The sequence below is a fragment of the Rhineura floridana genome, chromosome 9 (genome assembly GCF_030035675.1).
Source record: "Rhineura floridana isolate rRhiFlo1 chromosome 9, rRhiFlo1.hap2, whole genome shotgun sequence".
Taxonomy (NCBI): Eukaryota; Metazoa; Chordata; class Lepidosauria; order Squamata; family Rhineuridae; genus Rhineura; species Rhineura floridana.
The window spans coordinates 101210390-101346595 of record NC_084488.1 but is presented as its reverse complement, the minus strand read 5'-3'; the positions used below and the strand labels follow the sequence as shown (position 1 = coordinate 101346595).

The 136206-nt window shown below is 41.7% G+C and overlaps 1 protein-coding gene and 1 pseudogene across 1 annotated transcript; both read left to right on the top strand.

Moving 5' to 3' along the window:
* The first annotated feature begins 57235 nt into the window (after positions 1–57235).
* Positions 57236–57351, top strand: LOC133364647 (5S ribosomal RNA; annotated as a pseudogene).
* A 4456-nt stretch (positions 57352–61807) lies between these two features.
* On the top strand, positions 61808–127135 carry LOC133364311 (melanopsin-like). The gene is made up of 11 exons (XM_061584678.1): positions 61808–62116; positions 62812–63056; positions 82772–82908; positions 86962–87095; positions 91188–91391; positions 98524–98695; positions 102617–102775; positions 105853–105960; positions 115753–115927; positions 124401–124571; positions 125826–127135. Exons 2-11 carry the CDS (start codon positions 63033–63035, stop codon positions 126099–126101), a joined length of 1560 nt encoding a protein of 519 aa, XP_061440662.1. The 5' UTR covers positions 61808–62116; positions 62812–63032; the 3' UTR covers positions 126102–127135.
* Positions 127136–136206: the final 9071 nt, after the last annotated feature.

Here is a 136206-nt window from a genome sequence, read left to right as displayed (position 1 = left end):
TGCTGATAGGCTTATAGGGAAATGTTAGTCCTTGAAAAATTCTGCTCTTTAGGTTTCTAAAAGTTCAAAATCCAGCACTTTGAATTTAACCTGGAACCTACTAGAAATGGAGTTGTTTCAAACACGGGAGTTAATGTTCCAAGCAGACTTGGACAGCCACATTCTGGACCAGTTGTAGTTTTGGGATATTCTGAAGAGCAGCCTACATCACAGTGGTCGAGTGTGAATGTCACAAAAACACTACCATTACCTTGTCCAGGGAAAGCACACTTAGGAGCAATGGTTTAGTAATAGGAAGCAAAGCTGATGCAAGCTTCCTGTGAGATTGGATTGGGAGAAAGTTCCTTGCAAAGGAAAATGTGAAATGTCTATAATGCTTGTACATTCTGGGATTGTACTCTCACCTTTTTCTTTTAAAGAGGGGGCCTTTCTACTACATACGGGAGGCCAATGCAAGCCCCCTATTCGCCTGTGAGCATCATTGTATCAGGGCCAAGACAGCAACACTGGGAGAGTGAGAGCAGCCAGTTAAGAACTGCTTAGATTTTTTTCTCTTTGTTGCATCCTTTTTTGTAAATATTCTGCACTTAAACTATCTCAAAAAATGAAATAGTTCTGCACCAAGGTGTATGTTACACATATTCACTAATAGGCAAAAAACCTTGCGGTTTAAGAATGTACCTATAGCCCACAGCTATTTCTATCAAACTTTAAAAAGCAGGGAAATTGGGCAGCTATAGTGAATGCACCAGGGGAGCAGGAGACCTGAACTCCTCTCTGAGATATTGGACTGCCCTACAAATTGGTCAAAATGCAAACACCATTTGGGTTGGTCTTTCACAGTCCAATCCACTTGCTGTGTAGCTTGGAAGAATTTGGTAACGTGCTCCCATCAAGAATGCCTTTACTTTTACAAGAGGGTCATGGCTTAGTGGCAAAGAACATGCTTTCCATGCAAAAGTCCCCACATTCAATACCCAGCATCTCCAATTAGAGCTGGGAGAGATCCTTATCTGAAACCTTGTCAGTCAGTACTGAGCTAGGGACGTCTATTGTTATAGGAGAAGGCATTTAAAAGGATCTTATTCTCAACCCAGCAGCAAAAAAAGGAGGAGGGGCATGGCTGTGACTATCATGAAGAGACCCTGCACTTTTTAATTTGCTGCTGCACTACTGGTCACAAACAGAAAAACCACTTGGCCACCTCATTAGTGTAATGTGGTATTACACTAACTGCAAATGTTTGATGCCCCTGCAAATGTTTGATGAAGATCTTCTGTCCTCTGCAAAAGATGAAGGGGAAAATGTCTCTTCCCTATACAGCAAAGGCTTCACAAAAGTGGGAGGCAGTACCAACACAGCTCTAATTTCAGATGGGGGCTTCAACACAGGACTAATTTCAGACAGTGAGTGAGTGAGTGAAAGATATTTAAGATTAAACAACCAAGAGCTAAATTCAAGATTAAAGTGTTAAAAACAAAGAGTCGCATCAAATCTCAAAATAACTACAGCAATGTTATGAGCACAGGTCAAACAGCCACACACACTTCAAACAAAACGTATTTGAGCATTTGTCATTTATAAACCCATTTAAGGATTTATACCACCAGCATCAACCCAAACACAAGAAGCCTCTATTTTTCTCCCATGAGCGGGAACGCAATGATCCCTCCACCCATTGCCGTCCTGGGCTCCTTCTGGGAGGAATGGTGGGATATAAATTTAATAAATTAAAGAAATAAATGCTGCTGCTACAGTCAATTTAAAAGTTCTTTTCAAAAAATAAAAATAAACACAAAACCAAGAGTCTGAACAACACTACACTTCAGGGTTGTCATACACAACACCCTCTCAGCCCCCCAATATCTGTACAGCCACACTAGGCTACTTTGCAGGGCTACTGTAACCTATCCAGCACTATATCCACCCCTCCCCACTGCTGCACTATGCATATACTAATGATTTTGTGGGTGTGTGAGTGAGAGAGAAATTTAAGAACCAAGAACTAAATTCAGGATTACAGTGTTACAAACAAAGAATCTCATACAATCTCAAAATAACTACAACAATGTTATGAGCACAGGTCAAACAGCCACACACACTGCAAACAAAAAGTATTTGAGGTTTTGTCATTTATAAACCCATTTAAGGATAGGGGGTGGGGGGTGGCAGGGCAATTGAGCCAGCAGAAAGAGCAGGCTGCGGGAGACAGCGGGGGTGGGAACACACACACACATCACCATCACTCACCTCCATTCTGCTGCTGCCTTCTCCGTCATCCTTGCCCTCTGGCTTTCTCCCTCTACAGGCCATTTCTCTCTCGTACTTCCTCACAGAGAGCACGAGGGAAGAGCAAGCTCAGCAGAAGGCCAGTGTGAGTCACATGTCTGTTGCCCACCAGTCACAGGAGCAGACTTCCCTTGCTTCCTCCAAGTAACTGGAAGGGGAGGAGGGAGGGGAGTGAAACGAAAGAACTCCTGGTTTCTACTGTGCCTGCGTGTTGTTATAATCCACGGTAATGCATTTTTTAATCTATTAATTAAAAACAAACCATGCTGGTTTTTATTACTTTAAACCTACTGAAGAGGTCTGTGTTTGGGGCAAACTCAGGGATTTCATTAGAGATACCTTACAGTCATCTCTGAGTTTTAATGAATTTCAACAGATTATGAGAATTACTCAATAAAAAGTCCAAACGGCTTCTTGTTTTTCTCTCTCCCGTTTTTCACTTTAACCTGTGGATTCTCCGTGAGGGGGTTGTGTATCACCAAGAAAACTTTCAGAGTTGTAGAGCAAGTGATTCTGAATCCAACAGTATAACACTTGTAAGTTTTTGTTTTGATTTGGGACTATACAAAGCACCAGAATGGGGTGGGGGGGTATTTTCGTTTAACATGGTAGAACGTGAAAAATCCCTACTGGCTATAGTATACAGCCACTCTTGTGGCTGTATAATTAGATCTAAATACTTGTGTGAGTTTTGTGTTTGTTTTATAGGGAGGGGTCACTGCCTTCTGGAAGGGCTCATTCTCTGTAACTCCCCAAACAGAAGTTCTACAAGTTCCAGTGACCCAGTGCAAGTCTAAACCATCATCCATTTTATTTATTTATTTATTATTTGATTTATATCCCACCCTTCCAGCAGGAGCCCATTTTAAACTGGCAAAAAGCATCCACATGAAGTGCCACAAGAAGCCTTCCAGCCATACGCAAAACACAACCTTGCTTCTCTCACTGCTTACACTGTAACTCATAATTTAATAGTGGAGCACATATTTTGCATGCAGAAGGCACCAGGTTCAGTCCCCGGTGCCTCCAGTTCAAAAGGATTAGGCAGCAGGTGCTGAGAGAAACCCCTTCCTGAGACATTGGGAAGCCACTGCTAGTCAATCTGGCCTGTTGTATTTTATGTCCCTAAGCAATAGCTGGATGAAGTTCAGAGCTGCTCAGTTCTTGTATTTCATGTAACAAGATGGGCTCAAATAAATTTTCTCCTCTGCGCTTCCTCGAATAGACAATGGCTGGCTGGTGCTGGCCTTATTGAGTGAGACAAGCCTGGCTATAGATTAGGGAGGAGGATCCTCCTAAAATTCTTCAATATTGCTTGGCCTTGATCCACATACTGGCATACACGGCACTGGGATGCATGCACAGAAATATATTCTCATACTCACATCCCAAACAAATAATAAGTTTGGGAAGAGGGCTGACTTGGAAAGTTATGAAGAATGCTCCTCACAAATGCTACAGAAAGTGATCATCTTCATTTCTCCCAGAAGGTGGCAGCATTGGAACTGAAAGAAAAGTGGTCAAAGAGAAGAAGGTGGAATTCACTGGCAAAAAGAAAGGGATGTGGTCAGGTGTGATGAGAGTTGTAGTCCAAAATAGCTGGAGGGTGTGACGCCCTTCCCTGGCTCTCCCTGTCAGGTTCCTACCTGCTTGTGGCTACTACCTTTCATTAGGCACCACCAGGGACTCCACCAGTCCGGATTGTCCTTTTTATGGTTTCTCTCTCCGCTCTAGCACAGATCTCACTAGATCCCTCTGCTAGGCAGCACCACCAGTCATGCCCTATAACCAATGTTCCCAGAGACTTTGCCTGAGCCTCTCTCTATCTGGTTACTTTTGTGACTCCGTGCTTATGCTGTTCTGTTTTCCCCTTTTTGAATGCTCATTCTCTCTTCAGAAGTTGAACCTGTAGACAGGGCCTGGCTTTGTTTGTTTGTTTCTTTTTGCATGATACTTGCTAGTGTTAGACAGAGTAAGTTGAATCTACCTGTTTTACTCAGTGTAGATCCTTGAAGTTAATGGAGCTATGTTAAGCATGTCTGTGATGAGCTTCCGCCGGACTTTAAAGGCCTGGCTCTTCAGGCAGGCTTTTGGGATGGGTTGAAACTTTTACTGTATGTTTTAATATTTTAATTGCTTATGGTATGCTTAATGTCTAATGTATTATTCTGTTTTGTACGTCGCCCAGAGTGTCTGGGTAACCAGCCAGATGGGCGACTAATAAATCCAAGAATAAATAAATAAATAAATATAGATAACTCATATAACTCTGGGTTGCGCTGGATACTTGTAATGTTATTATTCTTCTCTTCACCGCTGCCACCATTTGTTACAGTTCCCCTTCAGCCTTGGTCATTACCTTGCCCTCCCTTCTGGTCTGTGAAAACCCCAGCCAAGGATCAGGCCTTCGGTAAACCAAAATAGTATTTATTAAGTATCAGAAATAACAAGATTACTTTTATAATGGTACATAAGCATATGATTTCATCTATTCCTGTGATACTTGTCTTATTATTAACTAGAACTCCAATTCCCTCTTTCTCCACACTCTCCACCCCCAAACACCTTCTTCCTCTCACATCCACCAACTAACACCCACCACTAACATCCCCCGACTCAACTGTCACTCTTCCATTTATACTCCCAGCCATTCAAACGCTCAGCCAATCATCCAGCATTCTACTGCTCATCTACTCCCCCCTCCTCTTTCACTCCACTTACCATATATCTTCTATACAAACAGCACTTACCATATTTACATTAATACAGGAACATCACAGAGGGCACCAGGCTTAAATGTGTGTGGACCATGACTGTAGGAAGATGGCTGAGCTAGCCACCAATTATACCAGCTCCACCAACCAGGTGCCTTCTAAATGCTTAGCCTACAGCTTCCATCAGCCCCAGCTAGCATGGCCATGGAAGACACGTTGAAAGCTAACTTAGAGTAATGCAGCTTACACCAATCCATGGAATCAAGACCCAATAGCCCTAGTTCAGTATTGAGATTTAGAGGGAGAGGGGCAGCACCAAGCCCTGCCCCTTCCAGAGCATCATCTTTGCACTGTTTACAGCCCTCTGCAAGTGTAAGGACAAAGGTCTGAAGTGGGGAGATTCCACTCTTTGTGGAGGTTACCCACATACCTTTGAATCCTCACTCAGCCCTGAAGCTCACTGGATAACCTTGGGCCTGCAATTTTCTTTCAGTCCAACCTACCTAACAGACTTGTTGAAAGGATTAACTTGAAGCAAGAATCTGGAAAATAAAGCACTGAAAGGGAAGGGCCATAGCTCAGTGGTGCAGCATCTGCTTTGCATGCAGAAGACCCCAGGTTCAATCCCTGGCATCTTCAAAAAAGGCTGGGAAAGACCTCTGTGTGAAACCCTGTCAGTCAGTGTAGACAGTACTTGAGCCATGTACATATGTAAGTGTCGCACTGCAGTTTGCAGGGCCATAGACAGGTGGTGCTGCAAACTGCAGCATGAATACTTCCCCACACACACGCATGCTGCGCACAGTGCCCACCACCACCAGCTTGGCAAGCAGGCAAGGCAGCAACAGCAGCTGGCCAGGGGTGGGGGCAGCTGGCTGGCTGGCCAGCTTGCTATGTGCTGGTGACGGCGATTGTCCAGGGAAGGAGGCGGTGCGAGGCAGCAGTGGCAGCCTGGGTGGGAGGCCGGTCTGTGGCCTATCTGTGGTGCAGCACTGTTTGTCTGGAGTCAAGGAGGAACAGGCAAGGCAAGCATGTTGGCGAAGGGAGTGTGGGTGCCTGCGAAAGTATAGTTTGGTGAGGGGAATGGGGTTGCCTGGGGGAGGAGTTGGGGGCTGGTGAGCAGTGGGGCTGAGTCCCTATAGTGTGGGGGGGGGGAATACCTTTTTCAGACTGAGGGCCACTTTCCCTTCTGGGCAATCCTCTAGGGGGCACATGCTGACAGAGCCAGAGGCAAAAGTGGGTAGAGCAAAAACAGTACAAATTATGGTTGTACATCTGGCTAGTTGTACACTCGCACACACTCCTCTCCATTCAGGCAAGCAGGAGGCATTATCAGAGTCCAAAGAAATGTTTCAGTGAGGCAGAAAAACCTTTGAGGAAGGTGCAAAGTAGAGCCGCTGAGAGGTGTGACCTGGGGAGAGGATCTGTGACTGAAGAGCTATAGGCTGGAAAGAATCCCAAGGGCCAGATAAAGAAGCCTGGAAGGCCACATTTGTCCCCTGGGCCTCAGGTTCCTCACCCCTGATATATATGCAATGAAACTGTCCCCTTTCCCTTTACTGAGTCCCTCTAGCCCCACAGAACTGCTATGCTGCACGTGCCTTGTGATTTTTTTGTCCCTGAACACCCTGTTGTAGTGTGTCTGTGTCTGTGTCTGCCAGCCTATGTCAAGGTTTGGGGCTGCCTGAGCTAAGTCAAACTCAGTGACGAGCATTTTGTCCCCCTCTTCTCCTTCCTGCTTCCTTTCTCCCTATTTCATATTCCTTTAGCACCAGCGTTATCTTTCCTCTTTGGTGTCCATTTCCCAGCTTTTCCCTCCCTTTCAACCTGCTCATAATTTTGATCCTCCTGACTTGAGTTGCTGTGCCCCCTACTCCACTTTTGTCTGCATCAAAGCCTTTTACTAGTACGGGCAGAGGTTAAGCCAGCAGAGGTCATGTCAGTGATAAAGCACTCATGTGGTCCCCCAGAGCCTCATTCACTAATGGTGCAATCCCAGCAGACTAGCAAATGGGAAAGAAACTGTTAGGCTAAGTGTGTATTTTTCTCCTCTAGCGTGCTGAAAGAATGCTGCTTTCCTCCCCCCCTTCTCTGTTCAGGCATTGGGAGGCCACAATCAACTTCCAACTTTCCTCTGTATGTACACTGCCAAACAAAATAAAGGTCATAGGCTCAGGGGTAGCGCATCTGCTTTGAATGCAGAAGGTCCCAGGTTCAATCCCCAGCATCTCCAGGTTGGGTTGGGACACTCCATGTCTCATACCCTGGAGAGCTGCTGCCAGTCAGTGCAGACAGCACTAGGCTAGACAGACCAATGGTGTGACTCAGTGTAAAGCAGCTTCCTATGTTCCATATACGTGGTTGTTACCAGAAACAACTTACATGGGGTAATAATTCCAACTCAGAAGCATTGCACAGGAATTTTGCATTGTGTGTAATAGCCCTTAAATAGGCTGCCCTTTTCATGTGTTTCTTATGTGTACGACACTCGGGTACCTCTTGCCCAACCCTCAACCCCACATTATTGGGCATTGGGCACGTCTTTCCATTTTGGAACCCTTGTGAATGAGAAACTGTTCATGTTTAGGTGCTCTGTGTGCTCAGGACTCTCATGATTGCAGAGTTGCCAGCTGTGTGGAGCCCAGCCCTTATGTGCAAGCAGCTGCTCACATGTAAGAGTTGCCTTGTAGAAATCCATGCCCATCATGTGGTCATTGGGAGGCAGAGCTAGCATAGTAATGTGATGACAGGAGCAGGACAAGAAGTGCAGCCTTGCTTTTGTTTGGGACCATTAGCACCCCAGATACAATTAGGGATGGGATCTGTATGGCTGGTACCTGTTCTGTCAACCTGATAGTCTGGTAACATATCAAGTTCATTCTTTGTCTGCTAGCCACTGCTTTTACAGATCCATTTATTTCCCTTGCAAAAAAAATATTGATATTTATATCAATATTTTGAAATGAAATATCAATAAATGAAAGGAACTGTTAATAAAGTTATCATTCTTCATATCAATATTTTTTTTAATCTGTTTTTGAAAATAGCCATGGAAAATTAATGGAAAATTGGATACAAAATCCAAATTGGGCAGAATTCTAGCACATCCCTGGACACAATTAGCATGTGGACTAACATTCCAAGCAAAAGTGTTGTGGAACAAATCAATCCACTAACAGCTTGGGGCCAGGATATCTACGAGATTGTCTCCCTCCTTATTTTCCCAGCCAATCACTGGACTCTGCAGGAGAGCACTGTGATGGGTCCTTCCCTGGCTCTCCCTGTCAGGTTCCTACCTGCTCGTGGTTACTGCCTGTCTCTAGGCACCACCAGGGACTCCACCAGTCCGGACCGCACTCTCTTATGGTTTCTCTATCCCCGCTCTAGCACAGATCTCAACAGATCCCCCTGCTAGGCAACCACCAGTAACGTCCCAATACTAGTATTCCCAGAGACTCTGAATACTGGTATTGTTATTCTCTTCACCGCTGCCACCATTTGTTACAGTTCCCCTTCAGCCTTGGTCATTACCTTACCCTTCCTTCTGGTCTGTGAAACCCCAGCCAAGGATCAGGCCTTTGGTAAACCAAATTAAGTATTTATGACAGATAACAAAGCTAACAAGATTAACAAGATTTCTTCTTAAGGCACATAAGCATATGGTTTTACTCAATACTAATCCGAACTCCACCTCCCTCCTTCTCCACTCTCTCCTGGCAAACAACTCTCTCAAACCCCACCAAGCAATCCACTCTTTCTCTTCTCCCCCCAGATTCCACAATTCACCACCTCACATTCACCCAGATTTACCTGTCATCCTTTCATTTATACTGTCAGCCATTTTAAACATTCAGCCAATCATCAAGCATTCTATTGCCTATTCACTGCCCCTCCTCTTTCACTACTTACCATGTATACTCTAAACAACCAGCACTTACCATATATACACTAATATATAGGAACATCACATTTCCCCCCCCCCTTAAACAACGGCAGAGTATTATTCCTGTTCCAGGATTTATACGTCGCGTTAACAAATAAAAGTCTCTATGGGGAAAATGTCTTTCTTTGTTCCTCTGTCTGGTCACGTCACTGCAGTCCCAGCCACTTGCCTGGAAAGTCCATTGGCCAGTACATTGTCCTTGCCTTTGATGAACTGGAAGTCCACTTGATAGTCCTGTAGGGCCCAGGACCACCTCTGCAGCATAGTGTTATGGTTTTTCATAGTCTGCAACCATAACAAGGCCCGATGATCCGTAGTCACTGTGAATCTTCGTCCCCACACGTATGGGCGCAACTTGTTCAGTCCCCACACGACCGCTAGGCACTCCTTCTGGACCGACAAATAGTTTTTCTCCCTCGGCGTCAGCTTGCGACTCAGGTACGCCACTGGATGTCTGGTGCCTTCTCTCTCCTGTAGCAAGACGACTCCCAGCGCCAGGTCCGACGCATCTGTAGCCACGATGAATGGTTTCTCATAGTCTGGTGCTATTAATATGGGTCCTTGGCACAAGGCTTGCTTCAGTAGATCAAAAGCCTTCTGACATTCATCCGTCCATACCACACGCTCAGAACACTTCTTCTTTGTTAATTCATACAAGGGGGTTGCTATTTCCCCAAAATTTCTCACAAACTTCCTATAAAATCCAGCCACACCCAGAAATGCCCTTACTTGTTTTTTTGGTTAAGGGGATCGGCCACGCTTGTATTGCCTCCACCTTGCTCCATAAGGGGGTGATTTTCCCACTCCCCACCTTATGTCCTAAATAGATTACTTCCTTTAGTCCAAACTGGCATTTCTTAGCTTTTATTGTGAGGCCTGCTTTTCTTAAGGCCTCCAATACTGTTGTCAGGTGTTGGACATGCTCAGGCACCGACTTGCTAAAAATGGCCACGTCATCGATATAGGCCACTGCAAAATCTGACATGCCTCGCAACACAGTATTGATTAGCCTCTGAAATGAACTTGGTGAGTTCCTTAGTCCCATGGGTAAGGTCACAAACTCATATAACCCATCTGGTGTACTGAAGGCAGTTTTGGCTCTGGATTGCTCGTCTAGTTCCATTTGCCAAAATCCTTTACAGAGATTTAGTGTAGAGATAATGGTTGCTGCCCCCAATAACTCTAACATTGCGTCTACCCTAGGCATAGGATACGCATCTGGGACAGTAATTTTATTGATTAGCCGATAATCAATGCAAAACCTTGTCGTTCCATCTTTTTTCGGAACCAGGACAATACTTGAGGCCCAGGGACTGATGGATTCCCTGATCACTCCTAATTCCAGCATATCTTCCACCTCCTTTTTGATCTCATTCAAAACTTTCCCATTCGCACGGTACGGAGCAGATCTGATTGGGGCATGATCTCCAGTATCAATGGAATGTATAACTATACTGGTTCGGCCAGGTTTGTTGCTAAAGAGATTCTTATAGGTTTTCAAAACTCTCAGAATCTCTTCTTTTACTTCCTCCTCTATCTCCTCTGACCATTCCACTTGATCTACCCCTCCTTTGTCTTTGCTTTCCTGTACCAAATCTGGAAGTTCAGGCCCACTTCCCTCAGGGAATAAGGTAATTTGCAACACCTGTGCATCCCTGGTATGGTAAGGCTTCAACATATTTACATGAACCACTTTGCTTTTGTTTAATTGGTCTGTGGTGATTACATATGTCACTGTGTCAAGCCTTTCTCTGATGGTATATGGTCCTTCCCAGTTAGCCTGTAATTTGTCATGTTTCCTGGGTATGAACGCCATAACCATATCTCCCACATCATACACACGTTCTCTGGCTGTTCTGTCATACCAGTAACTTTGCTTCTGCTGAGCTTGACTGAGATTCTCTTTCACCACTTCCATCATTTGTTTCATTGGTTCACATTCATCCTTTCTCTCAGCAGGCATCCACAGTCTATATAAAATCCCATTCTCACACACAACTTGATTCCTCAGTTTGTCAGTGAAAGGAATCTGTTGGGTCAGAGCTTGTTCCTTTATCTGCTTCAGACTTATATCTTGATGCAGCTCTTCCCTGAATTGCTCTGCTTCTTCCCCAGAGACCACTTGATACATTTTGTCTCCTTCAGCAGGCCTGCTAGTGGTTGCTATGGTGACCTGAGGCTGGTTAACAGATTCCACCCTGTTTGTTTCAGCCCCCCTTAATATGGCTTCTTTTTCTCTGCCAATTTGCTGTCTGGTCACTACATAGATCTTTCCTTGGGCGCCCATTACATCCCTTCCCAGTATTACTGGTTCTTGTTGCTGGGCATTAATGCCTACTTTATATCGGCCCTCTCGGCCTCTCCAAGTCATATCCACCAGGGCCACAGGCAAACTTTCTGGTTGACCTCTCACTCCTTGGATAGTCACAGTTTCCTGAGGTAATATTACCTCAGATTTTATTAAATCTGGCCTCAGTAATGTCTGAGCGGCACCAGTATCAAGCAATGCCCAATAATTTGCCCCTTGTACTCTCACTTCCTCTCTCAGACTTGAATCAAGGTCTGTTACTTCTGTCCAGTTTATCTGGCAAAACTGAACCTTTTTCGCTGTTTATAAAGCCTTGGGCTCTGTTTTCACTGCCCTTGTCTGAGCAGGATTACTAATGGGGTTGGCAACCTCACATTGAAAACGTAGGTGCCCCAGTCTACCACATTTGTAGCATAATTTCTCCTCACTTTTAGGGTACACAGATCCACTCTGGGGTGTCCTGTGCCCTTCAGATTTTAATGGAGGACTCACTCGCTGTGGAACCACATCCCTTCTGCCAGCACTATATGGTCTGGGTTTAAACTCTCTTGATGTTTTCCCCACCCAGCCAGTTCTATTAGAGGCGAAGTGATCCGCCATCTCTGCGGCCTCCTGCACCGATGTAGGGGAACGGTCTTTGACCAGGAGCCTTATTTCTGGTGGTAACTGATGGTATAATTGATCCAGTATCATGAGGCTTTTCACCTCTTCCACTGACTGAGCTTTGGCACTACTCATCCACTTTCCAAATATATCCATCAACTTTGCTCCCAGTTCCACAAAAGACCTCCCTGTCTGTATCTGGCAATTTCTGAAAAGCTTTCTAAAATAATCAGGCCCCAGTCTGAATCTTTTAAACACTGCTTCTTTGAATTCAGCATAGGTGACGGGCTTGTCTGAGGGGACATATTGGTATACCTCAGCCAATTCCCCTTTAATCAGGTTTGATAAATACTGCATGTATTTATCTTCAGGTAGCCCCCACAACTGAGCTGCTTTTTCAAAGGTACTGAGGTAAATTTGAGGATCTTGACCAGGCTCATAGACAGCAAAGTCCTTTGGAGTAATTTTTATTCTTGCTCCATCTCTGTCCTTTCTTGTTTCATCAGAATGAAACTTCTCTCTTTCAAATTTTAACTTTTCTACTTGTAATTCGGCATCCACTGCTCGTTGTTTCTCCCTTTCCTCAAACCCCATTCTCATTTTCTCAGCTTCCATCCTCAATCTCTCAGCTTCCAACTCTCGCTGTTTATCTTTTTCCTCAGCCTCCATCCTCAATCTCTCAGCTTCCAACTCTCTCTGCTTGTCTTTTTCCTCAGCCTCCATCCTCAATCTCTCAGCTTCCAACTCTCTCTGTTTTTCCTTCTCTGCACCTTCCATCCTCAACTTCTCTCTCAAGTACTCTATATAAGGGGATTGCTTAAATATCCTTCTGGGGTCTCTTCTCTGACAGGTTGTTTTTGCTGGGCAGTTGCAAATCCTATAAGTGCTACCCTCAATTCATCTACCCCTTTACCCTCATGAGGTAAATTGAATGTTATGCACTTCTCCACCAGCTCCTCTCTTTTCATTTTTATGTATTCAGCCATGGTGTTTGAGTTCACTCACTCTTTGCCACACACTCTTTGCCAGTCACTCTCACAAGAAATCTTGTTTTGTTATTTCTGTTTGCCACACAACTATTAGGGATTGTCTAGTATTCGTATCTCACTGCTACAGCCAACACCTGTGACGTAGTCTCCTTTGTCACCACGTGTCTTTGGGACTCTCTTTGGTTCGTATCTGGATTCTCTGTTGTTCGTATCCCACCGCTACTGACACCACGTGTGAGGCGTCCTTCCCTGGTTCTCCCTGTCAGGTTCCTACCTGCTCGTGGTTACTGCCTGTCTCTAGGCACCACCAGGGACTCCACCAGTCCAGACCGCACTCTCTTATGGTTTCTCTATCCCCGCTCTAGCACAGATCTCAACAGATCCCCCTGCTAGGCAACCACCAGTAACGTCCCAATACTAGTATTCCCAGAGACTCTGAATACTGGTATTGTTATTCTCTTCACCGCTGCCACCATTTGTTACAGTTCCCCTTCAGCCTTGGTCATTACCTTACCCTCCCTTCTGGTCTGTGAAACCCCAGCCAAGGATCAGGCCTTTGGTAAACCAAATTAAGTATTTATTACAGATAACAAAGCTAACAAGATTAACAAGATTTCTTCTTAAGGCACATAAGCATATGGTTTTACTCAATACTAATCCGAACTCCACCTCCCTCCTTCTCCACTCTCTCCTGGCAAACAACTCTCTCAAACCCCACCAAGCAATCCACTCTTTCTCTTCTCCCCCCAGATTCCACAATTCACCACCTCACATTCACCCAGATTTACCTGTCATCCTTTCATTTATACTGTCAGCCATTTTAAACATTCAGCCAATCATCAAGCATTCTATTGCCTATTCACTCCCCCTCCTCTTTCACTACTTACTATGTATACTCTAAACAACCAGCACTTACCATATATACACTAATATATAGGAACATCACAAGCGCCTCCTGCAGATACCGATTCATCAGGAGGTCCATTCCACATGAAATGCACGAATTGACCCTGTAGGGGGTAGCCAGCACCTACCCTTCGGAACTCGCTCCCCTTACATATCAGACAAGCGCCATCTCTATTGTCTTTTGGGTGCCTATTGAAGACCTTCCTTTTCCAACAAGCCTTTTAAGTTGAGATTTTTATCCCACTCTCTATATGTATTGGACTTGAAATAGTTTTTATATGTGTTTTTATTACCAAATTGCCCCACCCCCAAATGTTTTGGATTCCCAACACCCATCAACTATAGCCAACGTGGCCAGTGGCCAAGGATGTTGGGAGATGGAGGTCACCAGGTCAGAGAAAGCTGCTCTACATATAACCTACTTCACATGCATCATAATCTGGACTGAACATTGAAACTGCACTCCTAGTACGCAGGGTTCCCCACCACCACCACAAAAGCTTCATTTGATGCAAAACCATAAGATGGAGGCAGCAAAAGTACTGTAGGGGTACTGTAGGGGTGGCAGGTTGTGGTGGGAAAAGGACAAGGAGAGTTGCCTGAGGAGATTGTCTTATTTATTTAGCTTGGTGTCAGATGCTCAGTTTCTTCCGATTGGATTGCTTTTTACCACAGCAGAATGAATTATTGTCACCGGCGCTGTCCACAGCATGCCTCTGGGCATATCAAAGGCACTTAGCAGTCCTTGTGTATTTTCTAAGAATGTCTGGTAAGGCTGTTGTTGTTTTAAGGACCCCCACAATGGCAGAGGGAGTTATTGGGAATCATTTCCCTTTCTGTGGTTTTGCAAAGCTGGGAGCTATGAATAGAAAACACTTGAGAGAATACAGCTCTCACTCAGCTCCTCAGAAGGGGCCTGTATTGCTTCTTCCAAGAGAGATGTTCTAACCAGCATTTCCCTATTGACCTGCCTGCCCAAAGGCACATCCACTTTTATATTGTCCTGTGTCTCTTTCTCTCTTGTTAAATTCCACTGGGTTCCAAAGGGACATTTCCTGTGTTCCCTTTCTTTCATTTTCAGGTCGTTCTCAGGTACAGAGTGGGCCTTTGGGACGGTACCATCTGAAGAGCCACAATGTGTGAATACTGAACATTATCACTAAAAGCCATTTAATTGCAAAGGCAAATTCCAGTCAGAAACTTGGGGAAAAGGTTTTCTCAGCCGTTATAAATCACAATTGGGTTGGGTAACCATTTTCAACCTAAGGGCCACATATCCTCTCTTCGGGGCAGGGGGAGGAAACATGCCAGTGGTGGACAAGGCCAGAGGCAAATGTGGGTGGAGCTATGGATGTGACTCTTCCCTTTGCACAGTTAGCTACTTTCCCCTGAATTAACTTAGCTCCTATTGAAATCAATGACAGTTAAATTCAACTAACTGTCCGGATCCACCCCATTAAAAAAATCTTAAACCGATTAGGGATAAACTGAGTTGTTTTAGATTGGATTGCTGCTATACTTAATCTCATTTTTAAAAATGTTACATCCCCAAACAGCCTGTTGAAACAGTAAGGATTTACTTGCCCACTGAAAAGTGAGGAGTCATGGGACCAAACTAATTTCTCTCAGCAGAGCAATCCAAATACTGGCTGCCACAATAGAAAAAGCTCTGCCTTTTGTGCACACCTACCATGAGGAATGAGGGAGAAATTTAATTCAGTTCACTATTTCAAGATGAACCTACCTAATTTACAATTTCCGAAATTCAGAAACCAAAGCATGTCCATCCTTCAAAATTTGTGCTTCTCTAAATTTTGCAGTCCAGTCCTCCAGTCCAGTAATGTGTACACAAATACATGTACTACAGTAGTGTGTGCATATAATGCAAATATTACTGAAAATGTCATACAAAAGGCATTGCTATTAGTGGAAATTGCATTGCAGAAATGAGTGTATTAGGCAAAATTACATATAAACATGTGTATATTCACTAATAGGCAAAAAACCTTGCGGTTTAAGAATGTACCTATAGCACACAGCTATTTCTATCAAACTTTAAAAAGCAGGGAAATTGGGCAGCTATAGTGAATGCACCAGGGGAGCAGGAGACCTGACCTCCTCTCTGAGATATTGGACTGCCCTACAAATTGGTTAAAATGCAAACACCATATGGGTTGGTCTTTCACAGTCCAATCCACTTCCTGTGTAGCTTGGAAGAATTTGGTAACATGTGCCTCTGAGAGTGTATGAGACTCTTTGTTTGCAACACTTTAATCCTGAATTTAGCTCTTGGTTCTTAAATCTCTCTCTCTCACACACACACACACTCACACACACATCACCATCACTCATCTCCATTCTGCTGCTGCCTTCTCCATCATCCTTGCCCTCTGGCTTTCTCCCTCCACCATCCATCTCTCTCTCTGTCTGTCTCTCTCTCCTGACCGTCTGGCTCTCCATTTCTTCCCTCCTCCTCCTTCCTCCTCCTCCCTCCTCACAGAGAGCAGGAGGGAAGAGCAATGCCGAGCAGAACGCCAGTGTGAGTCACATGTCTGTTGCCCACCAATCACAGGAGCAGAAGACTTCCCCTGCTTCCTCCAAGTAACTGGAAGGGGAGGGGGGAGAGGAGTGAAACGAAAGAACTCCTGGTTTCTACAGTGCCTGCGTGACGTTATAATCCACGGTAATGCATTTTTTAATCTATTAATTAAAAACAAACCTTGCCTTCTTTTACTTTAAACCTACTGAAGATGAAGGTCTGTGTTTGGGGCAAACTCAGGGATTTCATTAGAGATACCTTACAGTCACCTCTGAGTTTTAATGAATGACAACAGATTATGAGAACTTCTCAAGAAAAAAGTCCAAACGGCTTCTTGTTTTTCTCTCTCCCATTTTTCACTTTAACCTGTGAATTCTCTGTGGGGGGGTTGTGTATCACCAAGAAAACTTTCAGAGTTGTAGAGCAAGTGATTCTGAATCCAACAGTATAAGACTTGTAAGTTTTTGTTTTGAATTGGGACTATACAAAGCACCAGAAAGGTGGGGGAGGGGTATTTTCATTTAACATGGTAGAACGCGAAAAATCCCTATTGACTATAGTATACAGCCACTCTTGTGGCTGTATAATTAGGATAAATTCACAATAAAATGCTACTGAATTTTCATGAAGACTATCTATCTAAACTATCTAATCTTTGTCTGTCTGTCTAATTTATCTAACTAGTTATATATCTAACAATATAATATTTTAACTATATAATATTTTTGTAAGATCACACTGCAGTTCACTTGGCCAGACAGGTGTTACTGCAAACTATAGTGCTATGATGATAAGGAATTGCAAAGAACCTTCAGGCCATATGGTGGCGAGGGCAAGCGGATGGGCGAGAGCGGACAGAGAGCAGGAGAGTGAGAGGGCAGCACCAGCGGGCAGCAGCCTGGGCAAGCCATGGAGCCGATTCTTGGAAGGATTCGTTGCTACTGCAAGGTCTTGTTTTCCTCAAGGTCATATGGTGGGGGAGCAAGACCGGTGGAGAGAGGGAAAGTGAGCAAGCCAGCAGTGGCACATGGTGCCTGTGTGAGCCACAGAGCTGGTTCACAGGAGGCCTCAGTATTGTTACTGTGAGGCCCCCCTTTCCTCCAGGCCATGGGAAGAAAGGAAGAAGGCCGGGCAAGACCAAGGGGAGAGTGAGGCAGCAGGGAGCAGTGGCAGAGAGCTCCTCAGCAAGTGCCCTGCTTTGCTGCCACTGCCACCACCACCTACCTCACCAATGAAGGGCAAGGAGAAGGGAAGCAGCAGAACAGCAGGACAGCTACTGCAGGGCTGCCCAGGCCTATGAGTGGAAGGGGGTGCCTTGGCAACCTGTGGGAGGAGTAGGTGCATTGGCAACCAGGAGGCCAGCATGAGGAAAGTGAGGTGGTGGCTGCCACACAGCAACACCTAGAGCCACTGGACAGTTTGGCATTGTGGGTGCCTGGAATTCCCATTCCTGGGGTTAGGTCGTGAGGTTGGCATGTAAAGAACACAGGAGTGGAGCCCTTAGTTTGTTTAAAAAATGCAAACTGATGTGGAAATGTGGAGAATTGAATTTAAGATTGGATAAATGAGAAATAGAGAGAAACCAAAATTGATGGATTTGTCCATCAGTACCTGTAATTCCTCTAAAAGCATGGGGATCTGAAGCAGACCCTGAAAAATAGATCTCAGGGTTTGGATGTATATTGTTGTTGTTGTTGTTAGTATTAGTATTAGTATTAGTATTATTAATAATAATAATAATTTTATATCCCGCCCTTTTGTGATTGTACTTTCAGAGGCAACACAGTGATTATAGTCACAGCTATATACCATGATATTGACAATTCTCCATCAGTAAACCTAATCACTGCATTCTAGTTTGCTGGAGAAAACTTCAAGGACAACATTTCATTTCTGTATCAAGTCAGTTACTAGCTGGTAGGTAGAGTTTAATGTCCTAATATTTCTGTCCTTAGCATGAGAAACCTGAATGCTGGATGGTGGTAATGGCAAGAGACTCCCCTCCCTCTCACAATAGAAAGACATCATTGCTGTTACACCTAAAGGTTGTGGGTAAGAACACTGCAGACCTTTTTCAGAATAATAGTTCTGAGTTTGGTTCAGTCCATTTCAAAAATAGCACATGCAAATGCCTGTTCCAAATTTGGCCATTTGGATTACTTTAGATTCTGGTGGATTTCTAGAGGGGTAACCATGTTAGTCTGTAACAGCAGAAACAACAGAGCCTTGTAGCACGTTAAAGACTAAGGGTTGCATTCAACTAAGTTCTGCTCTGAATAGACCCACTGAACTAATTTAGTTGTGTCTATTAATTTCAATGGGTCTACTCTGAGTAGGACATGCATTGAATACTACCCTAACGATTTACTAATGGCATTAGCCAGGAATGGACAACTTGGTGCCCTCCATATGTTGTTGGGCTGCACCTGCCTTCAGCCCCAGTCAGCATGGCCAATGGTCAGGCATAACAAAAGTTGTAGTCAACAACACCTGAAGGGTACCACCTTGGCTACCCTAGAATAATCTTTCAAGGTCCCATTTTGGAGCAGTTCATTTATAATCTACATGTTGGTGTGACATATACACATCTTCCTACAGCTCAGATCAAATTTCTGTAAGGGTGGAGGAGGATATGAAAAAGCCTTTTAAGATTTTTTTTTTTAAATCATTTTCTTCATAAAAAAGGATAATGCCTTGGGAAATGTGCAGAGGCTGTATGTATCAATTCTGCATCCATTAACATTCACATAATCAATGGTATTGATCTTATATTTGCAAAAGATGTAATTTCAAGTTGCAATCCTGCAGGAAAATTTAAACCTTTTAATAAAACAAAACACTTTAAAAAAACCACCCTTTTTTAAAATTTAGATTGATACAAATGTAGCATACAGGAGGATTCTGTACAGTATAAGAGTTTCCACTGCAAATACTGAATTGTTTATTTATTTCTTTATTACAGAAATATTTTTATCTGCTTTGTCTCCCCAAAAACATGATGATTTACTTTTGGCCTGTAAGGGTACAACTCAATGGCCACTGAGAGGACATCCCAAGGACCATTTGATAGATTGGCTATCCCTCTCTGACAACTGAAACAGAACTCTGGTGTCAGAGAGGGCTATCCAATGATAGTTCACCTCACCCCGTCAAAGATTATGACTAAGCCCAACAGAAACCAGAGCTCTGACATCAGTAGGGACAAAAAAGGGTATGTGTTGGGGGCATAACATAGGAGGACCAGGAAGTGGCTTGGATCTAAAGTAGTCCCAGTCTCCTGATGTGCCCCCAAACTAGGGAAAATTTATATGCACTCAGGAGCTTGTCTAAATCTCTCCCTCCACTTTAAACATTAAAAAAAAAATCAAAACACAGAAATGGACCAAGGAATACAAGATAATTCCTCTGCCCTCAAGTCCAGTAGGGTACCGCCTTAAGATTGCAGCTAAAAGAAACAATCGTATGGTCCCTGGGACAGCATCCGAACAAGTCATAGGATATTGCAGAGGTCCACCCACCAAGGGGAAGGTCCACTGCTGAACATCCCCCTTGGAGTGCAGCAGAGCTTTCCACTGCCAGGGCTGCCCTGCTGACAGTGAGGTTGAAAACGGAGCAGTTTGGGGACATGTCAGGGTGTGCTGGGCTCACTCAAGACCTGCAAGATCAAACAGAGCTGAAAAGTATGCCAGCCCCATAACTGACAATTTTAATTCCCTAAAATGTAAAAATGGTGAGCCCATGTCTTCTGTCCTGGCTGGTATTCCCCCATCTTCTGTCAGGGGCCACTGCAAAAACAGATGTGCATCTCCAATTGCACACTTCTTCACTGGTGCCCTAAGATACTCCCCCAATTAGTGATGTCCTTATGCAGTGTAACTGATCCTGTTTAAAAATTGCCAGTCTGTAAAACAGAGATTCATTTCCTTAATCCAGTGGTTCCCAAACTTTTTTCCCCATGGACCATTTGAAAATTGCTGAGGGTCCTGGCGAACCCCTTAATGGTTTTTCTGCCTGTTGTCACAATTGCAATGCACTGTTTTAGATACTGTTTGGTTTTTAACGGTATTTTTATTGCTTCTTTTATTTTTTATCAATTGTATTTTATTGTATTACAGTTTGAATTCAATAGAATTCAGATTTAATAGAATAAAATGCAATATGAGAAATAAAATAAGCAATAAAAATACCATTAAAAATCATAGAGCATCTAACACAGCGCATTACAATTGTGACAACAGGCAGAAAAATCAATATAAGAAATAAAAGAAGCAATAAAATGCAATTAAAAATCAATATGAATATTTAGTGTGATTTCCCATCTTCAACTACAAATCCACAGACATGCTGTGGACCATCAGAATGAAGCTCCACTGACCACAGTTTCGGAACCCCTGCTCTTCACCCTTTTGTAATATGGCTATGGTCTTCTAATTCTAACCAGACAATTGCCAAGGAACACCAGAAAAGATACTTCAGTTCAGGGCATTAACCTAGACACAGAAACAGAATAGTAAGTAGTTTAAAGAACAAAAAAATCCATCCCGAAAATAGCACATTAATGTGATTCTTATTAACAGCAGGGGGACAAAAAGACATAAGATGACAGCCAGCCTCTTCCTTAGGCTGTGGGGAAAAGGTGGACAAGGCAGATTCAGCCAATTCTGTTTGTTTCTCTACAGCCAAAGGGAGGCCTTTTGGTGTAAATGTCACCTTTAACTGTATTTTCCGCTCTTGCAAATTAGTTTCTCCAAACCATGTTTGTTTATGCTGCAGCCACCGACAGAAACAGATAATCCTTAATTGTCAGAGGACCCAAAAGGCTGCTTTCTCCCCAGACTGTTGTGGCATTTAAAAGGTCACCCATACATGGGGACGGGAAAAGAAAAAGGAGTTTGTTATCTCTATATGAAATCTAAATTTAAAAGTATTCACTCACACAATTTCATTTGGAGGACAGTACTCCATTGTTACCCCTTAGCTCTCCTCACAGGGTGACCATCTGCACATCAATAACAGAGGACAAAAGTGGACACGGATTTTCATAAAATGGGCACATGCCAGTTAATGCAAAAAGATGCAAATTCAGAAATAATTACTATAAATATAAACAGAAATACAACATATCTCACCATAGTGGGGAAGACTGTGGCCAGGTGACCTGAGCACCTGCACAGTCTGCTGTCAGGTGCGAAATGTAGGCGGGCAACCTCAAGGCCTCTGCTCCCCCTTCTAAGGGTTGTTTGTCTTTAAAATGGACCTGGATCAGACCAATGGAGGCTAATCTATAAGGGCAAATGGGGCATTGCCCCACCAGCATCAGTCTGCCCTCAGCCAGCCCTCACCTGCCTGCCTTCTTTCTTACAACCAGTCTACAGGGTGATACTGCCTGAGAGCTCCCTTCTTTATAGCCTTAATGTTGCCCTTAGCTGGTAAGAGGATGAGGACAAAAGTCAAATGTGTTGGCTCTGCCTGTCATTGGCTCTGGTTCCACCAACTGTTGGCCTCCCTGCCTTCTACCCTACCAGTCCCAGTTGGCATCAGTCACCACTGGAACAGACAGCCCTTCAAACAGAGGAGTGTCTTCTGTAAGGTATGGCACATGGCCATCCTATACCATGTTTCCCTTGATTGCTAAAACTCAGAAGTCTTCATATACTAACATTCCCATGCAAGAATTACAATTAAAAGTGACGTTTCTGAAGCATGTAATTACTTGACTTAACATATGATCTGCTGGGCTTGTAATGCTTGGCTGCATTTCTGCCAGGGGTCAGTGAGGTCAAAGGCAAGTAATATGGCCTCAGATGGGCTTGTGGTCAAGTTCCAGAGCAGATAGATCCAAAAGGCCAGAAGTCAGGTTCCAAGCAAGGAAGGATGGCAGTGATAGCAGCTCCTTCCAAGGATAAGTTGCCTAGACTGAAGAACCAAGCCAGGAGCAGCAGTTATATACAGGCGGGCCCCGCTTTATGGCGCTTCGCCTTTTGGCGTTCCGCTAATGCGGTGGCTTTCAATTAGGGAAAGTCCCCACTTTAAGGCGCTTGTTCTGCTTTTACGGTGGTTTTGCTCGTCGCGCACCATTTTCACATCATTTTTGCACGACACACACCATTATCTTCAATGGGTTCCACTTTTCGGCGGCAGTCCAGAATGGAACCTGCCGTATAAGCAGGGCCTACCTGTAAAGCCAGCCAGTCTGCTGCTGATTCCTCAGCTCACCTGACCAAGCTGGCTAATGAACATTAGTATCCCCTCTGGTCATTACATGGGTGCCATTGTAGTGCAACAGACATAAGGCAAATACCTTTCGGTCTGAAAGGTACTCTGGTAGTGCAGGGAGTAAGGTAACCAGACTCTAATCTCTAGGGAAACCCTACAGCTCAGTGGTAGAGCATCTGCTTTGTATGCAGAAGGTCCTGGGTTCAACTAGCAGCATCTCCAGATATGGGAGCGTCCCCCATCTGAAATTTTGGAAAGCTGTTGCCAGTCAATGTAGACAGTATTGAACTATATGGACCAGCGGTCTGACTCAGTATACGGTGGCTTTATATGATCCTATTCCCCAGTTTGATTCTCCTGGTGCCTTACAATTACAAAATGGAGCGTCCTTTCTCTCAGAAGTAGAATTAACTAGCTGGCAGCTTTCTAAGTTCATGCACAGATTTTTCTTTAATGATTAAATGTTTAATGTTTAGTCCTGACAAAACCCTTAATCACCACAAAACTATGTAAACTACAAACCATCTGCTCTGTAGCTCATGTATAAAAATATTTAGTGTAACTCTTTAACCTTAGCAAAACTGTTGTTGATTGCTGTGAACTATGTGATCAGACCACTCAATGAAGCAACCATTTCGTTGGTGAATATCTATTTAGGTCAGTTCTCTTGACTGTTTCTTGAAAATATTTTGTATTGCTATTGTCCCTATTGCTATTGATTCAGGACAAAAGCCCTCTTCTTCCCCAGAAGAACAGCCTAAAAATCAGAGCTTGGACAAGTTACTTTTTTGAACTACAACTCCCATCAGCCCCAGCCAGCATGGCCACTGGATTGGGCTGATGGGAGTTGTAGTTCAAAAAAGTAACTTGTAAAAATACTGAACACAGAAAGCATCCTCAATGGAAGAATGTTGTTTCACCTGACATCAAAAAGCCATCCAGGTCTCTGCCGTCTGAGCTTCCAGAAGACTTGAGCTTTGGTGTAGAGCTTTGGAAATTAGACAGGTTTCCTTTCCGAATGATTGCCAAGAAAGCTCATAAATATCAAGCTAGTTCAGAACTGAGGCCAAGGAAGTCAGCATGTCCGGCTAATCAAACTAGTGTTGTGACTCCTGTTTGCTGTAATTAGATGGCAGTGTTGCCTTTCTCCTTATCTGCAGCATCATTTATCTCTCTCTTTCTCACAGAACATGAGTTTGAGAGCTGGGGGACTGAGAGGAGGAGCTGCAAGGACCCTACTTCTCACCTCATCTCTGCCAAGAACAAAAAAATCAGCCTTAAGCCATTTATTATACGCCTTATGATTTTTTATTTTTATTATTATTATTACTGAGACAGTTTTTGTCCCACATACAATTCAGTCTTGTGATTAAACAGGACAAAAATACAAATAAAAAGAAAGATGGAGTTCAAATAAATATACAATAAAAAGCTAGCCGGCATTTTAAAAGGCAGGAGTGCTCTGTCTGGATAAATACAGCACACAGCTATGCATGGGAAGAAGGGGGAGAGTTCAAAAAGGGGGGGAAGGAAGAGAAGTAGGCCAGAGCTTGGAGAAGTTACTTTTTTGAACTACAGCTCCCATCAGCCTAATCCAGTGGCCATGTTGCCTAGGGCTGATGGGAGTTGTAGTTCAAAAAAGTAACTTTTCCAAGCTCTGATAGGCCGAAGTTTCAGAAGTGCCTTCTGATTGATGGAGGGGGCGGCAGCGAGGCAAGGAGAGGCAGTGGGGGGGACAGAAGGGGCCATGGGGGGGCAAAAATGCCACAGGGGGCGGAAGGGGCCACGGGGGGCACACACACACACACACACACAAATCATCGTCACTCACCTCCACAGCTCTGCTGCTGCCTTCTCCTCCTTGTCCTTGCCCTGGCTTTTTCCTCTGGCGTCCATTTTTTCCTCTCAGACGCTAGCAGGCCCTGCCTATTCACCTCTTCCCTCGTGCCTCCTAACACAGATCACGAGGGAAGAGGCAGTCTGCGCAGAGGTCCAATCAGTGTGAGGCACATGTCTTGTGTTACCCAATCACAGCCAGGAGCTGACTTCCCCTTGTTCCCGCCCCCAAGTAACGTCCAACCTAACGTGGAAACGTTAAAGTTGCAGCTGAAAAGTAGGGAAATTACTAGTCGTTCCGTTACTTGCCAAATGTAATGGAATTACCCACTCGTTATTTAAAATTGTAACGAATTACAAGTAACTCGTTAAAAATAACGAGTTACTTCCAACCTCTGGTTCTACCTCCACTGTTGGAGGCAGTGTGCTTCTGAATGCCAGTTGCTGGAAATCACAAGTGGGGAGAGTTCTGTTGTGCTCATGTCCTGCGTGCAGGCTTCCCATAGGCACCTGGTTGGCCACTGTGAGAACAGAATGCTGACTTGACGGGCCATTGGGCTGAACCAGCAGGGCTCTTGTCATGTTCCCAGTCGGTAAGTAACTGACTTAAATGGAACTTACTTCCAAATAAGTGCACTTAGGATTGGAGGCCAGCTAGGTCTCCATCCAACTTGTGGCATCACCTGATTTCCAGCAAGGACCACTCAGAATTCCTTTAGGGATGGGAGTCCAGGTTTTTTCACTATGCCTGATATCAAAGACTGAAGCAAAATAATGGACCACTTATGAAAGTCCAGACCATTTTGTTTGACACTGATGACTGCTTTGTTCAATTTCTTTAAGTCCTGCTTTTCCCAGACACATTTATTGGACTTGCTTCAGACAACAGCTTCTATTTCGATGGGTGATTTCAGTTTCACAACTATATTATTTTTTGTTATGAACCTCTCCAGGTACCTGAAATAGGGCCCTGTTGGGAGCCACATATCATAGCTGCACAATTACCACAAAAATAGGAGATGGCCAAGTTTTCTTTTGCTATTTTGTCCACACATTCTGCCATTGCATGAACAAAGTTCTGCTGTGTTCCTTAACTGCTTTTGTTTTTGTTGCTCAGAATAAGCATCAAAACAGTTTCAAAATAATTTATTGGAAAGTTCTGGGTGAGCCTCACCATTTGACTATATCTAGGAAGCTGTCTTGATAAGCAATCATTTGTGGCTGAGTAAGACTGTCTTCCAAGATAAGGTCTTTAACAGTGGGTCCGTAAGTGATTGTGGAGGCCAATTCTGGATTCATACAGCCTCCCACAGTGAGGACATAGATTTCCAGATGGAAGACGGTTGCAATGAGGATTTCTTTGACGTGCTTTCCTCTTAGCTCATTTGTCCAGTTTGCCCTGTATTCGTGCTTCTTTGAAGTCCACGGAACCTTTGAGAATAGCCAACCTCCATTTGGGACATTCATGGGCCAAGACTTCCCAGTTCTCGATGTTCATGTTACATTTCTTTAGATTCACTTTAAGAACATCTTTAAACCTATTTTGCTGTTCACCGATATTCCGTTTTCCATCCTTAAGTTGGGAGTAAAGTAGCTGCTTTGGAAGATGGTGATCAGGCATTCGAACAACATGGCCGGTCCAGGGAAGTTGATGTTGAAGGATCATTGTTTCAGCACCAGTAGTCTTTGCTTCTTCCAAAATGCTAACATTAGTCTGTCTGTCTTCCCTAGTAATTTGCAGAATCTTCTGAAGGCAGCATTGGTGGAATCTTTTAAGAAGTTGGGAGTGGCATTTATAAATAGTCCATGTTTAACAGGCATACAGTAATGTTGGTAGTACAATGGCTTTGTAAATAAGCATTTTGGTCTCCCTGCAAATATCCCAATCCTCAAACACTCTGTGCCTCATTCGGGAGAATGCAGCACTTGCAGGGCTCAGATGATGTTGAATTTCAGCATCAATGTCAGCTTTTACAGATTTGTCCTGACCCTGAGCAGATTTTCGAGTGGGCAGCACCAGTTACTTATTTTTTTCAGCCTTTTTGTCTATTTTGGTTTAGTATAGATGCCCGTATTTGTGCCCTGCGTGCAGGAAAATCTCTGAGCCAGGCGGGACACACTGGTATGTTATAGAGGGTACCCTCCCCTATGGGGTGTATGATTTGTCCTGGCCCAGAGCAGATTTTGGGGTGGGCACCCCCAGTTACTTATTTTTGTCTGTGTGTTTTTGTCCATTTTGATTGTGCATAGATGCCGTTACTCATGCACTGTGCCCAGCAGAAGCTCTGGGCCAGGCAGTACGCAGTGGCATGTCATAGAGGACACCTTCCCCTTTCCTGGGGTGTATGATTTGTCCTGGTCCAGAGCAGATTGTGGGGTGGGTACCCTCAGTTACTTATTTTTTCTGCCTCTTTTTGTTCATTTCCTTTTTGCATACATGCCATCATCTGTGCCGTGCCCAATAGATGCTGGGGCCAGGTGGGACACAGTGGCATCTAGAAGAGGACACCTCCCCTTTCATGGGGTATATGATTTTTCATGGCCCAGAGCAGACTGTTGGGAGGACACCCCCAGTTACTTATTTTTTTCTGCCTCTTTTTGTAAATTTTGGCTGTGCATAGATGCTTATTCATGCCCTGAGCCCAGCAGAAGCTCTGGGCTAGGTCCGACGCAGTGGTATGTTATAGAGAACATCCTCCTCTTTCACAGGGTGTATGATTTGTCCTGGCCCAGAGCAGATTTTGGAATGGGCACCACGAGTTACTTATTTTTTCCTGTATGTTTTTGTACATTTTTGCATAGATGCCATTATTTGTGCCCTGCTCCCAGAAGAAGCTCTGGGCAAGGCAGGACACACTGGTATGTTAAAGAGGACACCCTCCCCTTTCCTGGTATGTATGATATGTCCTGATCCAGATCAGAGTTTGGGGTGGGCACCCCCAGTTACTTATTTTTCCCTTCTTGTTTTTGTCTATTTTGGTTTGGCACAGATGCCCTAATCTGTGCCCTGCGCCCAGTAGAAACTCTAGGCCATGCTGGAAGCAGTGGCATCTCTTAGAAGACACCCTCCCCTTTCCTGGGGTTTATGTTTTGTCCTGGCCCAGAGCAGATTTTGGGGTGGGTACCCCCAGTTACTTAATTTTTTCTGTGTGCTTTTTGTCCATTTTGGTTTTGCATAGATGCCTTTATGCGTACCCTGTGCCTCGCAGAAGCTCTGGGCCTGGTGGGACATAGTGGCATCTCATAGAGGACACCCTCCCCTTTCCTGGGGTGTATGATTTGTCCTGGCTCATAGCAGACTGTTGGGTGGGGACCCCCAGTTATTTTTTCCTGACTCTTTTTGTACATTTTGGTTTGGCATAGATGCCATTATTCATGCCCTGTGCACTGGTATGTTATAGAGGGCACCCTCTCCTTTCTTGGGGTATATGATTTGTCCTGGTCCAGAACTGACCACAGGGTGGCCACCCCCAGTTACTTATTTGTTCCTTCATGTTTTTGTCTATTTTGGTTTTGCATAGATGCCCTCATCCATGCCCTGTGCCCAGCAGACACTCTAGGCCATGCAGGGCACAGTGTCATCTCATAGAGGACACCATCCCTTTCCTGGGGTGTATGATTTGTCCTGGCCCAGAGCAGATTTTGGAATGGGCACTACGAGTTACTTATTTTTTCTTGTGTGCTTTTTGTCCACTTTGGTTTTGCGTAGATGCACTTATGCGTGCTTTGCACCTCGCAGAAGCTTTGGGCCAGGCAGGACGCACTGGAATCTCATAGAGGACACCCTCCCCATTCCTGGGGTATATGATTTGTCCTCGCCCAGAGCAGAGTGTGGGGTGGGTACCCCCAGTTACTTATTTTCCCCTTCATGTTTTTGTCTATTTTGGTTTGGCATAGATGCCCTCATCCATGCCCTGCGCCCAGTAGAAGCTCTGGGCCAGGCTGGAAGCAGTGGCATCTCTTAGAGGACACCCTCCCCTTTCCTGGGGTGTATGATTTGTCCTGGCCCAGAGCAGATTTTGGGGTGGGCACCCCCAGTTACTTATTTTTTATGATTTTATGACATTATTATACATTTATGATAATATCAGAAGCCTGATTATTTTGGTTGCATAAATTTACTGTTATTCTTGAAGGGAAAGTTCCCCAATCACAGAGATATATCATACAGGGTACTGCAACATATATTTTGGGGTTCAGAGACATGTTAACTTTGGTTTCAAGCTGCTGTAGCTGTCAACTTTTTTTCGTTTGTAGTGTTTTGAACGTCGTGGAGAAGAGTGTGAGAAAGGTTGATGCAGATTGGATCACACAGCAGCCAAAGGGGGGAGAGAGAACGAGAGTGCTTGTTGTTGTTATATGCCTTCATGTCGATTCCAAATTATGGCGACCCTATGAATCAGTGATCTCCAAGAGCATCTGTCATGAACCACCCTGTTCAGATCTTGTAAGTTCAGGTCTGTGGCTTCCTTTATGGAATCAATCCATCTCTTGTTTGGTATTCCTCTTTTTCTACTCCCTTCTGTTTTTCCCAGCATTACTGTCTTTTCTAGTGAATCAGCTCTTCTCATGATGTGTCCAAAGTATGATAACCTCAGTTTCATCATTTTAGCTTCTAGTGACAGTTTTGGTTTAATTTGTTCTAACACCCAATTATCTGTCTTTTTTGCAGTCCATGGTATGCGCAAAGCTCTCCTCCAGCACCACATTTCAAATGAATTGATTTTTCTCTTACCCACTTTTTTCACTGTCCAACTTTCACATCCATACATAGAGATTGGGAATACCATGGTCTGAATGATCCTGACTTTGGTGTTCAGTGATACATATTTGCATTTGAGAACCTTTTCTAGTTCTCTCACAGCTGCCCTCCCCAGTCCTAGCCTTCTTCTGATTTCTTGACTATGGTCTCCATTTTGGTTAATGACTGTGCCAAGGTATTGATAATCCTTGACAAGTTCAATGTCCTCATTGTCAACTTTAAAGTTACATAACTCTTCTGTTGTCATTACTTTAGTCTTCTTGACATTCAGCTGTAGTCCTGCTTTTGTGCTTTCCTCTTTAACTTTCATCAGCGTTTGTTTTAAATCATGACTGGTTTCTGCTAGTAGTATGGTATCGTCTGCATATCTTAAATTATTGATATTTCTCCCTCCAGTTTTCACACCTCCTTCATCTTGGTCCAATCCCGCTTTTCATATGATATGTTCTGCGTATAGATTAAATAAATAAGGTGATAAAATACACCCCTGTCTCACTCCCTTTCTGATGGGGAACCAATCGGTTTCTCCATATTCTGTCCTTACAGTAGCCTGTTCTGCAGAGTATAGGTTATGCATCAGGACAATCAGATGCTGTGGCACTCCCATTTCTTTTAAAGCATTCCATAGTTTTTCATGATCTACACAGTCAAAGTCTTTATAATCTATAAAGCACAGGGAGATTTTCTTTTGAAATTCCTTGGTCCGTTCCATTATCCAATGTACATTGGCAATATGATCTCTGGTGCCTCTTCCCTTTCTAAATCCAGCTTGGACGTCTAACATTTCTCGCTCCATATATGGTAGGAGCCTTTGTTATAGAATCTTGAGCATTACTTTACTTGCATGGGATATTAAGGCAATAGTTCAATAATTACTGCATTCCCTGGGATCCCCTTTCTTTGGAATTGGGATATATATGGAATGCTTCCAGTCTGTGGGCCATTGTTTAGTTTTCCATATTTCTTGACAAATTTTTGACAAAATTTGGACAGATTCAGTCTCAGTAACTTGTAGCAACTCTATTGGTATGCCATCTGTTCCTGGTGATTTGTTTTTTCCAAGTATTTTAAAAGCAGCTTTCACCTCACATTCTAGAATTCAATATAAACAAGTGTAAAATTATGCATATTGGAGCAAACAATCTTAATTTCACATATACGCTCATGGGGTCTGAACTGGCGGTGACCGACCAGGAGAGAGACCTCGGGGTTGTAGTGGACAGCACGATGAAAATGTCGACCCAGTGTGCGGCAGCTGTGAAAAAGGCAAATTCCATGCTAGCAATAATTAGGAAAGGTATTGAAAATAAAACAGCCGATATCATAATGCCGTTGTATAAATCTATGGTGCGGCCGCATTTGGAATACTGTGTACAGTTCTGGTCGCCTCATCTCAAAAAGGATATTCTAGAGTTGGAAAAGGTTCAGAAGAGGGCAACCAGAATGATCAAGGGGATGGAGCGACTCCCTTACGAGGAAAGGTTGCAGCATTTGGGGCTTTTTAGTTTAGAGAAAAGGCGGGTCAGAGGAGACATGATAGAAGTGTATAAAATTATGCATGGCATTGAGAAAGTGGATAGAGAAAAGTTCTTCTCCCTCTCTCATAATACTAGAACTCGTGGACATTCAAAGAAGCTGAATGTTGGAAGATTCAGGACAGACAAAAGGAAGTACTTCTTTACTCAGCGCATAGTTAAACTATGGAATTTGCTCCCACAAGATGCAGTGATGGCCACCAGCTTGGATGGCTTTAAAAGAAGATTAGACAAATTCATGGAGGACAGGGCTATCAATGGCTACTAGCCATGATGGCTGTGCTCTGCCACCCTAGTCAGAGGCAGCATGCTTCTGAAAACCAGTTGCCGGAAGCCTCAGGAGGGGAGAGTGTTCTTGCACTCGGGTCCTGCTTGCGGGCTTCCCCCAGGCACCTGGTTGGCCACTGTGAGAACAGGATGCTGGACTAGATGGGCCACTGGCCTGATCCAGCAGGCTCTTCTTATGTTCTTATGTTCTTAATTTCTGGTTCTTCATCATACAGTTCCTCCGTGAATGAATCTGTCATCCTTGCATCTCTTTTATAGAGTTCTTCAGTGTATTGCTTCCATCTTCCTTTTATTTCATCTCGGTCAGTCAGTGTGTTCCCCTGTTGATTATTCAACATCCCTACTCGTGGTTTAAATTTCCCTTTCATTTCTCTAATCTTTTGGAATAGGGCTCTTGTTCTTCCCTTTTTGTTGTCTTCTTCTATTTCTATACAATAACCGTTGTAATAGTTCTCTTTGTCTCTATGTACTAGGCGGTGTATAGTTGCATTTAGGGTTCTAACTGTATTTCTATCTCCTTTTGCTTTAGCTTTCCTTCTTTCTTTAACCATTTTAAGAGTTTCTTCAGTCATCCATTGAGGTCTGTCTCTCTTTTTAACTAGAGGTATTGTCTTTTTGCATTCTTCCCTCATTATGTCTCTGACTTCACTCCATAGTTTATTTATTTATTTGATTTATTATTTGATTTATATCACGCCCATCCTCCCAGCCGGAGCCCAGTTCTGGTTCTCTGTCAACTAAGTTTAAAGCCTCAAACCTGTTCCTTATTTGATCTTTATATTCTCCTGGGATGTTATTTAAATTGTATTTTGGCATTATGAGTGCTTTGTTGTTGTTCTTTAGCTTTACTCTGATTTTCGATGCAACCAGTTCATGATCTGTACCACAGTCTGCTCCTGGTATTGTTTTCACAGAAAGTATGGAACTTCTCCATCTTCTGCTACCAATTATATAATCAATTTGATTCCTATATTAACCATTTGGTGATGTCCACATGTACAGTCGTCTTTTTGTTTGCTCAAAAAATGTGTTCGCAAGAAACAAATGATTGGCTTCACAGAATTCAATAAGTCTTTCTCCTGGTTCATTTCCATCTCCTAGGCCCCATTTCCCCACAATTCCTAATTCTTCTCTGTTCCCTACCTTTGCATTCCAGTCCCCCATGATTATCAGCACATCTTGTTTTGGTGTGTGATCAATTTCTTCCAGTACTTCTGCATAAAATCTCTCCAATTCCTCTTCTTCTGCGTTTGCTGTTGGAGCATAGACTTGGATGATGGTTATGTTAATAGGTTTCCTGTTTAATCTCATTGATATCACTCGCTCAGACCTTGCGTTGTAGCTCCTAATTGCTTTTGATACATCACTTCTCACTATTAAAGCAACCCCATTTCTTCTTAATTTCTTCTTAATTTCCTACAGATATGTAGGACCAAATATGCACACAGAAACCCCAGGAGCTTCAACCTAGCATCTTCTTTCTACTACTCAAAATACACAAGCCAGGCAAACCCTGGGCACCCCATCATTTCAATTACTATCACAGTTGGCGTGTCTAGTTATGGACTCCTTTCTCAAAAGACATGCCACCAGTACTCCAAGGTAGTCTGGTACTTGTCATATATCTGGTGTTGTGCCAGTGTTGCAGAGCTTTCACCAGATCCTAAAGCCTCTCAGTCAATGCAACTCATATAAAAAATTGGCCAAAATGAAAATAAAAAGAGAATGTTCTCAGTCAGCATATAGTGCAATGCAGGAAAAATCTCACTTGAATGTAGGTGTCAAAGTAATTGATCAGCCACATACGTCTAAATGCTTATTTACTTCCTTTTAGATTTTTTTTGAAATATACAGAGATTCTGTTCATATCCTATTTTCCAAATGTACCTCTCATCTATTCCAAATACTTCTTGTGGTATAATTTTGCAATTATATTGACTGCACAGAGATCTGTTTTTTAAGGATATATACAAAAAATGACCATCATCCAACACATTTGCATTCTACTTATCTTCCAAGGGTGGAGTATACACTGTAATAAAGTATTCTTCAACACTGGGTTCCCAGATGTTGTTGGTGCTATGACTCCCATTATCCATGAACACTGGCTAAGCTGGCTGGGGACAATGGGCATTGTAGTCCAACATATAGAGACCTAAGGTTGAAGAACACTGCAGCAATAAACATGGGATTATTGGTGTGCTGCTCTGGTTTCTCCCATACCACATTCACCAAAAAAGATCCTCTCTCTGTTGAATTGTGCACCTGCATCACATATTGGCCATGGGCAGAGCAAAAACTGCCAGATTACCATCAGGGCTTGTCCAAGACTGCCTGAGGTGAAGGACACATACACACACTTGAATGTTCCTGGCTTTAGAAATCTGTCAGGTGCCAATTTTGTTCAGTTCTTGGTGCCTGCTAAAAATGTCCCTCTTTCACCAGGCTTTTAATAATGTGGATTCTTGATATTTTAGGCCTTTGACTTGTGCAGTTAGAAGCCCCACACACACACACACACACCATTGTTCCTTCTCCAAGATGGAGCACAGACGTAGGAACTTGTCAACCTTTGGTCTAAGGCAGGTGTAACCAACACAGTGCCTTCCAGATATTGTTGGACAACAACTCCCATCAGCCCTAGCTAGCATGGCCAATCGTCAAGGATGATGGGAATTGTAGTCTAACAACATCTGAAGGGCACTGAATTGGATATCCCTGACCTTAGGTGCTTTTTGGTAGGAAAATTGTAACAATGTAACCTTAACAGGGATGTTGGACTATGTTAATAGTGTTGCATACACCCCAGTCTCTGAGTGGTGCAAGACTTCCAGGGGTTCCTGCGCTTAACCAGGGTTTGGTTTCCTTGGAATGAAGATCAGAGGAGGCTGTGGTGTCTTTAGGATATATAGTTTTATTTACACATATATACAACCTGAGTGTAAGATGGAAGGGTTCATAGCATTAATAGTCCAATAGATCTTGCTCCCCACATTAGGCTTGTAGGGGAGTCTTCCTAGCCATAGCTTGGGATTCAGCCACAGCCTCTCTTTCTATTTTCACTTCCCAGCCTTTCTTCTAAACACACAGAGAAACTACTTCCATGAGGAGGAGGATCACTCACCTCCCAGATTTCCTATGCCTATTCTGGACCACATTCATACATATTCAGATTCATCCATTCAGAGAACAAACAGCCTGGCCAGGCTAAAGTGAGTAACTTATCAAAGGAACTTGTTCGACCAGTGGAGCAGGTTTCTCTAACACAAACTGTATCTTTTTACAGGCACAGGATTATAGGGCTAACAATTTTAATAGCTACGCAACTGCTCTATCCAGAAAATGTATCTCATAATCTCCATTTATGGAGGTCTGGTTAATATAATCAGCAAAACTAAGTAGCCTTTAGCACATCATTTTGCAGGTGATGTTGGCGATAGGTATATATTTGAATATTTTCACATGGAGGGGATGACCTCCATGAATGAAGAAAACCAACACTTTAGAGCGGTAGCTGGGCACTTCTCCTAGACTTATTTTAGGGCCCAGGCAGGCTTATATGGGTGCAAGCAATCCGTCAAATAACTTGGTCCCAAACACTGCCTGCTAACTCCATGGAACCACTGAGCAAGCAGAGTAGCTGCCAGGCAGCAGCAATGCCCTGAGTTCCAAGGGCTTGATTGCTGCTTGAGACTTGTTACCCATCAGTGACTCCATGGAGTAGTCTCTGCCAGGAGAAGTTTCATCCCAAGCTTCAAAGAACACACAGCTGCTGCTGCTGCTGCTGCTGCACAGGTCCTCTTGCATGGTAGCTTTTTCTTTAAACTGGGAGTGGGATGGGCCCCTGACAGTTTGAAGGAGAGTGCACATTCTCCAAATTCAGCTTGTCCCTCGAACTGGACAGGGTAAATGGGATGTGCATTCCAAATGCACATCACAGAGTAGATGACCTGCACCCAGATTTACAGTTTGATGCCCACCCAAATGCAGATGCTCCCTCCACTACATTCCTTTCTTTGGGATGCACATTTGCATCTGCATCTGAACAAGAATTTCCATCAAAAGCAATACAGTACAGTGGTAGAGCATGTGTTTGGTGTGCCAATCCCAGGTTCAATCCAGTCAAAAGCACCAGGTGGCAGGGGATGCGGAAGAACACTGTCTGAGATCCTGGAAAGCCACTGCCAATCAGAGTAGACAATACCAGGCTAGATAGACAACTAGTCTAATCTGGTATAAGACAGCTTCCTATGCTCATCTGTGGGCAGACATCTGCGCTGAGATGTACACTGGAATGTGCACTTACAGAAACATCAACAGTTTTTTTCTGAAATCTATGCTGATACCATTCTTAATCCAAAACCATTTGGGTTCTGCAGTGAATCAGGGTTTTAATACCAGTGGCGGCTGGTGCCCATTGAGAGCGGTTAGGGCTGGAGGCCAACAGTAAGCGGGGCCAGAGCTAATGATAGGCAGAGGCCAACTAATTCTAATTTTGCCCCCATGCTCCTTCCTGCTGAGTTGCAGTGGCGAAACTGAGACTAAGGAAGAGGATGGTGACAGACAGTGACAGACAGTGCTAGAAGCAAAAATGATGAAACTGAGGTTATCATACTTTGGACACATCATGAGAAGACATGATTCACTAGAGAAGACAATAATGCTGGGAAAAACAGAAGGGAGTAGAAAAAGAGGAAGGCCAAACAAGAGATGGATTGATTCCATAAAGGAAGCCACAGACCTGAATTTACAGGGTGGTTCATGACAGATGCTTTTGGATCTCACTGATTCACAGGGTCGCCATAAGTTGTAATTGACTTGAAGGCACATAACAACAACAACAAATCCCCTTTTTCTCCTCAAAAAGCAAAATACAGGCAATGATTGAGCAGCAACAGGCTTCAGAAAAGTGTTCCTGGTAAACAGGGGCAGTTGGATTCCATTCGTGTTTAAGGAATTAAGAAGTTTTAAAGAGATTTTCAGTAAAGAATCAGACCACTCACTTGCTGATCCCCTTGATGGACATGCAGTCACCCTCCCCCAGTCTCGGTAGTATCTGCTTAATTTATTTAAAGATAATGAAGAAAATATCTTAAATTCCTAAAACTGAAATGATTTCTATTGCAAAGTTTAAAACCAATGTACTTAGTAATGTAATAAACTGATTTCAGCTTAGACTTCCTTTGAATATGATTTCTTATTGCTTAACCACTGGGTTAAACTGATGTTTCTCCCATGCCCCACAGCTCCCGCTTTCATTCTGCAGCAGATGGTTATAGAGAATGAAAAGGAGAATACTATGCTGGCTCGTTCTATAATTCTCGTTCTGCAAAGCAGGCTGAGTGTTTTTCTTTGCTTCTGAATGCCTTAAAGCAATTTCTAACATTTGAATGCTGCCCTCAGCGATGTGTTTGAACCCCAGGAGGACGTTGTGCTGCGAGACAGCAATTTGCCCAGTGCCACCCAGTAAGCTCTATAGCTAAAGGCCAGTTCACACTTTATTGGTAGTGTATATAGACCTTTTCCCCATCTTAAGGCAGACTCTCAATCCTATGCCTCCCCACGAAAGCTGACACCAGGGGAGAGTAAAGAATGGTTGTGGACATTAAAGGGGACTAATGTTGAAATACAAAGTTCACACTGCACAGATGAATTGCTTCTAATCAGAAGTTGTTGTACCAAAAAACAAAACAAACCACTTTGCTATGTCACCAATCTGCAGTTTTCTTTTTCTGCACCAACAGCATTCAATGGCTGAATGAGCTCTGCTGTGCTGGCTGCTGTCACAGGGTCAACAAGACACAGCAATAACCCCATTCTGTCTTCCCTAGTGCTGTGAGCAGGGTGCTATCTGCCTTTTTCATTTATTGTTAGGGTGGTCATTCAATGAAATGGCTGTCAGTCAATGGTACGTGTTTTAATAATTGGTTAATCCACTAGACCTGCATAGTTTTGCATAAAAGAAAATGCAACCGTTTTGGGGGGGGGAAGCACACTTTCTTTCAATGTGTGAGGACTATCCACTACCAGTTTAAAGGATTAGCTGCTGCAACACAAGAAGACCAAAGGCAGCAGCTGTGCCTCGGCAGCTTTGTATCATGGGTTGTTGCAGCAGGCATAACCTGAGAAGAAGCATTCCCTCATACAAGGAATGCCTCTATAGGGCTGGTGCTTCTTATCCTGTGTTAAAAATAAATAAATAATTAATATAAATGGTTTTGTTTTAAAAAAATGAATGGGTTGTAGTCTACTCAGTCCTACTCAGAGTAGACCCTGGTTGGCCACAGGATCCTGGACTAAATGGGTCACTGGCCTGATCCAGCAGGCTCTTCTTATGATCTTAGACCCGCTGAAATTAATGAACCTAAGTTAACTGTGTCATTAATTTCAATGGGTCTACTATTCTGAGTAGGACTAGCATGTAACACCACCCAATTAGGGTTGCCAGGTTCTTGGCCTGAGACTGATCCTGTGTCTTTAGGAGAAGAGAAAGTCAGCCAAATGCAGGTGTTCTTGCAACTCTGTAATGGGGAAAACCGCAAGGTGGAATTTCCCTCCCCCCGCCCCAACTTTTAAAGATACAGAAGACCTCTTGGTTGCCAGGCCCGGCCTCCAAGAGGTCTTCTGTATGTTTAAAATTGTGGCGGGGGGAGGGAGAATTCCACCTTGTGGTTTTTCCCATTACAGAGTTGCAAGGACACCTGCCCTTGGCTGACCTTCTCCTAAAGATACAGGATCAGTCTTAGGCCATGGACCTGGCAACCCTACACCCAACAGAACCAAAAATACAACTCAGCATAAGACTCAAGGATGGAGAGTAAAACAACCCAGGCTGAAACAGAGTTTTGAAGACTTAAACATATTTAAATGTTTAAATATTTAAACATATCAAAAGAAGAACAATAAAAGTGGGGTCAAAATGACAACAAAGTTGGAGCCAGATGAGTCTCTTTGGAAAGGGCAATTCACAACCAGGGTAACACCACTAAAAAAGACCTTTTACTAGCAACCACCCATTACACTTCAGTTGGAGGGATCACCTGGAGAAGAGCCTCTGAAGAAGATCTCAAGATCTGGGTAGAAAATTGTGGAAGAGGTGATCCTTGAAGTGCCCGAGTTCCAAGCCATAAAGGGCCTTAAAGGTCAAAACCATTTCCAGGCACAGTTCAAATTGAATGGGAACAAGTGAAGTTGATTATATATATATATATATCCTGCTCTTCATTCCAAAAGGAGTCCAGGGTGGCAAAGAAACAATAAAATACTAAAAACATATTTAAAATATCTTAAAAACAAAACACCTTAAAAATCTTTTTAAAAAACACATTTAAACACAATTCCAACACAGATGCAGACTGGGATAAGGTCTCTACTTAAAAGGCTTGTCAATGCACTCGCCAAATTGCCCAGTCCCAGTTAGCAATCTCACAGCCACATTCTGTGCCAACTGCAGCTTCTGTACCATTTTCAGTGGCAGCCACAGGCACAATCGTTTGCAGTAATTCATTTTTAGTTGATCATAATATGCTTTGTTTATTCATCTAACTGATTCGGCCACCAAACACTGCATCTCTTGCTTATTATCATGAAAATGTGCTGAGAAGAAAACTTTGTACTGAAAAGAACTTAGTTATTCATATTGAAAAGAAAACTTCATTATGACATCAGTATATTACCTGATCTTTGATGCCCATTTTGCAACCCTGTTGAGGTAGATGCCCTACCCTAGATACATTATGGTAATTTATGGCCGAAAGCATGCTTGTAAACATGCAGTGATGAAAGGCAAAACTGAAGTCTAGAGAAGTAGACCAGAAATCTGGATAGCCTGAAGCAGAAGCTGCACAAGAAAAAAAATTCTTGGGGGCACAGAAGAGGCATAGTTCTAGGTGGGAGAAAGATACTAAGTCGGGGTGAGCTCCTTGTTGGGAGGGTTGCTTGCCCCCGATACTGCCTCCAGCTGAAAAACTACAATTACGAGCACCCCTAACATAATAGGACAGAAGAATGAATCAACTTTATCCTGAGCATACTATAAGGGTGTCTGGGTGAATGTTGGGGTTAGCAAGCCACTGGCATGTTGATGATTCGCTATGGTTTTTGCTATTTCCTTTTTTTTTTTTAGAATGCGCAGGAGGGATACATTAAAGAAGATGAGAACATTAATTGACATACTTTCTTGATGAATTCTGAGGCTCTTCTCTTTATTTGAAAGCACCAACTAAATCCAGAGGAAGTCAGGTGGATTAAAATTAAATCCAGGATTTAGTCTGGCAGATGTCCATTTTGAAAGGTTCATAGGCTATTTATTATTGGATCAGTAAATCAGGGTGCAGTTCTGTACAGCCCTCTTTCTCAACAATCCTGTAAATACTGTTGAATCACTATGCTGACCTCACCTCACCTTCCCTGACCCTACCCCACTTCAGTATCAGCGGCTAACACAGAGAAAAGCCATATTATTCTTAATACTCATTCCAATGCTATGTTTTTGAAGCAACAAAGCTGATGACAGTTTGTTCAGCTGCAAGAGGTTTAATAGAAAGACTGCATTAAATCACAATATTTGCATGAGAAAAAGAACTGCTCCTCTGTAATAATAGATTGGAGCGATCACCATCTTCACTGAGAAGTGAATTTTAGTAATAATTTGTCCTTTGAGATATATATGGAATGTGGAGATTAATGAAACACCTTCGGCAGTCTGTCACCACTAACTATGGAGGGAGTAAAATGAAAACATTGGGTTTGCTGCTGCACAGTGGCAGAATAAGTAATTGCATGTTGAATGCATTTACAAAACCACAAATTTAGTCTGGAAGCTGCAGATGGTGCAGAATGTGGCAGCCAGGTTGCTGAGCAGAGCACCTGGGCATGCACATATTACACCCATGCTGAGGGAACTGCACTGGCTGCTGATCAGCTACAAGGCCATGTTTAAGGTTTTGCTGTTAACATACAAAGCCCTGAACAACTCAGGACCAGGTTACTGCTTCTCCCTCTGTAGATCTGTAAGATCATTTAGATCATCTGGGGAAAATTGGCTCATGGCACCACACCCTACAAAACATCACAGGGCAGCGACCTGAAAACGGGCATTATCTGCTGTTGTCCCTGTACTGTGGAATGTCCTTCCTTCTGCCACACTTGAAGCAGCAACCATCAGTTGCTTCAGATGTCTTGTGAAAGGAAGGGAGCCATGATGGCTATTCTCTGCCTCCATAGGTGGTGGCAGTATGCTTCCGAATGCCAGTTCCAGGAGGGGAGAATGCTGTTTGCACTCAGGTCCTGTTTGTGGGTTTCCCACGAGCAACAGGTTGGCCGCTGCTGTACTAGATGGGCCATTGGCCTAATCCAGCAGACTCTTCTAATGTTGTTATGTGAAGACTTACCTTTTTGCTCACACTGTCCCTGACCCATAAGATCAGACGTTTCATGTATTTGAATCCTTTGAATTTCTGTTTTATTTACTATTATATGCTTTTATGTGTTTTTATACTGTATTGCTGTTTTACTGGTTGTGTTTTTGTTTTAACAATATATTGTTTGTTTAGACCATACACCTCTTAAAAGATTTTTTGAAATTGTAAGCAGTATATAAATGCATTTAGACAAATAAATGCCCTGCATCCATTGAGATCCGCGTCCTGTTTCCCACGTCAGCCAACCAAACATCTCTAGAAAGCCCACAAGCAGGACATCAAGGCCACAGTCCTCTTCCATTGTTATCTTTCATGATTTGAATGTTTTTGTTTAAATTTAAGAAAGAAAAACCATATGACTGAACAGTATAGTGGAGAGACCTTCTCATGGCTCAGTCAGCCAGCAGCTGCAACACGCTTAGCTAAGAGAGATAAAGGGAACAGTCAGGTCCTCTTCTCTGTCACTCCTGGCTGTTTCTGCACCTCTGCCAATCTCCTAACTCCATTTTGCCACATTTACCCAGGACTAGTTTCCATTATTTTCCCCTCTCTTTACTGACTATTAACCCTCTGTATTTCCTGCACCTTCCTGCTTAGGCCTCTTGAAATGACAGGTTGGTGTGAGACCACAGTGGCGGATTGTCACATTTCCGGTATTGGCCTCAAGAGTGTTTTGGAGATGGAGGTCAATTCCTAGACTCCAGACCACACCTGGAGGGTTGGCAGTTCTTCTGGAAATAGAGCTTAATTCCTAGTCATTCCAGGCCACATCTTGAGGGTTGGCAGCCCTATACTAAGCACAGCAACTGGTGCTCAGAGGCATTCGGTCTGTGACCCCGAGTGGCCAGATTAAAAGAGGACAGGGCAGAAAAGGTGACTTCAGCTGGTGTAGATTGCATGATAAATTATTTGCTGCTGAAATTCTGTAACTATTGAATTGCTGTATTGCCTTAATATCCCAAGCAAGTGAAGTAATGCTCAAGATTCTACAACAAAGGCTCTTACCATATATGGAGCAAGAAATGTCAGGTGTGAAAGCTGGATTTAGAAAGGGAAGAGGTACCAGATAACATATTGCAAACATACGTTGAATAATGGAACGGACCCAGGAATTTCAGAAGAAAATCACCCTGTGCTTTATAGATTACAGCAAAGCCTTTGATTGTATAGATCATGAAAAGCTATGGAATGCTTTAAAAGAAATGGGGGTGCCACAGCATCTGATTGTTCTGATGTGCAACCTACACACTGGACAAGAGGCTAATGTGGAGAAACTGCCTGGTTCCCCATTGGAAAGAGTGTGAGACGGGGGTGTATTTTATCACCCTATTTATTTAACCTATATGCAGAACATATCATACGGAAAACAGGATTGGGCCAAGATGAAGGAGGTGTGAACACTGGAGGGAGAAATTTCAGTAATTTAAGATATGCAGATGATACCATACTGCTAGCAGAAACTAGTCATGTTTTGAAACAAATGCTGATGAAAGTTAAAGAGGAAAGCACAAAAGCAGGACTACAGCTGAATGTCATCAATACTAAAGTAATGACAACAGAAGATTTATGTCACTTGAAAGTTGACAAAAAGGACATTGAACTTGTCAAGGATTATCAATACCTTGGCACAGTCACTAACCACATTGGAGACAACAGTCAAAAAATCAGAAGAAGCCTAGGACTGGTGAGGGTAGCTGTGAGAGAGAACTAGAAAAGGTTCTCAAATGCAAATATCTATCACTGAACACCAAAGTCAGGATCATTCAGACCATGGTATTCCTGATCTCTATGTATGGATGTGAAAGTTGGACAGTGAAAACAAGCGGATAAGAGAAAAATCAACTCATTTGAAAGGTGATGTTGGAGGAAAGCTTTGCGCATACTATGAACCACAAAAAATATAAATAATTGGGAGTTAGAACAAACTAAACCAGAACTATCACTAGAAGCTAAAATGATGAAACTGAGGTTATCATACTTTGGACACATCATGAGAAGGCACGATTCACTGGAAAAGACAATAATGCTGGGAAAAACAGAAGGGAGTAGAAAAAGAGGAAGGCCAAACAAGAGATGGATTGATTCCATAAAGGCAGCTACAGACCTGAACTTACAAGATCTGAACAGGGTGGTTTATAACAGATGGTATTGGAGGTCGCTGATTCATTGGGTCACCATAAGTTGTAATCGACTTGAAGGCATGTAATAGGAACAAAAATATGTTAACATAGTTTCTGCCTTGCTGGTTATATATTTTTATAAATAACTAGTTTAAGTACCACCATCTCATAAATTATTAGGGTGGTGTCCACCAATATGCATAGAATAAAGCTTAAAGTTTTGAAATTCTAGACAACCTAAGAGGGTCTATTCATTATCAGCTGAACAATGTTTCAATGCAAGCATTTTTCTTTAATCTCTCCACTATAGTTATTAATGGCTACTCTGCAGCAGATCAATTAACACTATTGCCAGCTTGCCATTTTCAAAAGTGTACTCTAGGGTTCTATCAATATTCATATTCTCCAATCAACATTATTAACCACAAGGGCACAAGAAGATGTAATGATTCCAGATCTTGACAGATGAACAGGTAACAGAAAAAAGGGAGCGTCTTTTTGCTGCAGACCTGGTCCATACGCCATTTAAGTTTTATTAGTGGGTGTTCCTGCATTACTTTATAATCTTATCATGTAATCAAAGTTCTTTATTAAAAAAGGGAGAGTTAGCTGTTCTTTGGAGAAGGAACGTTTAATAAAAATGAGTATGGTGCTCCACAAATATCCCACTCCATTCCCTTATATCACCCTCCAGAAGCTGGACTACAACTCCCATCATCCCCAACCATTGGCTATGCTGGCTGGGACTGATGGAAGTTGGAATCCAGCAACATCTGGAGGTCCACAAGTACAGTCACCTACATAGATCTTGCTGCTTTGGGGGAAACGCACACACACTGCTACACAACTATTAAAAGTGTAGAATCCTGTCTCTCTCTTTTTCACCTGGCCACTCTGCTCTAAAGCTGGAGGGCCCATAGTAGCCATGGATAGATTTATCCTTCTGTACCTGATCCAACTAGGGTTGCCAGGTTGGAGGTAACCAAAAGGTCTTCTGTATCTTTAAAAGTTTTGCAGGGGGAAGGGAGAATTCCACCTTGTGTTTTTTCCAGAGCTTGGAAAAGTTACTTTTTTGAACTACAACTCCCATCACCCCAATCCAGTGGCCATGCTGGCTGGGGCTGATGGGCGTTGTAGTTCAAAAAAGTAACTTTTCCAAGCTCTGGACTTTTTTCCCATTACAGGGTTGCAAGAACACCTGCACTTGGCTGACTTTCTCTTCTCCTAAAGATACAGGATCAGTCTCAGGCCCTGAACCTGGCAACCCTAGATCCAACCCTTCCTTTTAGTGTTATCTAAGCTAGTAGCTATTACCCCGTCTTCTGGCAGTGAGTCTCCTGTGAAGAAGTTCTCTGTAAAATATGTGTGAAGGATCTCTTCATTTTGTCTGTCCTAAATCACCTGCTAATGAATTTCTCTTGAATTAAGTTGCAAAGGAGAAACGCTTCTTATTTATTTACTTTATCCACATCCTGTATAATCTGTAAACCTCTAGCATTAGTCCTCTTGTATTTAAAATGGAAACTTTTTAAGGTGTGAACCAGATCTAAACACGGTGAAGGAAGAAAAAGCAGGTGATAAGCTATATCTACAGCCTGCTGACTGCTGGGATGAGAAAAGCGGGATTCAAAAGGCGACTGTGGAAGGAACTCTGTCAAGGACTTGTCAAAAGAGTCCCAGGTTGCTGTCTGTCTGCAGGTCTGTTTTTCAATTCTCTTAACAAGCTGTAAATTCCCTTGTTGCTCTCTAATGGATGCTTTTTGTGTTATGTTATGAACTGATGTGAAGACATATAACCCTTAAAAATACATTGTCTTGATGTGGGTTTCTCACTTTTAAAATTAATAGCTGAGCTGTTTGACCTCTGGAAATTTCAAGAAGAGTGAGTGACATATAATTTTACCCTCCACAACAAGCATACTATAGTAAGCAATCTCTGCACTAAACCCAATCCCCATTTTTATGCTTTCAAAACAAGAAGGCATAGTCACCCACCTATCAAAATCCCTTGTATTTCCCTTTTACGTCTCCAAGATTGGGGACTTAAAGAAGGAGGGAGGAGATTGGAAGGAGAGGGGACATTCCAAGTCTCCCCACACTTTTCTTTTAAATCTTTGAAAGTTTTTTTTAAAAAAAGCTACACAGGAAGAGGATTGGACTGTGAAAGACCAACCCAAATTGTGTTTGCACTTATACAAATTTGCAGGGCAGTACAATATCTCAGAGAGGAGATCAGGTCTCCTGCTCTCCTGGTGCATTCACTATACCTGCCCAATTGGCCTGCTTTTTAAAGCTTGATAGAAATATCTGTAGGCTATAGGTACGTTCTTAAACCTCAAAGGTTTTTTGCCTATCAGTTAAATAGTAAATCTGTCTAAAACACCACATAAACATTAATTCTTTGAAAGTGCAGAAAGAATATTATGTAGCACTTGCCATTCTTCATGAAATTGGTTTTAAACCAGTTCAAAGTGTCCAAACTGCTTATCAAGCCAGTAGAAAGTAGATGTCTGAACTAGAAGAAACACTGACTTCAAAAATTAATGATAAAGCTGAACTGGAACTTAATCCAATTTTAATGGGTTAACTCCCTGGTTTCTGGGATATAGTGAAGGAGGAGACAATGGCACGTATACACAGAAATGCAATAAAATTCTTTTTAAAATAATAACTATAACTAATGATGATAATAATATTTCTATAGGAGTTATTTAATAAATGAGACTAGAACTGTATCACGAGTTAGATATAAACTTTGGTCTCTCCCTGATCTGCAACATAAGGAATAACTAATGATGGAAAAGGCAGCTCAGTACCACCTTATATCTATGGAAAAGAAGAAAATCTGAAGAGGAATTTAAACTCCAGTTTGTCAAAATATTTACTGCACACTGGAGACGGATTTCCATATGGACTTCAGGGTCTTGTTTTGTCTCCCTCTGCCTGGTGTTCTTGCTACATAGAGGAGCAAATGTGTGAAGTAGCATATTACATCTTTTCCTGGCAATATTCTTCCACGTATCACCAGGGAAAAAGTTTTTTGCTGCCCTGGCAGAATTAAATCTATCCTTCATCATATCATATCTTCAGTTTAAAGACTTGTCATTTTAAATCTTCCTTTGTTCCTTCGCTTTAGCTTTACAGACTATTTCCCAGATGGGTGATGGAGATCAACAAGCACTCAACTGAAGCCCTTCCACATGTAGGTCTACTGTGTACAATGTAGCCCTCATTCCTTGCCCCACCCCTGATGCCAGGTACCATGCCAGCCATGCCTCCACTCTTTATGCATTGACCTGCCTTCTCAAATGTGTGTAAGTTCTTCATGAGATTGGGAGCACTACATGATTCAAGAAGGATTCCAGTCACATGGAGCACCTACACATATTCATCTATACATGCATAGCTGCCCTCTGAAGATGTCTACACTGAACTATTAGAGGACTGGGTCAACACAGCCATACTCTCTCCTCCACATGTTAATTTTATACGTGGAGGGCTACTTGAACAGGGTAGAGATCATGTCTCCTATATTGCAGGAAGAACGATCCATTCTCTTTTTCCACATCCTCCAAATAGCAGTTCTCTCTCCAGCACATTTACATAGCTGAGTAGGTGCCCTGGAGTTTTTGCATCCTAGGCAGGTGCTTACTTTGCCTCTGTGGTTGACATGGCCCTGTATACTAAACCAGTAAAGAGCATCCCCATGGTTTAGTTTTAGCTAGCACTGCAAACTGGAAGCATATTGTCAAGAAAATATGCCTACTTTGCAAGTTGTAGCTCTGCTTTTGAAAAATGTTGTGAAATGCTTCATAGGATACACCAGGACTATTAAAAATGTTAGTCACATTAGCAGTATAAATGTGGCATATTTGCAGCATAGTTCAAAAATCAAAAGTTAGTACTTAATACAATCACCTCCCATTGATGGGAATGTGTCAGTCACCACCAAATTCTTTAGCTACTGACATTCCCAGATTTGCTCCTGCTATCTTGCTGGGGATATACCACTCAAATGTATCAAATCTTTATTTACAGTCGATAGACCCATAGGAGAGGGTGATACAAAAGAAAGATAGTACATAATGATGAGCATATAATATAACTTTAGGAAGGCTGTTGTTAACAGAATTTGAAGATTAGTGCTGGGAGAGGCCCTTACGTTTCTGTTGGATTGCATAAATATGTTTAGCAACTTGCATGGTGTTTTGTTTATCAGTACCAGATAGTAGGTATGCAACTGATGCTTCTGGAGACTTATGGGAAATTTTTAGCAGTAGATCTTTGAGATATTTGGAACGAAGTTGTGAATACAGGGGGCAAGCAAAAAGACTATGGGAGAGAGTTTCTATATCTATACCACAAGGGCATATGCGTTGTTCATATGAGATCCCCTTGAACCTCCCTTCGAGAATCGCTGAGTATAGAACATTGAATCTTGCTTTTGAGAACGCTTGTCAAAATTTGGGGATTGTGAGGTGATCTAAGTATATACTTAATTTTTCAGGGGGGAGATTCAAATTCAGATATAGTGGAGAACATCTTTTAGACGCTTGGGTAAATGTTATCTGATAATCGATGTCCTTGATTCTTGAGCGGATTATTGTTAATGCGTCTTTAGGAGGTTGAGATCTTAAATACTCTTTTGAGAGGCCTATATGGCGTAATTTCGATTCCAGTTTGGAATTCCATTTGGAATGGCAATTGTCATTCCAGAGTAGAGTTATTAGATTGGGCGTGGATTCGGATGAAATTCTAACCCAGTAGTTAACGGTTGTCAGCCAAGCCTGACATTCCATTGATAGAAAACCGCATTCCAATCTGAGAGCCGCCGAGGGCACACATCTGGGAACTCCTAATAAACGTCTTAAGAAGGAAGATAGAATTACTTCAATTGAGGGGTCCCAGGAGTGAATCCAAATTGGGGCTCCGTATAGAATTTGTGGGATAATTTTACTTTTAAATATTTGCAAAATCGCAGGGATAAATTGCCCTCCTTTATAATAGAAAAATCGAATCAAACTATTTAGGGAATACTTTATTTGCCTTAAGGTTGTTTTTATATGGAAAGCCCAATTCTTTGAGGAATGGAAATTTATTCCAAGACATTTGTAATGTGAGACTTGTTCTATAGAATGATTATTTACAATCCAAAGTGGAGTACTTATTCGCTTGGAGAAAACCATAATTTTTGTTTTGTCAAAGTTGATTTTTAGATGATTCACTGCACAGTACGACATAAAAGCCTTTAAAATGCGTTTTAAACCTACTTTTGACAATGAAAGGAGCACGGCGTCAGCATAAAGTAAGAGGGGACATCACACATCTGCTAGCTTAGGGGAATGAAAATCGTGGGAAAGGCAGCTTTCGCTCAAATCATTTAGGAACAGGTTAAAAAGGAACGGCACGAGTATGCAACCTTGTCTGACCCTTTTTTCAGTGGGAATAGAATTTGATAGCCCTCCCTCTTTTCCACAACGGATACGCAAGGAAGTTTGTTGGTGAAGCTGGAAAATCAGAAACAAAAGTCTTTTATCAATTGAAGAGTTGGATAATTTTGCCCAAAGAATATCACGGGGGATTGAATCAAATGCCGCCTTTAAGTCTATAAAGGCAACAAATAGTCCATTTCCCTTTTGTTTACTATATTTTTCAGCTAGGTGTTGTAGAATCAAGCAGTGGTCCAGGCTTGAAGAGCCTTTTCTGAATCCTACTTGTTCCTTGCCAAGTATATTTTGTTCGTTCATCCATTGCTGGAGCTTTTCTTTCAGATATGACGCGTAGAGCTTGGCTATTACTGGTAGGAGGCTTATTGGTCGATAGTTAGATGGATCCTCTCTATCGCCTTTTTTAAAAATAGGGATAACAATAGCCTCCTGCCATGAAGATGGGAAAATGCCTGAGTCATTGAGGCTGGTGAAGAATTTTGCTAGTAAAGGGGCCCACCGATCTGGAAAATTTGTTAAGAGTTCGGGGAAAATGTTGTCAGACCCAGGGGCTTTGCCAGATTTTAATCCAGCGATTAAGGTCTTGATTTCAATTGGGTCAACTGGTGGCCAGGATGTGAGTGACTGCATATCTAGGGAAAAGGAAATGTTAGGTACTCTGGGGGGGGGGCGTTTTTAAATAAGGTCGAGAAATAGCTTTCCCATGTATACGAGGAGATATTACAGAATACTGGATGGGAGGGTCTGAAAGCTTTCGTAATTATAGACCAAAACTTTTTGGAATTTTTTGTCCTTGATGCTCTAATTAGATTATTCCATTCCTCTCTCTTTGCATTGTTTTTTTTAATTTTTAACGTTGTTTTATATTTTCGTTTAATTTGGTAATAAATTGAAGGGAGTTGGTTTAATTTTTGGTGGTGGTAATAAAGGTAGATTTGTGCTAATTTACGTTTAAGCGACAGACAATCTTTGTCAAACCATTTAGGGCCACTGTTTCTAGACACTTCAGGTCCTACATACGCTGATCTCATTTTTTTGTCTATTTGGTCTATAAGGGATACGTATAGGTTAAGCCGTTCTTCAGAGGACTCTGAGTTCATTAAGTGAGCCCTGATATCCATAGCTTTTGAGGACGATAGAAAGGATTCTATCATTACGGCAAGCGAGTCCGTCCATGGGTATCGCTTGTATTGAGAATTATAATAGCTTATCGATGGCTTAAATTCAGCTGTTAGGCGAAAACTCTCGTAGACTAGACATGAGAAATTTAGAGGGAGGTGATCGCTATTTAGTTTTGTGCCAATGGAGAAATTTTCTATAGAGGGAAGAAAGGATGCTGAGGTCAACACGTAATCGATTACGCTGCTGCCTATTTGGGATAAAAATGTATATTCGGCACAGGCGTCTAGCTTTTCAAGGCCGTTTAGAATAGTCAGGTGATGACTGTATAATCGTATGACCGTATAATCCACGGTTGATTATAGTATCTTTCGATTGTCTATCAAGGGAAAAAGCTGATTGATCGCATACCTCACCGTGCCACAATTTAGAGGCAAACAAGGTGTGGTGGTTTGGGCCTATCCTCGCGTTGAAGTCTCCCATTAATAACAAATGAGCTTGGGGGTGGGCCGTCTCAAGATCTAACAAATAATGATCTAATTTTTCCCAGTATTGTTCTGTATTGGCGTATGTTCGCGAGGGAGGGATATATACATTTACAAGCAATATAGAAGTCTTCCCAACCGATATTAAGGCTGCCATCGCTAGGGTATCCAGATTTTGGAGTTGAAGCAGTTTTACAGCCAAAGACGTAGAAATAAAGATCACCATACCCCCTTTTGCTCTGCCTTTTGTTACAGGTTGGGCTGGTGAATATAAGGTGAAAAAGCCATTTAAATATGGCTTGTGAGTTATCCAGGTTTCTTGAAGACAGATGATGTCGTGTCTGGAGAGATAACTCTTCCAATCCTGGTCGTTTGATTTGGCGTTCCAGCCTGCGATGTTCCACGAAAGGACAGTTAGGGGTTTATGAGTCGTTGCAGGTATAGGATTGGCATTGAGTGGGAAAAAATTCACATTTTGGGGGGGGTTGTGGAGATGTCAATTTAGCTGTGTTATTTGGTTTAATGAGTCTGTGTCGTCGATAAAGATTGCTCCATTTTTGTTACGTGAGTGGAGTCTAGAGTTGCAAGTAGATGTTTCGATTATTGGGTTGGTTTTTTCAGTCTGACGCTTAGATGCTTTGCGTCGAATATCTTTTGGTTTTGTCGTGTCTTCCACGATGCATGAGGGAAAATTTACATTTGAGAGTATTTCGCTACCATCAGGTGGGATTTGTCTTAATTGGGCTGGCTTTTTATAGGAGGAAGATGTTTCTATTGAGTTTTTGATTTGAGGCGTCATTCTGAGTCGGTGGATGAAACTTAAGAACCTATTAATTAAGGACTCACGCTCCGGTGACTGAGGCATACAGCTCCTCAAGTTGGGTTTCTTCGGGTTCCAGCGGTTGTGCAAGTATCACTGGAGTATGTAAATGTGCCGCCTTCTCCTGATGGTTAGATGCATTAAATGCAGAATCATTATGGGATGAGATATTCAGAGGTACACTGGAGTTGGTGTTAAGTGATACCACGCTACTAGATGGTAGATAAGAGTAGGGTAATTCCAGTGGGCTGGGAGGAGATAAGTCTATGTAATATCTTTGGACAGAGAAACCCATTTTATCCAGCACATATCTTGATTGCAGGACTTGAGTGACAACAGCACAGGAGTGGCATGTAACGATTACGCGCCATTCATATGGGGTGTAAGGAAGAATTTTCATAGATCTAATGAAGTTCCTGCGTTTAAAGACACCCAAAGCTTTACCTATGACGACGTCCATAAAAGGGATGTTTGGTAAAGAATAGCGGTGCTCATTTGTTATGGCTTTATAAGAAATAGCCACTTTATCAGATTGGAGAACTAGAGATTGCAAAGATAATAAATTGCGTCTTGTGCTGCATTTAATTAGTCGAGAGTATGAAGATTGAAGTTCAGGGGGGGGCGTGGAAGAAGGCGCAATCTTTTCGTGATGAGTACTTGATAGTTGTATCAGGAGGTTTGCTTCAGAGTGGTCCAAGTTTGAGTGACAAGGAATTTTCCAGGGGATATACCACTCATTCCCCAAATGTGACATATCACTGGTGCTCTCTTTTGAAGACAGTGGTGAACAGCCAGGATTATCTCTACCATAGCTACCCAACAGAACAATATGTTGGGTTTTTGCTGTGTGCTGCATGTCCATCTTAATCCTGATTAGTAAGGGAGGGCTTCAGGAAATTTTTAAGAAGTCAGTTGATTTCTTTTTTAAAGAAATTATGTGCAGGTCAATTTAAAGTTAACACTTTGAAGCAGGGGGTGGGTGGGTCGGTGGGAATCAAGTCAATGGGTAAAAAGTTAAAGCTTATCCTTCTTTAGAGACAGCAGGTGGGCCATTAATAAAATTAAGTGCCTTGACTGCATTGCTGCTCTACAATATTATTTTAATATCAATATGATGACTTGTCAAGAAGTAAACATCAGAGGCTTTTGAAAATTTATAGCAGAACCTAGGCTCCTGCTGGGAGGAATGGTGGGATATAAATCAAATAACAACAATAACAACAACAACCACCTAACAGCCCCTTCTGACATTATTAACTTCCGTACAGGAGCTGTTATGATATGATTCCTTGCTGCACTGTAAAGATATTATCAGGAGCCTTAGGTCAAATGAAAGGAAAACACTGTCTGGGGAAGTGGTCTAGTGCTGGAATGAAAAGGAGTCATTATTATTCATTTTTTAAATTAATGTTATTAATTAATTAATTAATTAAATTTATATCCTACCCTTGTCCCAGAAGGGGTCCAGGGTGGCAAACAAAAACCTTAAAAACATATTTAAAACATCTTAAAAACCAAACGCCTTTAAAAAAAAATTAAACCATCTTAAAAATAAATGTGCCACAACACCAAAGGTCTACTTCCTATGTTTTGCAGAATGGACATCCTGATGAGATCGTATCTGCAGGAGGACCTCACCTGCGGAGTGCAATGATCGACTGGGTATATAAGGGATAAGACGGTCTTTCAGGTATCCTGGTCCCAAGCTGTATAGGGCTTTGTACACCAAAACCAGAACTTTGAACTTGGCCCAGTAGCTAATGGGCAGCCAGTGCAATTCTTTCAGCAGCAAGATAACATGTTGGTGATATCCTGCCCCACTAAGCAGTTGAGCAGCTGCATTTTGCACCAGCTGCAGCTTCTGGACTAACCTCAAGGACAACCCCACATAGAGCGCATTACAGTAATACAGCCTGGAGGTTACCAGTACATGGACAACAGTGGTCAGGCTATCCTGGTCCAGAAACAGCTACAGCTATCTTACCAGCAGAAGCTGGTAAAAGGCACTCCTAGTAATGTTATGGTCATGGAGTCCTCACATAAAGTCTAAGTGACCTATAACTTCTGATATTATCTTCACAATGTAAGATGGAGCTCGACTGATGTGGATTCTACACTGTCAAGGAAATGACAGGTGGCTCCCTAAAAGAATCATGACCAAGTGGAAAGATAGGCTCCCAGATCGTGATAAAGAGCCCTACAAGCACTGAAAGTTTTACCAACAACGAAAAAAGTTTATGACTAGAGAAGAGGGAATCTTAAATTAGTCCTGTCTGAAGCATCAGTTCAGCTGCCAAATTGTTCCACGGTTGGAACTGTAGTTGACTTTGGTTCCTATCATTGCCCATCAAATCAGCGTTCATCAATGAGAACTAATTGTGGTTATTGTGGAAGCTGTGCTTCCCACAATGTGCAAATCAATGTGGGCATATGCAAAAGCAACTCAACTGGAGTAAATCAGAAGATACTAGATCTGCTTGTTGAAAGAAGAAAGTCTTCAAAAGGCGCCGAAAAGATAGCAGAGATGGCGCCTGCCTAATATTCAATATTCATGTTAGAATTTTGTGCCTCATTCTGGTTGTTGGCATGTGATCTATTAAATTTCCATTCTGCTTTATCCAAAAGACTCAAATCCACCTGTATGTGATAAAACATTTAAAAAATATTATTGTTATTAAAATTTAAATTTATATTCCCTCCCTTCCAAAAGAGCCTAGGGCGGCAAACAACAAGTGATAAAAACAAACAAAAGTCTTTAAAGTATCTTTAAAGCAATTCAAACACAGATGCAGTCTGGGATAAAGGTCTCTACTTAAAAGGCTTGTTGAAAGAAGAAGGTCTTCAGTAGGCGCCAAAAAGACAACAGAGATGGTGACTGTTTAATATTTAAGAGGAGGAAATTCCAAAGGGTAGGTACCACAACACAAAGGTCTATATAGTGTTGAACAAACCTCCTGATGATATCTGCAGGAGGCCCTCACCTGTACGTTGCAGTTATTAACTGTATTTGGTATGAGAATATCTCTCAAGTGATTATAAAATATAATCTATTTCTCATATAATTCATCAACAACAACAACAAACATTAAAGCCAACATTTCACCATACTGTTCTTCCAAATGCTGTCCCTGGCAGGTCTGGCTCATTTTGCTGCCTAAAGGACAAGATAATACCTTCCTCCATTCCATGCACAAATGCTGATCAAAGTGACAGTTGAATTCTACTTCAAGACTTGGAATCACAGTGTTCTTCACTACACCTTAGGGCATCAGGCTACCTTAGGGGACACAGGGCAGGTCAGCTGGTACATGCAGCATCTGTTGCCTGAGGCAGTTGCCTCTCTCTGCCTAGTGGTAGGATCAGGCCTGCTTTGCCACAAACCTATTTTGTTTACCACATCAGGGCACTGTTTATAAGTGGAAGTTTTTAAAAAATCTTCCTGGAACGATGCCAGACAGATGAGGAAAAACCTTAATCTTGTAATGATTTGTTCAAAACATGCATTTTTCAACAGGCTGTAGCTCTGAGCAAACAGACAATGAAAGTAATTGTGATAGGCTCTGAAAAGCAAAGATGTGGATCATGGGGATCAAGAAGGGAGATGTGAGGAGATACCTGAAGCTTGAGGGAGATGTCAAGGCACAGCTGGCTGCAGAGAGAAACTAATAATGGAAAGAAGAAGCCGTCAAGCCAAAGAATTGACTGGAAATAGCATTCAATAGCTCATGAATTGTGACAAAGTCGGTGAACAGTATATTTTATTTTCTCTTACAGCACAATTTGTCTACTAGAAGTACGTCCCTCTGAGTTCAATATGGCTTACCCCCAGCCCCAGATAAGCGAACAAAGAACTGAGTAGACATGTATAGCATTGCTCTGCTAATGTTATAAGTATTCGTGCAATTACAAAGTACTTAGGAAACAATGTATCTGCTGTTCCCAAATTAATCTTAATTGGAAAATACTGAAAATTAGCTTTTATCAACTTGCAGAGAAAAATATCGTAAGTTTGTAATTAGTTATATCTCAATATCAACCTACACTAGGGATGGGAAGATCTGTCAATTTCAGTTCTGTCAGTTTCTCATTCTTCCAGTCTTAATTTCAGTTCTTCACATTTCTGCAGCAATTTGCAAAGGTTTTTTTTTAAAAAAAAATCCTCGTGAAAATTCTCACACATTTTAGTGTGAATTTCTCCTAATAAACACATTTTTGTAGGCAGTTTTGACTAATGGTACACATTTTTGCAATCAATTTCTCATCATATAATGCATTTTGTATGTTATCTTCACTCATATATTCATTTTTATGCACACTTTCCCGTAACATAAACATTGTTTGGTTGGTGAACTGCATTGCAAAATTTGATTAAGTGTGGATTTCAAAGGATGGCTGTGTTTTGGTTCTCATATTGTTTTGGAAAATACAAGTTTGATAGATTTGGCTTGAAATGTGAACTGAATCGAATTTCTCATCCATCCCTACTATACACTAAATTTAAGTAGTAATTAATTTCAATTTATTCATTTCCTGTAAGCATCTGCTGAATTCAATGGGACTTACTTCTGAGTAGACATATATAGGATTGGGCTCTAAGATTATAAGAGATTGTAAAAGGTACAGTGAATGCTTGTGCTCTTAGATCATTATACATTGCAACAATAAATTGATTGTAAAGATAAATGTTATCAATATAACGAATTGTTCATTTATGTCAGGGATGGGCAATCTGTGGCCCTCCATGTATTTTTGGACTCCAACTCCCATTATCCCTTATTACTGGCGATGGTGCCTGAGGCTGAGGGGAGTTGGAGTCTAGCAACTTCTGAGGAGTCATAGGTTCCCCATACCTAGTTTATCTTTAAGCTTCAGCCTTTTTTATTCATAATTCCCATCATTTTACCTGTATCCCACTTTTCCCACCAAAAGGAAATCCAAAGTTATAAAAACAATTACAGTAACAAAAGACAAAGTATATGAAACATTATCTGACAGTTCAGTTAATTATCAGCACAAAATCCATAAAACAATATACTAGTAGTAGTTGTTTAACAAGAGGATTATAAAACCATTCAGACGAAACATTCAAGAAGGCAAATCTACTCTACAGTCAGCAGAAACCAATGGCTGATTAGATGAGAAGGGCCACCACACACACACAAAGTCAAATCTACCCACTCACTTCAGGTCAATACAGAGGCTTCCTAGTCACTTCATGTGAACTCTGTAGAACAGAGATGATTCAGTAACCTTTGGTCCTGTGCCAATAAAAGAAAGAAAAGATGTACTGTAGCACACTGTGTTAAATCCTCATAAATGGAATGGCAAAGAAAAGCAAATAGACTATGTATCCATCAAGACTTCCACTTCAGTACTAGAGGTGTGCTCTTGGAGCAAGAAAAGCTGGAAGTTGTCTTTTATTGTATGCACAAATTATTGCAATTAATTATTGGATCAATAAATATTTACTTATTACATATTACCCCATTGTTCCTCCAGGAGGTTCAGGGCAACATACATGGTTTCCCATCCTGATTTTACAATACTGGAGATTAGGCTAAGAGTTGATGACAGGCCAAAGGTTATCCAATTAACTTCATTGCTGGGTGGGCACTGGGCATTTGAACTAGGGTCTGCCTACTCCTAGACTCTGTTTTGTCATCAATATATGCATAAAATAATTGTTATGTAAATAATATCACTGGGATATGTTAATCCATTACTTTACATGTATAGTGATTATAACAAATAAAGATTCAACTATTATTTTAGACAATGGATAAGATTAACTTTCCTAACTAAAAATAACTTGACATCAAACTTTACAGGACATTTGGGCAAAAAGTGAGATGTACTGACCAAAGATGATGGATTTATTCTCTTCTGAAATCTCTCTGCCCAAGTTTTAATGGTCCAGCCAATATTTTTGAGTTACCAATTCGTTTGGGACTTGTTATTTTCCCAGGAAGGTGGTTTGATGGTCTGACTTTTCTTGCTAGGCAACAAGATGTTGAAAACAGAATAAACACTGTGGTGAAACAACAGATACTTTGCACAGTTTCCATTATTTGTAGAAATAACGTACCTTAATATGATCTGAAGAGGCTTTTTCCCTCAGAAAAGTTTTCAATTACTTTGGTCAAACAATGAATAGACTATCTTATGAGTCCACTGTCATTTCAGAAGAATTTTCAACAGGAAATGCTCTGTGTTGTATCCAACTAGGTTCTACTCAGAGTAGACCCACTTAAATTAATGGGCATTAAGTTCCTTAATTTCAGTGAATTTATGCTGAGTATGACCAACATTAGATAGCATACTTGAATAAGGGCAGATCTGAATTACATGCAGTTCTGTAATTCTTCTAAAGTCTTTTTATTTTACAGAATTCAGACACTTGAGCTGCAAACTTAGGGGAGAAAATGTGGGGAGCTGAGGGAAGGACTTCAGAATGATACTATAATTTACACTGGAACACTCCAAGATGCTTTGCTATCAGTTATGATATGGACAGATGTTAATTCCAGTAACGCCTGTAGCTTTTAAAGATTTTCTTTTTTGTTTACTTAAATGGGAGACAGCATCTTCTCATCTGAATAAAAGTGACCTATATTCCAACTCATATTTTGGCCCTCTGTCACCATAGGATTTCACAGGTTTGCATCAAGTGAATATTCCTAGAATTTTCGCCTGTTCATTTGAATGAACTAAAGCTAAAATTCTGGCAAGTCTGGTGTTCAGAAGTTCTCTTATCATAGCAGCTCAGTCAATGGAGAGTTTGTAAACTAACAGGTAACAGCAAACCTGTGTTTGCTTCAATTTTTTTGTTGAAAATTCATATGGCTTTTTGAAAAATTGGAAAATCCTACCTTTTTTGGTAATTCTATGTCCTGTGCCTATGGCCATACCCTGAACACACTGGATTTCATCTGATCTCGGATGCTAAGCAGGTTCAGGCCTGGTTAGTACTTGGATGGGAGACTGCCTGGGAATACCGGGTGCCATAGGCTTAGAGGAAGGCAAAGATAAACCACCTCTGAATACCTCTTACCATGAAAACCCTATGAATATTTATTTATTTATTTATTGTATTTGTATACCGCCCCATAGCTGAAGCTCTCTGGGAGGTTTACAGTTACAGTATTTCGGAATATATCCGAAAAGATTCGTAGGGTCGCCATAAGTCATAATCGAGTTGAAGGCATATAACAACATGTGTCCTGTACTTCATGTAGGGCACAGGTAGGCTGTTATTAATATATAAAAGTTTTTTTCACAGCTGCAATCTTCCTCTATTAGTTCACACCACTGAAGTGCAGTTCATTAAGAAAACATAATGACTCAGATTTTTGTTTTATCAAGAGAATCACAGAGTACTTCACTGAATAGCTTCTTGACATCTGGTCATTTATGCTGTACAAAGGTTTGTGCATGTTGTATGCTGTTAATAAAAATGGAACTAAAGAGGTTTGGATATTTAAGGAATAATGTGGATATTTAATTATATGTTTAACAATATAACTTTAAAAAGGATGAAATTATTAACACTTGGAGAATAAGCTACTGACAAATTAAGAAGGTCTGTGACTAAAATAATATGATATTCTTCAGGATTAACAGCTGCTACTGCATTAATTTATTTTGAAGATGTTTTTTCACTCTAATTAAATGCTCCAGTGTCTTGAAAATGAAAGCTAATTATTCTTAGAAAAAAGAGAAATTCTGTCCTGGCCAGTTTCCTGTTCTCTTTCTAATTCATTTCAGCCCCATTCCTAAACACATTTGCCTGACTGGACATAAGTCTAAATGGTGTCCCAATATAGCTCCAGTGGCACAAGGCACTATTTGCTCTGTCACAAGCAGATTAATAAGATCAGACTGCCAGTTAATGATATGGCTCACCACAAATGTTGTTGTAAAATCATAAGCTGCTTAGTCAATAATTTAAATAAGGATTACAAGGGGAAAACATAATGACAATCATTCTGCATGTCTCCATTCCTAATCAGCATCATATATGTGAATTTATACTATGCGATAGGGGTGTGCATGGGCTCTGTGTGTGGGCCAAATAATGAGGCAAATTGTGGTGAATTGGCAGTCTTCCTCCTCTCCCAAGTCAAAGTGCAATGTCAATATTCCCTCCGAGTTGGATCAGGGCCTTGCAAAGCCTCTTGTTGCTCTTTTACTCTGAATTTTCTGTCCTTTTCTGCCTTATAGCTCTATGAATTCTCTATATCTCAATGTTTCTCTAAGTCCATGGGCTTCTATAAAGAGCAACTCAGAACCCAAAAACACAGATCAAACAGAGAGAACACCCAGCCACAGATTGGATAAGAAGAGAGAGAGGGACACATTCAAGGCAATCTTGAGCCTGTGCACTGGTATATGAATACCAGTAAGAATAGAATGGAGCCTCAGAAAGCTGTTTGGCAGACGTGCTGCAGCCAGAATGCTAACTGGGGCTGGTTACAGGGACTATACTACCCCCCTGTTAAAAAAGCTCCACTGGTTGCCAGTCTGTTTCCGGACACAATTCAAAGTGCTGGTGCTGTCCTATAAAGCCCTATACGGCTTAGGTCCAGGCTATTTATCAGACCGTATCTCCCTGTATGAGCCTGCCCGGGCCCTGAGATCCTCAGGAGAGGCCCTTCTCTCAATACCCACATCTTCTCAAGTATGACTAGTGGGAACGCGTGACAGGGTGTTCTCGGTGGCTGCCCCTAGGCTTTGGAATTCCCTTCCTAGGGAGGTAATACTGACCCCCTCTTTGCAGTCCTTCCGCCGACAAGCAAAGACCTTCCTATTCCAACAAGCCTTTGGAATTGAAGGCTAAGGATAGGGTGTGAAGGGTGCTGTATTGCTAATGTCTATTATATCATTTTTAAACTAGTTTGAACTTTTTTAGCTATATGTGTGTATGGTTTTAATATTGGAAATAGTTTAATCTTATTTTAATGTAGACTTTGTATGTTTTTAATTATATGTATTTTTTATCTGGAAGCCGCCATGAGTTCCAGTTTTGGAAAAATGGCGGGGTATAAATAAAGATAATAATAATAATAACAATAATTACAACCCAGGAGACTGCAACTGTACATTCATCTGTTGTCTACTTTCAGTGAGGGAAATGCACAGACGGTTCCTTTAAGGCAAGTCTACTCCTGTGCAGCATGATCCTATGCATGCTTTCTGGCTGCTAGTTCCACTGTTTTCTGTGGGTTGCTCATGAAAAGAATAACACATACGATGGAATGTAGCATTAATCCCACAACTATTTTGCTCTGGAGTAGCATAATGAAATTGAACTCAGTGTGATAGACTATTCTGAAAAGTCATTTGAAGACCTATAAGATGTGCTGCTTCAAACTGCACAGGTATGCAGATGACAAAAATAGTTGAGGGCATTTTGTGACATGACACAGAAAAGTAGCTCTGCCAGCTCTCACTTAATTGCACTGTTAGGGGACATGAATGATAGGAAGCTGCCTTATAAAGTACCAAATCAGATCACTAACTTAGCACTGTATACAACACTGGTTATAATGGTTCTCCAGGTGGGATTTGCCTAGGATCTTTTGCATGCAAAGCCTGTGCTCCTACTATTGAGCTACATTTCTCTATAGAGGACAGAATGCACAAGAGCAAATGGAATGAACATTGTTGCCTATTAGGTTTGATATTTATATTGCAGATCAATTCCGAGCAAAAGAATATTAGGTATTATACGGCCCTTTAGTGTGGCGGTACCTACCCTGCGGAATTCCCTACCCTTAAATATTAGACAGGCGTCATCTCTGTTATCTTTTTGGCTCCTATTGAAGACCTTCCTCTTTCAACAAGCCTTTTAGGTTGAGACCTTATCCCAGTCTGTGTCTGTGTTGGAATTGCTTTTTAATATGTTTTTAAACTTTTTTTAAAAAACAATATGTTTTTAACCTTTTTTTTTTTTAAAGGCATCTTGATGTATTTTAAAGTCTGTTTTTATGATGTTTTAAAGTGTTTCAGTGCTTTTGTTTGCCACCCTGGGCTCCTGCTGGGAGGAAGGGCAGGATATAAATCAAATAATAAATCAAATAAATAAATAATATTAGCTGGCCGGTTTTACTGCTGGTGGTGTGGAGCCCACATGTTTTCAACATGGTATTTTACCTGCTCATTGTTTGCTTATAATTGATGGGGTTTTAGCTGTATTGTTTTATTTTGGTGGTATTGTACACCCACCCTGAGATCAGTTATGATGAAAAGCAGAACTATAGAAAATAAAACAATAAATAAAAGCTAAGCCACATGTGTGAAAATGGCCCCAAAATTCAAGAGTTCTGCTGCTGAATGCTATTTGTCTGTGAATGATCCTAACCTGGGTCCAGGATACCTTAAAAACTGCCTGAGCCATTACATCCCAGGTAGATCATTGAGATCATACAGATAAATGCTGTTAGTTGTCCCCCTTGCTACAGAGGCCTGAATGGTGTCAACTAGAAGTCTAGCATTTACAGTTGCCAGTCCATGCTGTGGAACACTCTTCCAGCAGTGGTCAGCAGGCATCCTCCTCACTGCTAACTATCAGTCATCTCTTGAAGGTCTTTTTATATCAACAGGCCTATTAAATTTTCTTCAGATGAGCCAATCATTTTTATGATTGTTCTGTATTGTTTTTATGATATGTTTTATTGTATTTACATATATTGTTTACTGCCTTGATAGTTTATATGAGGGGGTGGTATACAATTACTTTTAAATAATTATTTATAAATAAATGAAAATAATAAAATAAAATAACCAAAACGGAAGCAAAAATAAAATAAAATACAGTTTCTAGCCAATGAAAGTCTTGTGTTTGCTTTACAGCCACTGGAAATGTTTGTTTGCAAGTAAGTCTTATTTAGGTCAATGGAAGTAGGTCTGAATGCTACCTAAGTATTGAGGCAGAAATGAAGTGGCACTACAGAAAGGCAAGGAGGTGCAGTGGATTGAGGAATACACCTCCACATATAAAAAACAACACTCCTTGTAGATAGAAATCAAGCAAAGGGCTGGGCGAGCATTTCACTGCCTGATGTGCTGCTTTTCTACTAGTATGGAGAGTTCCCCATAAGAGAACATCCCAAAAAGTCGCTCCTTCCCCTTCAGCCTAAAGAGATACAGCCCCTTCTACCACCTCACCATGCGGCAGCTATAGAAAAGCCTGCTTGAGACGGAACACGCAACGCCTCATGCTTTGCAGGTGTTGCTGCTGCTGCTGCTGCTGCTGCTGCTGCGGTGTCGGCTGTTCTCTCCCCCCACCCCCTTGGCAGCTGCCTCTGCCCTCGTTCGCTTTCCCGCCTGATGGGCCACCAAGGAATTGTAGACGGACGGGCGGGGCAAGAAAGCGCTCCTGCCGTCGCGCGCGCTGTTTTTGGCTCTCAGTTATTATGATGACCAGCGCGCGGGCGAGGTTAAATAGCTGCCAAGGCGCCAAGCGGAGCCTATCTGCTCCTCCCTGGCCTGGTGGGAACTACCGCCGCCACCTGCTGCGAAAGAAGCACGCTGTTTGCACAGCATCGTCTTCCTTGTGGTACTTTTCTCCCTGGTGGAACCACTCAAGGAGGCAGTGGAAGCCGGTGGGCGCAGAGCCCCCTGTCCTGCGAAATGGGTTCGGGGAAACAGTGAGAGGGGATGGGAGTGTCGCGTTTTGTCGGCTTCACTCTCCGGTCTCTGGGTTGGGGCTGCGGCTTCTCACGGCGGCGCGAAGGAACCCGGTGAAGGGCATGCATGGCTGAGGCGCACGAGCAGGTAACAAATGAGGCGAGTTGGCGGAGAGCGGGAAAGGGTGAGACGAGGAGCTTTTCTCCTGCTGCTTTGGCTCTTCTGCAACCCCAAACTAGAGTAAACTTGGCACACGTGCACGTAGAGGGAAGGAGGGCGATGCATTTTGAGGAATAGCTTTTGGGTTGGCCTGGGTCAAACAGTTTTGTGCCCGTCGGCCTCTTATGGGACGGGAGAGAAAGAGATGTAGATGCAAAGGAGCACCCAAAACGTGAATTTCAGAGGTGCAGCTCTGCTGTCTGACTGTAATCACGACAAAAAAGTCTTTATCGCTGCAGCTTTGTTTTTATTATATATTTAGTTATTTATTACGGAGGCTTGCTACTTCTCTTTTCAGTTCAAAAGCGCTTGAAGATTTTGAAGATAAAACTTTCCGAGTAGCTGACAAATAGTTAAAATGCAACAGTATCCATCAGAAAAAGACCACTGCAAAGTTGGTGAAAGTACTGCAGAATCCGACCAGAACTCTAGTCCAGATCATGAAAACATGTGCCAGAATAGCACCTTGCAGTCCTAGCCATGTCTACACAGAAGGAAGCCCAACTGAGTTCAGTGGGACTTACTGCCTAGTAAATGAATGTGAGATTGCGTCCTTTACCTGTTAGTTATTAATGTGCTATGTAATTCTCTGTGTATGTCCATTTGTGTTTCCCCTTATAAAGGAATTTCAGCTGATCTTATTCCTGATGATGAGCTATTAGAAGTCTATGCCCTGCACTGGGGATTGCTTTAGAGAGGACTTGGGCAATTTCTTGGAGAAACAGGGTTCATGCTACTTGGCTTCAGAGGTCAACATTTCCACTGACTCTTAAAGGGAGAAGCTGCACTGCAACCTCAGTGGCTTTTAGATCTCTTTGAGGAAGAGACTTCAGAACTTTCTGGGATGCTGGTGGAGCAGCATAATGCGGTGAGACGGTTGTTTGGGCTGATGCCTCTGAATTCATCCTTCAGACAGATGACTTATTGTGGTGTCCACTTATTGTTGTGTCCACTTGAATAAAAAGCATCTAGGTAAAAAGCATGAAAATTATTCAGAGCACAAAGATGGTTGCTTTTTGTGCTGTATTTTAGAGAGCTCCTAAAAAAAAATTCCTCAAAGCAGCAAGACCTTTATAGGTGACTGTACTTGTGGCCCTCCAGGTGTTGCTGGATCCCAACTTCCATCAGTCCCAGCCAGCATAGCTAATGGTTGGGGATGATGGGAGTTGTAGTCCAGCAACTTCTGGAGGGTGATATAAGGGAATGAGGTGGGATGTTTGTGGAGCACCATACTCATTTTTATTAAACGTTCCTTCTCCAAAGAACAGCTAACTCTCCCTTTTTTAATAAAGAACTTTGATTTCATGATAAGATTATAAAGTAATGCAGGAACACCCACTAATAAAACTTAAATGGCGTATGGACCAGGTCTGCAGCAAAAAGACTCTCCCTTTTGTCTGTTACCTGTTCATCTGTCAAGATCTGGAATCATTGCATCTTCTTGTGCCCTTGTGGTTAATAATGTTGATTGGAGAATATGAATATTGATAGAACCCTAGAGTACACTTTTGAAAATGGCAATACTTGAAATGAAACATTGTCCAGCTGATAATGAATAGACCCTCTTAGGTTGTCTAGAATTTCGAAACTTAAAAATTACTGGGGTAGATTTGCCAAGCCTCACAAACAATCATTTTTATGATTATTCTGTACAGTTTTTAATGGTATTGCTTTATTGTATGCATATTGTTGAACACCATCCTAATAATTTATGAGATGATTGTACTTAAACTAGTTACTTATAAAAATATTTAATCAGAAAGGCAGAAACTGTTAACATATAGGAGTCGTCATATATCCTTTCAGTTTTGTTTTAAATAGGTTGATGTTGCTTTGTTAATGATTTACAGCAGATTTTCATTGTTTCATAAATTTTTCAGGGACAAGCCTAGGTTTATCAAGTGTACACACCACATTACGGAGCCAGCTCTCAGATGAGTAAACCCATTTTTGGACACTTGTTTGTCATATTTGCATTTTTTTAGGCATACACTTTTAAAAAGCAATATATGAAAAGACCCAAAGTGCCAAGTGAACCTCTCTTGGGAGCCATAGGCTACTGGATAATTTCTTTTATTGAATGGGCTGGAAGATAGTTCCACCTTCCTTTCCATTCTGTGCACTACAGGAATCCATTGTGGGAATCAGTGTTGAAATTTTTCTTTATAATGTTTTTGTTTCCCTTGGGTTTTATCTTGTAGGCTTTTGTGGCTCTGATCCTTACCTTAGCATTTGCTTTGCTTTCTCTTGGGCTGTGGGCAAAAGTGAGCACTGGCAGTTAAATATCTGTCATTTTGTCTCACACTTGAAGAATATGAGCCAATAAGAAGAGCCATACTAGTTGAGACTAAGGGTCCATCTTGCCCAGTAATCCTGTTGTTCAAGTGGTGTAGTCAGCCAGTTGCTCTCAGGAAGCCCACAGGGTTTGAGGGCAACCTCTCCACACTGTCTTGTCCTCTTCCTATTGAAACTGGAGTTCAGAAGTACATTGACTCTGAAGTTGAAGGTTCCATTTAATTATCATTGCAGTTGATAGACATCTGCAGATGTTTAGACATCTGTCTAATTTGTCCTTAAAACTATATAAACTAGTGACCATCACCACATCTTGTGGTAGTGAAATTAAAATGGTAATCTGTGCCGTGTCATTCCATTCACTTCTGGTTAGGAGGTCATGGAGAACAGTGAAGGATGATTAGGCATCATGTTATGCTTACATACATGGGACTGAATCCAAATTAAGGTAGTGATGCTTTAGGCCCATTGAAATAAATTGGATTTAAGCAAAGCATTTGTAACTTGCACCATTGATTTCAATGGGACTAATGCAGTCTCAATCCAACATGTAAAAATCAATTAATATTTTTGCAATCTGCAGGGCTGGGACCAGGCATGCTAGGGGCCTTGGGCAGCAGCCTGCCCTGGGCCCTGGCGCAAGCACGCACACCCATCCCTCCTATCTCTCCTTGAAGGGCCCTTCCTTAGGGTGGGTGGGTGGGTAGTGGTAGCTTCCATGATCCGTGCTGTGGATCTCAGGAGGGAGTTCTGAGACACCTCCACTGCCATGCAGACCTGCAACAGCCACCTGCAACATGCTCCACCTGCCTCTCGCACTGCGGGCACAAGTCTGTCATCAATCAAGATGGCAGTGAAGGCATCAGGCCCTTAGTGAAACCTTGGCTGCCATCTTGTTTGATGGCAGACTTGCGCCTGTAGCATGACGGGCCCCAGCATGCCTGGCCCCACCCTGGCGACCAGCATTTACTTTGAGAAGTAGGCGGAGCATGTTGTAGGTGGCCGTTGCAGGTCTGCACAGCAGTGTGTGGGGGTGCCTGGGAACTTCCTCCTACCATCTGTGGCGCGGATTGCGGAAGCTACCACTACCCACCCGCCCTAAGGAGGGGCCCCTTGGGACCCAGGGCCCTCGGCCAGGGCCTGATCTGGCCGCCTTCTGGAGCTGGCCCTGCCAATCTGTTTTAATAATGCCATCATAACTTGCATAAATGAAATTAGTAACAGCTGTTATTTCTTCTTTGTTAACATAGGCAGCTCTAACTAGCTTGGTTTAGAACAGTCTCTTAAGCTGCAGAGTTGAGCCTGTACTAGAAACACCCTCACCCTGATGGCCATAGGATACATAAGTTAAAACCTACCATAAAATGGTCTAGTGTAAAGTGCTCCTGTTCAGCCAGCCATACACTCATTTCATTACCTCTTCTAGTTTTCCATTCCCCATCAGACAGTTGGTATTTCATGACCACTGAACACACTTGTCCTCACTGAGCTGTTCCCCATTAAGGTTTTTGCCCCCTAAATATTTGTTTGCTACTTATACAAACCTTCTCCCTGACCTGCTGATATCTCCCTTTTGTGCATGGGTGGTGCCATTTTGGCTAATAAGGAGCATCAGTCAGAACTGAGCTCCACTTCCCCTTTACTACATTGTACTGCATGGAAGCTTTCCATGAGTCATTGTTAGTTCCCAGCACCAGAGCTAAATGATTTTCTTACCCTTCTGTGTCCCACGTGCAGTTGTGGTCTGTTTTGATATCTCTGAAGAAGGGATGAAAACTATTTGGTGTCTGTATATAAAGGAATCCCTGCCTCACCCTATAGGTATTATTTAATTGCATGCCTTCATACAATGTTGCCACAAAATTATCCACCTCCTTTTTTAGCATGAAAGATATTGGTTGATCATAAGACTTCTCTAAATGGACTGAGCAAGAATAATGCATTATCTTAGCTCATTGCAAAATAAACTTCAACAGCTTTAAAATCATCATAAGAACATAAGAAAAGCCTGCTGGATCAGGCCAGTGGCCCATCTAGTCCAGCATCCTGTTCTCACAGTGGCCAACCAGGTGCCTGGGGGAAGCCCGCAAGCAGGACCCGAGTGCAAGAACACTCCCCCCTCCTGAGGCTTCCGGCAACTGGTTTTCAGAAGCATGCTGCTTCTGACTAGGGTGGCAGAGCACAGCCATCATGGCTAGTAGCCATTGATAGCCCTGTCCTCCATGAATTTGTCTAATCTTCTTTTAAAGCCATCCAAGCTGGTGGCCATTACTGCATCTTGTGGGAGCAAATTCCATAGTTTAACTATGCGCTGAGTAAAGAAGTACTTCCTTTTGTCTGTCCTGAATCTTCCAACATTCAGCTTCTTTGAATGTCCACGAGTTCTAGTATTATCCACTATCCACTTTCTCAATGCCATGCATAATTTTATACACTTCTATCATGTCTCCTCTGACCCGCCTTTTCTCTAAACTAAAAAGCCCCAAATGCTGTAACCTTTCCTTGTAAGGGAGTCGCTCCATCCCCTTGATCATTCTGGTTGCCCTCTTCTGAACCTTTTCCAACTCTATAATATCCTTTTTGAGATGAGGCGACCAGAACTGTACACAGTATTCCAAATGCGGCCGCACCATAGATTTATACAACGGCATTATGATATCGGCTGTTTTATTTTCAATACCTTTCCTAATTATTGCTAGCATGGAATTTGCCTTTTTCACAGCTGCTGCACACTGGGTCAACATCTTCATCGTGCTGTCCACTACAACCCCGAGGTCTCTCTCCTGGTCAGTCACCGCCAGTTCAGACCCCATGAGCGTATATGTGAAATTCAGATTTTTTGCTCCAATATGCATAATTTTACACTTGTTTATATTGAATTGCATTTGCCATTTTTCCGCCCATTCACTCAGTTTGGAGAGGTCTTTTTGGAGCTCTTCGCAATCCCTTTCTGTTTCAGGCTGCTAAGGCCATGGGGAGGGGCAGGGCTAGACATCAGGCTGTATAGTCCTGCCTTCCCTTCGGCCTTTTAGGCTTTGATGCCCACTCTCCTGCCCTTTGTTCAGTATAGGCATTTGCTTTTTGTTTGTGGCTGAGTAGGGATTTTTGCCCATCAGCCCCTTACTGGCTGTTCCCCTTCCTCCCATACTCTGGGCGTGGGTGTGGTTAGTGGGTGGCAGACTTCTAAATAGTTTAGTTAGACATATTGGCAGGTAGATGTGGGACGTTACCAGGTAGTTCAGGTTTGATGAGCACCCTTAGGCACATTTAAGGGTGAAGGGTGTTTTCAAGGCTCTGGCATCCACTGGCAGGGTAAGGAGCACCTTTGAGGCCAACCTGTATCACTTGCCCAGAGTTGTGGGGCCCCAGGAAGGGGCAAATTAGTAAGGCCTCCCTACTCACCAAAAAGGGTTGGGCTTAAGGGACGGGAGTAGATAAAGCTCACATCATTTTATGAGCAGTTATTATCCTGCACCTTATTCCATTCTGCAGATCCTTTGTGTTTAATTAATAAATATAGCCCAGTTTACCCAACCTTCTTGCCTCCTTCCCTGTGTGGTCGCAACAAGAAATGATGATTTTCTTATTTCTATAATTTTGAAAAAACTTCAGCTGATTTGATTTGGGAGCCTATATGTTCCTGTAACGCCAAATTAAACCATAGCTAAAATGATTTATGAATAAACCATGGTGAGCTTTGGGTTTCCAACATTTCTGTTCTCATCTCCCCATCCTTTGCATCCGAGAGTGAAGTTGCATTGATTTCATTTTTTTATAAGCTACAGTATGCAGCCGCCACTATCTTACCATCTGACCTCTGTCTGCTTGCCCTTAATATCAGCAGTATTTACATCTTAATGCCTTTGTTGTTGGCTTCTGAAGAGAACTTCCCTGTTAGTCGAGACTTGAAGGGGTTTGTTTGCCGCGCCCCACCTCCCCACCCCCGCTGAATGTACTGGATGTTGGATGCTGAGATCAAGAGGGGGTGTTGTTTTTCGGTCTTGCATATGGACTATGACTCACACCGGTCGTTGTGCAAGGGTGGGAAGACTCATATCACGAGTTTCCATCTGAAGGCACGCTTCTTGGACTATACAGATGAGAAGCCTTATTGTAACTGAGTTAGTCTCTATGTTATTGTTTAGCTTTCTTGCTTAGTGTTTGGTGTTTTTGATGTTTTATATGTTTTTTGCTTTGTACGTCGCTCAGAGTGGCTGGGTAGCCAGCCAGATGAGCAACTAAGAAATCGAATAAATAAATAAATAAATAAATAAATAATATGCAGACTTGGAAATGTGTCTTATTCTAACTCTAGTCCCTTAAAAAACAACCAACCAAGATCAAGTTCTTGGCTTGTTTGCCATAACTAGTTAAACTTCTAAATATGCACTGAGAAGTTTGCATCAGTTAAGCCAGAGTAATTGCATTTAAACTTACGTTGACCCATTGACAGTATTGGAATAGTATTGTTAAAGGGATGATATTACATTTAACTGGATTGTAGGTCAGGATGAATGAATAAATAAGCTTTGCTCCTAATGTTTTATTACAAATTCTGTATGGACTAGAGAATTGCTAGCAGAGCCCTCTCTGCCATCACATAATTTGCTGTTTATTTTTGTAGTTATAATGTTGCCTTTGTTTTACCTTATTCTTAGATGCTTTTATGTCATTTAATTAGTGTATTGTACCCACCCTCGGAGCTACTATGATGGAGGGTGGGCTATAAATTAACCAAAGAAATGAAAAAGGAAATGTCCAGAATTACCATAATGAAAATGGCATCTATTTTGACTACTGCCTCTCAAAACAGAGTGCAGTTCCATTATCTAGCAGTTCTGTTCTTCCTTAGGACATGTCTGCATAGACAAAATTGGATTAGCTCATCCAGTGCAACTTAACCGTATAGACTGTTGTCATTACTTTAGTCTTCTTAATGTTCAGCTGTAGTCCTGCTTTTGTGCTTTCCTCTTTAACTTTCGTCAGCATTTGCTTCAAATCATTACTGGTTTCTGCTATGGTATTGTCCGCATATCTTAAATTGATATTTCTCCCTCCAATTTTCACACCTCCTTCATCTTGGTCCAATCCTGCTTTCCGTAAGATATGTTCAGCGTATAGATTAAACAAGTAGGGTGATAAAATACACCCCTGTCTCTCACCCTTTCCAATGGGGAACCAATCGGTTTCTCCATATTCTGTCCTTACAGTAGCCTCTTGTCCAGAGTATAGGTTGTGCATCATGACAATCAGATGCTGTGACATCCCCAGATTCTGTTACAGAAAAATATTGCTAAGTGTCATCAGCTTACTGATCGCACCTTGCCCCGAATCTCCTAATGACTGCTGCCAGTGGCTTCATAGATCCCAGAGGCTTTGCATAACTGACAATATAGGAAATATGTTGCCTTGAAATATGAACAGTGAAATAGTTTTACTAATAATCTAGAATGGTAGTTTTACTGTTATTTATAATATAGTAGAGGAGAGAGGTATTGAATGCTTTAAAAAGTTTATGTAACTTTAAAGTTGACAGCAAAGACATTGAACTTGTTAAGGACTATCAGCACCTTGGCACAGTCATTAACCAAAATGGAGACAATAGTCAAGAAATCACAAGGCTAGGACTGAGGAGGGCAGCTATGAGAGAACTAGAAAAGGTCCTCAAATGCAATGATGTATCACTGAACACTAAAGTCAGGATCATTCAGACCATTGTATCCCCAATCTCTATGTATGGATGTAAAAGTTGGACAGTGAAAAAAGCAGGTAAGAGAAAAATCAACTAATTTGAAATGTGGTGTTGAGAGCTTTGCGGATACCATGGACTGCAAAAAAGACAAATAGTTGGGTGTTAGAACAAATTAAACCAGAACTATCACTAGAAGCTAAAACGATGAAACTGAGGTTATCATACTTTGGACACATAATGAGAAGACATGATTCACTAGAAAAGACAATAACGCTTGGAAAAAAACAGAAGGGGGGAGAAAAAGGGGAAGGCCAAAGAAGAGATGGATTGATTCCATAAAGGAAGCCACAGACCTGAACTTACAAGATCTGAACAGGGTGGTTCATGACAAATGCTATTGGAGGTCGCTGATACATAGGGTCGCCATAAGTTGTAATCGATTTGAAGGCACATAACAACAACAACAACAAGAGGTATTGAATACTTTTACTGGTGTATTCCAGCTGACACCCTTTGTGTAGAATATGAGCCTTGGAAGTCGTATTTTGCGACCACAACATACTGGTAAAAGGCACGTTCATGTTAATGCTTAGCATTTACACAGTCCTCTTGAACAGTACTTCATATGTCTTGGAAATCCTTACAATAAATCCCACTATGCAGCTTTTGTTTACTAAACAGTATTTCTGGGCTGCTTAAATCAATAATTAAAATACTTAAAATGCTTAAATGATAAAAATACAAATCCAGTATAAAAAGACAGTAGCAAAGTGTGTCAATTAACCCAATAAAATTCACAGCACAAGCATGTCTTAAGACTCTCAAAATTCCAGAACCTTCAAAATCCTAAATGCTCTTGGAGGTCTTTTTAAAAACCACTTTTAGAAGCCTGGGATGTGCCTGAGGCTCAGAGATACAAGTTGGCCTTAGGGCAAGCTGCCAAGTTCACAGCTGAGGTGGGATTTGAACCAAGGACTTTTTAGCTCGTGCACATTGGTGTTGAGACTCAAACAATAACCTGACAGCATTCCCCAATGAGAGTCAGCAAGTGGTACTTGGTGGTGCTGCTCCTTACAATTTGTGTATTTGCCCACCTGCTTGGCAAAGGAATTAGCAACAACTTCCTGGTAATGAGGAATTGCTTCTGCTACCTCCTGCCCTTTTCTTTTGTGCCGTAGTTCCAGTGGCTGCAGCTCTTGCAACTATTAGTACTTACGCATCCACTGTAGTGTCAAGCAATCGCAGGTGCTGTTGCCTGTTCTCTGTGGAGTAGAGGAGGAGCTGCTGCTTTCATGGGCAGCAGCACAGCTAGGGGGGAGACCTACCTGGTAACCTTTTCAGTTATGGCTCCCCATTTGTAGGATTGGCTCCCCAGTGAGACGTGCCTGGTGCCTTCACTGACGCCTTTTTAAAAAATCTTTTTCCCCAGGCTTATAATAGACAAGGATGTTTGCTGTTAGTTGTGCTGCTGTTGTGGAGGTTTGCTTTGTGTGTATTTAATGAATTGCATATGTTTTTATTATAATGTATTATTACTTATGCTTATTCTCTTAAATATTTTGCAAGTCACTTGGAGACCTTTTTTTGTAACAAGTGACTAACAATTTCACATGATGATGACAATTACAACATCTCAACTCTCTAAACATCTAAACTCTGAGCCAGCCTTGGACCCAGACATAACAGCATTGGAGGTCACTGTTGTTATCTCCAGACCTGGAGAACGTCTGTGAGAACACTTACCCAAAGGACATGGAACTGGAGAGGTTGAGATAAGATGGTCTCCCTTGCGAAGAGTCTCCCTATCATATAGCCCCACGCTATGATCTGAAGGCACATGAGGCCTCCACCTTGCTGAAGCTAAGCAGGTCTGGGTCTGTTCAATGTCTGGATGAGAGACTGTCTAGGAACCACATGTATGCCACCTTAGGTTCTGTAGTGAAAGAAAGGTGGGGTATAAAATAAAATAAATAAATAAATAAAATAAAATATATAGACCCAGAGACCAGCAGTCCAGACAGGCCGAGCTTTCCAAGGAGCCACCTTGCTTGTTCTCTGAGACCCCATGTTCACCTGTTCGTTCTTGCCAGAGATTTCAGTTGACCTACAAAGAGACTACAAAATGGTAGATAGCAGGCTGGAGAGTAAGCTGTTTCATAGATCCATTCCTCAATGAGGTTGGAGAAGGGACTTAAATGGCTCCACGTTGATCTGGGACAAATTGTCTCCTGCCTGGGAACCCTTCACAGATATGCTGATTGCCAGGAAGCCCACCACAAATAGAAATCTGGTAGCAGTGGCAGGAAGGCTATTGCCATCTCTGTCTATGGAGCTCTGGCTCTGGGTTACTTCCATCTTCCACCTTCTATTCATCTCTACCTGGTTTCAAAGCTTTGTCCTGCTGCCTGTAGGCTTGGCCAGCCACGATAGGGCACTTAACCGGCTCTCACCAGCTGGACAGGGACAGAATTGTGGTCATGTTGCTGTTCCCCTGCCTAACCCTTGATCCTTTCCTCTTCTTAACTTCTTAACTTACATTATGTGCATGATGCAGTCACATCAACACAACCGAGTTTGTATTTTGTTGTGTGCATTTAATGTCACCACTTGATATATTGCACTAGTTCAAGCATTTTTGTATGTTTAACTCTTTGTTTTTCCACTGTAAACTGTAGGATCATGTTCTTAGGATTGCAACCTTAGATGTATCACACTAATCAAACATGATAGAAAATTAAGATCCTTTCAATTCTGTGGAACGATATTCCAAATCTGAATAGAAAGATCATATATCTGAACTTTGTCAAGTCTTAATGTTAACTCAGTATATCTAGACCATGCCTAAAGGATAGCTGCAGTGCATCCAAGATACTTTTACTTCATGCTCATAAAAAATCATGAATCTACAATTTCTGACAAGATTTGGTCAAGAAATGATTAAACAATGGACCTTTCCAAATGTCAGCCTAGAATAGAGAAGTATAAATGGTGCACTGAGGTCCACTTGATATTGGCCCATGCCCCACTGGTGGGCCCTTGCATTATATTATATTAGCAATTTTTTTGCCTATTGTACAAAGAGAATTATTTAATTCAATACTGAGTATGCCCGTCTCAGATCTATAAAGCAGCATTTTTGCAAAAATCAGGCTTCTAAGCTCAGAATGTGTTTTTAAGAAATTTGGTTGAGTATTCTACTTTGTTTTGGAAAATTAATGGGAAAGTTATCTTTAGCTTAGTGTCTAAATTACCCTAACTAAATAAAAGAAATTATAAATTGTCTCTTTGGTTTGAAGTTATGAGAGTGGCAAAAACAATAGATTTGGATTTCTTTTGTTTCCTTATTTCTGATGGCTTGTCAATTTACTGTCCCATGTACAGTAGCCTCTTCATTTGTAGGGTCTAGAGACATTTTATTTTCTTAAGTGAGAGCTGGGATTCTGATTTACCCCATCATTCTGACATGGTGGTGATGATTTAGTGCATTAGCCATCAAGTAGGGCTATTTGTTATTTCAGATGAGTCATATGTTCTTGTTCTGACAACTCACCTGCTGGGCAAGGAAAGCTCTTGAGCTGAGCAAATAGGTAGAAGCCATAATATTGTGCTCTGTTTGACAGTTACCAGGCAAGTGGAGAAAGCAGATCATGGTTGCTCAGCTGGCCCTTTAGCTTCTTGATCAAGGCAATGTCTGTTTAAAAAATGTATTTAGAAAAGTTATGTCCTGCCCTTCCTTTTTTAAAAAAAATATATACAGTACTCTGGAAGGCTTTCAGCATTTATGACAAGTGGGGAACCTCAGGCTTGGGGGCCATATGTAGCCCTTACCACTTGGTACTCTGCTTGGTACTCTCATTATGTCATGCCCCTTCTCAGGCCATACCCCTCACTGGCCTTGCTCCTCACCCTCCTGGTGTCCTTTTGTGTAGCTGGAGTGTGTGATAATGCCTGTTGCTTGCCTGGGTGGAGAGATGCATTTGTAGAAACCTCTGGCTTGTATGGGGCTGGAATGTGATCTACTGCACCAAAGTAAGAGTCGCATCCATTGCACTGCCCACTTTTGCCTGGGGCCACACTCGCCACTGGCATGAGGGGATGGTCTGAAAAAAATTTCCCACTCCGGATTTAAAACAATTCTTCAAAAAGTTAAAAAAACGCAACCACAAAATGAACAGAAATGGTGCAGAAGATTTTATTAAACAAAACAAAACAGCCAAGTCAGCCAAAAGAATATTCATGCTATTAATATTAAACAGCACTCTTGACTAGGTGGTGAAAAAGTCAAAAAGGAAGGACGTCAATGGGCTTCCCACACAAGGGAGTTCTGCAACTGGAGTTCCACAATAAAGAAGGTTTTCCCACATGTCTCAACCAGTCTTTTATCAGCCACATATATTGGGTTGCAGGCAGGATAGTATGGGAGGAGCCAGTCCTTCATGTTATACCATCTTATCAGAAAAGCCATTCCATGCAATATAGGAGTTGGGCCTTGAGTGTTGTGGCACCTACCCTTTGTAATACCCCCCATTATGTATTAGACAGGCACCACCTCTGTTTTCTTTTTGGCACCTACTGAAGCCTTACTCTTCCAACAAACCTTTTAAGTAGAGATCTTTACCTGTCGGTACCTCTATTAGAATTGTTTTTAGTTTTTCTGTTTTATCATTTGTGTGTTTGCCGCCCTAGGTTCCTTTGGGAAGAAGGGCAGGATATAAATGTAATAAAATAAACGGATAGATAAGTGTTGGTATTGCCTCTCTTACTGTCACTGAGCAGCCCCTTTTCTGCCCCACCCCTTTTAGCTGAACATATAAGGAGTCCTTGTTGTGCCTGGCACTGGAGATGAATCCTCGCATAAGAGTAAGAGGATGATTTTTCTTCTTCTACAGCAGTGCTGCACATTTAATCTGCAGCAGAACATAGGATTGGCTTGTGAGTCACATGCAATACCACTGCTGATCTCAATCCATCTTCTATAGCAATAATCAGCTGTCTGCCTACTGAAAAAGCCAGAGAAGGGCTGTAGCTCAGTAGTAGAGCATCTGCCTTGCATGCAGAAAGTTCCAGGTTCAATCTCCAGCATCTCCAAGTAGGGCTGGGAGAGATTCCTACCTGAAACCCTGGCAAGCCTCTGCTTGTCAGTGTTGACGATACTGAGCTACATGGACCAGTGGCCTGACTCAGTCCTTAAAAAGGAAGTTTCTAAACTGAAATATTCCGCATAAAACAACAACAAAAAACCCAGTTTGCTCATTTTTGCAATAATAAGGGTGGGGAGAGTAGAGAAAGCAGGAAAATGAATGAATGAATGAAACTTTATTTTTACCCCACCCTTTTTCCAAACGGGAACTCAGGGCAGCTTACAAATAAAACTACATGTTGTTAAAAACATACAAAAATATACAATTAAGATACAATTAAACTATGTGCAACCTTAAAACCATGAAACAGGCACTTAAAATACTAAAAAACAATTTAAAATAATACAAATAACAGCATAAAACAATAAACAAACCTTGTAGAACCCAATCCTAAATACCTTCCATCTCAAAAGCCTGTCAGAATAAAAAAGTCTTTACTTGCCGACGGAAGGATGGCAAGGAGGGGGCCATTCGTGCCTCCCTAGGAAGGGAGTTCCAGAACATAGGAGCAGCCACCAAGAAGGCCCTATCTCACGTCCCCACCCATCGCGCTTGTGAAGGTGTTGGGACTGAGAGAAGGGCCTCTCCTGAAGATCTCAGGGCTCTATTAATTGATAACATTCATAACATTTGCCACATGCTAGACAGGCAGCATATCTGAAAATAATTTTATAATTTCCTAATACAGAACTTGTGTGGACCCAATCTTGTTGGTTGGAATTGGGGTCACCAAAAAATAGCCTGTGAAAGAGGGGATTGGCTTGCGTCAACTTCTAACAGTATCCTGGAGGGAGGGATTAGCAGATATATCATCAGATTAAAAATCTCCCCTTTCTTTATGAAGTGGAGAGGTTTCAAGAGGGTGGCGAAGAAAAAAGATATCCTTCCTAAAATTTTCATCCCTCCCACCCATTGCAATAAAGCACCATTTAGTAGTTTATAGAACAGTAGAGTGAGCTTTCAGGAGAATGGGGATGGGTGGTTTTCAACTTCCTTTTTTCTTGCTATTGCAAAATGTATTTTAAAAGCACGTATGCTGTGACATGTTGTTGTTGATCCCAACTTGTACGTTTTTAAATAGAAAGGAAGTCTTGAAGAACTCCTTTCTAGAATTTATATATATTTTTTAAAGTGTTAGAGAAAACTTGACAAACAGCAGAACAACAATATCAGTAGGTACCTTTTTTTGTTTGTATTGATCAGCTCAGTGTACTCTGATGCTTTGATATGAACCACATTTATAACTGTCATGTTCTATTAAACAGGAAACAGCTGAATTCAGGAAGAAACCCACACATTGATTCATGAGAGGCAATATCCCAGGAATCCTGGGGTCACTGCTAGGCAATGTTAGTTGCATAGGCTGAGCTGTTCTCTTTGTGCTCTGCTAAGCTGAAATGCAGCATTAAATTGTATTGTTTGTTAAATGCAGTTATTTCACTTTACCTGTCTCAAAATAGTGATAGCATTTTATAGCTCTTGTCTCTCCAGGATCTCATGGTAGTTCATTATTCTTATTTTACAGGTAGGTAATTGAAATTCAGTAATTTCTTTATTAAACTTTTTTGGGTGGGCAGGGTTTGTCATGCCATTCCCAAGCCTGAGGATGCTAATAGACTATTTATTTTATCTCATTACATTTCCATCAACCAAGTCCTCTAGGCAATTTACAAAAATCCATAAGATACAAAAATGCAATCCAATCATTAAAACAATAATAACATGAAAACACAGAATCCAACCAAAAAAGCATAAGTAAGATCTGTATTAAAATTAGGAAATGGTTTTATTCCCAGATCTAATTGCAATAAATCATATAATAAAAATGCCTGGGAGAATAAAAAGAAGTCTTTGCCTGGCATGATATAGACATCAGATGAGTCTCTCTGGGGAAAGCATTCCATAACTGAGGATCAACTACCGAGAAGCCCCATTCCCTAGTGGCTGAAGTTGGTTGGGGAACTCAGAGAAAGTCATCTGATGAAGATCTTACTGGACAGGTATATGTGGGAGAATATGACCCTTCGGATAACTAGGTTCCTAGCTATTTAAGACTTTAAACATTGATACCAGAATTCTGAACTGGGCCCAGAAACTGACTGGAAGCCTGTGCAGATGACAAAGCGCTGGGGTAAGATAGGCTCTCACTTGCCCTGTTTTGAATCAGCTGAAGTTTCCAGACCACTTTCCAAGGCAATTTTACTTACAAAACATTGCAGTAATTCAACTAGGAAGTTATCAGAGAGGGTCTGCCCAGAGAGAGTTGTAATTGATGCATCAGCCAAAGCCGGTGGCAATGATAGATCTAAGAGCCACCCCCAAGCTATGAAGCTGATCGTTCAGAGGAAGTGCAACTCTATCCAAAACAACTGGGCAGATTCACCAGGTCAAAATCTGATTGAAATAGATCTAGACAACCAGTGTCACCCATGAGCTGTCCAGCAACCACCCAAACACCTTGCCCAGAAAGGGAATGTTTGCAACCAGACTACAGTTGATAATATCTTCCAGTTGCAGGTTAGATTTCTTCAGCAGTGGTCTAATTACAGCTTCCTTTAATGAGGCTGCGACCATTCCCCATCTGTGAGGAATTTATAACCTCTGGCCTCACTAGCCATTCCTTCCCGATTTGATGTAAGAAGCCAAAAAAGGCAATGATCCAAACCACAGGAGGTCAGCCAAACCTGTCCTGTCATCTTTTCCACATCTTCAGGCCTCAATAACATCCATTTTTAAAAAACCCCCAAAACTCAATAAAATTTGGCACCTCTCTCCAAGTAATATAGTATAAAGAACAGTAGCTGGCCCTTTAATTTCTAAAATCTCATCCAGTGAATTTTAATATTTAAACCCACAAGTTAATTAGTTCATCCACTGGACTATACTTGATCTTGGTGAAGTAGTGATGAGGAGACATAAGATGTGTGTAAAATTTTGCATGGTGTGGAGAAAGAGGTTTTTCTCTCCCTCTCATAATACTAGAATTTGGGAATATCCAATAAAGCGTAATGCTGAAAGATTCAGGACAGAGAAAAGAAACTACTTCTTCACATAGCACTTAGTTAACTATGGAATTCACTCCCACAAGAAGCAGTGATGGCCATCAACTTGGGTGGCTTTAAAAGAGGATTAGTCAAATTTGTGGAGGAGAAGATTGTCCGTGGCTATGTTTTACCTTCACTATTGGAGGCAGTATGTCTCTGAATACCAGTTGCTGGGAATCACAAGTGGGGAGAGTGCTGCTGTGCACAGGTCCTGCTTGTGGGCTTTTCATGGTCATCTGATTGGCCACTATGAGAACAGAATGCTGGATTAAATGAGCCATTGGTCTGATCCAGCAGGCTCTTATATTCTCAACTATTATTTTATATCATGCCTGCTTGTTTTTTTAAAAGTATAAAGCAAAATATGTAGCTTGGTTATTGCATTGTTAAGAGCCACCACAATGAGCCTTCTTTTTGCTGAAAAGCATTATAACAGTCTGCGGGTAAAATGAATTACTATAGCACAGTGCTGTAATAATCTGTATTCTCTGCAAACTATTACTTAAATTTATGGTAGCCAGAATGTTTAGTCAATCTCTTTTCATTGCTCTCTTGAAACCTTGTGCTGCTGTTTTGAAGTTACATTGGTGTATACCTGTGTGCATACTAATGATCTCTTCTAAGGTTGCTTTGAAACAGTCACCACACCTCATTGAATTCCCAGCTTGTTCCAGCAGAAATATGTATGTGTGCATGGTTACGCTGAATTTGGCTGTTTGTATCATACCACTCCAGTAAAATGAATCCATGGATCAAGATAACTTGTTTTGTGTGAAGATCAGTATATACATTAGAGATAAAGACTACTTGTTTTTTGTCAAACACTATAATACACTTATATCTGATATAAATGGCCAGCTGTAGCTTTTTTGTTGTGGTCTATAAAAATTGGTGTTTCTCAGTTTTGTGAGTATAAGAGCTATTTGCCTCAAAAAGCACATAATTCTGCCTACATTTACATAGGGCTTCTAACTTAGGTAAGTTAGAAGCCCTAACTTCTAGGACCTTAAATTCTGAGGTGGATTCTTTGCTGGATAGGGTGGGAAAACAGCAAGAGCATGCTGTGATTTAACCCTTTCCTTCTCAGCCACTTGTTAACTCAACCCCCACCCCGCTACACACTTCTATCCTTGAGATGAAAGATGCAGGTTTACATATGTTTTATAGCTCAATGTGAAAAGGAGCTTGGACATGGTGATTCTGAGTGAATAGATGGCTGCTTCCTATCTCTGTCATTCCTCTGGTCACTCTGAATACACGTGCCCTCCCTTCAACTGCTTTACTTGAAAGAGCTTCTGGAGGAAGGAATTGAGTTTGCCACAAAATTTGGTGTTCTGCCCTGAGACTTAGTTCCATTTTATGACTGAAGTGTTTTCCATTTGTGCTCTTGAAATCTGGGGGTAGCCACTGTGTCTGAATGTTTTTACATGGTGTTTTGATTGCTGTAGCTGCCAGCAAAACAGCATTCCTTTTTTTAATCATTCTTTGACAGATTAGAACGTGTGAAGCTTTCTGTCACTGGCACAATAGGTTATGTCGCAAAACTCATTTGTGACATAAAGTGGAGGTTCAGGAACTGATTATACATTTAAGCACCTCTGCATTATATACTGGCACCTTTTCCTTTTGTTCAGTTTTAAGCTGTATATTTCAGGCAGCTCTGAATGGGAAATACATGACTCCTCAACTCTGACCAGGAAAAAGTTTGTGTAATATTCCAGGTGCTTATATAAAGGAGGAACATATGAGTGTGTTTATGTGTATGTGTTTCTTTGTTTTTTAAAGAGATGGTTCAATAAATGCAGAAAGTTTCGCATCTTTCTAGGTATAACTTAACCCTTGAATAACATGCAAACTTACTAAACCATTGGTGGGGGTCCTAATTTGGCCTGTGAGGCTGCTGCAGAGGAATAATTGGAAGCCTTAAAGTGTGCTCCCACTTGTTTCTTGTATTGGCCCCTTAAATTTGGTGCTAAAACCAACTGAGATCAGTTCCACTTAGGAACTCCTGATGTGATCATAGTCCATCTTGTGTTACATGCATGCTGGTTTTCCTATCAGTTAAAAACAAGATATCTTCCATTGGCTCCATTCTCTCAGTGAGTCTACCTCCTCCCTGCCATTATCACCATGTTCTGCTGCTCTTCTTGGTCATTATTTCTGCCTCCTGCTTGTTTGCAAGGCATGAAGCCAATGAACAAGTAGGCCGTTGCATCAGTTTATTATTATTGGAGCCCACTCTCAAATAATTAAATGGGCCCAAGCTGGTCAGATGTCTGAGTAACGAGAACAAAGATGAAGACAAATACATACTTAAAACTGGCTATTTTATGGTCTGCCCCAAGTGGGGAGGAGAGACCCAGCACCCAATCAAATAGGAGTCTGCCTTTCTCAGGTTTAGTACATTTACATGGGAGGCAATATTTCCCACATTTTTAGTCTGTTGGACTAAGTTTAAAAAGTACTTGCAGATATTTTTTCCTTCTTCCTTGCCAGGCAAGAGGAAAACATCTATCTCTGTGTATTCGTGCAAAAAGCAACTCAGTGCCTATTTGTTGGCTTGCTATGGGGATCATATATTTAAAAAAAAAAAGTCTTGAGGCAGAAATGGAGAAGCCTGGAGAGAAGGGAACAGAAGGTATGGGCATTGGTTTGTTACACAAGTTTATTACTCTTCTTCATTATGGGTTGCAATTTGCAATAATAAACAAACAGGCAGATTGCTAATTGGTCTGGTTTTTCTCCCCCAGTTCAAGTTCAGCTGCCACACTTTTGGAAACTGGGACCGGCATCAGCTTTGAAAAGGCCCTTATGGCCTGATCAGTTGTTAGCCATGGATTTACCAGCAACTGGGAAGCTGCCAGTAATGTTACGTTTTTATAGTATCCTGGAAGGATGATACATCAGTCACTCCAGAGAGCAGTGTGGACAATTTAACATGGCCAGCAACTTTCCAGACCCAGCTGTTTCCTTCAGACAGAAAGATGGGTAGATGGGTGGAACTAGTAGATGTCAGTGCTGGTGGGCTGTACCAGGCCAGTTATGTCTCAGCAACTGCCTGAGAGGTTTGGGTGCTAGCACTCACCTGTTTGCAACACTATTGGAAGATGAAACCACTTGGAACAGTGATTTGGAACAGAACAGTGAGCAGAGACAAGCTTAAATACCTTCCCTCCCCTAATGTGTTCTCTGTCCTAAATTCTCTCAATTATCTCAAATTCTCTGCATTTCTTTTTCTTAATAAACTTTGGCATACTATTGGATGCATTAGTGTGTAATGTGTAGTTAACCTCAAAGTTGTTCTAATGTAATTCTGGTTCAATGAAGAGGGGTTTGGTAACTAGTTTGGCATGCATTAACTAATTCAGTTTGCATGTAAAAATGTAAATATAGTTCACATTAGGAAGGTGAATTGCAAAGTAAATTGAGATAAGTTAAAAGACCTCTTTTTTTGTTCTTGGTTAAACAACTACAATTTATGACTTGCTTAAACAACTTTATGCCAAAGAATAGGGTTTCATCAACAATATTAATAGTCACAGCAGGTGTGGGGAACCTTGGTCATCCAGGTGTTACTGAACTACAGCTCCCATCAACCCTGACCATTGGCCATGCTTGCTGGGGCTGAGGAGAACTGTAGTTCAGCAGCATCTGGAAGACAAAAGATTCCCAACACCAGCATACAGGCTGAGCACACCAGAACACAGAAACCCTGTCATCTCATTTCTCTAATAAGCTTTTCATCTTCACAATAAGCAGTGAATTCCAATCTGAAAGCAGCATTGTCACTGTTCTGCCCAGGGTCGGTGCCAGGCATGACTGGGCCCTTGGGCACCAGTGTGCCGCAGGCTTGGGGTACAGTAGCCCAGCCCCCCCCATACAGGTGGTGCGGGACTATTAAGCCTGCCTGGCTGTGCACCCCACCTACCTCTCCCATCCCTGTGAATTACTTGTGTGCTAAATGTGCATGCCTGCCATCAACCAAGATGGTAGTGGGAGTGTCAGCCCCTTAGGGAAGCCCCCACTGCCATCTTATCCTGGATAAGCAGATCCAGTGGTGAATAACTGTAAGTCCTCCTCCCCTCCAAAGAATAGAGATAACAGTAGATATGATCCAGAACTAAGTGTACATGGAGAGGGTAAAATCAAAATAGAACATTTAGAGAGATGTGTGTAATATCCATCCATCCCAAGGGATTCTTGAAGCATGGTCATACAAGAATAACATTGTTCAAATCAATATCAGCTTTTCTGTAGGAGTATATAAACTCTCAATTTTTAAAAACTAAATTGTAAATATTTGACTCGAATAATACAGATATTTGTGATATGTAATGTCACATTGCATGCTTTAATCATTTCCTTCAATGAAAGCACATTGTTTCCTCTTCTGTTTTTATTTTTCTTCCAGACGCAGAATATGGGAACTCAGCACCGAACAAAAGTGGATGTTCCTGATTATGCTCTTTACACTGTAGGTTCCTGTGTTCTTGCCATTGGCTCTGTTGGAATCATAGGAAACCTCCTTGTCCTCTATGCATTTTACAGGTATAGATTTCTCAGACTGGGGTAAGGTTGAATAAATGTTTTTGTACTTTTTAAAAGAAAGGGGGAAATCAACTTGAGGGACTGTTGAGGTACCAATACCTTCCTGATATCAACTCCACATACAAGAAGATCTGGCTCTCATACTTGCCTGCATTTTCAGTATTCAGGATCAGGGGACATCTCATAGTCAAATAACAGTGCAATCCAAATCCAAGATCTGTCAAGCTGAGAGGTTTTAGATTCAGTGAATCTTATACTTCTCTGACTGAGGTGGGGCTCAGGTGGGACTATGCTGGCATAAGTCCCTCACCCTGGCTGAGTCAGAGATACACCAGTATAAGTACCTCAACTTGTGAAATTTCAGCAAGTGTAACTTATGCCAAAAATGAACTCATTTGAAATGTGGCTTTGGAGGAGAGCTTTGCAGATACCATGGACCACGAAAAAGACAAATAATTGGGTGTTAGAACAAATTTAACCAGAACTATCACTAGAAGCTAAAATGTATCCTACTCTGGGCACATAATGAGAAGTCATGATTCACTAGAAAAGACAATAATGCTGGGGAAAACAGAAGGGAGTAGAAAAAGAGGAAGGCCAAAAAGAGATGGACTGATTCCATAAAGGAAGCCACAGACCTGAATTTACATGTTCTGAACAGGGTGGTTTATAACAGATGCTATTGGAGGTCACTGATTCATAGAGTCGCCATAAGTTGAAATCGACTTGAAGGCACATAACAACAACAACAAATTTATGCCAGAGTAAGTCTCCAAAAAGGGGCATTCTGGGGGTGGGGCAAGGAGAGACATGCACCTTTCACCTTTGTCATATTACCTAGCAACCCAGTGGAACTTAGCCAGCCAAAAGGATGGTATAAGGCAAATTCCTCCTGAACGGTGTTTGGAATAGGGGTAACTTACTCTGGATTTCTATAGTTGAATTGCTCTATAAATCTGTATTTTCCTGCTCCAGGAACAGTGGAGTTCCTTATCTTGCCCAACATAGAGATGAGACCAGGAAAGCTATAGTTGGAGCAGCCAATACATTTCTGCAGTTCGATGTGCTTGAATGCCTGGTGTTTGGCTTATATACTGATTCCATTTTATTTTTGCTTCTAAACATATGGAAAAAGACTGATGACAGAAAATGTGGAAAGCTTTACTTTGAGACTGAATGCATAGATTCACTAATAGGCAAAAAAACCCTTGTGGTTTAAGAATGTACCTATACCCAACAGATATTTCTATCAAACTTTAAAAAAGCAGGAAGATTGGGCAGCTATAATGAATGCACCAGGGGAGCAGGAGATCTGACCATCTCTCTGACATACTGTACTGCCCTACAAATTTGTAAAAATGCAAACACAATTTGGGTTGGTCTTTCACAGTCCAATACACTTCCTGTGTAGCTTGGAAGAATTTCGTTAACATGTGCCTCTGAGCACTGGGAGATAAGAAAGGGATCCTATGCAAATTTGCTGAGAATAGATTGATCACTTGCATGCTTATTGAATTCAGTGGGATATACTCCCCTGCAATCATGCTTAGGATAGGTGAAACTGGCCATGAGGGAGGAAAAGAGGGAGGGAGGGCTCGAGTGGGCAGGGAGGAGAAAGAAGGAAGAGAAGAGAAGAAGAAGGGAGGAGGGGGGAGAAGAAAGGGGAAGGAGAGAGAAGGAAGGAGAGGAGAGAGGGGGACAGGGAGTGGAAAGACAAGACTGATGATTTGCATGCAAGTTCCATGGGATTTACTCCTGTCCAATCATGCTTAGAAGGGTAAAACTGACCATGGGAAGGAGAAGGGGGGGAGGGAATTGGGAGGGCATGCTTTGCATGCAGATGGTCTCACGTTCAATCCCTGATATCTCCAGGTTGGGCTGAGAGAGACTCCCTGCCTGAAACCCTGGAGAGCCACTGCCAATCAGTGTAGACAATACTGAGCTAGATGGAGCCAGCTTGGACGGCTTTAAAAGAAGATTAGACAAATTCATGGAGGACAGGGCTATCAATGGCTACTAGCCATGATGGCTGTGCTCTGCCACCCTAGTCAGAAGCAGCATGCTTCTGAAAACCAGTTGCCGGAAGCCTCAGGAGGGGGGAGTGTTCTTGCACTCGGGTCCTGCTTGCGGGCTTCCCCCAGGCACCTGGTTGGCCACTGTGAGAACAGGATGCTGGACTAGATGGGCCACTGGCCTGATCCAGCAGGCTCTTCTTATGTTCTTATGTTCTTATAAAGCAGCTTCCTGTGTTCCTGTGACTTGGCATAAGGCAGCTTTCTGTGTAATGTGAAATCCACCAGTCACATCCATGGCCAGTAAATGATGGATACTAGCTTTAGCAGTTGTAGTAATGGATATTTTATTATAGCAATTTTATGTAACATTTCAGAATGTAAAATGTGGATTCACACATGCCTGCAATATATTCAGGTCTATGTCCCCCCCCCTTTGTAAATATATTACATTACATACCTACATGCAAAGGTTCAGTTTCCATTCAGTTCTGCTTCAGGCACAGAGACATCACACCAATGAAAAGCCCATTTTATTTATATATTATTACATTTCTATACTCTCCCTCCTCCTAAAGGATCCTAGTTATCTCTGTGTTACTAAAAATGATTCAGATGCACCGTGCATCTGCCTATATATGTGGTGGGAGATAACCCAACTAAGGGGGGGAAGTCTGTGATAGATACACATGTAAAATTATGCTAAGCTGAATTCAATATGAAGCTATCTTAATGGTGCTTTGAGTTTAAAATACAAGAATGAAATATGTTTATATAGCATTTTTCTTACGGCATTTTGCCACTGTGATTATCATGGAGATATTCTGTTCTAAGCATGCACAGTATCCTCTTCTGTGGGTGCTTAATGCTCCTAGGGGAAGCAGGTATATCGTTATGTTGTACATTGCCCTGTGACTGTATGTTGAAGGGTGGTATTGGGAATAGCTATAAAAATAAAAAATGTCCAGGAAAGTCCAGTCAAAATAGGCAAGGTCAGATAAAGTAGATAAAGGCCAGTTAGTAGGTAAAGCTCTATTATATAAGAGTTCAAACTAAAACAAGACCTTGGATAGCTCCAAGTGAGCTCTACTGGATTAAACTCTGTCCCACTAAGGTAGCTGTACAAAAATGTTGTCCCAGAAGGGAGGAAAAGCCATTGGAACCTTTGTAGGAGGATGGGCCCAGTGGTACAGTTAGCTCCATCTCCCTGGAGTTGCTGGCTGGATTATTTTCCAGAGCTCTTGCCTAATTTTGCAGTTGTTGACTTCTGTGAGACTGGGGAGATTGAAGTACTGTAGGAGTCTGAGGATGGTAGCAGGGCTGTGTTCTCCAGCAGGGAGGACCTTGAGTAAAATACCAGTGATTCTCTCCTCACTCCCAAAGAAGTGTGAGTAGTTGCGCCATGCACTGCAAGGTTCAGGGCTTGAGGGTCATAACACACAAATGAGGGCATGGATTATATGTATGAATTCATTTATAATAACTTACACACAGATAAGATGCATCAGTATTTTCTGCTCATTATTTTTGACCATCATCAGGGATAGGAATGTGCCATAAGTATGAAAAATAAACTCAGAAGTATTTATTTGGTGGCGTTATTCCCTGTAAGAACTGATTATGTAAATTTTCCTTAAGCAGATCACATAGTGTAGTATTTTGATTTATCTTAATCTTAGTACATGGTTATACCAGAGTGTCCATGCAGTCTTATTTCAGCTATTTATGGCTTTAAAGAAATGACAACTTTGGTTAAGAGTTCTTACCTGATTGTCTAGAGCATATTCTTACTTGTCCCAGGTGACTGGCTGTTGGCAAGCCTAGTTAATAAAAAGTATGGTATAAACATTGACCTCTCAACTGGCGATTTTGCAAGTGGAAACCAATGCTGAACATCTGATAGTCACTGATTAATCCAAAACATCTTGGATAAAGCGTAAGAGAATTTGTGCTATTTTATAAACTGGATTGTAGCTAAAGAGAAACTAACTGTTTTACTTTCTCTTTAACCTTTTTTTGCACCATGATGATGCTTATTCAGTAACAAGAGGCTGAGGACACCGGCAAACTATTTCATAATGAATTTAGCAGCAAGTGATTTTCTGATGTCTGCAACTCAGGCTCCAGTCTGCTTTTTCAACAGCATGCACAGGGAATGGGTACTTGGAGATATAGGTATTTTTCCAATGCTGTTTTGTATCTGAACCTTTCCCTGTTTCATGGAACTTCTCTTTAGCATGATGTTTTATGTTTGTGGTATGAAAAGGTTGTTGAAGTTTGCCATTATGGATAATCTGATCCTGGTTAACAGTTACTGAACAGGTTAACAGGTTCTGTTTAACAGTTACTAAACATATCTGCCATTTTGTCACTACAGGTCAGTTCCTCCCTCCTGCTTCTTTTCAATAAAAGGAATCAAATATTCAGCACTAAAACACATAACTTAATTGTCCAAGACCAGTTACAGATTTGTTTTTCCCTTTGTTATAAAGAATGTGTTTGGCATTATTTTATGCTTGAGGCTGACTCTGGCTTGGCAAAAGGATGCATGAACAACAAAGAGTCTTGTGGCTTCTTAAAGACTGACAAATTTATTATGACATAAGCTTTTGTAGACTAGAGCCCACTTCATCGGATGCATTGGCTGCATCCTTATAGTTGTCAAGTACATAGGGCACATTAGTATAGAGAAAAATGTAAGTAGCTTACCAATGCCAGGATGTCTGTGTATATCATCAATGCTTTGTGAATTGTCACTATAGTTATTTTTCATGCATTTAAGCTTTAATGCAATTATCTCAGTCTGTATTCTTTCCGTTTCCTTTAATCAAACTGCTGACATTCCCCCCCACACACACACACACATCAATTTGTATGAATAATTGGCAACTGAGGATAACAAAATACCTCAGATGAAGTACATTCTACTCCACAAATGTATATGCTGTAATAAATGTGTTAGTCTTTTAAGGTACCAGAAGACTCTATGTTGTTTTTGCTGCAACAGACTAAGGCTGCAATCCTTACCTGGCAGTAAGTCCCATTGAAACCAGTGGAACCTAGTAGTCATGTATTGGATTGCAGTCTAAGATGTCTGGAAAGAGGATGAATGGGAGACTCATGTTTTGTTTTTGTTTTTGCTTCTGATGCAACATCTGAAAGAAGAACCTGTATAACTGCCCTGATGTATTATTCCAAGCATATCTTGTGTCTTTAGCAGCTGGTACTGGTACTGTTTATGACAGGTCCATTCCTTGATCCAGATCCGGATTCCAGAATGCTCTGGTCTAATAAAGTAATCAGGGACACTTTAAATTGCTTAGAAATTCTGAAAATTCATTAATATTAATATTCATAATTTCTAAGCAGTTTAATATTAAGTGGTATATAAATATCTGGAATGAATGAATTAACTAAATGCAACAAACCTATTATTTAATAAGCAATCTAACAAACATCGTCTGAGTCCAGGTTCTTATATCTAAGAATCCCAGCCTCTTGAATGCAACAAGACTCAAACTTGAGTGAGGTCTGTATGTAGCTGCCCCTTGTGGTCGGCCACTGAACTACATGTTACAGTATCTACCAGTCCTAGATAATAAAGTATACCCAGGCTCTGAGTTAACTCTACCTACCGAGGATGACTGTTGGAAGGAGTATAAGGAGGTTTCCTGTTCCAGTTGAGCTTTACCATAGTGATGTGACTTTAACTGAGCTGCTTTCACACTGCACTTTATTCTGTTATTCCGACAATTACTTACCTGGTAATTTGTGCATTATATTTGACCTTTCACACGATGTAAAAGCTAGTTCCAGAACTCTAGTGGAAGTTTAGTGCTAATTTTCATGATAAATAATACCAGAAATAATCTGTTTGCAAGCCTGGGAACCCAGTAAATCATGGGAGCTTTGCACTAGCTGCAGCTTCTCGTCTGACAGGCATCCCAGCATGCAGAAGCGCTATCATTTTAATCTGTTAAACTAACACAATAAATCCTCATGTCTGAATGCAGCCTTGGTCTATTGTGTATCCTTCTAGTTGTTCTTCAGTTCTGACTTGCTCTTTGATCCTGCCTGTTGGTTTATCCGATACTGAATTTCTCTACTGGTTCATAGCTTTACCCCCCCCTCCAATTTCCTGTTGCAACCCCTGCTGCCCATCTTAGACTGTTGCCTGCCCTTGAGCCCCAATAACTTGGGAATGGGCAGGTTGTGAATATTACCCTGAGACAGATTAAACCCAGAGAAGAAATTCATTGGCTAAATCTCATTTCTGTTTGGAGATAATTTCCATGGAATACGGATTCTGTCCAGAATGAGAAACAGCGTGTTACTGTACAAAAAAATTGACTGGCACCATTTAGAGATCTTAAAGCACTGAACATGTTGATTTATAATATATGCCTGTAGGGACTCAGTGTTATCCCCGTTTTTAAAATACTGGTAGTGAGCAGCAGAGTGTTTGTGGGATTATTGCCACCTTCTTTAGAACTGACACAGCAACAATTATCTGTACCAAATTATTCCAACTCTTTGCTGTTTCTTGTATACCATAACCTAGCCTTTGCCAACCTAGTTCCCTCTGCATGCCTTGGACTACAACTCCCATCAGCTCCAGCCAGCATGGTTGTGCTGGCTGGGACTGATGGGAGTTGTAGTCCAAAACACTTGGAGGGTATCAGCTTGGCAAAGGCGGCCATGGTTACAACTGAATTCCCCCCCCCTTTTCCTTCTTCTGCACATGCCCTCCCTGCATCTGCTCCAGAGGAGTGAGGAAAACCCCAGGACAGATTTAGGGGGTGTGCAAGGGAAGGACAGGCAGAAAAGTTTCATTGTGCAGGTGCAAATCCTGCACTAATGGAACAAGTGACTTAGTGCTGCTTTGGATACAAACCATTATACTGAACTCACGAGAAGCAACTTGTCCTTCCCTACACATTTTAGATTAAATGATGTAAATTGTCTCTTTCAGGCAAAATATTTAACGGTATTAGTTGCTTTTTATCTTCACCAGTTTTAAAAGTCAAGGAATGCAACAACCTTTTCTTGAGATATCATAGTTCGGGTTTAGGGTGGGGTTTTTTTGCTTCAGAATACTAAATGCATGTTTTTAAAATAGTTAAGGTCATAACACTAGGCAACATTCCAGGAAAAATAACTTTAATTGTATTGGATTTTCTTTGCGGCAGTTTTCCATTGGCAAAATGTGCTTGGCTGCATTTTGTGGTGGGATATGGAACACTTTGCTGTTTAAATATATATTTGATCCTATATATTGTTTTAAATATTCATTTAATGGATTTATAATTCTCCACAAAACAGTTGTTTATATATATATATATGTATATGTGTGTGTGTGTGTGTATATATACACACACACACACACACACACACAAATTCAAGGCAATCTAAAATACTATATAGCATATGAACTATCCACTTCATGGCTATGGCAAGACCTAAAAAATGGAAAATGGAAATGGACTTCAAGTCGATCCCGACTTATGGCTATCCTATGAATAGGTTGTTCATGGTAAGCGGTATTCAGAGGGGGTTTACCATTGCCTCCCTCTGGCTAGGGCCTGCTCACCTTGCCACAGCTGCACAAGCCAGCCCCTTCCTTGTCCACAACTGCCAGCTGGGGGGCAATTGGGCTCCTTGGAACTATGCAGCAATAGCAATGCATTCAACCAGGCTCCAAATTTACATTAACTGCTTAATACTGCAGGGAAAAAAGACAGCTTTTCAAGGCCATTTTAAAAATTGCAAGCAGTGAGGCCTGCAGGATTTCAGAAGAGATTGAATTCTGCAACTGTGGGGCCACTGCTGAGAAGTCCCTATTACAGTTGCCCACCAGCGTAATTGGCTTCAGGTGGGCACCAGGAACAGAGCCTCTGATGTTGATCTTAAAGTGCAGCAGGTAAATACATTATAGGGAAGCTTCTGGTTGTGTGATTTAATCCAAAGTGGTTAGGTGTCACCAACTTCAGGCAAGAGGAAAACCATAAACTGTATTTTAGTGTTTTTGTTTGCCTCCCTGGCTCCTACTGGGAGGAAGGGCGGGATATAAATTTAATAATAATAAGAAGAAGAATAAAACTGAAGGATAAAATGTGAAAGGAAAACTACACAATATATTGTCCTCTCAATAATATACTGTACATATGGTTGTATCAGACTGTGAAAAGATACGCATGACTTTTGTTTTTAACTTCCCCCTCCCAATTTCAAAAATTAAAATCTTATACTCTCCCTCTTCTGTTTTAGGTTGCAATTTGTACGCTTTTTGTGGGGCACTCTTTGGAATAACTTCGATGATGACTTTATTAGCTATTTCAGTTGATCGCTACTGTGTGATTACTAAGCCTCTGCAATCTATAAAAAAGACTTCAAAGAAACGCTCGTGCCTAATCATTGTCTTTGTCTGGCTCTACTCGCTGGGATGGAGTGTATGTCCGCTCTTTGGGTGGAGTATGTTACTTATTCTTTTCCTTTTTTTATGCCTTACAATATATATGATGTGTATGTTGTCTTTGCTTTGTTGGAACAGCCTAGTGCCATTAGCAAATGCATCCACAGTTAACATTACTAGCACATTATTGTCAGTGGGACATCTTCTATTATAGTAGTGGGATGGAGAGTGCAAGTAGTATGATAGGTTTGGTCTCAAGTTTCTATAACTTACTGATAAACCTTGAGGAGTGACCAACATATAGCCTTGGGCTGTGCTGGGAGCAAAATCTTGAAGTTGAAATAGATGGTGAACACTGGGCCTCACTTTTGGGAGAAACCTCCTTTCAAATCAATTTCAACTTGGATTAAGAAGTCATCATTAAAAAGGTATTCATAAATGGTATCTTACCCCATGGAAGCTATCTCTTATAAGCCCAAGATCCTCTCCACTGGGTTGGAGAGGGTGTCAGGCTACTGAAACATAATCCTCCTATGTGGTGAGGATGTTATAGAGTACAGCAGTTTGGGAATCAGGTTTTTAATTAAATTAGTGCTATTACGAGACAGACTGTACAACCCTCTCCACAACTAGTTGTTTTAAATTGATTTTAGGGCAGGATAGAGATCTAAAAAGTACAGAACTGGTAAGTCATTTATTATCAGCAGCCAGAGTGCTGATGGCACATGCTTGGTGTGGCTTCTGTGGAGTAACTATTGATTCCTGACACCAAAATATCTGGGAGGTAGCATAATTTGAGAAACTAACATCTCCATTTAAAGTGATGCAGAGCCAGTGTAGAAATTATTTCTTTTTGGCAATATGGCATGATTTCATTGTTTTTACAAATGTTGCATGTGATGTGTTTCTTTGCTAGTGGGTTTTATGAACAGGGAATAGAAAATATTAAAAGTTAAATATAATGGTCTTGACATTCCAGAACAGTTCCTCTATAAAGTTTTCTGGGATTATCTGTTCTGTAACATTTAATTAGCTCTGATTATTGGTTTGTTTGTTTTTGGTATGGTTGTCTTATTTCTTTAGTTTTGTTATAATTGAAATGTATATATGTTTTGTAATAAATGTGAAATTCAGTTTTTTTTAAAAGTAAATAGTGGTGGCATTTTTTTTCCAGGTATCCTCAAGCTGAACACAACAGTTTGTAAATATAGATTAATTGGTTTATATCAGTACCTATCCTATTAAAAGGAGTAGGTATTATCAGTCAACATTTCCTGTATTTCTCATAAAGACAGCTGCTGCATCAATGGAATGGTTATGTGGAACCCAACCTATTCTGAACCTGTAGAAAAAGGCAGGGGTTGTGTATCTTTTCAAAAGAAAAGCAGGAAGGCATCAACTGCAGGAAAAAGAAAGGGATGAAATCTCAAGGTGCCGAGTCCCCCCTCAGGGCATTCTTGCGACTGTGTGAAAAGACCAGGCTGAATTTGGTTGTCATAATCATAGAATCATGAATAGTAGAGTTGGAAGGGGCCTATAAGGCCATCAAGCCCAACCCCCTGCTCAATGCAAGAATCCAAGTTGAAACACACCTGACAGGTAGCTGTCATGCTGCCTCTTGAATGCCTTCAATGTTGGAGAGTCCACCACCTCCCTAGGTAATTGGTTCCACCGTCATACCACCCTAACAGTTAGGCAGTTTTTCCTGATGTTCAGCTGAAATCTGGCTTCTTGTAACTTGAGCCCATTATTCCATGTCCTGTACTTTGGGATGATAGGGAAGAGATCCTGGCCTTCCTCTGTGTGGCAGCCTTTCAAGGACTTGAAGAGTGTTATCATATCTTTCCTGTCTCCTCAAGGCTAAACTTTCAGTCTCTCCTCATAGGCTTTTGTTTCCAGTCCCCCAGTCATCCTTGTTGCCCTCCTCTGAAACTGTTCCAGTTTGTCTGCATCCTTCTTAAAGTGTGGTGTCCAAAATGTACAAGTGGAGTGGGATAATTAGTGATGTTTGGACTTAAGGGGGTGGGAGGATAGTGGCTGGTAGTGGGAGACTTATGGTTATAAGGTTCTTTCCTGGCTTGCATTCAAAATGGCAATAACATTTTTTATCCTTTGCACGTTCTAAGGTCTGTTATGACAAGTAATATATGCACGTTGAATCGCTTTTATCAAGCAAAGAGGATTTTGTGGCACTAAAACATTCAAATGTCTCGTTTTATATGCAGTAAAATTATAATCTTAACTGAAACTGCACTTAATGTCTTTACATTATTATCCTGTCCACTGGTTTACAGTTTTCCTAATTAGTATTGGCATCTTCCCGCGCCTGAAGCTGAAAATATTTTGCCAGTACTCAGCTGCTTGTATATCTACAGTCCAATATTTTTTAAATTATGATATCCAGTAATGTCATTAAGCATTAGCAAGATATGAAATGTTATCTGGGTTGTCTTGTTGTGAGGCATTTAATGACTAAGGCCCAGTTCCAGTGGTAGCCTCCTGTGCTAGCAGACTCTTGTGTTTCCATAGAACACCATTAATTTGCTCCCTTTTTCAATATGAAAATATATGTTGCTCGGTTTAAAAAGGGGTTGTCTGAAGTGTTTCTGGCTTTTTTTAATAGCAGATGGGGGGTAATTCAACTAAGTCCTACTCAGAATAGACCCACTGAAGTTAATAGACATGACTAACTTAGGTTTGTTAATTTTACTTGGTCTACCTTGAGTAGGACATAGTTTAATCCAACCCAAGGAAAATTCTCTCTTCCGGTGTGACAGTCTAGTTGCATACCAGGCTGCACTAGGATCTGTATCACCCAGTCCACAAGGATCTTTATAGCTATTCAAGGTCCTGTTACGTCTCCCTTTAGGAATATGAGGGAATGTCAATATGAACATTTCCTCACTACATTTTAGTAAGATGTTTAGCATCCTCACCTCACCCGCCCTATGATCAAGCTCAAGAGAAGCCCTGTTTTAATCAGAAGCCATTTTGCACAGCACCAATTGGATGTAGACTACTGAGTCACCAATTCATTTCCCCCCTCCTCCCTTTATTGAATAAATATACATAAAACACTTTAAAAATGGAAAAGGTCAACATCCCACCTGAAGACTGGATGGCAGGACAAGACAGCGTACAGAGCCTCTTTAATTTGCTGGCCTGTACATCTGTCAAAGGAGTTGTGAAGATGTGGGCCAAGGGAGGAAATCAAGTGATTTAGGGGCAAAAAGCAGTGAGCCATGATTTGTATGGATATCAGGGGTGGTGAACCTATGGCATTCCAGATGTAGCTGGATTATAATTCCCATCATCCCTGACCATTGACCATGCTTGCTAGGGCTGATGGGAGTCCAACAACATCTGGAGGGCCACGGGTGCCCTGTTCCTCATGTATGTAAAGACACGTAGAGACAAGCAGAGCAATCCCTGAGGCTATTGCTGTACTTGGTTTCTGAAGGCTTATTTATATGAGATTGATGAAGAAAAGTAAGATCATTTATAAGGTAAAAATATACCTATGCATTGAACTTGTAAATCTTCAATATGCATCACAGTCTTAATTTTACTTCTCCAAATCTATCTTGTGAGATAGATTTGTATAAACTGTCCTGTTTGCAGAAGGAAGGAGACCACAGCTAAGTAAGGATTTCAGCCAAGGTCTTCTAGATCCGGAATGGGGTCTCTCTCTCTCTCTCTCTCTCGTATATGTGTGTGTATGTGTATGTATATACATGGATCACTCTAAAACGATTGTATGAGAAAACTCAAAATGGAAAAGAGAACAATTACTAAGCAAGGACAATAAACAAAAAATGACTTTATATTCTACAATGTGATTAATGCTCCTTTTTTTCTTTTGTTGTGTGTTATGTATTATTTTATACTGGTATTTGTATGCCAAAAAAGAAATAAAATGTTGTTTTTTAGAAAAAAGGAATGGGGTCCGTGTAACCTTCCAGATGTTGTTGAAATCTGTCATGGCCAGAGGTAAAAGAATTCTGGGAATTGTACTCCAACAACATCTGGAGGACCACAGATTCATCTGTGATGTTTGAAAATGCTGCTCCAGCATATTTTTCTGAAAGTTCAGGGTTGACAGAAACTTGAACCAGTGATTTATGATTTAATGTAGAAGAAAATGTCCCTGCTAGAGAAGCCTTAAAAGTCCTATAATGAAATTGGCATTACCTGCTAGGACAAGCAGATAAACCCCATTAATAAATGCTATCAAATTTGTCTGAGGAAAAAAGAGTTGACCCTATCTCTGCTATTTGTCAGCATCATTTTCAGAGGGTTTCTTGCCTACTGGGAAGCATTCAGCATGGCCCTGTGAAGAACCTAAAAGGTTGCTCATGGAATATTGATAGTATTCTGATTACTTGCGCATAAGACATTTATTATTGACAAAATAGGTTCAGTTGGGTACCCATTTTAAACAGTAAAATTCATATTGTGCATTCTAGAACAGACTCTAACTGTTCAACAATTAATACAGGAAACCTAAGTCTATTTTGGAAAAGATCATAACTCAATGGTAGAGCAGCTGCTTTGCATGTAGAAGGTCCCAGGTTCAATCCCTGCAATTTCCAGGCAGGACTGGAAGAAAACCCTGCCTGAAATCCTGGACAGCCGCTGCCAGTCAGTGTAGACATTACTGAGTTAGATGAACCACCATTGGTTTGACACAGTATAAGGCGGCTTCCTTTGTACTTCTCCCTGAGATGGTAAACCTCTGGGTGGGATATACCATAACACTTCAGACAAGTTTTCACATGACTGACATGTGCAAACCTGTGCACTTCTTTTCAGAAATAAGCCCCACTGAGTTCAATTTGTCTTACTCCCCAGTAGGTATAGGATTGAGTATTTAGACTATAATCCTGTGCTCACTTACATTTGAATAAATCCCATTGAACTCAATGAGGCTTGCTTCTTAGTAGATGTGTGCAAAACCGCACTGCATGTTATTGATATATTTCAGTAAGGGATAGCCAACGTAGTGCCCTCCGCATGTTGTTGGAATAATAATAATAATAATAATAATAATAATAATATTTTATTTATTGGTCGCCTATCTGTCCAGGTTAGTGGACACTCTAGGCGAGTTACAATAACAAAAAGCTATACATAATATACATATACAAAAACAAACCACAGTCCTAAACAATTTAAAACCAATTTCCAATTAAAACATCGTAAAATTAATCCTCCTTAATCCCACAAAAAAAAAAAAAAGCAGCACACAAAAAACAAACAAACACCCAGGCCACCCCAGCCAGCCGGCTCATGTATCCCTCCAAAGAGGGACAGGTGGTAGCAATCAGTCCCAGCTGGCTGGGTACCTGGGGCCTGGTCCTGCAGGATGCAGGTCTGCCAGGCAGAAGTCCCACAGGGAAGGGTGGTGGAGGTGGTGATCCCACAGCAGCAGCAGCAGACTCTCCTTCCCTGGGCGGCGATGTTCTCTTCCTGCAGGCCCTGGGTCTCCCAGGCCACCCCAGCCAGCCGGCTCATGTATCCCTCCAAAGAGGGACAGGTGGTAGCAATCAGTCCCAGCTGGCTGGGTACCTGGGGCCTGGTCCTGCAGGATGCAGGTCTGCCAGGCAGAAGTCCCACAGGGAAGGGTGGTGGAGGTGGTGATCCCACAGCAGCAGCAGCAGACTCTCCTTCCCTGGGCGGCGATGTTCTCTTCCTGCAGGCCCTGGGTCTCCCAGGCCACCCCAGCCAGCCGGCTCATGTATCCCTCCAAAGAGGGACAGGTGGTAGCAATCAGTCCCAGCTGGCTGGGTACCTGGGGCCTGGTCCTGCAGGATGCAGGTCTGCCAGGCAGAAGTCCCACAGGGAAGGGTGGTGGAGGTGGTGATCCCACAGCAGCAGCAGCAGACTCTCCTTCCCTGGGCGGCGATGTTCTCTTCCTGCAGGCCCTGGGTCTCCCAGGCCACCCCAGCCAGCCGGCTCATGTATCCCTCCAAAGAGGGACAGGTGGTAGCAATCAGTCCCAGCTGGCTGGGTACCTGGGGCCTGGTCCTGCAGGATGCAGGTCTGCCAGGCAGAAGTCCCACAGGGAAGGGTGGTGGAGGTGGTGATCCCACAGCAGCAGCAGCAGACTCTCCTTCCCTGGGCGGCGATGTTCTCTTCCTGCAGGCCCTGGGTCTCCCAGGCCACCCCAGCCAGCCGGCTCATGTATCCCTCCAAAGAGGGACAGGTGGTAGCAATCAGTCCCAGCTGGCTGGGTACCTGGGGCCTGGTCCTGCAGGATGCAGGTCTGCCAGGCAGAAGTCCCACAGGGAAGGGTGGTGGAGGTGGTGATCCCACAGCAGCAGCAGCAGCAGACTCTCCTTCCCTGGGCGGCGATGGTCTCTTCCTGCAGGCCCTGGGTCTCCCAGGCCACCCCAGCCACCCGGATCATGTATCCCTCCAAAGAGGGACAGGTGGTAGCAATCAGTCCCAGCTGGCTGGGTACCTGGGGCCTGGTCCTGCAGGATGCAGGACTTACAACTTACAGCCCTAGAGCTGAAGGTAGCTCGAGTCCAACAACATCTGAAGGGTACCTCTGATATAGGTTATTTATATTCTGCCCCTAAGAACCACTTCTGCTAACGTGGCTCACAAGTGAACAACTGGAACAGCAGTAGGATTACAGTAAAACACAGAATAATTAAAAAGCAGCAATTGATTAAGGAGAAAAGTCAATTTGTAGTCTGAAGTGGTAGAGCCTACACCAGTGAGAACTGAGCCTAAGACACACTTCCTTAGCAGAGTCTTCCCCTGAACTATTTCTGAGTAGATACGCATGTGAACTGGCTACAATATGCTACTGTGCAAAATAGCTGGAAGCATAGCTGTATCTGACAAAGTGATCTCTGGCCCACTTATGCAACAATAAGTTAAATTAGCCGTTAAGGAGTCACAAGACTGTTTGTTGTGTTTCCTGCAGCAAACACAACTGCACTTATATAGTAGTGTTGCTTTTTCCTAACTAGTTGCCAAACTCCTACATCAGCCTTTCTCAACCAGTGTGCCTCCAGATGTTGTTGGACCACAATTCCCATCTTTCCTGAATTGGCAATGCTGGCTGAGGCTGATGGGAGTTGTGGTCCAACAACATATGGAGGCACACCGGTTGAGAAACACTGTCCTACATCTATTCTTATTTATGCATTATATAATAACCGTGTTTACTGTTCTTAGGTTCCTATATACCTGAAGGTTTGATGATATCCTGTACGTGGGACTACGTAACCTATTCTCCAGCAAACAGAAGTTATACCATGTTGTTATGCTGCTGCGTGTTCTTCATCCCTCTGATAATAATCTTCCATTGCTATTTATCCATGTTTCTGGCCATAAGAAGTACTGGCAGGTAAGCAGAGCACTAATTTTTTTTTATTTCTTTAACAGTCAAGTATTATACAGCCACAAGAGTGACTGTATGCTGTAGCCAGCATGGATCATTCACATTCCACAATGTCAAATTGAAATACATCCCATGCCATTCTGATGCTTCACATAAGCTCATTTCAAAACAAAACCTTACAAAGCTTATAGTCCTGAACTCAGAAATGCTTGCTTAACAACCCTCTAAATTTTCATGGCGATACACAAAACAGTCAGAGAGAATAGAGAGTTCAAAGTCTAAAAAGGGGGGGGGGAAACAGACCCCTGTTGGACTTTTTCCTCAGTGTTCTCATAATATTAAAAATCAGCCATGTTCACAAAATACCTGTAATCCTATCACTGACCTTGCCCCATACTCTGACCTATCTCTTCTACAGTTTAAAAGTTTCAAAAGTGCCTGGCTGAGTTTTAATTTAAGAAATTTAACACTGGAGTCAATGATAAGTGTGCTCAGTAAGAACTGTCACTGTTATAAAAGCCAGGCTCACAGTGGCTTGGCTTGGCTAATCAGGGGGCTACATCCACGCCAGACCTTTATTTCACTTGAAACAGTCATGGCTTCCCCTGGGAAGCCACTTCCAGAATGGGAAGTGTAACTTTGTAAAGGGTGCTGAAAGGATATTGCTATTCCCCTGACAAAGCTCCAGTGGCCAGAGTGGTTTAACAGTCAGCTGCTCTGTTTGAAGCTCTGTGAGGGGAACAGGGCATCTCCTAGCAACTCTCAGCACCCTTCACTAACTACACTTCCCAGGATTCTTTGGGGGAAGCCACGACTGTCTAATGTGAAATAAAGGTCTGGTGTGGAGGGGCAGCTTTGGTTTAAATTTGAGTGGGAAGCTACATGTGCCTGATATAGAATAAAAAGGTGGGGGAAACACTGAAAAACAATGATACTGTTCACAATGTTTTCCTTTTGGAAAGGGGCTTCCCCGCTGCCCGGTGCTCACCCACCCAATCTCCTCCCCTCCCTGCCCCTCCCCCAGGGCAGTTTTACCTAACCTAAACATGATTGCACAGGAGGAAATCTCACTGAACTCAAAAAGCATGCAAATGATCAAACCTGCCCTCCCCTCCTCCTCCTCCCTCCCATCACCTCCCTTTTGCCCCTGCCCTCCCCCTTCCTTTGCCCCTCCCCCTACATCTGCTCCCCTCTCCCCTCACTCCCTCCTCCCCCATCCTATCCCAAGCATGACTGCATGGCAGTAAATCCCACTGAACTCAATAAGCATGCAAATGATCAAACCTGCCCTCCTCCTCCCCTCCCCCTCCTGCTTGCTCCCATCCCCTCCTCCCCTTTGCCCTTTCTCCCCTCGCTCCTCCTCCCCTCCCCTCCCCCTGCCCTTCCTCCTCCTCTCCTCCCCTCCCCATCCCCAGTGGTCAGTTTCACCTATCCTAAGCATGATTGCAGGGGACTTAATTCCACTGAACTCAGTAAGCATACACATGATCAATCCGTTTTCAGCAAACTTGCACAGGATCCCATTTCTTACCTCCCAGATTAAAAAGCAGAAAAATTCACTAATAGGCAAAAAAAAGCCTTGCAGTTTAAGAACGTACCTGTAGCCAACAGATATTTCTATCAAACTTTTAAAAGCAGGGAAATTGGGCAGCTATAGTGGATGCACCAGGGGAGCATGAGACCTGACCTCCTCTCTGAGATACAAATTTGTCGCAAACACAATTTGGGTTGGTCTTTCGCAGTCCAATCCACTTCCTGTGTAGCTTGGAAGAATTTGGTAACATGTGCCTCTGAGCATATGGTGAGTGGTGGCAACACCTGCCAACTCCAACACCTGCCAACTCATCAATAGATAATTATTCTTTAGGCTGTTTCTTCTTTATCACAGTTACTTGCTGCTTACAGCTTCATTCAGGGCTTAGTGGATGAGATGAGGTGATCAGTAGCAAGAAATGTCTGCCCTTTCCTTGATGATTAGCAACTTCTGGTTTGGGCAGAGCGATCCAAATTCCAGATCTATTGCAGGGGTTTGGATGAGGTGGAGATGTCTGCCTAGGCTGTGCCAGCCCTATAATGTAGGGAGGTTTCATTACAGACATCCCTCTGCTGTTGCCAAAAGCATAGGTAGGTGGCAGCTACTGCCAGTGGAACCCCTGCCAGCAGTAGCCAGCATAAGCCCCTGAAAGGGGGTATTTCAAGGGCATGGAGGTGACAGACCTCAGTTGCCAAAGGATCTGCTGGTTCCTAAGCTGGTCTAGCAACCAGCAAATTGTGGTGGGGAGCCCAATCCAACCTTGTTTGCTGCATTATCCTGGAGCTGGCACAGCAAACATGCAGGCTTTCCTGCCCCTCCATCTTCCCTCCTGTATGAGCAGCAAGGGTCTGGATGGGGTAGTGACTCTGCTCCCTGCCAGGGCTTAGGATTGTGCCCTTAGTTCGGCAACTTTGTTTTTAAAAGGTTTGGAAATGTTGGTTGTGTATAATTATTTTATTAGTCTAAGAGAATGACACAGAGGGGCAGAGCAATCCAAGTCATGCAGGGGGCCTCGGCAGGAAGCTCCACGGCATCCACTTGTCTTTCGGGAGCTGCCAGGCGGGCTGAATGCTGGCTCTACCCACAGCTGTGCAGGGGGACCAGGAGGTAAAAGCTTGCTCTAACAAATATTCATATTGGGGAGTAAGCACTCCCCATTGACCATCATTGTAATTATTTACCTATGCCAGAAATTTTGGGCAGACTGGGACCCGCAGGAGTGATCTGAAGGGGAGTTGGATGTAGCAGAAGTCTGCTTCCCTCGGCTCCACCTCTGCCATGCCCCCAGAATGCCCTGTTTTCGGGGCTTCCTCCAGCTTGCACCAGCTCCATTTACCAGGCTGGGCTTTGCTGATGGACCCCTGGCTGAGCTGGCAGGGTCTTGGTGGAGGCGCTGCTCAGCCAGGATGAGGGCTTCTGCCAGCAGAGCCTGGCAATGCCCAGAGCCTGCCAGCTCGGCCAGTTATCTGTCATATCCAACTCCTCCAAGCCAGGCACAAATACAAGTTGGATTGCGCCTTAAATTAGTTAATATTTTTCACTGAACTTTTTCTATAAGGATGATATAGAAGAATTCAAGCTTCATAAAACAAGGCTTAAAAACTGCAAATAATGTCATGCATACTCCTTGTTTTGCGCACATCTTTTGTAATTTTTGAAGTGACATTTTTGCATCCCTCCTCTGCTGGAAGTGCAACAGTACAGATCATTCAGTATGTAACATGGGTTAACTCCTTATCAGTAAGTCAGCTAGGCAAGAGGGGTGGAGATGTTGCATAGTAACCAAGTAATCTTTGCTGAAGTAACACATGCTCTGATGGGCTGTCTAGCTGTGAGAGAATTTTCTTCTGGATGTTTTAGCTTAATGTCTTTTCTCTTCCCTTCTGTTTTTTTTGTGTGTGTGTGTGTGTTTTTGCTGCTCATGTTATATGCTGTTTTGTTCAGTGTGTTCAGTAAACTTTTACCAGGATTTTCTCTCTGGACTTGCATTATTCATGTGCCTTTGCTAACATCCTCACCTTTGGCATGCAAGTTCTTAATGCATGTGTCACCATAGAGGAGATCCAGTTTGGACTTCACAAAGAACATAGAGAACAGGAAGTGCAAATAAGTTATGCTTCCTGTCCACCCCAAATTTTATGTAACATTCAAAGTTGCTACCAGCCTAAGCTATCTCACGAAAGTGGATGAGATCAGCATATTGGGGGTAGGAAAGAAATTAAATATAAATAAGAGACCCACATACATAAATAGGAGACCACACGCAACATATGATCTCACGTTCTTTATTTGAGTGTTGTGTTCAGAGATCCTATGCTCCATTGTATTTATTGCTAGTAATGCCAGTCACAGCCTGAATGAACTGTTATTACCTCTTGCCCTTTTTTTCATAGGAATGTTCAAAAGTTAGGATCAACCTATAACCGGAAGTCCTCTGTCTCACAGTCACTCAAGAGTGAATGGAAGCTGGCAAAAATTGCCTTTGTGGCTATTGTGGTGTTTGTCCTGTCCTGGTCTCCATATGCTTGTGTTACTCTGATTGCATGGGCAGGGTAAGTGGCGATCTGACAATGAAGCCCTCTGAGTCAAGAGGAGATAAGGATGACAAAGGGAGGGAGCAATCTAGCCTGAAACTTCCATTCCCTTGAGAGATGTAAAACCGTTCTTCTCTCTTGCTTGCTCTGTGAATGAGATTTAACTATAATAAATGCTGTCATCTACAAGGAGTAACATCTACATTCAGAAGCTATATTAAATACCAGTTAGAGGTGAATTCCTCACCCCTTGAAATATTCCTGCAGAGAAAATGAAGCCTGATACACTATTCTCCTTCACATTAACATCTCATTTGTTCCCCGTTTTCTTATTTAAAAAATCCACACACAAATGCACACCTATTTACATTTGTAAATAATCACCTGTGGATAATAATAACCACATTCTGGTTCAAAACTAGAATATTGTGAGCAAGTGTAAAATGTCTATGATATTTTGTTTGGGACCTATAATATTCATTAAAGTGATATGTAGTGAGGGTCTTGGTGGACCACTTAATGTTTTTCCTGTCTGTTATAGCAACTGTAATGTGCTGTGCTAGATGCATTATGATTTTTAATTGTTTTTTATTGCCTCTTTCATTATTTTTATATACTGTATTTTATTGCATTCCATAGAATTCAAATTGTAATTCAATAAAATATAATAGAAGAAATAGAAGAAACAATATAAATACAATTAAAATCATATTTTTTTTCAATTAATTTTTATTCTAATTTTCAAAACCAAAATAATACAAAAAGAAAACAACACAAATCAATAACTAATACAATACAAAAAAAATACATATATCTAAAAATATTGACTTCCGATTTGTCATAGTTCAGCTATAAATCTATAATATATAACAAACCTATCTCTTAATAGATTATAAAATCACCTTCCTCCAGCGGTTATCTTAGTTGGTTTCAAATCTCATTAACATCATATCATTTTAATATTCCACAAAAAGTCAAAGAGAAGTTTCCAATCCTTGAGATATATATCAATCAATTTTTTTTCTAAATAAACATGCCAATTAATCCAGCTCATCAAATCTACTAAATCCAGTAATTTCAAAACACTATAATTCAACTATAAATCTATAATATGTAACAGACCTATCTCTTAATAGATTATAAAATCACCTTCCTCCAACAGTTATCTTAGTTGGTTTCAAATCTCATTAACATCATATCATTTTAATCTTCCACAAAAAGTCAAAGAGAAGTTTCCAATCCTTGAGATATATGTCAATCGATTTTTTTTTCTAAATAAACATGCCAATTAATCCAACTCATCAAATCTACTAAGTCCAGTGATTTTAAATCGCTCTTCTGTCATTATCCATATTGGGTCCATCTTCCATCTTTACGCACCCAATAATCTTGCTGTCATAGTCATATAATAAAAGTCTGATAGGAATTTCCTCCATCACAGATATTTTCTTACCATCAAATCCAAACGTATCACTGAAGTATTGTTGCAAAGCCGCATCTCTGTTCCTCTTTTCCACGTGATACACTAGTACATCTCTTGAAGGTTTTTCCATTGACACAAAACAGGGATTAATTCTGTTAACTTTCTCCATTTCAAGTTCCATCAGATCCTTCCAGTCCAAGAATTTTTTTGAACCGATAATATCTTTATCTCCAATCTCTTCAATTCCTTCAGGGACAGCGCTGAATTCCAAACTGTAATATTTGTCTCCAGGATCCATCACAGCCAGGAAATCCAAATCTTTTTTCATGTCCATAATTAAGCCAATCTCCATAGTTTGAACCTTGCCTTTAATTTCTCTTTCATCTTTTTTTTGTTTTCCAGATCTATCTTTATTCTCCTTTCTCATAGAATCCTGAGTTTCTTTCAGCTCCTGTCTCATTTCGTAAAATTCAATTCTCCACGCTTGTCTATTATTTCTCAGTTCTTGTTTTATTGACTTAATCCCATTCATTATTTTCTGAAACATGTCTAGAGATAAAGTCCCTTCTTGTACATCCATGGTCTTCTTAATTGTCATTCTTAAAGCCAAAGGAACAAAACTCCTTCAATTTTCAATGTCCCAAACAAAGAGCAGCTTATTTCTTTAACCAGTTACAAAGGAGTTAATTTTTCCAACAAACTAATGTCACACGCTAGACAGCCCTTATCTCTTATCTGCCTGAAAGTGTAAGAACAGCTTTAGTTCACAGCGTCGAAATAGCTAGTAGCAGAGAGAATGAGCAGATTCGTCAAAAAAAAAAGTAGATCAAAAAGTAGTCCCAGCCATAGATCAAAAAGATTTCTTATCTCCTCCAATCAGAAATCTCTCGCCCGTTGTAATCTTTAGAATGCCATTTTCCATGTCAGCTTTTTGCAATAAAAAAAAAGATAAGCTATTTATATTTTCTTCCCCCCTAGCTCCACGAACAAAAAAAGGAAAGTCTTACCTCACCTAGGTTATCTCAATTGCTGTTACTTTGACAAATCTCTTCAGCTGTATAGATAAGAAAATGATGAATGTAGACAGGAGGATGTTTGCCTGTTAATCCGTATAAAAAAAAACGGGTCACTTATCCAGCTGAGCTAGCATAAAAATCCTCGCTCTGTCTGAGCTGCTGGAAGACAGACAATTCTGACGAATTCCAGACTCCAACAATCAAAACAAAGCTATGTGGGGAATCTCACGTTTCTTCTTTAACCGGAAGAAATTATTCCCAGTCAGAAAAGAGCCTTCTGACTGAATTTAAACTGGATGAGTTTCATCCAAGACGGGAGCCCGTCTCAGAGGCTGCACAGGCGTAGGGATCCTCCTGGGAAGTCCCACAATTAAAATCATATTAAGACTTTTTAATGCGATGGATGTGTCACCTCCTGTTTCAACCACAAATCCGTAGACATGCTGTGGATGATCTGCATGAAGCTTGTGGACCATTGACCACAGTTTAGGAACCCATGCTCTAAACTACCCAGGGCACATGTGTTTGTGGGCAGGCTTATACATGTAGCAGCAGCAGCTGTAGTAGTGGTAGTATGCATGTAGTAATAACAGTAATAAACATTGTTAATGAATAATTTATAAAAGCAGTTTCCTAGTTATTTTTCTTATTTCTAGCTATGCCAGGATCTTAACTCCATATTCTAAATCCGTGCCAGCTGTTATTGCCAAAGCTTCTGCAATCTACAATCCCATAATCTATGCAATCATTCACCCAAGATACAGGTACAGTGAATACATTCTTATAATAGTAATTTTATGCAATGGTATGTATGGTTTTAAATGAATTTCAGTCAGGTTTCAGGCCCGGTTTTAGCACGGAAACAGCCTTGGTCGCCCTGTATGATGACCTTTGTCAGGTGAGAGACAGGGGGAGTGTGACTCTGTTGATTCTCCTTGATCTCTCAGTGGCTTTTGATACCATCAATCATGGTATCCTTCTGGGACAACTGGCTGAGTTGGGGTTCCACAGGGGGTCAGTTCTGTCCCCCATGCTGTTCAACATCTACATGTTGTTTGTTCACCGCCCTGAGAGCTATTCTGCTAAGGGCGGTATATAAATTGAAATAATAAATAAATAAAATAAATACATGAAACCGTTGGGTACGGTCATCCACAGCTTTGGAGTGCGTTGCCATCAGTATGCTGATGACACGCAGCTCTATTTCTCCTTTTCAGCTTCTTCAGGTGAGGCTGTCAGTGTGCTGAACCGGTGCCTGGCTGCGACAATGGACTGGATGAGGGCTAATAAACAGGCTCAGTCCAGACAAGACTGAGATGCTGCTAGTGGGTGGTTCTTCTGACCAGATGGTGGATGTTCAACCTGTCCTGGATGGGGTTGCACTCCCCCTGAAGGAGCAGGTTCGTAGCTTAGGAGTTCTCCTAGAACCATCTCTGTCACTTGAGGCTCAGGTAGCCTCGGTGGCATGGAGTGCCTTCTACAAACTCTGGTTGGTGGCCCAGCTACACCCCTATCTGGACAGGGATAACCTGGCTTCAGTTGTCCATGCTCTGGTAACCTCCAAGTTAGATTACTGCAATCCACTCTACGTGGGGCTGCCTTTGAAGACAGTTTGGAAACTGCAGCTTGTGCAAAATGCAGCGGCCAGGTTGGTAACAGGGACCAGACGGTTCGAACATATAAACCGATTCTGGCCCGCTTGCATTGGCTGCCTGTATGTTTCCTCCCAGCTTCCCTCAGAGGAGGCACCCGGAGGAGGGCCTTGGATGTTGAGCGTAGTGTACGGGTGGGTTCGTGTCAGGAGAGGCGTTCCATCAAGTATTGTGGTCCTAAGCTGTGTAAGGCTTTATAGGTTAAAACCAGCACTTTGAATTTTTTGGCCAAAAGACAGCATAGAAATAAGCTTTGATAGCACAATGGGGAGGAGAGTTGGCTAGGAGTCCACAGTCTGGGAGTTCAAATCCCTGCTCGTGTCTCCTGGGTGTCGAGGGCCAGCTAAAGATCACTCCCACAGGGAATGGCTCAGGGATTACGTGCCATGCCACCTGTGCAGCTATGGGCAAGCTCCATAGTCCCAAGGAGCCCAGTTGCCCCCCAGCTGGCAGTTGCGGACAAGGAAGGGGCTGGCTTGTGCAGCTGTGGCAAGCTGAGCAGGCCCTAGCCAGCTGGGGAGGACTAGCCTCAGAGGGAGGCAATGGTAAACCCCCTCTGAATACCGCTTACCATGAAAACCCCATTCATAGGGTCGCTATAAGTCGGGATCTACTTGAAGGCAGTCCATTTTTCCATTTTCAGCTATTTCTAACTACAGGCCTTGCCTTGCCTATTCCATCTTACCATAGCTCTGTCCCCACCCCAAAGGTCTCCCCAATATTTCTTATTTAGATTTCCATAATCTTTTTGCAGGACCCATTGCACAGAAGTCCTTGAAGCGGTGAAGAATTGATCAGATGATTCAAAATTATATTGACATTGAAAAAGGAGATAATGAACATCTGCTCATAGCACCTGGCAACCCTTTGAGTCCCGAAATAATTGCCATATGCTAATCATGCCAATCTTATTGTTAAGCATGCCACAATAATTCCATTTTAGTTTTGGATCTCTTTAGTCTCTGACAGGTGTTGAGCACATTCATTTTCTTTTTACATCAAGTTTCTCTCTCTTAGCTAAGATGAAACAAATAATGAAATTTTAATATGGAATGGAATGGAACCCATATCCCATCAGGGTAGAATGGGTGTGGCCAATAATGGATTGTTCTGTCTTGCTTTTTTCATCTGATGGTTCTTTCTCATTGTCACTATTATTATGAAAAAGAAAAAGGCATTTCAGGAATTGTCACAGATTGTTTGTTAATATCCAGAGGTATAGTGGAGACGACTAATGCAGGACAGTTCTGGGGCCTTTTCCAAAGGAGGCATGATGACATCTTCCAAAGTGCCAGAGTAATTGATGGACATTCCTTTGGCAAATTAACGAGGTGATAAGGAGGCTTCCAAGTTTGTTTGTGTCAGATTACTATAGAGCAGGAGTGGAGAACTGGATGTGTGGGCAACTTCTTTTGCCCACCTGTCAATTACCTGACATCATATAACATCAGGTGATTCAACTTTGAACCTCCAAAGAAAGAACAGGGAATGCCATAAAAGTGCACTCCCAGTTCTTTTTTCCCCTTTGCAGCTGCAGCTTGAATTCAGGCTGCAACCGCAAAGCAAGAATTTGGAGCATACTCTCAGTGCGCTTCTGAGTCTTCATTTTCAGCTGTAATTTGACGCTTTTAAAATTTGGTGATAGGAAAAGTGCCAAATTCTTCCAGCAGCTGGAGAGGGATTTTGGCCCCATAGGTTTACCTGTCCTGTGTTTGACATCATATGACATCAGGAGATGGGCAGGTAGGTGTGGCTTGTCCCATGGGCCAAATAGTGAGGCCTACAGACCAGAGTTTCCAGACCACTGGCATAGTGAAAGTCAGAGAATGAGGAAAATAATTAAGTGGAGGCTACTTCTTTCCTTTCCTTTGGTTGAGTTCCTACTTTATGCAAGCAGTTTAAATGACAGCCAGGTTATTTGCATTTCTAATTAAACGCTAAAGGTTAATGTTCAGCAGGCTGAATGTGTGTTGTTAAAGCTCATTGTGTTTTACAAGTTCAGCCTATGCAGTCGGTGGTAAACATTGCTAAGTTCAATAGAGCTTACTTCCAGGAAAATGTGCATAGGATTGCAATCATGCCATTCCTAATAAGTTTGGTATTGTGCTATGTAGTGCCGCTTTTCTTGTGGGTATATATAATAATGGATCAACACAGCTGCCTGCATTTCTTTGTCTCTCCTTGGCTATGAAGTCTCCTTTGAGTCATGGCTCTGGGGGCTGTCATGATGAGCTCCTGAACTTTGAAATTTATGTCTATGCTACTGTTAATATCCTACAAAGTTTTGATTTCCAAATTCCACTGTGGGAAGTAGTATGCCTGTAAAATGTCAGTTACTGTGAATAACAAGTGGGGAGAGTGCTATCGCACTCAGGTCCTGCTTGTGGGCTTCCCACAGGCACCTGGTTAGCTACTATGCAAACAGTGTGAGAACAGCATGCTGGACTAGATGAGCCATCAGCCTGATCCTGCTGGGCTCTTCTTACGTTCTTAAATTGATGATGTGTATGAGAGAAAGCACAGGACTTCCCACAAAGCTTTTCTGAAACTTTCCCTTTTAAATAGACATAATGTCCACAGACATTGAACTCAATAATAATAATAATAATAACAAAATTTTATTTTTATGCCGCCTATCTGGCCGAGTGAACGGCCACTCTAGGCGGCGCACATAAATTAAAATAAGATACAGCAAATAAATACAATATAAATACGACATATAAATACAGTCTTCAACTAATCAACCCACCCACATCTGTACGTTATATACTAAAATTTGCTAGGGATCCTGTATGCCCGCTGAAATAGCCACATTTTTAATCCTTGGCGAAAGCCTACCAAGGAGGGAGTAGGGTGTCCTACTCAAGCACACATAACTCTGTTTTGGATCATTGCCAACATGTAAATAAATTTGTTTTACATTTAAAAGAAGAAAATACTGTGTTTTAAATGATACAAGACTCTGCCACTAGGTGGCAGCATACACAATCAGTGTGACTTCAGCCATGCCAGCAGACAGATAAGGAACCATTTGTAGCTTGTCTTTGAAGGACCCTAGAGAGGGATATACAGAGTATAGTATAGTAACAGCATTATTTGATAGATGGAAATATGGCATTTTTTCATGATTTCTTTGGTGGAATTTCTCCATACTTTTTATTTATTTATCAAAATATGCAAAGTTCCTCAAATTTGGGAAGCAGTTATTCACACTGCCATCCTAGATTCCAGTTATGTCAGCTGGAGGGATGTAGGATTAATTTATACTTTATATTTGCATTGTGAGAACTTGGTATTTCCTGCAAGGCTTGGCTGCTTCTATATTTGCATCCTATAATGCATCCTAGTACGTTACTGCTGAAGTCCCTTAGATTCCTGGGGCAATCAGGCACACAACTAGCTGCAGAACTATAGCCGTGGGGCTCCTCCAGATGACCTATTTATCCAGCGTTCATCCTGATTTGCACAAAGCTTACGTGGAGATTAGATTACTGTATACCTTGTCTTTATTAAGCATTCTTTTTTATTTGTTTGTGGGGTGGTCATAAGACAATGGACATTTATCTGGCATTCATCCTCATTTGCTTGCAGCGTGTTCATAGGTCTTTCCATTAGTCATTTGTTCATCCCACATTTTCAGTGCATTTCCCCATTGCTTTCTGAACTGCAGGAAGTCCTGTTCTTTTTTAAAGTGGATTTGTTGTGCTAGAGCAACAGAACACTTGAATCTCTCTGGAAAACAGTGACAGTCTAGAAGCATCCTTATATTTTTACTCTACTTTGTTCCCTGAAGAATAAGGATATGTAACTACATTTACAGCAAAACCCCTAGAACACCCCACTGAAATATAAATATAGGGAAGAATCTAAAGGTCCCCTTCCACATGCAGAAGAGCTTGCAAACCTCTTGCACAAACAGAAGAATAATGGCTGATAGAACATTACATATGATAGCACTGTGCAGCATAGGCAGACTGAATTAACACTGCAGTGCAAGCACAAACTGCAGCATAGTCGGAAGGTCCAAATAGGGGAGAAAACACTATTTACATAGGCTAATTTCTTTGCAGGTAATTAATATACTGAAATGTATTTGCATAAGCCATTCTGATTAATGAGAAACACGTAAATCCTGTTGTTTGGAAGCTTGCTCCCAAATGGTGGGAAGAGGTGAATTTGCCATATGACTTCTTTAATATAAAGAATCCATTCCATGAGGTAAAGACATGCTGCATTCCATGCACAGTCAATAATCAATCATTCTTTAATAGCTCACAGACCACATTGGAGAATGGTGTAGCGGTTAGAGTGCCAGACTAGGAGCAGGGAAAACTGAGTCACTAGGCCATGAAGCCCACTGGGTGGCTTTGGGTTAGCTAGATACACTAGCCTAGCCTATCCCACAGGTTTTTATGAGGATAAAAGAGGATGCTAAGAATGTATGCTGCCCTTGGGCTGTTTGAATGAAAGATGAGATTAAAATGAGGCAAGTAAATAATATGTGGAATTTATTTATTTATTATTTTATTTATATCCCACCCTTCCTCCCAGCAGGAGCCCAGGGTGGCAAACAAAAGCACTAAAGACACTTTAAAACATCATAAAACAGACTTTAAAAAACATTAAAACAAAACATCTTTTAAAAAAAATTTTTTTAAGCTTTCAAAACATCTTCAGAAAAAATTAAAAAACATTTTTTAAAAAAGGTTTAAGAACATATTAAAAAGCAATTCCAACACAGATGCAGACTGGGATAAGGTCTCAACTTAAAAGGTTTGTTGAAAGAGGAAGGACTTCAATAGGTGCAGAAAAGATTACAGAGATGGCGTCTGTCTAATATTGAAGGGGAGGGAATTCCACAGGGTAGGTGCCACCACACTAAAGGTCCTTTTCCTGCGTTGTGCAGAACAGACCTCCTCATAAGATGGTATCTGCAGGAGGCCCTCACCTGCAGAGCGCAGTGATCAACTGGTTTTATAAGGGATAAAACGGTCTTTCAGGTGTCCTGGTCCCAAGCTGTATAGGGCTTTGTATACCAAAACTAGAACCTTGAACTTGGCCCGGTAGCAAATGGGCAGCCAGTGGGAGGCTCAGAAAAGTATTTCATTAATGGTTCACATATAAGTTCATTCTGTTGTAGTAATGCTCAAGGAAGTTGCTGTTTTAGATTAATCAAAAAATATACAAAGTAAGACACAAATAAGGTTGCAGTTCTAGGAAAAAAATGATTTATTAGGACCAAACTTTACACAACAGGATAACCACACTTTTTTATTCATTTGTCTGACATATTAACTTAATGACGCTCAGAGCAGATGCTCTAATTCTATTTTATTTTTGCAATGAAAGTGTAGCTCAGTGGTAGAGCATCTGCTTTGTGTGCACACGGTCCCAAGTTCAATCCCTGGCATCTCTGTGTAGAGCTGGGAATGTCCCTGCCTGAAAATCCATAAGAGCTACTGCCAGTCAGAATAGTCAACACTAAGCTAGATGGACCAATGATCTGACTCTGGTTACCATACATTTAAAGCACATGGCTTCCTCCCCCCCAAAGAATCCTGGGAACTGTTGTTTCTTCAGGGTGCTGGGAACTGTAGCTCTGTGAGGGGTCAACTACCATTCCCGGGATTCTTTGAAGGAAGCTGTGGGCTTTAAATGTGATTTAGATGCAGAGCTTGGAAAAGTTACTTTTTTTTAAATTAATTTTTATTCAAATTTTCAAAACCAAAACAATACAAAAAGAAAAAACACAAATCAATAACTAATACAATAAAAAAAGAAAAAATATATATAAAAATATTGACTTCCGATTTGTCATAGTTCAGCTATAAATCTATAATATATAACAAGCCTGTCTCTTAATAGATTATAAAATCACCTTCCTCCAGCAGTTATCTTAATTGGTTTTAAATCTCATTAACATCATATCATTTTATTCTTCCACAAAAAGTCAAAGAGAAGTTTCCAATCCTTGAGATATATGTCCATCAATTTTTTTTCTAGATAAACATGTCAATTAATCCAACTGATCAAGTCTACTAAGTCCAGTAATTTCAAATCGTTTTTCTTCCATTATCCGTATTGGTTCCATCTTCCATCTTTACGCACCCAATAATCTTGCTGTCATAGTCATATAATAAGAGTCTGATAGGAATTTCCTTTATCACAGATATTTTCTTGCCATCAATTCCGAACGTATCAGTGAAGTATTGTTGCAAAGCCGCATCTCTGTTCCTCTTTTTTACATGATACACTAGCACATCTCTTGAAGATTTTTCCATTGACACAAAACCGGGATTAATTCTGTTAACTTTCTCCATTTCAAGTTCCATCAAATCCTTTCAGTCCAGGAGTTTTTTTGAACCGATAATATCTTTATCTCCAGTTTCTTCAATTCCTTCAGGGACAGCGCTGAGTTCCAAACCGTAATATTTGTCTCCAGGATCCATCACAGCCAGGAAATCCAAATCTTTTTCCATGTCCATATTTAATCCAATCTCCATAGTTTGAACCTTGCCTTTAATTTCTCTTTCATCCTTTTTTGGTTTTCCAGATCTATCTTTATTCTCCTTTCTCATAGAATCCTGAATTTCTTTCAGCTCCTGTCTCATTTCGTCAAATTCAATTCTCCACGCTTGACTATTATTTCTCAGTTCTTGTTTTATTGACTTAATCCCATTCATTATTTTCTGAAACATGTCTAAAGATAAAGTCCCTTCTTGTACATCCATGATCTTCTTAATTGTCATTCTTAAAGCCAAAGGAACAAAACTCCTTCAATTTTCAATGTCTCAAGCAAAGAGCAGTTTATTTCTTTATCCAGTTACAAAGGAGTTAATCTTTCAAACCAACTGGCATCACACTCTAGACAGCCCTTATCTCTTATATGCCCAGAAGTGCAAAAACAGCTTTAGTTCACAGCGTCCAATTAACTAGTAGCAGAAAGAATGAGCAGATTTGTCAAAAAAAAAAAGTAGATCAGAAAAAATAGTCCCAGACATATATTACACAAAAGTCTTATAAATCAAAAAGAATTTTCTTTTCTCTTCCAATCAGAAACCCCTCATCCGTTGTAATCTTTATAATGCTATTTTCCATGTCAGTTTTTGCAATAAAAAAAAAGATAGGCTATTTTTATTTTCTTCCCCCTTAGTTCCGTGAGTAAAAGAGAAGGAAATTTTTGACTCACCCAGGTTTTCTTAATTGCTGGTTCTCTGACAAATCTCTTTAGCTGTATAGATAAGAAAGTAATAAATGTAGACAGGAGAATTCTTGCCTGTTGGTCCGTTCTTCTTTAAAGAGAAAAGAAAACGGGTCACTTATTCAGCTGAGCTAGCTAGAAATCCTCGCTCCGTCCGAGCTGCTGGAAGACCTTCTTTCACAGACAATTCTGACGAATTCCAGTCTCCAACAATCACAACAAAGCTGTGTGGGAAATCTCACGTTTCTTCCTTATCCGGAAGAAATTATCCCCAGTCAAAAAAGACCCTTCTGACTGGATTTAAAGCTGAAAAAGTTTCATCCAAGACGGGAGCCCGTCTCAGAGGCTGCACAGGCGGAGGGATCCTCCTGGGAAGTCCAAAAAAAAAGTTACTTTTTTGAACTACAACTCCCATCAGCCCAATCTAGTGGCCATGCTGGCTGGGGCTGATGGGAGTTGTATTTCAAAAAAGTAACTTTTCCAAGCTCTGTAGATGTATGATATGAATGTGACCTCAGTGTACAGCAGCTTCCTCAATTCCTCTGTGCTTTGATGAGTTCAAAACAAACCTGAATTACCAAGTAACAACATTATGTCTGTCCTGTTTTCTGATGAGGAGGACTGAGCATGCTCAATACTAAGGCGCTAGGAAGATCTTGTTCCAAGATGACTTCCTAAAGAGCAGGAATACATTTAGGGGCTAGAGGTACAAAGAGCAATGATGTGACAATTATTTATTTTGTAATACTGAATGTTTGCTAAATTGTTTGTTTTTGTCCTTTTTGAATGCATTGGTTGTTTTGTAAACTGACTTCTTTCCCCTTCCTCAGTGTTTTGTATTTTGAATGTTTGTTGTAAGCCACTTTGGGCACAGCTCACTGTGGAAAGGCGGCATATAAATAAACTAAAAAACAAACTAAAAGAAAATGAGTAGAATGGAAACTTGCCAGCTTGCCTTGCCTTGCAAAAATTAAACACCTCTCTTGCTTTATTTGTGAACAAGGTGGCATGTGAATGAAATGACACACTCACCCAGGTAATTGCAGCAACAGTGTAGGGTTTTTTTATTTTATTGATTCTCAATAAATATGAAACAACACAAGGCACATAGTTAGAACTGTATGCTTTCTGGAGTCCCGCTCTGTTCCAGCATATTCTGATGGTTTCTTCCACCTTGTAGCTGTAGGGCCCTTCCCAACTGGTGTTTTTTGTAGGTGTATTCTGCAACATGTCACTGATGCACTAACCATGCCTTAGTGGTACATTCATACAGAATCATCCACACATCATTCCTCTTTATGAGTTGTTCTGTGATGCTTCCTCAACAATATTGCATTATTGTTGTCTTGAGGGACACTCTTGCATTACAGCACAATGAAAGCAGGACAAAAGAAGCCCTGGAATATCTGTGGTATAAAAAGTTAAAGGATTTCAACAGGAATTTAAAGGACACGAACTGATTAGAAACAAACTAGTATGTCTGCCCCAAATCTTTTTCAGGTACCAACCGTACTGAAAGTGAGAATGCATAAATAAATCATGAATACACAATAAAATGACTCCTGGAAGGGCCTGTAGTGCTTGAACTGGCTCTTAAACAAGTGGAATTAAAAGAACCAAGGCTTAACTCCCTCTTCCAAAATATTCCCCAAGCCGTCTTGCCATGAAGTTCTGTTTTACATTATTTTTCTTCTGTCTTTTAGGAAAACTATCCGAAATGCTGTCCCTTGCTTGAGATTCCTTATACGGATATCACAAAGTGATCTTTCAACAAGTTCTGTAAATGAGTCTTCATTCAGGTCTTCTGTGTCCAGCCGTCACTCTTTCGCTGCCAGGAACAAGAGCAGTTGTGTTTCTTCCATTTCTGCTGCAGAAGCTGTAAGTTAAGTGTGGGTGACAATCTCCCGGGTCATATCCTTTTACTTCACAATCTGAGCCCCTCACTGGCACTCACCAACTGATTTTTCTGTTAGAAGGAGTGATGATAAGAAAACTCCCCATGTTCATTAAGCACTTCTAAGCCTCACTGACATTAATGGCAAAATTAAGCTTATACTGAATTTTTCCTTCAAGTTGCCACAAGACTCTTTGTTGTTGTTCACTGCAACCGTCCAACATGGCTACACAAGCACACACACTTTTGGAGGTTTAAAAATAATGTTCAGGTGCTCTTATGTTTATCTGGTTAAATATGTGACACTTCTTAAAAAGTCAATCCATTGAAAAATGGATTGATACTGGGGTGGGGATTGCCACAAGAGTCAGGTAATTAGCAGTCTACCCAACAGGATTCTTGGAGAAACTGGAAGAGAGACGAACACAGTTCTTTAAGGAAAGATCCAGAAAGTATGAGATCCACAGCAGTCTTACCTCTCAACATTTGTCTATCTGCATGCAGCCTTAAGACCCATTTATTTTTGTATATCGTCAGCATATAGCTTCATGTTATCTTTTCCTTGCTGTAACACAGTAAATGAGGGAGATTTGTCTTTTAAAAATGAATTACAACAACAGATTGATTGGTAAATTCCAGCAGTGAAGCCTCAGGTTGTTCACATACCCTGGTGTGAAAAAGTTCATTTTATTTTTATTGATTGGAATGAAAGTTACTGTAGGGGAAAAATGGTTATAAGGGCCAGTTTGGGCACTAAAAGAGCCTTGGTTTCCTTGATTGATGACTTCTATTGGGGGAGAGATAGTGGGAGTGCAACCCTGTTGGTTCTCCTCAATGGCTTTGGAAACCATTGACTATGGAATGGCCCAGAGGGTTGGGAGTTAGAAGGACTGTATTAAAGTGGTTCCCCTCCTACCTGCAGGGTCATCACCAGAAAGTAGTACAGTAAGTAGATGTGTTGCTGGACATTACTTTAACACAAACTTTCCTAGCACAGGTAGGAATAACATGGGAAGAATAGGGATAGGTTCGTACACCACAAAAAAAGAAGAGCAGTTGAATATATGTTTGTATGCAAACTGAGCAGGGGGTTGGACTCGATGGCCGTATAGGCCCCTTCCAACTCTACAATTCTATGATTCTATATTTCAAAAAACGTTTTATTCAAAACTAACGATATGCATGTCTGAAATGAAACAACCAGGTCAGATAAGCCTTGCATACAGACCACTTGAAGGCTTCTTCCAAAATGCATCCAGGGATGCCTGCCTTGCCTTTTTTTTTTAATCATGTAGCATTTTGCTATAGCAAACTCAAACTTTGAGCACAGTTCTCTTCTCCATACACTCAAGCAGGCAGGCAACAGGCAACCACCACTACCACCCTTTGCTCTGTCTCTCTCTCTCTCTGTGCCATTCTCCCCTACACTCAGACAGACACAGCTGCAGTAAACAGTGTTTCCAGGGCACCCAAAACATCGTTTACTGCAGAGGCACCTGCACCACCTGGCAAGGAGCACCATTCCAGCCATGTGTGAGGGAGCTGCCTGCAGCACCTTCAATCCAGTAAACAAGGAGTCACATTCTGACCATGTCAGGGTGTACGCTCCCCCATGCCCCCCGCACCCAAAAAAGACTTGATTAAAAGGAGCTTCTTTTCTGGAGGATTTGTTAACTGAGGTATTACTGTACCAGATTGTTGCTTGGCCCCATGGCTTTTGAGCTGTGGGGTCCTGCAAGGTTCATTCTATCTCCTAGACCTATGCTATTTAACATGTACATGAAACCATTGGGAGCTGTCATCCAGGGATTTGAAACACAGTGCCATCGGTATACTAATGACACACATATTTATCTTTCCATTCCATCGGAATCAGGATAGGCTGTGAAGATGTTAGACTAGTGTCTAGAAGTGGTGAACTGCTAGATGGGGGCTAATAAACTGAATCCTGAGAAGATGGAGGTGCTGTGTGTGAGTAGTTCCCATATCCAGGAATTAGGTGTATGACCTGTTCTGGGAAGGGATACACTCCTGAAGAAACTGGTTCATAATCCGGGAGTATTCCTGGATTCCAACTTGTCACTTGAGTCTCAAGTGACTTCTGGGACTAGGACTCCTTATGTCCAGCTTAGGCTGGTTTGCTATCTACAGCCATTCCTAGACTTGGATAGCCTGGCCTCAGTTGTCCAAGCTCTAGTAACCTTCCATTTGGACTCTGTAATATGCTTTATGTGGGCTGCCCTTGAAGACGGTCCCAAGACTGCAGCTAGTGCAGAATGCAGCTGCTATGCTAGTAAATGGGGTAGCCCAATGGGATCATGTGTTACTAGTCCTGAAAGCTCTGCACTGGCTGCCAGTGAGCTACTAAGCCCAATTCAAGGTGTTAGTACTAGTGTACAAAGTCCTAAATGGCTTGGAACCCAATTCCATAAAGGAGCGCATCCCCAATGTCAGCCATCTTTGACACTAGAGTTGGCATCAGAGGCTGCCACTACCAGTTAGTGGTGCCTCTGGCTGCTGCCCAAAAGGTGCCAACCCATGACAGGGCCTTCTTGGTGGTGGTTCACATTTGTGGAATGCTCTCCCTGGTGAGGTGCACCTGTTGAGTTTCAGAAGAAATTTTGAAACATTCCTGTTTAGCCAGGTGTTTGATGGCTAAAACCAGTTGCCATGGCAACAGTGAAATTAGTAACTGTATGTGATTGCTTTTAACGTTTTTAGATGTTTTAAAATGGTTTTTAATGTTTTAAATATGTCTTGTTTGATTTTAAATTATACTGTTTTAACATTTTACTGTTTGCCACCCTAGCCTCCTTTGAGAAGAAGGTCAGGGTGGAAGTTTAATAAACAAATAAGCTACCCAGTTTTCAGAGCTACATGCTCCAAACCTATATAGGGACCTTACGCAATAAGTGGTAAAATATGACGCAGTGCTGTTGAGGAAGAATTTGTTTAAAAAAACTGGCAGTGCTGGCATAGAAAAAAAATATGAGCAGAACTTTTGCCATCAAAAAAATTGTATCAAAAAGTACTTTGAGAACTATTAAAATTATGAGTAGTATATCAATAATAAATGAACTTTAAAAAGTCTCCAGTGTAGTGAACTAGGACTGCAGTTCTGCACTTGATTGATTTCAGTGGCTCAGTACACAGCTGAGTAGAGGATTACAATACATATGAGCGGCAATCAAAGCTCCCTGAATACTAGAATTTAGATATGACTATTGAGGCAAAATTACACCAGTATCTATTTACAGTAGGAATATAAGATGAAACTTTGAGTTTATTTCAGTTTTAAAGAAACTGATCTCTCCAAATTATTCTGTACTAGGATGACTTATCAGCCATGTCTGATGTTCACAAGGAAGGGTTTATGATCACTTGCTGAGATCACTGGAGTGTTTTTTTCTCACCATAAGTGATGGACCAACCTGCCATAGATAATGGTGCTCTACAACGGAGATATGTGGAGTCAGTGGTCCTCCAGATGCTGTTGGACTTCCACTCTCACCATGCCTGACCATTGGCCATTCTGGCTGGGGCTGATAGAGTCTAACAAGATCTGGATCCCCATCATGGACTAGAGAGGCCACACCTTGGCCATAATAAGACTAGGCTCAATATCCAGGAGATTCTGATGGTCTGATGCATTAAGCAGCCTTACAGCCAAATTTCATGCATCATTACTCAAACGTCAACCCCATGAATTCAATGCAATTTACTCCCAAGAAAGTGTATATAGGATTGCCACTTAAGTTCCCCCCCTCTAATCCAGTGTTTGTTCCAGGTGCAATAGCTCTGATATACAAAGGCATCTCCCAACCAGGGGTGTATTCTTTGCATATATTTCTTTGCATGTGTGACTTGGGTCCCTCTGTTTAAATTAATGGGGACTCATCTCTGGTAGGAAGACATTTGTGAGTGTAGAAAAAGGAGTGCACAAAGAACTCTTTATAGGTGCATTTATAGGTGACCCACCTTGTTCTGAGAATCAGTGAAAAATCAATTCAAAGATGGATTACACTTGAAGCACTTTGCAATAGTACATTATGATAACCATAACAGGCACTGTGTGAATAAAAAAAGGATGGAAGCAGAAAAACAATAATTCACTTAACTGCTTTATTGACTTTCTTTCTGTTATTTAATCCTCTCCTTTGTTATACTTCCCCACAAATCCTTTCATAAGTCGCTAAGTATCAAATGAGATTTTAAGATGTTATACGAAAGTGTGCCTTAATACATGTGGCTTGTCCGCGCTCAAGCCTTTTAAAACACATTCCCTTTCAACACAATGGATATGCTTAATAGTTTCAGCCTTGTCTGATCCTTACTCTCAGGGTTCCAATAAACAGATTTACTGCTGTAGTTCTCTGTTCTTACAGCTTTTTGAGTCAAGCGTCAATGTTGCGGCTTTTGAGAGGAGGAGGATAGCTTGGTCTTAGAGCACATGTTTTGCAGAGATAAGGTCTCAGGTTCAGTCCCTGTCATCTCCACGTAGGGCTACGACAGACTTCTGCCTGAAACTCTGTAGAGCCACTGCCACTAGACTGTACTGAGCAAAACAGAACAATGGACTGATTCAGTACAAGGCAGTTTATTCCTGATGCATTGCAAGAGTCAGCATTATATGTAGTGTGTCAGACTAGGACTGGGGAGGGGATCCAGAGTTGAAATTTGCATTTAGCCACAAAGCACTCTGGGCAAGCACAGGCTACATCCCTCTTTCCAACTCTTATTCTAGGATGAGGGAGGGGTGGTTGAAGAACCAGGTATACAGTCCTGAGCTCCATGGAGGAAGGTCATGATGACATATGCTGTTAGTAATGGAGGAAGTCTGATTAGGGACTGATAGGAAACAATGGCATTCTGAAATTCCAATTTAGCAAAGTTGCATCCCATAGGTAGTGCAGTGGCAGCAAAGCATCACCCATGAGACTTGCACACTTAGATCTATTTGGGTAGTTTTCCTCTGCGTGGTTTTAATTGCATGAAGAGAGCAGGGCCATATCTGCCAGCCTTGCCCCCCTCTCTCACATTCCCTTCCAGTCCCCACACATAGGAAAGGTCTGAAGAGGAGGAGACTGCTCCATAGGCATGTAGGTCCTCCTGATGATTTAGAACTCTGCACATTCAGGGTTCTAAATTACAGGAGGAACCTAAACACATAGAGCAGGCCCCCATCTTGATTCCTTCCCTCACTTCTGTTATAAGACTATTGTAGATCACAAAGTGTCTTGAACGCTTTGGTAAGAACTGTATTGTCATTGTCATTGCCCTGGACCAGGACTTTTCAGTCCTCCAGCATTTGCAGCTCCATGCGAAAGATGAATTCATATTCTGGTCTGTCCAATGTGGGTGCATGAGCATTGGAGTCTGCTTTCCTTCCCCTAAGCTCTGAGGACACCTCTGCCACCAGACTCTTGATGGCTGGTCCCCAGAGGAGAGATCCTTGTAGTTGGAAACCTCATTATCATTGGCTGCAGAAATAGGTACAAGCCATTTAACTGGCAGCATTCAGGCACTGCGGCCTCCAGGCAATGACCTAGCTCTGCTATAAAACTCACGCAGTTGGTTCACAACCTTGCTGAGATTGTTGTTGTTGTTGTTATTTATTACGTTTGTATAACACCCCATAGCCAAAGCTCTCTAGGCAGTTTACAACAATTAAAAACATTAAAAACAAATATACAAATTTAAAAACACTTTTAAAAAAACAATTTAAAAACACATGCTAAAATGCCTGGGAGAAGAGGAAAGTCTTGACCTGGTGCCGAAAAGATAACAGTGTTGGCGCCAGGCACACCTCGTCAGGGAGATCATTCCATAATTTGGGGGCCACCACTGAGAAAGCCCTCTCCCTTGTTGCCATCCTCAGAGAAGAGTCATCTCAGTGGCTGACTCACCTCCTTTCACTCTGATGGGCTCCAAACAGCAGGAAAGGACAACGGAGCATGTGAGAAGATTCTTCTCAGTGGTGGACACACTCCCCTTTCATGCTGATTGGCTTGTATGACACTGGAGACATAGGACCCTGCTCCCAAAATAGTAAGGGATCTAAGAACCCCCACAACACCCTGGATGACTACACCCCTGCTTGCATGCAAAGTACGGAGCACTGTCTGTGGTGCTGAACCCATACCTTAATTTCCCTCCAAGGTGCTCACTTTTCCTTTCCTTTGCCTTGCCTGCCTATCTGGGGAACCAGGAACTATGGACGTTCCCTTGCTTCTCAGTGGTGGTTATCCTTGCAGATGACATGTATAATAAAATACATGCAGTTGCTTCCATAATCCATCATCATGTATACAGTATTATGTTGGAATAGGCAAATGTTGCATGTTCCCTTTAAGGGATATTTGGAGAATATCCCATGTACCTGTTTTACCATGATGTAACTTCCTAATGGGTGGGGTTACTTACCTGACTTCCTCCTCCTTTGTCCCGGGGGATTTTTGAATATTCTCCATTGCTGATCTATCCACCATTGAGAGAGGCCGCATGGCACAGATGCTCTCTCTGAGAGCATCAATACTAAACCACTAAAATGAACTGAGACTGCTATTTTCTTTCTTCTAAGCTAGAGCCTATGTTCCTAACATATGAGGTCGTAAGTAAACATTCTTTTCTTTTACCTAAAAGATTGTGTCTGTTGTTAGAGAAAGGTGGGGCTGGTTTATTCTCATTCTGCTGCTTGTATTTTTATATCTCTGCTAAGAAATAGGACCAAGCAAATTAGTTCCTATTTCTGTGTGTATTTTCATAATACCGAACATATTAAGGGATTTTTGTAGGACTACTCACCATCATATTTTGCTAACTTTATTAACTAGAAGGAATCCTTACACTAAAGTCATATCTGTTGAAAGAGGAGGCCTTCCTGATCATGGTGCCTGTCCTCTGGTGTCATTCTACTGCCTTTTGAAAAGTCTGTGTTTCAAAAGACCTTTGGTCCTATTACTGTTTCATTTAGCCTTTCTCCTTTCTGGTTTTAGTGTTGTGGGGTTTTTTATTCTGTTCCTGCTGCTACTGCTCAGTCTGCTTCTTGTTTCTGCTTATTTTTTATCCTATTTGTATCATACTGTATTAGCCTTCTGTGGATGGTTCAATATTTTTGACTCAGAAATGTAGGCCATAAATGACAGTATAAGATTTGGAAAACCAGGTGCTCAAAGAGCAGTGGGGGTCTGTTTGCAAAAGCGCTTTCAAGCAGCCTAGCACTGTGCTTTGAAGTCCTGTCAATCGGGGCTTCAAAGCACAGCATCACCTGACATCACTGTGATGTCAGATGACTGACAGACCGGCGGCCCCACCTACCTCTTAAATTTGGCCCTCTGGGGTGAGGAGATGAGGATCTGGCTTCCCAAGAAAGGTTCCCCACCCTGGTATAAGGAAAGACATATTTACTGAAAAACTTGAAGGCACACTTAAACAATTGTATTTTATAGGGAAATCCACCATGAGGGATCCATTCAGCAGTATGGAAAGCATGTCCTACAACGAAAGATTGAAGGAACTAAGTGTGCTGAAGCTAGAGAAAAAAAGACCGGGGGGGGGGTCATGATAGCATTCTTAAGAACATAAGAGCCTGCTGGATCAGACCAATGGCCCATCCAGTTCAGCATCTTGTTCTTACAGTGGTCAACCAGATACCCATGGGAAGCCTGAAATTATGACCTGAGTGGAACTGCATTCTCCCCATGTGGTTCCTACCAACTGGAATTCTGAGGCATACTGCCTCCAACAGTGGAGATAGAACATGGTCAGCATGGCCAGTAGCGATTGATAACCTTATCCTCCATGACTTTGTCTAATTCTCTTTTAGAGCCATCCAAGTTGGTGGGCATCATTAATGGTGGACATAATCTACTTTAAAAATATATCTCCTTCCAAATGGATATGCATAGGCTTGCACTGCGCAGCTTACTCTAAGTCTGAAGCAGTTCCCATTATGTCCTGTAGGACTTACTCCCAATGAAGTAGAAATAATACAGAGATAGGTGGATGAGGAAGACATAATGCATTAAGGAAGAAGGGGAGAACAGGATCTGTCACGGAAGAGGAGGAGGCAGCAAAGGTTTGTTCTCTGTTGTCTCAGATTTAAGTTATAGAAGTATAGATTTCAGTTGATCTTTAGGGAAAAAATATTGACAGTAAGAGCAGTTCAGCAATGAAACAATTACCTATATGGTTGGTGGGGTATCCCTTGCTTGAGGTCTTCAAGCAGAGGTAGGACAGCCAACTGTTGGGGATGCTCCAGCTTTGGAATTTCCTGCATTGAGTTGGACTAAATGACCTACAAGGTCCCTTCCAACTCTATGATTCTATGCTTTAATAGTTACTTGTTCATATGCCTTGTTCTATTACAGTGTAAAAGCAGTTTTTATGCCAGTGTACAAAAGGAAAAGTTAACTGCCTCCTGATTATTCATGTTAACATCTCAGTTTCTTTATTTAGACTTGGAGTAATATGGAGCTCGACCCTGTGGAGCCAGCCCACTACAACCCTGTTGAAGGAACTAAGGAACTACAACCCCATCAAAGTAACTCTTTTTCAGAGCAAGCAACAGAAGAAAGGAGTAGATTGCTCCTGAAGGTCCAGAGCTGTAACGTACCAATGGTAGAAAAGGTTAATACTCTTTATAATAAAGCATCAATAGCAGATCCTCTTTAGTACATGCAAACCTGGCCTTCTTCCGACGTGATTATCCTACCTTACTCATTATAGCTGTGTCCATATGTGCTATGTTAAAATTAGCTTACTAATCCATTTCAGCATGGTGTGTTCCCCAAAAGGACAAGTCAAAACCATTTATGTAAAAGACAAATCAGATGCTTCCCCATATAGATGAGTCCAGAGATCCTTTTTTCTCTCTCCCTGTTTTTCTTTCCCATCATTTATCTTCTCCATGGGTTATTTATTAAGTCTCAGTAGTTAACTTTACCTCCATCTGCTTCAAATCCCACTTTGGGAATTGATTTAAAAATGGTGGGACCTACTTTTTTAAAAAAAGCAATCTTGTCTTTTGAGGGGGAAGATGAGAAAGAAATTCCAGTTTCTCACTGACAGTGGGAGGCGCTGGCAGCTGCCACCTTTGTAAAACTGAAGATGGTGAGTACTGAATGCATCTTTTCTTGATGCTGAAAAAGAAAAAAAGGAAGTGATGGCCAGTTGGCCACAGTTCAGTGACATTCTCAGAAGGGTTCCTTTCGACATATGGAAATTTCAGGCAATGACATCATGGTCTGTGTGTGCGTGCACACACTATGAATCCAGTCATATGCCACCCTGGGCTCCTACTGGGAGGAAGGGCGGGATATAAATCTAATAAATACATAAATAAAAATAATAAAATAGTCTGGATAATGCTTTAGTGTCACTTAGTTATTTTATTTGACAATATTTGTATAAGGCTTAATCAACAAAAACCTCTATACCGTTTCCATACAGCAATATAAAATACTTGTAAGAAAATTCCAATAAAATCAAACTTTAAAAACAGGTAGACAAAAAATCTATTAGAACAGAGATAAAAACAGCAATTTAAAAACAAACATACATAATAAAGTTGCATGGCTTGTCTAAGCCCCCCCCCCCAAAAAAAAAGTTAGAGCAGGCACTGAGAACCATGCAGTAAAGGCCTAATATTAAGAGGCAGGGAGTTGCAGAATGTTAATGAAAGTTGCAGAATTGCAGTCAGTTGCAAAATCACTAATGGCCCCATATACACCCAGAGGCCATAAAGCAGGGACTATCACTGCCAGCTGAATGGACCAACTGAAGACTGGATTGTAAAATATGTAGCAACTCTCTTAGGAGGAGTGTGCGATTATTACTGAAGAACATTGCGTATGGCATATTCACCTCATCTCTTTCCCATAGGTTGCACTGTCATCCATCAGTCTACAGGAACCAATTGGGAGATCCTTTGGAGAGAATGTCCCAGAATTGCTACTTAGAAGCAGTTCTTTGAGAACATATTCTCTTCCATTTGGCTTGAATGGTAGCAGCATGGGAGAAAGTACAGACACTTCTCACATGGAAGTTCAAGAACAGCAAATAAATGGAAGCCTGGACTCTTTCATAAGCCTTACCCTTCCACAAATAGTTATCATTTCTACCTCTGTGACCACTCTCTCTGAAGGGCAAACTGAGTAAGAAAATGCACAACAGGAAAATTCTGATGTATTATATTCTCAAGGGAAGAATCACGTGTTGGACATAGGAAGGCTTAGCTCCTCTACTGATCTCCTTGAAGCAGTTGAGAAGCTTCTGTCATAAATATAGAAGAGAATAACTATTTGGTCTCCTGCTGCTTTCCATTATTATACCAAAACACACACACACACGCCTCTGAGCCTTGTAGATTATAAACATAACTTTTTGTATTGTTTTTGTAACACAATCTTTAGACCATTCCTGAATTTTATGCACTTTGCAGAAGCAAATGACGATGATAGATGCTAAAGGCCCACAGCATCCATAGCTTAGATAACAAGTGTTTGCCAACCAAAACACCTAGTAAGTATTTCTCTGTATATGTATTTGGGATAGGTCTTCATGCTTTGATACCTTCCTAAGCACGTCCATTGCTGGAGTGCTCAGCAGGCATAAGCCTTGACATATTTCCAGATTCCGAGATTAGTTCCAACAAGAAGTATCAGTTATGCATCCCTCAATACATCATGTCCAAGAATTGGTCCTTCTCCACTTTAGCCACCAACTGAAAGATGGTAGATCAAGTGGAGATGGTTGAGGGGTACAAGCTGCAGTTGCTTAGCAATCAGAAACCAGTTGACTTTTTGCCCTGACTTGGCACAATGGTTAGTTTGCAATCTATCCTAGACCTGAAGTTTTGACCAGAGGAGAAAGAAATGAGAGTAACAAAAGAATGAGCAACCCTCAAAATAAAACTTCCCAATTGTTCACAGGTTAATGAGCCTAGTTTCTGGAAAGAAAGTGCCCAAACTGTGCACATTAGTTTTAATATAGTATAGCACCTGTCGAGTCCAGATGTAAAGATGTCAGCCTCTATCAATCACTGGTGTCAACCCTTATCAGTTACAAGGGGAAATAAGACTATTGTGCAAAGCTAATGCAGTCATCCCTGTCTTATCCCTATAGAAGGGAAAAAATCATTTTAGATTGTTGTTAACAGTATGTGTCATTAGTAATGAACTCGCTGTTAAAGTGTCGCAATAGGCTTTACTCATAAATCAATAAAACACTTAATTACTGTAGTATGGTTGTCTCTTTAGGGCTGATTGCGAGCTTTCATGTTTCCCTGTTGTATATGTTCTGCTGGGTAAGAAACTAGAACTATGATGCAACTTTGGATTGCAAAGCTGCCCAAGGAAGATGGAGCAAAGTTCTGCTGGCCTATAATTGACTTACAGTCTACAACATCTAAAACTAAATGTAGGAATATATAGCTGTATATACTTAAAATATGCCATGATGCATCCATAGGTTTAGAAACAATAGCTGTTAGGTTTAGTAATTCCCAAACTATGGAACAAGTATTCATGGAGTTACCAATGTACTTACCACCAGGGAAAATATTCTGTAAGGGTGCATGCCAACTGCCATCTATGTCGCTATAACTCCTTGTACGCCTTGATTCCTCCACAGAAGACAAAATGGCAGAGAACCTTCAGCAGCTTAACTGTGCCTCTCCTATTCCCTTTTCTAAACTGTACTGATACACATGTGCTCACTATGTTGCTTCACTGCTACATTGAGTTTTAGCTCCAATGCCACAAACATATCTCTAGGGACCCAACAGTATTGGAAATTAGCACCCACTCCCCCCTTTCATCTTTGCCCACAGATATTTGCAATCTTACACTACACAATAATGGAAGTGTGCAATTATATTACTAGTTTGCCAATTATAAACTAGCTAAATGTATTCTGTTTATTTATTATTTTATGTGGGTTGTACAGTCATTTTGGCATTCTGCTTTGGCAAACAAGGTAGCCTTTGGTTGGTGAAGGCTGCCTTAAGGGGTGTCCCTGTTAATAAATACTTAACAATCTCTGGTTCTAAAATAGTAAATAAATTATCTGGACACTGTATTCTCTTCTAGTGCTATTTTGTTTATGGCCATCTCGGCTCTACTGTCAGAAAATAAGCCAACTATAAAACCTAATTCCAATTTTGTTTCTAAATGCTGATGAGGAAATGCTTCCCAAAGAGTATCTTGGAGCTTGAGACTGATTGCATCATCCCTTGTAAGTAAGGATCAGCAAAAGTGAGAGATTAATTAAAAGGAAATTGATCATAGATACGCTTGGGCAGCTAATTAAGGTTTACTTTTTTATGATGTTCCACCAGACTAAAGTAATTCCATAGCGTATTTCAGACATTTGTACATTCACTTCTGTGACGTTTGTTGATGATTAAATAGATACAGTATTGCAATCAATGTGAGGAAATGGTGAGGCGATGCCTGCCAGTAATTTTGAAGAAGGATAGGTATCAAAATGGTTAGAGAGAGAAGGAAAGCAAAAACAAAAGGAGATAGAAACATGGTTAGAACCCTAAATGCAATCATACAGCGACTTGTATGTAGGGACAAGGACAACTATTACAATGGTTATTGTACAGAAATAGAAGAGGATAATAAAAAAGGTAGAACAAGAGCCCTAATCCAAAAGATTAGAGAAATTAAAGGGAAATTTAAACCAAGAGTAGGGATGTTGAATTATCAACAGGGGAACACACTGACTAATCGAGAGGCCCCTTCCAACTCTACTATTCTGTGATTCTGTTTCTGTGATTCTATGAAATAAAAGGAAGATGGAAGCAATACACCGAAGAATTATATAAAAGAGATGCAAAGATGACAGATTCATTTATGGATGAACTGTATGAAGAAGAGCCAGAAATTTTAGAATGTCTGGTGTTCTCTTTTCCATATTTGTTGACAGATTTTTGTCAAAATTTAGACAGATTCAGTCTCAGTAGCTTGTAGCAACTCTATTGATATGCCATCTGTTCCTAGTGATTTGTTTCTTCCAAGTAATCAATAGAGTTGCTGCAAGCTACTGAGACTGAATCTGTCCAAATTTTGACAAAAATCTGTCAACAAATATGGAAAAGAAAACAATGGCCCATAGACTGGAAGCTTTCAATATATATCCCAATTCCAAAGAAAGGGGATCCCAGGGAAACCAGTAATTATCAAACTATTGCCTTAATGTCCCATGCAACTAAAGTAATGCTCAAGATTCTACAACAAAGGCTCTTACTATATATGGAGCAAGAAATGCCAGGTGACCAAGCTGGATTTAGAAAGGGAAGAGATACCAGAGACCATATTGCAAATGTACCTTGGATAATGGAACAGACCAAGGAATTTCAGAAGAAAATCACCCTGTGCTTTATAGATTACAGCAAAACCTTTGATTGTGTAGATTACAAAAAACTATGGAATGCTTTAAAATAAATGGGGGTGTTATGATGTGCAACCTATACTCTGGACAAGAGGCTACTGTAAGGACAGAATATGGAGGAACCGATTGGTTCTCCATCAGAAAGGGTGTGAGACGGGTGTATTTTATCACCCTATTTGTTTATATGCAGAACATATATGGAAAGCGGGATTGGACCAAGATGAAGGAGGTGTGAAAATTGGAGGGAGAAATATCAATATACGCAGACAATACCATACTACTAACAGAAACCAGTAATGATTTGAAACGAATGCTGATGAAAGTTAAAGAGGAAAGCACAAAAGCAGGACTACAGCGGAACGTCAAGAAGACTAAAGTAACGACAACAAAAGATTTATGTAACTTTAAAGCTGACAATACAGCTGGTATAGCACAGTGGGGAGGAGACCCTGGCTGGGAGCCTAAAGTCTGTGAGTTCAAACCCCGCTCGTATCTCCTGGATGTCAAGGGCCAGCTAAAGATCACCCCCACAGGGAGTGGCTCAGGGGTTACGTGCCCTGCCACCTGTGCAGCCATGGGCAGGCTGCATAGTCCCAAGGAGCCCAGTTGCCCCCCAGCTGGCAGTTGCGGACAAGGAAGGGGCTGGCTTGTGCAGCTGTGGCAAGCTGAGCAGGCCCTAGCCAGCTGGGGAGGACTAGCCTCAGAGGGAGGCAATGGTAAATCCCCTCTGAATACCGCTTAATATGAAAACCCTATTCATAGGGTCGCCATAAGTCAGGATCAACTTGAAGGCAGTCCATTTCCATTTCCAAATCTGACAATGAGGACATTGAACTGGTCAAGGATTATCAATACCTTGTCACAGTCATTAATCAAAATGGAGGCAATAGTCAACAAATCAGAAGAAGGCTAGGACTGGAAAGGGTCCTCAAATACAAAGATGTATCAATGAACACTAAAGTCATTGGAAAGGGTGTGAGACAGGTGTATTTTATCACCCTGCTTGTTTAATCTATACGCTGAACATATAATACGGAAAGTGGGATTGGACCAAGATGAAGGAGGTGTAAAAATTGGAGGGACAAATATCAATTTAAGATATGCATACCATACTACTAGCAGAAACCAGTAATGATTTAAAATGAATGCTGATAAAAGTTAAAGAGGAAAGCACAAAAGCAGGACTACAGCTGAATATTTAAAAGGCTAAAGTAATGACAACAGAAGATTTATGTCACTTGAAAGTTGACATTGAACTTGTCAAGTATTATCAATACCTTGGCACAGTCATTAACCAAAATGGAGACAATAGTCAAGAAATCAGAAGAAGCCTAGGACTGGAGAGGCCAGCTGTGAGAGAACTAGAAAAGGTCCTCAAATGCAAAGATGTATCACTGAACACCAAAGTCAGGATCATTGAGACCATGGTATTCCCGATCTCGATATATGGATGTGAAAGTTGGACAGTGAAAAAGGCGGATAAGAGATAATGAACTCATCTGAAATGTGGTGTTGGAGGAGAGCTTTGGGCATACCATGGACCGTGAAAAAGTCAAATAATTGGGTGTCAGAATAAACTAAACCAGAACAATTACTAGAAGCTAAACTGATGAAACTGAGGTTATCATACTTTGGACACATCATGAGAAGACATAATTCACTAGACAAGACGATAATGCTGGGAAAAGCAGAAGGGAGTAGAAAAAGAGGAAGGCCAAACAAGAGATGGATTGATTCCATAAAAAAAGCCACAGACCTGAACTTACAAGATCTGAACAGGGTGGTTTACAACAGATGCTATTGGAGATCACTGATTCTTAGGGTTGCCCTAAGTCATAATCAACTTGAAGGCACATAACACACATAACATAAAAATACTTTTTAGCCTCTTCTGAATTGTTGGACGGAGGCGCTGTTGGGCAACAGGGTGAATGAGTCTGCATTACTTGGGAGTAAGCACAATTTAACAGGTTAGGGGAAGGGCCAAAAAATGCAAATACTAATACCACAGCCTTTTCTACACAGAGGTTTGCTTTTATATCTTGTAGTGGTTCAGGGGAGGGAGTGTTGGGTGGATTCAAACACCTTTATTCTATCCTCCATGATGGCAGGCAAACACTTCCATTGCATTCACCACTTAAGACTTATACACTGAGCCATAAAGGCAATTGAAATGAAGGCTACTTCTCCTTGTTGACTCAAACAGAAAGTCTATGGATAAGGGGCGGAGCTGCACATGTTGATCAAATGAGCATGTGCCGTTTTCTACACTGCTGGATTCTGCATATTCAACAGGCAGGCAGACTAAAATTCTTGATTTTCCCAGGACAGCTGTGGTGTCCCTCATTGGCTAAGAACAAAATGGGCAGAAAACTTCCTCTACATTTTGCCTTGCATCTCTGGGTCCACAAGGGATAGACTTGCTTTTTAAAACAAATGAAAGCTGGGAATCCAGGCTACCTAATGGGCTAAGTGTGCACTGGGTAACATGGCTAGAATGCGGATAAAACCCAGCTAACTGGGCAATATGGCAACCCCAGCCTATAAGGCCATTGAGTCCAACCCCCTGCTCAATGCAGGAATCCAATTTAAAGCATATCCAACAGGAGGCTGTCCAGCTGCTTCTTGAACGCCTCCAGTGTTGGAGAGCCACCACCTCCATAGATAATTGGTTCCATTGTTGTACAGCTCTAATAGTTAAGAAGTTTTTTGTGATGTTCAGCTGAAGTCTGGCTTTTTGTAACTTGAGCCCATTGTTTCATGTCCTGCACTCTGGGATGATTGAGAAAAGATCCTGGCGCTCCTCTGTGTGACAACTTTTCAAGAACATACAATTGAGCATATACATATTTAATGCCCCAAGTCTTTTAAGTACCTAGGGATGCCCCTGTAGGGACCAGCTAGAAGTGGGGTGATGGAGGTGATCCCATGGGAGGGAAGAAACTAGGGCTTTTTATGATGTTTATGTCAGACATCCATTTCCTGCCAATCCTCGCTCTCTATGTAATTCTGCCAGATAAATGTAAATGTACTGCCCTCAAGTTGATTCTGACTTATGGCAACCCTATGAATAGAGTTTTCATGAGGCTGAGAGGCAAGTGACTGGCCCAAGGTCACCCAGTGAGCTTCATGGCTATGTGGGGCTTCGAACCCTGGTCTTCCAGGTCGTAGTCCAACACTTTAACCATGACACCACACTGGCTCTAGAGGGTTTTAAATCAGGGATGGGGAATCTTGGGCCTAGTGGCCAAATATTGCCCTCCAGGCCTCTCTCTCTGGCCCTTGGAACTCTCCTCAGGCCACAACCGTCTCACTCCTACTTTGCCCTCTGAGCATTTTTGCCTGGCTGCAACATGTCCTCGAGCGCTAACAGTATCTCTTACTTGCCTAGATTGAGGATAGGGAGGAGTCTGTGAGTTTGTGGGGAGACTAGTGCCTTTGCCCCACCCATCACTGGCATGTGGCCCTCAGAAAGTTACCCAGAAGGGAATGGGGCCCAAAGATTCTGTTTTAAAATAGAATCGTCAGGTGGAAAAAGATTCCACCCCTATTTTCAATCATGGCTCTGTTGTCATCCCATTTAAATATGCTGTTAGATGTACCAAATACCAATGCTTGAGAAGTGAAGGACACAACATGGCCTGAGATGTTTTATATGCTGAAAAGTATTAGGAAAGTTCATCCTAATACTCGCATGATTTAACATAGTTATAGACTGGTATGCAAATATAGCATGACACAGACACACACACATACAATTTCCACTGGTTGCCCGTAAGCCCAGTACAAGCACTATCCAAACAATGGCTTGTAAATGCCTGCCTTTGAAAAGGGCAAAAGGAAGGTAAAGAATACCTCTATGCTTCTCTTCGACCAAGCATGTTGGCCTCCACAAACATGTTTTAAGTCTGCTCAAAGTAGAAAGTGAAATAAAGTTTGAAATTACTTAGCCACTAGATGTCATCGGTGGAACTACTTTCAAACTAACTCTAGAGTTTATTAGTATTAGGTTGCATACACACCATACATTTAAAGCACATTAATCCTCCCAAAGAATGCTGGGAACTACAGTTTATTAAGGGTGCTGGGAATTGTAGCTCTGTGGGGGGTAAACTACAGTTCCCAGATTCAGTATTGATGAGCTGTTGGTTTTCTTTCTCTCTGATGATACCCAGAAAACCTTTAAAACTTCTTTTTCAGCCAGGTTGGCCAAGATTTTAAACTGTGTGTATTCGAATGTACAATAATGTCCTCTCGTCTGGACAGAGAATCAGAGCCAGCCCAAGACAGATGTTAGTATGCCCGGCTGCTATAATGTTTTCACACGCAATCTTAGACACACATTTCACCAGTCCATGCCAACAAAGTTTTGGGAAACTTGTGAATTGAACACCCAGAGTTAGGGAAACTACTTCAGTGAAAGTGGTCTTTCATCTATTGCATTGGTATCCAGCTGGTGGGTTGGGACCTGCTACCAGGTCACAGCCTGATCTAATGTGGGCCATATCAGAAGCACTATTACCGTACAAATACATGGCAAAAACATTAAGAACTGGGTCCCCAGGTGTATGTTTGAGTTAAAGGTGGTTCCAGGGTTGGAAAGTTTGATGACTACTGATGTAGTGTACAGTGACAATCCCATGTAGTGCAGAACCAAGCATTGGTTCCAAGCCTTCTAGTTAACAAGGAACTACTTAGCATGCATATAAAACACAGAGATAAGGACGTGCCATAAGGAGAAAAGGGAGCTGAAATTTCTAAGCACAATCAACCAAGGCACATATGTTTTTGACAATTGGTTGCTAAAATTGTGTGTACTGACTCCATCCAAAAGTCCTGCATTTGAGGTAATATGAACAGTTCATTGCCCATTCACACATGCAGCTCAACACTTAATGTTGTATCCATCAAGTTACAAATGCATGCAGTTGAACCAGGCCCAAATGTCCAAGAATATACCTACATAAATGTCTGGCAAGAGACATTTTTATCATAAACAAATTTAAGGCAAGAATAGCTTTTATCTCAGCCTAAATTATATAACCCATTGACAGATGCTTACCAGATGCTGGAAACTGTAGGAGGAGAGAGGCCTACTGCACTCAGGTCTTGCTTGTGGGTTTCCCACAGGCATCTGTTGGTCTCTGTTAGAACAGGATGCTGGACTAGATGGGCCATTGGCCTGATCCAGCAGGGCTCTTCTTAATAGCTGCACTACTTCAAACTGGCTAGGAAATGCCACTGCTGAATGCTTTGCTGCTGTGAAAGACTCCTCAAAATCAGGAGAGAGCCAGGTATAAGTTATCACCAAGAACTAATCTTTTATCAGGTAAAAATGATCGGGCCATGGCAACAACCAGTGAAGGTTTCCCCTTCCACTGATCAACACCATCCTGAGCTGAATGGCGCTAAACTAAAGGTCCTACTTATGGGCTCCCCATAGACATCTGGTTGGCCACGGTGAACGCAGGATGCTGGTCTAGATGGGCCATTGGCCTGCTGCATCAGACCCTTACGTTCTAATGTTCTCTTTATTATTTTTACCTCTTCCCACTGTATTAAAATAAAAAAGAACTATCAAATAATTTGGCTCATGTAAACATTCTTACCATCAGGTTGGTACGGTTATCAAAGTGATTAAGATTTAAGCAAAGAATCATACAGGACCAGAGTGATTTCCTGCCTCCAGTCTGCCCTCTCCACGTGTTTTATTTCTACTAGCAAATAATAACATTGGCTATTATTCTCTGGCAAGATGTGAATGATCATTTCTCTATTTGAAATGTTAACCATGGGAGTGTTTTGTTTATAAAAACTGACAAATCACCGGGCCCGGATGGCATCCACCCGAGAGTTCTCAAAGAACTCAAATGTGAAATTGCTGATCTGCTAACTAAAATATGTAACTTGTCCCTTGGGTCCTCCTCCGTGCCTGAGGACTGGAAAGTGGCAAATGTAACGCCAATCTTCAAAAAGGGATCCAGAGGGGATCCCGGAAATTACAGGCCAGTTAGCTTAACTTCTGTCCCTGGAAAACTGGTAGAAAGTATTATTAAAGCTAGATTAACTAAGCACATAGAAGAACAAGCCTTGCTGAAGCAGAGCCAGCATGGCTTCTGCAAGGGAAAGTCCTGTCTCAGTAACCTATTAGAATTCTTTGAGAGTGTCAACAAGCATATAGATAGAGGTGATCCAGTGGACATAGTGTACTTAGACTTTCAAAAAGCGTTTGACAAGGTACCTCACCAAAGGCTTCTGAGGAAGCTTAGCAGTCATGGAATAAGAGGAGAGGTCCTCTTGTGGATAAGAAATTGATTAAGAAGCAGAAAGCAGAGAGTAGGAATAAACGGACAGTTCTCCCAATGGAGGGCTGTAGAAAGTGGAGTCCCTCAAGGATCGGTATTGGGACCTGTACTTTTCAACTTGTTCATTAATGACCTAGAAGTAGGAGTGAGCGGTGAAGTGGCCAAGTTTGCTGATGACACTAAATTGTTCAGGGTTGTTAAAACAAAAAGGGATTGCGAAGAGCTCCAAAAAGACCTCTCCAAACTGAGTGAATGGGCAGAAAAATGGCAAATGCAATTCAATATAAACAAGTGTAAAATTATGCATATTGGAGCAAAAAATCTTAATTTCACATATACGCTCATGGGGTCTGAACTGGCGGTGACCGACCAGGAGAGAGACCTCGGGGTTGTAGTGGACAGCACGATGAAAATGTCGACCCAGTGTGCGGCAGCTGTGAAAAAGGCAAATTCCATGCTAGCGATAATTAGGAAAGGTATTGAAAATAAAACAGCCGATATCATAATGCCGTTGTATAAATCTATGGTGCGGCCGCATTTGGAATACTGTGTACAGTTCT

What these genes read in the sequence shown, in the direction of transcription:
- LOC133364311 (XM_061584678.1), top strand. Translation starts at nt 63,033, where the DNA reads ATGCTGGTGGAGCAGCATAATGCG. An exon ending in ATCATTCACCCAAGATACAG is followed by an intron (nt 105,961 to 115,752) that starts GTACAGTGAATA and finishes TCTGTCTTTTAG; the next exon opens with GAAAACTATCCGAAATGCTG. An exon ending in CCATTTCTGCTGCAGAAGCT is followed by an intron (nt 115,928 to 124,400) that starts GTAAGTTAAGTG and finishes TTCTTTATTTAG; the next exon opens with ACTTGGAGTAATATGGAGCT.